This window comes from Podarcis bocagei (assembly GCF_964188305.1).
Source record: "Podarcis bocagei genome assembly, chromosome: 6".
In the NCBI taxonomy this organism is placed as follows: Eukaryota; Metazoa; Chordata; class Lepidosauria; order Squamata; family Lacertidae; genus Podarcis; species Podarcis bocagei.
In genome coordinates this window covers 91,769,537-91,913,715 of record NC_138130.1, presented here as the reverse complement: position 1 = coordinate 91,913,715, position 144,179 = coordinate 91,769,537, and the positions used below count along the sequence as shown (strand labels likewise).

The 144,179-nt window shown below is 45.0% G+C and overlaps 2 protein-coding genes across 5 annotated transcripts in view; one reads left to right on the top strand and one right to left on the bottom strand.

The window, feature by feature from the left end:
- The window catches only part of FAT3 (FAT atypical cadherin 3), a 745,081-nt gene extending 734,482 nt beyond the window's left edge, over positions 1–10,599 (top strand). Inside the window, exon 31 of the transcript XR_014008884.1 lies at positions 10,558–10,599. The gene's annotated coding sequence lies outside the window, so the exon portion shown is untranslated. The remainder of the gene's footprint in view (positions 1–10,557) is intronic.
- A 15,040-nt stretch (positions 10,600–25,639) lies between these two features.
- SLC36A4 (solute carrier family 36 member 4) lies at positions 25,640–130,273 on the bottom strand. 4 transcript variants are annotated; one of them, XM_081197405.1, is made up of 11 exons: positions 130,182–130,273; positions 115,871–115,988; positions 114,933–115,023; positions 113,436–113,524; positions 112,978–113,073; positions 110,800–110,884; positions 100,292–100,516; positions 97,570–97,668; positions 88,005–88,171; positions 83,038–83,207; positions 25,640–25,766 (listed from the first exon to the last, which is right to left on the bottom strand). In XM_081197405.1, the coding sequence occupies exons 1-11, from the start codon at positions 130,207–130,209 to the stop codon at positions 25,708–25,710; spliced, it is 1,227 nt and encodes a 408-aa protein (XP_081053531.1). In that variant the 5' UTR covers positions 130,210–130,273; the 3' UTR covers positions 25,640–25,707. The 4 variants fall into 4 exon arrangements, with proteins under 4 accessions (XP_081053531.1, XP_081053529.1, XP_081053530.1 ...); XM_081197403.1 differs by lacking the exon at positions 25,640–25,766 and adding an exon at positions 28,247–32,382; XM_081197404.1 differs by lacking the exons at positions 25,640–25,766; positions 130,182–130,273 and adding exons at positions 28,247–32,382; positions 118,277–118,399.
- Between the last annotated feature and the right edge of the window lie 13,906 nt (positions 130,274–144,179).

The window sequence follows — 144,179 nt, the reverse complement described above, 5'->3', positions numbered from 1 at the left end:
CCTGTGGGTAAGGGGAGCACCCTGTTGCCACAGATCAATAAAGATCAAGCTTACTAGCTGCTTTGCTTCTCAATATTCTCTGGTTAGAATCATAGAATCATAGAGTTGGAAGAGACCACAAGGGCCATCGAGTCCAACCCCCTGCCAAGCAGGAAACACCATCAGAGCACTCCTGACATATGGTTGTCAAGCCTCTGCTTAAAGACCTCCAAAGTAGGAGACTCCACCACACGCCTTGGCAGCAAATGCCACTGTCAAACAGCTCTTACTGTCAGGAAGTTCTTCCTAATGTTTAGGTGGAATCTTTCTTCTTGTAGTTTGGATCCATTGCTCCGTGTCCGCTTCTCTGGAGCAGCAGAAAACAACCTTTCTCCCTCCTCTATGTGACATCCTTTTATATATTTGAACATGGCTATCATATCACCCCTTAACCTCCTCTTCTCCAGGCTAAACATGCCCAGCTCCCTTAGCCGTTCCTCATAAGGCATCATTTCCAGGCCTTTGACCATTTTGGTTGCCCTCCTCTGGACACGTTCCAGTTTGTCAGTGTCCTTCTTGAACTGTGGTGCCCAGAACTGGACACAGTACTCCAGGTGAGGTCTGACCAGAGCAGAATACAGTGGCACTATTACTTCCCTTGATCTACATGCTATACTCCTATTGATGCAGCCCAGAATTGCATTGGCTTTTTTAGCTGCCGTGTCACACTGTTGGCTCATGTCAAGTTTGTGGTCAACCAAGACTCCTAGATCCTTTTCACATGTACTGCTCTCAAGTCAGGTGTCACCCATCTTGTATTTGTGCCTCTCATTTTTTTTTGCCCAAGTGCAATACTTTACATTTCTCCCTGTTAAAATTCACCTTGTTTGTTTTTGCCCAGTTCTCTAATCTGTCAAGGTCGTTTTGAAGTGTGATCCTGTCCTCTGGGGTGTTAGCCACCCCTCCCAGTTTGGTGTCATCTGCAAATTTGATCAGGATGCCCTTGAGTCCATCATCCAAGTCGTTGATAAAGATGTTGAATAAGACCGGGCCCAAGACAGAACCCTGTGGCACCCCACTAGTCACTCTTCTCCAGGATGAAGAGGAACCATTGATGAGCACCCTTTGGGTTCGGTCAGCCAGTTACAAATCCACTGAGTGGTAGCATAGTCAAGACCGCATTTTACCAGCTTCTTTACAAGAATATCATGGGGCACCTTGTCAAGTGCCTTGCTGAAATCAAGGTAGGCTACATCTACTGCATTCCCTTCATCTACCAGGCTTGTAATTCTGTCAAAAAACGAGATCAGGTTAGTCTGACATGACTAATTTTTCAGAAATCCATGCTGACTATTGGTGATCACAGCATTCCTTTCTAGGTGCTCACAGACTGTTTGCTTAATGATCTGCTCCAGAATCTTCCCTGGTATTGATGTCAGACTGACTGGGCGGTAATTATTTGGGTCCTCTCTTTTCCCCTTTTTGAAAATAGGGACAACATTTGCCCTCCTCCAGTCTGCCGGGACTTCGCCTGTTCTCCAGGAATTCTCAAAGATGACTGCCAGTGGTTCTGAGATCACATCTGCCAGTTCTTTTAATACTCTTGGATGCAGTTCATCTGGCCCTGGAGGCTTGAATGCATCTAAACTAGCCAAGTATTCCTGTACTATCTCCTTAGTTATTCTGGGCTGTGTTTCCTTTGCTGAATCATTTGCTCCAAATTCTTCAGGTTGGGCATTGTTTCCTTTATCGGAGAAGACTGAGGCAAAGAAGGCATTGAGGAGTTCAGCCCTTTCTGTGTCCCCTGTTTGCATTTCACCATCTTCTCCTCTGAGTGACCCCACTGTTTCTTTGTTCTTCCTTTTGCTATGAACATACCCATAAAAGCCTTTTTTGTTGCTTTTAACCTCTCTAGCAAGCCTGAGTTCATTCTGTGCTTTAGCTTTTCTGACTTTGTGTCTACACGTGCTGGCTATTTGTTTGAATTCCTCTTTGGTGGTTGCCCCCCTTTTCCATTTTTTGTACACATCCTTTTTAAATCTTAACTCAGTTAAAAGTTCTTTAGATAGCCACCCTGGCTTCTTTAGGCACCTTCCATGTTTCCGTCTCATTGGTATTGCCTGACGTTGTGCTTTTACTATCTCCCTCTTAACAAACTCCCAGCCATCATGAACTCCCTTTCCTTTTAGTATTACTGTCCATGGGATCTCACCCAGCACTTCCCTAAGTTTTATGAAGTCGGCTTTCTTAAAGTCAAGAAATTGAGTCCTAGTATGCTTGGCTGCTCCTTTCCGCTGTATAGTAAACTTCAGAAGAGCATGATCACTCGCGCCTAATGATCCTTCCACTTCTACCCCACTAACCAGGTCATCAACATTGGTTAGGACCAGATCTAAAATGGCTGTTCCTCTTGTTGCTTCTCCCACTTTCTGGACAATGAAGTTGTCTGCAAGGCCAGTGAGGAATCTGTTTGACCTTAAGCTCTTGGCTGAGTTTGACATCCAAAAAATATCCGGGTAATTGAAGTCCCCCATTACTACTATCTCCCTTCCTTTTGCATGCTTGGCCATCTGTTCCAGGAAGGCATCATCTATGTCCTCCGTTTGGCTTGGGGATCTATAGTAAACTCCCACAATGAGGTCACTGTTATTCTTCTCTCCCTTAATTTTGACCCAAATGCTCTCACTTTGGCTTTGAGGTTCTAAATCTTGGATCTCTTCACAGGTATACACATCCCTGACATATAACGCCACTCCTCCTCCTTTCTTGTCTGGTCTGTTTCTCTGAAATAGATTGTATCCCCCCATTATTACATTCCAATCGTGGGACTTATCCCACCAGGTTTCAGTGATGCCTATTATGTCATATTTAGTTTGCTGTACCAAGAGCTCAAGCTCATCTTGTTTATTTCCCATGCTTTGCGCATTAGTGTACAGACATTGAAGTCCATTAATCATTCCCCCGTGTCTCTTATTTAAGGATTTTTTCCTCCCACCACTAGGTCTGCGTGCTGTTTGCTCCATTTGGTCTATGACATTTGGATGATCATCTTCATCAATTGATAGACTCCTACCTTCAGGAGCACTGTCTCCCTCCCCCACATTAGTCAGTTTAAAGCCCTCCTGATGAGGTTTCTGAGATTTTTGGCAAAAACATTTCTCCCAACCGTTGTGAGGTGCAGCCCATCGCTTGCCAGAAGTCCATCTTCAAGAAACTGCAGTCCGTGATCTAAGAATCCAAACCGTTCCTGTTTACACCATTGCCAAGCCAGCTGTTCATTTCCACTATTTTTCCCTCTCTCCCTGGGCCACGTCGTTCAACTGGGAGGACAGATGAGATGACAATTTGTGCATTTAGTTGCTTCAATTTCCTGCCCAGAGCCTCGTAGTCTCTTTTGATCTCCTGGAGGCTATTGCTTGCAGTGTCATTGGTTCCCACATGAACCAAGAGGAAGGGGTATTTGTCAGTGGGTTTTATGATTCCTTGTAGTCGTTCAGTTACATCTTGGATCTTAGCCCCGGGGAGACAGCACACTTCCCGAGATATCTTGTCAGGCCCACAGATCACTGCTTCTGTTCCCCTCAGTAGGGAATCCCCTATCACCACCACACGCCTCCTCTTAGGTTTGGTCGGGGTTCTTCCGTGAGCTGTCCGTTCCAAGGTCGCCTGCACATTCCCTGAGGACTGACTTTGCTGCTTGTCTTCATATACCTGATCGACTGAAATGAGGGAGAGATCCTCAAATGGAGTCTGCTCTTCATCTTCCATGCTAGGGGAGAGGACCTCAAAGCGATTGTGTATTTCTAAACAATCAGAGTGAACCCTGGGCCTCCTACTTCTTTGAGTCACGTTTCTCCATATATCTGGCTCCTGTGTTGATGAACTAGCCTCCTTCTCAGGGGAGTCCCCTGTCTCCTCCTTGGTGGAGACGGTGTGCTCTGTTGCTTCCAAGAAGAGCTCCAGCTCTCTAATTCTTTGGAGCGTAGCTACACGTTCCTCCAGTTGCTGGACTTTGTCTTTTAAGAGGGCAATCAACATGCAATTGCTGCAGGTAAAGCTGCCTGCAACCTTTGGCAAGATGGCAAACATTGCGCAGGAACCGCAGGCGACTGCAGCTGTTCCCTCCCCCTCCATCTTGAGAATGTGTCGTTGGGGGTGGCTACAGCGGTCCTCCATCATAAAAAGCGTGAAGACAGGACAAATAACTCCCCCCACAAAAAAACCTAGGTCTCCCCCAACAAACGTTTGAGACTAGCTCCCCTAAATCTAAAAGATGGATCAAACTGCTGCCCTGCAAGCTCTGATAAGCTCCTCCCACAGCTAATCACCTGCCTCAACAGAAACCCTGCCCCCTCTGACCTTTGCACAGGGAGAACAGCTAATCAGCCACAAAGAAACACACACACACAAGAAAACCCTTTTTGCTCCTTCTTCAACTGCTGCCCTGCTAGCTCTGATAAGCTCCTCCCACAGCTAATCACCTGCCTCAACAGAAACCCTGCCCCCTCTGACACACACACAAGAAAACCCTTTTTGCTCCTTCTTCAACTGCTGCCCTGCTAGCCTCTGTTATTTTCTCCTACCAATAGGGAACCTACGCAAGGACTCTATATGGGCTCCTTGATACCCCATAAGGGAAAAGGGCAATTTTTGTTTACAGCACTTATCACAAGGCAAGCTGTTCCCAGAGTTGCCCCGTGAGTGGAATTGCCCATGACAGCGTAGTGTAATATGTAGTTACTGTTGGGATACCGGAAGCCAAAACCCAAGTTTGGGGCATGCATTCTTTGCTGAGAGAATCCCAGCAGAGATTTAACATCGCAAAACATGCAGCAAGGGAAAGCGTGGACATTTAGGCTGTAAAAGAATCTTTAAAATGTGCCCTTCCAGGGAACCCCAACATTGCCACCTTTTAAAAGTTCTTTCCAAACTGTCACTCTTCCCTTTGACAGAGATAGACCACGCATTTTGTAAGCTGCAAAATGGTTTCTAAGCTATTGGTATACAGTGGTACCTCGGGTTTAGAACTTAATTCGTTCTGGAGGTCCGTTCTTAACCTGAAACTGTTCTTAACCTGAGGTACCACTTTAGCTAATGGGGCCTCCCGCTGCCACCACACGACTTCTGTTCACATCCCGAAGCAAAGTTCTTAACCTGAGGTACTATTTCTGGGTTAGCAGACTCTGTAACCTGAAGCATCTGTAACCTGAGGTACCACTGTAGGTAGACGAATGCTTGCTTCAGACGCCATTCTGGTCTGAAACAAAAGAGGCTGGTTAAAGCCATGCGGCTGGCTGGAGCGACTGGCCCAGAGCTCCTTACATACCAATATTCACATGGCGACTGCATTAACAAAAAGGCTTGGTTACCTATTTTCTCCCAAGGTGTGGAGAAGTGACATAGGCTAAGCCTGGCAGGACAGTTTACTCTATGGTTTTAACCCCTTCATGCATTCTGAGACTCAAGCATGCTGGTTATATATAACAGTGACATGTTTCTTGCCTCTGTTTTGCATAGACAGTCAGCTCTTGACGATTCACCCAAGCTGTTTCACAGGCTATAAGTTTAATAAATCACTGCCAACCACAGCAGTACAAGCCATTTCTTCCCATCATTAAACTGCTGCAGCCTGTGATACTACCCTATTTAATAGTCATTAGCGCTGTCTTTTGATAATTGTTACACCATGGAGCTGTAGCAGAATCTTTATTAATTAGCCCATTACAGGATCAACAAAAACGACTCCAGTGTTATTCTGAGTGGCCGAATCCGCCCCCTTCTCTCTATTGAAATCCAGGCGCTGTTACTTCCTGTTAGCACAGAAAGCAACAACAAGAAACAACAGCATTATTTAATTCTAGATGATGAGGCTGGCAAATATCAAAGCCCACGAGGGGGTTGTGTGCCACAACTTGTATCAAAATCCCCCCAAGCTCTGTTGTTAAATATTTAGAGAAATCTAAGGGGATGCAGGTGGTATTCCTACCGCCTAGTTTGCTGAAGACTCTGCTCATTTTCCCAGGTGATGCTTTCCATCTATTCTCTTTCCATCTCCCACAGTGGCAGCAAATATCCATCATATGCATACGATTTATAAGGGAGCGGGTGGCGCTGTGGTCTAAACCACTGAGCCTCTTGGGCTTGCCGATCAGAAGGTTGGCGCTTCGAATCCTCATGATGGAGTGAGTTCTTGTTGCTTGGTCCCAGTTCCTGCCAACCTAGCAGTTTGAAAGCATGCCAGTGCAAGGAGATAAATAGGTATCACTGCAGCAGGAAGGTAAATGGCGTTTCCGTGCTTTGGTTTCCGTCATGGTTTTCTGTTGCGCCAGTAGCAGTTTAATCATACTGGCCACATGACCTGGAAAGCTGTGGACAAATGCCGGCTCCCTTGGCCTGAAGCGAGATGAGTGCCGCAACCCTATAGTCTGGATTTAACTGTCCAGGGGTCCTTTACCTTTTTACCTTAAATAACATCTAGGATTTACAGACTTTTGTCCCCAAATGAGATTTATGGACACCCCCACACAAACAATGGGATGTGGGTGGCGCTGTGGGTTAAACCACAGACCTAGGACTTGCCGATCAGAAGGTTGGCGGTTCGAATCCCCATGACAGGCTGAGCTCCCATTGCTTGGTCCCTGCTCCTGCCAACCTAGCAGTTCGAAAGCAAATCAAAGTGCAAGTAGATAAATAGGTACCGCTCCGGCGGGAAGGTAAACGGCATTTCCGTGTGCTGCTCTGGTTCACCAGAAGCGGCTTAGCCATGCTAGCCACATGACCCGGAAGTTGTATGCCGGCTCCCTCGGCCAATAAAGCGAGATGAGCGCCGCAACCCCAGAGTCGTCTGTGACTGGACCTAACGGTCAGGGGTCCCTTTACCTTTACCTTTACACAAACATTGCATTCATCTGACTCGAAGAAGAACACAGGCGTCTGCTTGGAGCTGTTGCCAGACCTTCTGCTTTGAGCCAAGATGGACAACAAACAAACAAAACCCCATTTTTTTCTTTGAAGCTAGATTTCCATAGGTTTGATTCTTTCAACTTACATTCCTAACTTCAAGTCTGTCTTCAACTGTAAGCAAGTTGAGCTTGTATTGATTCTAGTTTCTGCTTTATTTTCTTTTTTAAAAAAGCAACAACTTTCAAGTACTTATCTGTTATCTTTCATCAGTATTGGTTCAACAATCAATGTCACAGGAATGACACAAACCATCTCAGGCTAATCATTCTGTACCCCTGCTGGGGCTGTCAGCCTCCCTTAATTCAGTTATCTCTGGGATGGGATGGTATTTTTCACTTAGGTAACAAATTGATTGGGCTGTCAAGTTCTGTAAAATAATTTGTGAAGCCTTCTCAGGGCTTCCCATCACTGTTTTGCTGAATTTTTTAAAAAATGGAGAAATGCTCTAAGACTCTTTAAAGCTCTTATGATTGTCAGGGAACAGTTTCACTCCAGATATCTCATCCATGAGTCACCCATCAGATCATAATCTCCGGATTAGATCAGTAATACCTCTGATGTGTGGTATTCCCTCTAGTCTTTAAAATATGGTAGGAAGATGAATGATGCAAAAAAAAGGAGTTTCAGTAAAAAGTAAGCATACATTAACATGATCTCTTGGTAAATTACAGAGATGACTGCAGCACTCTTCAATGTTGGGTCTCCAGGTGTTCCTGGACTACAAATCCCATCATCCCCAGTGGTCAGGGATGATGGGATGTAGGGATGTAGCATACACACCCAAGCGTGCAACGCCTCGCCTTCCTATTGAAAGCGATGCCATCCAGAAATATTTGTACAGAGGGATGTACTCTTTCTGCAGTCAGGCAATGTGAGCTCCCTGCTGCAACTCCATTCTTATACTGCTGCCGCCAGTCAATGGACAGGATTTTAAAAAGCAAAAAACTATTTCCTCGAGTTCAAGTGAGCTTTAACTTCCAAACAGCCACTGCTGCTGCAAGGCAAAAGGCTTTTGAAACAGAGGTGACTTGCAAAAAGAACATGTGTGATGAGGCACAAAGAGCAGTTCTTCAAAGAAAGGAAGTTGGAAGCCTCAGTGGGCAGGAGCAAGCCTTTTGCACAAGCTGAAATACAGTGGTGCCCCGCAAGACAAATGCCTCGCAAGACAAAAAACTCGCTAGACGAAAGGGTTTTGCGTTTTTTGAGCTGCTTCGCAAGATGAATTTCCCTATGGGCTTGCTTCACAAGATGAAAAACGAAAACGTCTTGCAAGTTGGTTTCCTTTTTCTTAACACCGTTAACACAGTTGCAACTTGACTTCGAGGAGCAACTCATAGAACGCGGTGTGGTAGCCTTTTTTGAAGTTTTTGAAGACTTTGGTGATTTTTGAAGCTTTCCCAAAACTTCTTTTGCAGCCATTTGGTAAGTTAAACTTTTAAAACTTTTTTGGGGTTTTTTGGATTTTGGGTTGGGGTGTTTGGAATTCAAGGACTTGGTGTTGGGGAGGGGTTTGCAAGAATCTGGAAGCTTGTGTGTTTTTTTCCTGCATTTTTATGATTTTCTGTGACCATTGGGCCACTCTGCTTTTTTTTTAAAAAAATCTGGATTTGAATTTCTGTGTGGTGGGTGGCTGGGGGAACAGTTGAGGAGGGGGTTCTTCAGCAAGAAGCAAAGAGTGGAAGAGGAACCTTCTTCGAGTTGTCCCCTAGAGTCTTAGAAAATGTACTGTACACTTTGTTGATTTTTAAATGTTTTTCTGTCATGTTTAGAAACTCAATTTATTGTTCCTTCAATTTTTGAAATGCTCTTTACAGTATGTGTGGCTTTAAAGAGCACTTAATCAACTCTTGTTGTACCAAATTTGGCTTTGTTTGGACTTTTTTTGACCATAGGAACGCATTAATTGAATTTCAATGCATTCCTATGGGATTTCGTGCTTCGGAAGACGAAAAATTCGCTAGACGAAAAAACTCGCGGAACGAATTAATTTCGTCTTGCGAGGCACCACTGTAGCTCTCTGGATCGCAGTCAGTGCCGTAAATACTGAGTTGGGTCCTTGGAAAAATTAACCAACAGTGTTTGCCTGCACAATAGCTCAGTCAGCAGACTCTTCATCTCAGGGTTGTGGGTTCGAATCCCATGTTAGGCAAAAAGATTGCAGGGGGTTGGACTGGATGACCCACGTGGTCCCTTCCAACTCTACAGTTATTTGATTCTATGAATAGTTTCCTGACCCTTCCATCAGCCTGCAGCCCCTGTGATTCCAAAAAGTCTCTCCCAAAGGTTGAGAGCCCTGCCTCTGAGGTTCAGCTGGTCTTTAACAGAGACAGATCTTTAGCTCAAGAAGCCCTCCCCTGTGGAACTCCTTGCCACTAGAGATTGGGCAGGAACACCTTCTAAAAACTGTATCATTCAGACAGGTCTTTCAGACTTGAGAGTCTTTGCCAACCAGCTCTTAAAGATATGTTTGACATTTGTATTGTTTTCATTGTAATGTTGTGTTTTTAGTCTGCATACTGTATTCTCATATATTATACGAGAGAGAGAGAGAGAGAGATTATGATGACGTGGGATGGGGTGCAAAGGGATCGCCAAGGGGAGGAAGAGATGGGTAACTTTCCTTATTTCCCAAAGTTAACTTTTCTTAGGGTCCAAGCCACTGTATCCTCAAACAACCGCCAGCCAGTTCTTAAGAATTGCTCTGGTCCTTTCAAAGAAAACAGTGAGAAGTTTAGGATAACAGACATCTGTCAGTCAATTCAAATCCTATTATTGGTAACAGGAACAGAAGACAAACAAGCTCAGAACTTAGCCAGTTTGGTATTCAGGTGGCACCAGATAGGAACGGGCAAATCGGTCAGTCTTGGTCTTCCAATGTTTCTCATTTCTGCCATTTTAATTTCAAGTCTCCACATTTCCTCATCAGTCTGCAATTTTTTTTTAAAGTCCTCATGCAAGCCCATCAGCATTTTAGTAAGATTTCTCCTAATATACACGTTTGCATGCAATTTTGCCCAATATTTTTGCAAAACAACACTCCCAAATGTAATGCATTTAATATTATTTTCACTAACGTATGCACATGCATTTTTGACTACACTGCTTGACCAAAGAGCTGCATTGCACCGCATTGCAAATTTTAGAAAAAGTGCAAAATTCTGAAGGGCGGCTGGGTTTCAAGTTCATGCATTGCTTCGGAAGATGTGGACCAGTTAGGTTCACATTTAAATGCAAACGGAATCAAATTCCTCTCCCTTCCCTAGTGCCGATATTATTTCGAAGACAATGTAGGTCAGGGAGAGTATGTAGGAGGGCAAATTATCATGGGAGGATGTGGGGGCACCAAAATGTAGGAGGAAAAGGGTTTTGAGAGCACACTGTGCTGCCAGCGAAAACTGTTTCCTTTTTTATATATATATCAATTATTTATCATTAACCTCAGCTAATGCTGAATGGAATAATCACTTGTGAATCAGGACGAGAGGCCAATGGTTGAGTCCATCTGCCTCTTTAGTTTAGCATAGAATCCAGCAGTGCCAATTCAACCTGAAGAGAGTCACTTGCCCCAAACAGGCAGGCAGCAAGACTGGTTGGCATCCCTGGACACTTGCCAAGGCTGCTGCTGCTGCTGCTGCTGCTGCTCCTTCTTCTTCTTCTTCTTCTTCTCCTCCTCCTCCTCTTTGGTGATCACTCGTAGCCAAGTAAGATCGTCTTCCATAAACATGGTTTTAACAATGAATCCATAAGTGACTGTGGAGGCCAATTCTGGATCCACAGGTCCTTCCACAGTGAGGACATTGGTTTCCAGGTGGGAGTTGATCACGGTGTGGATTTACCAAGCATGCCTTCCTCCTAGCACATTTCTCCCTTGCATCCTGAGTTCGAGTGTCTTCAAAGCCCATGACACCTTTGGTAAAGGCTGTTCTCCAGTTGGAGCGCTCGCAGGCAAGTGTTTCCCAATTGTTGGTGTTTATACTACATTTTTTTAAAAAATTGCATCGAGAGAAGTCTTTAAACCTGTTTTGCTGACCACCAGCATTACGCTTTCCATTTTTAAGTTTGGAACAGAGCAGTTGCTTTGGATGACGATCCAAATGTGACCAGTCCAACGAAGTTGATGTTTTCTAAGACAAAGACTAAGAGGTGATATGATTGTTGTTGTTGTTTAATCGTTTAGTCGTGTCTGACTCTTTGTGACCCCCTGGACCAGAGCACGCCAGGCACTCCTGTCTTCTACTGCCTCCCGCAGTTTGGTCAAACTCATGCTGGTAGCTTTGAGAACACTGCCCAACCATCTCATCCTCTGTCGTCCCCTTCTCCTTGTGCCCTCCATCTTTCCCAGCATCAGGGTCTTTTCCAGGGAGTCTTCTCTTCTCATGAGGTGGCCAAAGTATTGGAGCCTCAGCTTCACGATCTGTCCTTCCAGTGAGCACTCAGGGCTGATTTCCTTCAGAATGGAGAGGTTTGATCTTCTTGCAGTCCATGGGACTCTCAAGAGTCTCCTCCAGCACCGTAATTCAAAAGCATCAATTCTTCGGCGATCAGCCTTCTTTATGGTCCAGCTTTCACTTCCATACATCACTAGGTGATATGATAGTCACCTTCAAATATCTGAAGGGCTGTCACACGGATAATGGAGAAAGCTTGTCTCCTGCTGCTTTTGTGTTGTGCAAAACAGCACAAAAAAGATGGAAATGATCAGGTAAGGAAACATCAGGGAGACGGGATGAAGCGCTGTCTGCATGTGGCCAAAGACCCTCCTTGCCTGAAGCACAAGTCTCTCACCAGCCTGCTTCCTGCCCATCTGCTCCTCAGCTTGTTAACCTGCCTTCACAGGCCAGCTGCCTTCTTTGGCAGGAGGGCCTGACTCTTCAGCAAAATATAAAAGCACTGGGAAACAAAGAGCCACTGGAAGGGCTCTCTCTGAGGATGATGCTGAACTTTCCTCTTGTAAAAAGATAACAGGAGAGTGAAAGTTGATTTTTTTTAAAAAAAAAACCAGGGACGGTTCTCTGCTGTGAGGGCCCGCAGTCTGTGAGTTGCACAGTGCTTTTCTTGATGGCACAAAGGGCTGCTGCTTCTGCTGCTCGACAGAGTGGGCTCCTTTTATAATATTGTTTTTATTTTTTATCTATGTCATTTTAAATTGTTATTGATATTAATGTTGTATTTTTAGTTTTAGACTGTATGATTTATGTGGAAATTGTTTTCCCTTTGGTTGTGTGCCTTTTGATGTGTTTTATTTATTGTTTATGACTTTTGTTATGTTGGTAATTATGTAAATCTTGTTACCGTATTTTGCGCCCCATAGGACGCTCCGGCCCATAGGACGCACCTAGTTTTTTAGGGGGGGAAATAAAGAAAAAAAATTTATTTCCCCCCCAGGTGCGGGGCTGGAAGAACCAGGTCGGGGAACAGTGGGAAGGCACGCTCTGCCTCCCCGCTGTCCCCCGAGCTTCTGCGGCTGGCGATGGGGAGAAGTGCGCTGATCCCGGGACTGCAGGCAGCTCTGCGCCGCCATCCGGAGCGGGGCGGGACTTCGCGCCCGGCTCCTGGTGGCCACGCAGAGCTGCGCTGAGCCCGGGACTGCAGGCAGCTCTGCGCAACCCTCGGAGCCGGTCTCCCGAGGGTTGCGCAGAGCTTCCTGAAGCCTGCATTCGCCCCATAGGACGCACACACATTTCCCCTTCATTTTTGGAGGGGAAAAAGTGCGTCCTACAGGGCGAAAAATATGGTATGTTGTGAGCCGCCTTGAGCATGGAAAGGCGGCATACACATAAAATGATGATGATGATGATGATGATGATGATGATGATGATGATGATGCCTTTGGTTTCTCCTCATCCCCATAAGCATAGAGCATCCTTTCCAAAGCCTTTGCAAAGGAGGAGCCAAGAAGACCAGGACAGAATAACCTCTTAGAGGGCAGGAGCTGTCTCACAAAGCACACCCTGTTCTGCTCCATAATGGAACACAGCAGCCTAAGAAGCTGCCTTATTGAGCCAAAGATTATTGATGCATCGAGTTTGGTATTTCCCACACCAGCTGTGGCTATCCAGGATTTCAGACGGGGTCTCTGCCCATCCCAGCCCTACCTAGGGATGGCAAGGATTGAACCAGGGGCAATCTTCATGCAGAGCAGATGCCCAAGAACTGAGCTATGGGGAGCTAGCAGCAAGCTGCCCTTGGAAGGAAGGAGATTTTTAGAGGGGGAATGAGCACACATCACCCCCCCTCAAAGATTTCTGGGCAATGTATATGACCTAGGACCCTCGTACCTACGGGACCGCCTCTCCTGGTATGTCCCACAGAGGACCTTACGGTCTTCAAACAAAAACTTCTTGGAGGTCCCGGGCCACAGGGAGGTTAGGCTGGCCTCAACCAGAGCCAGGGCTTTTTTGGCTGTGGCCACGATCTGGTGGAACGCTCTGTCACAAGAGACTAGGGCCCTGCGAGACTTGACATCTTTCCGCAGGGCCTGCAAGACAGAGCTGTCCCACCAGGCCTTTGGCCAAGGCACAGCCTGACCCCCTCCTTTGGTAATCCTCACAGAACTCTAGCCCAATGGTTGCCATTAATTTGGTTTTGAATTGATTTCAGAATAAATTGATTTTAGAATGCCGTGTTACTTTTACTGTTTTTAGCCGCTCTGAGCCCGTCTTCGGCTGGGGAGGGCGGGATATAAATAAAATATTATTATTATTATTATTATTATTATTATTATTATTATTATTATTATTATTTGTGAACTACAGGGCCCGGAATTCTTCCAGGGAATGAATATGTTTTGAATGTGTTTTTTAGCAATGTGTACACAGTCAGGATCCAGGTTAAGTGCTGAAACAGTTCCACGCTGTCTGCCTAAGGGCATCAATGGTTTTGTTAAATCCCTTGGAAATCAAGAGTTGATCCTCTAACCTTACCCCCCCACACACACACATATACACACACCACTTCATATAGAGTCATGGTGATGACTTTTGGGAATAAAACTCTGCCATAAAGGCTGCTGTGAATTGCCCTCTGCTTACAGAAGGGAGACTGTAACAGCATATTAAGCATGCAGTGCGGTGCCCTGAATTTTGTTTGGGCAGGCATAGCTGCAAGAGCCGAAGAAGGGAGTCTCCAGAGAGGGATCCACTTCATCATCTTTAAAGCCCTAATGTTCTAATTACTGTACTGGAGAGAATGAAAGGCAGCCTGTTTGCCAATTCAGAGAGAGAGGCACGAGACGGGAGAAAGAGTAGGGAGGAAAGCTATGATGGATCACTATTGTTAAGAGAAAGAGTATTGCTTTGCCATAAATCCCTAGCAAATCTGCCTTTGTGTTGCAAATAATGAGCCACCATATATCTGCTGAAGCAAAGTAACACCTGCATAACTGAGAACGTGGCCATGGGTATTTGAGAACAGACAGGGCCAGCCCAGGAAATTTTGCTGCCCGAGGCAAAGGACAAGATTCTCACACACTCCCAATGCACAATAACCAGCTGCACGAATATAAGATGGGGGACACCTGGCTTGCCAGTAATGCAAGGATCTCAGCAGTCTTTGTAGACCACAAGCTTAACATGAGTCAACAGAGTGATGCAGCAGCAAAAGAAGAAGAAAAAGCTAATGCAAATCTAAGCTGCATCAACAGAAGTCTAGTGTCTAGATCATGGGAAGTAATATTACCACTCTATTCTGCCTCGGTCAGACCACACCTGGAATACTGTGTCCAGTTCTGGGGGCCACAATTTAAGAAGGATGTTGACAAGCTGGAACATGTGCAGAGGAGGGTGACCAAGGTGATCAAGGGTCTGGAAATCACGCCTTATGAGGAACAGTTCAGGGAGCTGGGTATGTTTAGCCTGGAAAAGAGGAGACTGAGAGGAGATATGAAAGCCATCTTCAAATATCTAAAGGGCTGTGCCAAGGAGGCTGGAGCAAGCTTGTTTGTCTCTTGCCCCAGACGATGGATTCACGTTACAAGAAAGGAAAGCACAACAAAACAGCTAGAAAAACTTTCTGACGGTAAAAGCTGTTGACCGTGAAACGGTCTCCCTTGGGAGCTCGTGGACTCCCCTTCCTCAGAGGTTTTTAAGCAGAGATTGGATGGCCATCTGTCATTGATGTTTTGGCTGAGATTCCTGCATTGCAGGGGGTTGGACATTTTATCCCACAATGTCCTTAGTGCATGTAAAAAGGATCTAGGAGCCCTCGTATTTACGGGACCGCCTCTCCTGGTATGCTCCACAGAGGACCTTAAGGTCCATGAATAACCATAGTTTAGAGGTCCCAGGCCCTAAGGAAGTCAGACTATCCTCCACCAGGGCCAGGGCCTTCTCAGTGATGGCTCCGACCTGGTGGAATGCTCTGTACCATGAGCCTAGGGCCCTGCAGGATTTAACCTCCTTCCGTCAGGCCTCTAAGACAGAGCTATTCTGCCTGGCCTTTAATTTGAACTCAGCCTGATCTTTTATTTCCCTTCTCTTCCCTCCCCCTCCTCTTTTATGAAGATTACCCGCTCAGAGACCCCACAGCAAATTCTCCCCTGGCCTCCTCGCTGGCCCAAGTAGGACCAATTCAGCCAGCTAGCCCTGGGGATTATCTAATGCTTATTTCCCCTAAACTGATTTCTGAATTTTGAATTTTATTGTTATTCTTGTCTTTATATTGTGTTTTATGCTGCTTTTACAATTAAGTGTTTTAAATTTGTTGTTAGCCGGTTTTTGAACCAGGAAGGGCGGGGTATAAATAAAAATTTATCATTATTAGTAGTAGTAGTACACCCCAAGCTGAACAGTGTGATGCAACAGCAAAAACAGCTAACACTCTTGCAGGCGACATCAACAGAAGTATAGCATCCAGGTCAAGGGAACTAATAATACCACCCTGATCTATTTTATACTGAGTCAGGACATTGGTCCTGCACAATATAATCCACAGTGACTGGCAGTGTCTCTCTGGGGTTTCTTACATCTTGCATCTCTCAGCCCCACCTGGCGATGTTTGGGATTGAACCTGAGACCCCCCACTTGAAAAACGGATGCTCTGTCTTTGGGCTGCAGCCCTACCCCTCTCAGGAGGAGTGCCAGGGGAAAAAATTGCATGTTAAGCTGCTCCAAATGAATCCAAGACCCAGTTAATACGCTACAGCTGTGGGTTATTATCAGTTGATCACAATTCATTTATCTAGTCCAGAAAAGGCTCAGTTTGTGTGCTCTTGGAGGTCTTTCCATCATTACATGGATGGGGAAGGGGATATGTAGCCAGATGCACAGCTGCGTCGGCTACACAAACAGAAAACTGGTCCAGGACACAGATATCCCTTGCTGGCTTGGGACAAATATTAGCTATTTTATTTTGCCCGTTTTGTTTCAAGTGCTGGAAAAGGGCAAATAGCTCAATAAAGCTGTCTGAAACCTCACAACAAGAAGGGAAAAACAACAATACCCTTTCAACGAGGGGTTGAAAATGCATATTGCTGGGTCCATTCTGTTGTAAACAAAAATCTGCCCTTTTTCCCCTTATGGGGTATCCAAGAGCCCATATAGAGTCCTTATGTAGGTTGCCTATTGGTAGGAGAAAATAACAGAGGCCAACCAGAGAATATTGAGAAGCAAAGCAGCTAGTAAGCCTGATCTTTATTGATCTGTGGCAACAGGGTGCTCCCCTCACACGCAGAAAAGGAGGTGGAACCCAGAACCAAGGTGTGCCTGCCCTTATATAGACATTTTAAATTTCCTGCCCTGGAGCTCAAGACCACCCCTCCATACATCATACCTACATCACAGAAAAGGCAATCTACAGCAGAAATCTGAGTGCGTTTTTTATCTCATCTGACAGGTTGCCTGTTAATGCTCACTTGATTGGATACCCTGGGGGGCCTGGCCAGTCTTTTGCAATGATAAATACTTAATTCCTGGGCCAGGTCACAGGCTTACCCTATTCAAACACAGACATACCCTTAAGACAGGATTTGTGAAGGAAAAGACAATGGGGAGGCTTTTCCATTTTCCTTTGACCTTGCAGAGAAAACATTTGGTCAGTTTGGGAATCAAAAATGGTTTCAGGTCGGTCTTCCTGTGCTGATCTATGTACGTGCTTGGTTGGTACATTTATGAACGTTTAATATATATCTAAGACTTTAAAATTCTTATCACAATACTAAGGCTTGCAGTCCTATATCCACATACCTGGCAGACAGCCTCCCTGAACTCAGTGGGGACTTACTGCCAAGTAGGCATACACAGGGTTGCACTATAAGCCACTTGACCTTAACTCCCATTGAAATTAATGGGATAACCTAATCATGCCTTGGTTTCAATGGGCACTCAATTCAAGCAACCTATTCTGAAGCCCAAGCTGAAGGCTGCGTGATGGAGGATGGAGCAAGCTTGTTTTCTCCTGCTCTGGAGGGTAGGACTCGAACCAATGGAATCAAGTTACAAGGAAGGAGATTCTGACTGAACACCAGGAAGATCTTTCTGACAGTCAGAGCTGTTTGACAGTGGAACAGTCTCCCTCTGGAGGCTGTGGGCTTTCCTTCCTTGGAGGTATTTAAGCAGAGGTTGGGTGGCCATCTGCCATGGATGCTTGAGCTGAGATTCCTGCATTGCAATGACCTCTGGGGTCTCCTTTCAACTCTACGATTCTAAGCCAACAAATCATATAGTAGAACCTACTGTAGGCATTCTCAGTGCAGACTTCTTTTTTTTGCTGATGGAGTATACACATCACTACAGGGATGTTATTTAAATGTCTATTACCTCCTTGTGGAAAAGTAGCATACAGTGGTGCCTCAGTTTACACACATATATATATATATATATATATATATATATATATATATATATCATCTCATCTAATGCTAATATATATCTCATTAATCTCATCTAATATATATCTCATTAATGCTCACTTGATTGGATGAGATATATATATATATATAAAATCCAATCAAGTGAGCATTAACAGGTAACCTGTCAGATAAGATAAAACTAATAATATATAAATTATTAGTTTTTTAACATATCATTTTCAACAATAATTAAACATACTTTTCCATCTTATTCAATTTTTTTGACTTCCATCAGTCCTGCCTGAAAATTTTCCAATCTAATCTCTTAGTATGCATTTCTTATTTTCCCTATTACATTTCAAACTCATAACCAATATCCCTATCTTTTTCTACTTTGTAACACTTCGTATATTTCTCCTTACGAAATTTATTGTAGTCCTACTAGCGTAATTTGTTGATTACAATTGCTTTTCAAATAATTCATATACTTCTTCCAATCTTCTGTAAATCTCTGGTTTACGAACTTAATCAGTTCCGGAAGTCCATTCTTAAACCGAAACCATTCCCAAACTGAGGCATGTTTTCCCTAATGAGGGGTCCTGCCGCCAGTGCCCTTCCACTGTTCGACTTCCGTTCTTAGACTGAGGTAAAGTTCGCAAACCGGAGTTCATAAACTGAATAGTTCATAAACAGGGCTGTTCTTAAACCGAGGTACCACTGTATAAGTGAACACAACCAATCAATCAATCATCAGGCTGAGGTGGGGTTTTTTCTCCTGTGACTTTTACATTAGGGATGTGGAAACTACAGCCTTTCAAATGTTGCTGAGCATGGCCATTCCTAACTACTGGTCATGCTGACTGGGGATGATGGAAGCTGGGAGCCCGACAACAACTGGAGGTTGTTGTTTAGTTGTTTAGTCGTGTCCGACTCTTCGTGACCCCATGGACCAGAGCACGCCAGGCACTCCTGTCATCCACTGCCTCCCGCAGTTTGGCCAAACTCATGCTGGTAGCTTCGCGAACACTATCCAGCCATCTCGTCCTCTGTCGTCCCCTTCTCCTTGTGCCCTCCATCTTCCCCAACATCAGGGTCTTTTCCAGGGAGTCTTCTCTTCTCATGAGGTGGCCAAAGTATTGGAGCCTCAGCTTCAGGATCTGTCCTTCCAGTGAACAACTGGAGGTTATTGGTCCTTCAATCTTGTTTTGAGCTGTGCGCCGATTAGTTGGGTGCCCTGCTGCAAGTTCCTTATTCAGCTTCTTCTTGCAGCTCACTTCTCTTCCCCCACAGCTCCTTGAGGATGAAAACCATCTTGAAAAAACGCAGGCGATTTAAAATGCCTTGAAGCAACCCAGAGGAGAGACTTCAAGAAAAACAGGCACCCTCTGGATATGTGGGTTTCTAAATGCCTTGTCTCATTTGCAGCAAATATCAATTCCTCCAGGAAGGCCCTTCAGATAAGTGTTTGCATAAGTAGCTTGATAAAACATTTTCAGTCAATACAAATTTGCCTGGAGGGGAGGGGAAGGGGGGGAGGAGAGAACCAGCTACTCAGTCCCTTTAATCCTTCTCGAGGAACTTTTCAGAGCTGCTAGTAAGAGAACCACTAAAAGCAACAATGGCAAAAATCTACCCAGCCCCAATGCTTTTGTGAATCACATCGCTCCAAGAACAATGAGAATGCATCGCTACATATGGCTGGCGTTTGTATAAAAATTTAATAATAGTGTCATTAGCTTCACTTAGAGGGAAAACCAATCTCATTTAACATCGAACCACGGCACTGCAAAAATATTTTGCGTTTCCAACAGTTCATAGAGCCTTTGAAGAGTAACCTGGGTTTCGAAAATTAAATCAATCATGGGCTGCTCTCAGAACACACTGTCTGGAACCTCCCCAACGCCACATCCCAAAAAGAGACTTTCTTTTTTGTGACAAACAAGCCAATGGGGGGGGGGGGGACTGCTGTCATTTGTTTCCCCGTTTTTTGCCTCGTCTCACTAAACAAGTATTGAAAGTCGATCATCACCGACAACGTCGGTGAAATTGAGCAGTAGAGGACAGAAGCCTTTGCACTACAATCTGAAACACTCCCATCTCAGAAACTAGTTTGGATTTATAGATAGTTTTTGTACCAGAGGTCTGTTTTGAAAGCAAGATCGAAAGGAGGAAAGCAGGGCATGGTGTCCAGTTAGTTTCCGTACCGCCCCTCAAGGTATTTTCAAACACAGATCCCTTTGGGAAAGCCTGCGAGCGCTCCAACTGGAGAACAGCCTTTACCAAAGGTGTCATGGACTGTGAAGACGCTCGAAGTCAGGACAAAAAGGGAAAACATGCCAAGAGGAAGGCAAACTTGGCAAACCCTCACCATGATCAACTCCCACCTGGAAACCTCTGCCCCCACTGTGGAAGGACGTGTGGATCCAGAATTGGCCTCCATAGTCACTTACAGACTCCCTGTTAAGACTATGGAAAACAATTTTACTCAGCTACGAGTGATCGCCAAAGAAGCGGCAGCGGCAGCGCTGGAGTCAAAGGCATCGCTCCCAGCCAGCCTTCAGCCAGCCTGCCCAAGATGGATCTGTCCTTGTTCTCCTATCTCAAGCCTCCTATAAAGAAGGCCCTAAACTCTTCCTGTGACAACACACCTTTTACCCTGGCAACCTTCCACATGTCCACCTCAGAACAGCAAGAAAGGACAGATCTCTTGCATTGCCAATGCCCCTCGCTGGCCCTGTATTGTTTCTTAAGGGTCCTAGCTTGTCCAGGTCATTTAGCATAGGCTAGCTCAGGAATTCCTCTGCGGCTTGGATTTTCCCTTCTTATCCCAAAATAATCAAAATCCCACCCATTTATTAATTTATAGGGTTTAGCAGGGTTCCACCCCACAAAACCTATAGCAATGACTCCTGCTTCCCCACCAGTTTACCCCATAATCTGATATACAGTGGTACCTCGGGTTACATACACTTTAGGTTACATACGCTTCAGGTTACAGACTCTGCTAACCCAGACATAGTACCTCGGGTTAAGAACTTTGCTTCAGGATGAGAACAGAAATTGCGTGGTGGCAGCAGCGGGAGGCCCCATTAGCTAAAGTGGTGCTTCAGGTTAAGAACAGTTTCAGGTTAAGAATGGACCTCCGGAACAAATTAAGTACGTAACCAGAGGTACCACTGTAGTTTCCTGATCAAGGCTAGCTGTCATGAAACTCAGGTCCCCCTCTTCACCTTAAAATATATATATATATCTGTAGCCATGGCCCCCGGGGCGGAGGGAAATAAGCAATAACAAGGCAACTCTGATCAATGTTGTAGGTAACTTTTCCAATTCAGATAACGCAAAGAGGAATGAGATTATATTCCCCGCAGTACAATGTCACTGAGGGGTTCTGACATGGGCCGTTCCTTTCTTTCCCCTGTTCAGTCATGTTGCGTATCTTTTACCGATCTAAAATTTCATTTGAAACTCTTGGATTAATTCAGCCCAGAATTAATCATTACAGACTGCTGGGAGAAAACACACAAAAAACGTATTCAGTAACCAAGACTGCAGCTTTCCTTGCCAGCATGGTGTCATCTAAGAAGCTTCGCGGCAAGAGAAAATTGTGGAATGTTGGAGAGAATGCCTGCTTTGGAATAGATTTAGGACAACGCCGTGTAATTCAGAATATATTCCGAGGCTTAGCTGTTTGCAGATCACCCCTCCAGGAGCTCAAAAAAGCACCAGAAGGGAGATACGGAAATGCTGAGCTGAAATACTTGTGGAGCAGGATTAAGAATCCCTTTTTCAAATTATTTATCACGAGGCACTATTGCAACTCTTTGGGCAGAAATGGATTTAAAAATAAATAAATAAAACATGGAATGCTCACAGGTAAACAAAAAGCCAGGTGGGAACTTTCCATTTCTTCAAAACTTGGCGAGGGAACAAAACAGATCTAGCAGCAGTTTTAATGTGTGTCTAGGGGAGGGAGGCAGCTTAAAGTGTTTACAGACCAATATTTTTCGCGGCTGCAAAAGATGTGTTCGTGGTTCCTTTCCCAACCGTGACTTGGAGGCTGCCAGACACGGCTGAGATTGTGTCATTTGCCAGCAGAGAAAATTGCCCCTTCTCCTTTGGCTTCATGGGCCAAATCACGCCTTCTGAAATAGGAGCATTAATACAAACAATGGTGGGGAAGGGATGTAGCTCGGAGGGCAGAGCATGTGGTTTAGGTGCAGAAGGTCACAGGTTCAATCCCCCACATCTCCAGGTGAGGCTGGAAAAGACTCCTAGCCCCATAGCCTGGAAAGCTGCTACAGGTGGGCAGGAAGCTGATGCACCTCAGGTCCAGCTGGCAGGCCCTCCGCAGGCATCTGATGGGCCACTGTGAGAACAGGGTGTTGGGCTAGATAGGCAGCAGACCTTGATCCCAGCAGGATGAAACAGTGCCACTTGGTCTCCATATTAAGCCAAGACCTTTCGGTTGCAGGAGATAAGGCTATTGATCAGAAGCTGCTAGTCACAATGGCTATTACTATATTTTTCGCTCTATTAGATGCACCAGACCATAAGACGCACCTAGTTTTTAGGGGAGGAAAACAAGAAATAAGAAAGCAACGCAAAGCTTTGCGGGGCTATCCCTGAAGCCAGGAGAGCAAGTGGGATCGGTGTGCACCAATCCCTCTGGGCTTCAGCAAAAGTAGGCCTACTGGCTTCCCCCCCAGCTCCCGCAAGAGCCGTGCGCTCTTTAAAGGGAGCGTGGCTCTTGGGGGCTTTTCTGGGAGGTGGGGGAAGGCACAGAGACCCCGCTGCCCTGAGGAGGCTTCCCGCGGCTAAGCCAGAAGCTAGAAAAGCTAGAGGGAGCACTGTGCAGCACTGCCTCTAGCTGTTCTGGCTTTTGGATAGCCCCGCAAAGCATCCGCAGGGCACAGGGATGAAGGCTCCCCAAGCCCTGCGGAGGCTTCGCACAGCTAAGCCAGAAGCTAGAACAGCCAGCAGGATCACAGCACTGCGATCCCCCTCGCTGTCCTGGCTTCTTGCTTGGCTGCATGAAGCCTCTCCCGGGCAAGGGGAGGGAGCCTTCATCCCCTGCCCGGGAGAGGCTGCACGCGGCCAAGGCTCCCCCCCATGAGCCGTGCTCCCTTTAAAGAGCACGCAAAGTATATGTGCAGCTCTTGGGGGCTTTTCCCGAGGAGGGAGAAGGGCAGCTCTTCTCCCTCCTTGGCGAAAAGCCCCAAAGAGCCACACACACGCTCCACGCGGCTCTTTAAAGGGAGCGCTGAGCAGAGCCTCCCACCTGCATTCGCTCACACACGTTTCCCCTTACTTTTTAGGAGGGGAAAAGTGTGTCTTATACAGCGAAAAATACGGTAAGTGCTTCTAGGATAAGAGGCAGCATGGTTCTGAATGCCAGTTCCTTGGGAACAGCAGCAAGGCAAGGCTATTCCCTTCATGCCCCACTTGCTGTGGTCTAAACCACTGAGCCTCTTGGGCTTGCCGATCAGAAGTCTGGTGGTTCGAATCCCCACGACGGGGTGAGCTCCCGTTGCTATGTCCCAACCAACCTAGTTTGAAAGCACACCAGTGCAAGTAGATAAATAGGTACTGCTATGGCGGGAAGATAAACAGTGTTTCCATGCAGCTCTGGCTTCCGTCACGGTGTTCTGTTGCGCCGGAAGCAGTTTAGTCATGCTGGCCACGTGACCTGGAAAGCTGTATGTGGACAAACACGGGCTCCCTTGGTCTGAAAGCAAGATGAGTGCCGCACCCCATAGTCACCTTTGACTGGACTTAACAGTCCAGGGGTCCTTTACCCTTTACCTTACCATACCACTCTCAGCACCGTTCCTCCATGAACCGTTCCTCCATGTGGGGCTGGGACTGGTGAAGCCACCACTCTGACTGCAGTGTACAGTAATTGGAGTGGGGAGAAGGAGTTAGACTGCGCCCAGTGGAAGACACCTGGAATGGACAGATAATGGTGATTTCAAGGTCTGTGCTTGCCGCCATCACCACCACCATCCTGACCATGATGGGTAAAGCAGATGGAGTCTGTGTTGGGAAATAACTGAGGTCAGTCCTGAAGTCTCATGTGTTTGAGGAACTACAAAAGAAAAAAATGGCTGACTGCCTGAATTCAAAAAGCACACAGGGCTTGGCTCACTCTTTAGCCAGAACAGTCCTCAGCAGAATTTAAACACAAATCTATGCAGCATTTGCAAAGCGTGGGAAATATAGGTTGCTAGACCTTTAAATGTCCCAGTATTAAGTGCTTACAGTTCTCTACCCCTCTCAGAGTGAATAGACCACAAACCTGAGTGAGTTTAAATGCTTTGCTTACAGTAATCACAGGTCTCACTCATGCATCGTTCAGCACTACAGCAGAAACAGCACAGGTAAAAGCTTCTTTAGTATAAAGTACAAAAGTATCTTCAAGCATGGAGTATGGACCTGGGAGCTCCAGCCACATGAGTGGTCAGTTACATAGTTCAAAACAGAGAGGGAGGGAGAGGAACGGTAAACAAACAATACTTCCTTCCCAGCCGTGCCTTCTCTAGGAATTTACAGCTCTGTAGTCCTTAACCCTTTCATTTGCTAACTAGCATAGATATGCATTGTTAGGTTTGACTGCAAAAGCTCCCACATTCTGGAAAACTGTTGCCCCGCTAACACAGCCACCTGCAGGCAGGGCCTGTTGCTGACTTCTGCTGGGTTTTTGCTGCTTCTGCTGGAGCAGGGCGACTTCCCTGCCACTGGCCAGTATCCAACAGTTGGGGGAAAGGATAAGTGAGTGGTAAAACACAACCAGGTTCTTCTTTGCTGCTGTTCACAGGGGGAATGGGAGAGATGGGAAGCGGGGCTCCCTCCAACAGCTCTGCTGTGACAGACCAGCTCTATCAGGGTTCCTCCCCCTCAGCTGTCACCTGGGGCAGATGTTCCCTAAGGCTGCCTTAGTAGGAGAGATGGGAAGCAGAGCTCACATTGTACTTCATTATGAAGCTCCCTCCCAATGGGAGCCCATCTGACACCAACATCATGAACAAGCAAGAGACCACCACTCTTGTATCCTGAGAGCAAAAGGTCAGATTCAGGAAGGCCTTTCCTTACATCTAGCAAAAAAATCCCTGACTATGTGCCAGAAGTCTCCTTCTGAGCTCATACAAAACAAAAAACAAATGCCGCCCTCAGGAACATAATGAATGCATTTCTAGAGCTTAAAACTGCAAAATAAATCAAAATTTGAAAAATCTCATCTCCAGGTAATACGTGTACCCTTTGCAAAACGATTAGTTTAAGCTCCTAATAATTTAAATATTTATGCCTGCAAGGGGAGATGGAAGATGAAGATAGGGTAATTTATGACACAATGTTTATTCTTCACTAATATAAAAACCAGGAAGAAAGAAAGCAAACCACTTACAACTAACAGGCAATAGACTTACTTGTTTTCATCCACTAATTCCTTGTTGCCCTGAAGCTCTTGAGATCCATTTTGCATTTAGCTGATAATGCACGCCTTACATAAATGGGCAACAAGCGACGTGAGGTAATCTTGTGTGGAAACCTGCCCCCCTCCCCCCCACACATTTCTCAAATGTTTTCTTCCCGGTGGAAGAGGCTCCTGTTTTTCTGCCTCCTTAGCAAGGTGTCTTATAATGTCTTTATAACATGGGTGGGAAGCTTCAGGTCCGGGGGCCAATTGCATCTCTGTCTGGCCCTTGGGACACTCTAGAGCAGCCTTTCCTCAACCTGTGGGTCCCCAGATGTTGTTGAACTACAACTCCCATCACCCCTAGCTAGCAAGGCCAGAGCTCAGGGATGATGGGAGTTGTAGTCCAACAACATCTGGGGACTCACAGGTTGAGAACCACTGCTCTAGAGGCTACATCTCCTTCCTCTCTCCTCAGGTTCCACTCCTCACCAGTCGTCCTGCGTCTCTGTGTGTCCTGTTGCCTGGCTGGAGTGAGTCCTCAAACTCAGATGATGACTCCTTCTCACCTGGATGGAGGATGGAGATGGGTGTGTGAGCGTGGGTGGAAACTCCTCTTCTGTGCTGCAGAGAACGACAGCAGAATGTTCCGGAAACAATCCGGTTAACTCAGGAGCAAAGCGACAAAAATTGGGGGAGCCATACCAGCATCCAGTTCTTTCCTGCTCTTTTCATGCAGGAATTGTGAGGTAATAGAAGCTTTGGAAAGGTTTGGGGAGCAGCAATGTTGTTCAGCGACGTCCGATGTTGTGCTGCACCGCACAACACCGGTGTGGACAAAATGTGGCATGGCATGGCAGTGGATCGGTCAAACAGCCAGTATTTTCTAATGAAACAAGTTATTGCAGTGCAAAAGAAATGTTAGGAAATGGGACAGAAGCTAACGAAATTCTCCGCATGTCTGAACTAAGTCTCTTCTCCTACAGAAAGCAAGGAGAGGGTTGCCATGGTCCGAGTGAGGGAAAGGGGCCATGTACCAGTCGTCCAGTTTATAGTTTGATAACCTAAAACAAGTTTGTTTCTCTCCCCACTCCAATAAAAAATATGACAAAATGGATGGAACGTAACAGTGTGGTTGGAGGAAGCTGGCATCAAAACATCTCTCTTGCAAAAAGGAACAAAGAGCCTTTGGAAGGGAAAAGACAAGGCCATGTCGCTGGAGAAACCAAGAGGCTCCAGAGGCGTTAGTAATAGCAGCAGCTTGTTCTATCTGCATGTTTCTGCTGTGCTCACACAGTGTTACTTCCCCAGAGCAGCCAATAACCACCAGGGAGTATCAGCAGCCAGGCAGCACTATGTCCTGAGGATTCCTTCCCTCCTGTGTACACAATTTCCAGAACAAGGCAGCTTTTTGGCAGTTGTTATTTGCCATGCTGTTTCAGTGTCAGAAGCTGCTCGTCTCTACCTCAGAACAGTGAGGAGTTTTGTCTTAAGGTGAAAAAACAGGGATGCTATTGGTGTAGCTGTAGCACCTTTAGTGGGCCCGAACCACTTCCCTCTGACAGTTTCCTCCACCCGGGTGACCTCCTTTAGCTCAAGACAACAAGCAGATACACAGCACACATCGAAAGCACACCAAACAGGCATGTAAAGGACATGGCCTCAAAGAATTCTGGGAGTTGTAGGACCCCCCCCTCACAGAGCAGCAATTTCCAGCATCTTTCACAAACCAGAGTTCCATAGTTGGGGAAGGCTGGTCTGACTTAAGCTGTAACTTTTGCATGTTGTACAGCGGACGCTCGGGTTGCAAACGTGATCCGTGCGGGAGGCACATTCGCAACCTGCAGTGCCGCTTCTGCGCATGCGCAATCACCGAAACCCGGAAGTAACCCGTTCTGGTACTTCCAGGTTCAGCGCAGTGCACAACCCGAAAATATGCAACCTGAAGTGTCTGTAATCCGGGGTATGACTGTATTCATTTAATTCTTCTAGAGCCCCTCAGGTATTACCTTAAGAGCAAAAGAGTTGCCAATGTGTGTGTGTGTGTGTTTTAAAGGCATTTTATAATAGAGTTTTGACATCGCAGTGGATGTGGTTGAGATTGCAGAATGTTTGCTGCTCGCTTTCCAGCAATATTTACCATCTGGCAAGGCGATTATGGACAGGATGGAAGAGAAATTGCGCAAGGGCTATAGACAGAACACACCACTATTTGAAGGCTCTGAACAGATTCAAGTTACCAGAAAGGACATTCCAACTAAACATCAGGAAGAACTTTCTGGTGGCAAAAGCTGTTCTGACAGTGGAGCAGACTCTCTCGGAAGGTGAGAGGCTTTGAAGCAGAGGCTGGGTGTCCATCTGTCGTGGATGCTTTAGTTGAGATTCCTGCATTGCAGGCGGTTGGACTAGATGACCCAACTCTACAATTCTATGGTTCTAAGGTGTCTGCAAATGGCAACCTTGCTTGCCTCAAAATATTGGTCGTCAAATGACAGGCCAGTCCTACAGCTGAAAAGCTACCCTAAAATATACTTGTTGCTTACTTTGAAGGCCTATACTGTCTTCCAATCAAATGACTCCAAAGGCAGCTTACAACCAACAGGTAATCTCTCTCTCTCTCATTCATTCACAAATAGTCCTTAGTCCTCTGAATGACGGAGGAACCCAGAACATGTCACCCTTTGGGTCTGGAGCTGTGTGTCCTTTCAGGCAGGGAAGAGGGAAGCGAACTCCCAGCGGCTGCTTCTCTTCTTCGGCCAATGGATGTCGCCTTACCACAATAGTCTTCCTGGGGGGACAGGGGTGCAACCGCACAGGAAGCTAACTTCACACAATGAGTCAGACCACTGGCTGTTCTACATCAAAATGATGTCCACTCTTGATGGCCAACAGTTCTCCCAAGATTTCAGAAAAGGGATTTCCCAGTCCTGTAGTTGGGAGATGGTGGGGACTGAGCCTACGACCATCAACCCAAGCCTCTGCCACCAGCCAGACTGCCTCTCCCAGTAGACCTTTGTCCCTTGACTGGCGGTGGAGGCCAGAGCATGCATCCCTTCCCCATTGCACCCTGAAGGTCCATCATGAAAGAAAAGGAAAGCAGATAATTGTGTTTCCATTTTTATTTGATACAGGCAAAGTAGGGCTACCGAACACATAAACTCACAGCCCTCTGGCCCAGCATCTGTGAATAAGCTACATTAAAACTGCTCAGAATATAGCCCACTTAAATATAAATTCCCATACGGCATATAAACATAATTCAATTGTATTCAATGCTTTGCGAACATAAAAAAACACACACCATTTATCTTACTTGAGGATGATTATTTCTGTTCCCATCTTTAAATACATGTCAGAGTCAAGTTCTACAGTCATTCATTAGTGCCATCTGCCTTCATCTAAGCATCTCAACTCGTTTGCAACATCTTTTTTAAAAAATTACTACATCACTATCTTATTTTAAAAAGAAGATTTTTGCTACATTTAAAGATCTTTGGCAAGTATTCCCCGGAACTTTTATTTTGTACATGCCAGCTGCTCTGGTTTCAATGTCTTTAGACCAGCTGAAGCCCAAGACACAACGCTAGAATACAAGAGTAGTGCCATCGACACAAGAGGCAATACACCTGTGCAAAATCTGCTGTGAATCAGCAAACACCAGAAGTAGCCAGGTCCTACACAGTAGGAAAATACACTGAAAAATACACAGTGCGAACGCTTTAAATATTCACACATACAGAACGAACTCCCAGGCGCCGCGCGGTTTCCAGTTAAGCCGCATCTGTCGGCATGTTCAAATACGCTAGGCGGAAATTAAGGAGTCCTTCACACTCAGGTGGTGCCCAGGAAAGCAAGCCTGACCAGCTGGCCAAGTGAGGGGAACAACCAGATGAGAAAGCATTGAAGCTTTGCTGGTAGAGTGGAGAGTCTGCCACACGCTTTTGCCAAGGTGGTCGGCATGGAATCCTTGCAAGAGACAGGAACTAAATGCTCCCGATGCCCTGGATTTTGGAAGAGGAAGTCTATTTTACAGCGGCAGGTGCTGGGGATGCTCAGAGCTTGAGGATTCTGCCCCCAGCCCTGTTTACAAAAGGCACTTGTGGACTTACCAAACATGACTTTGGACGGAACGGCCTCTCAGGCTCGCCATCCAGGTTGTGTGGGCCAAAGACTCCTGCCAGGCAAGCATTAAGGGCTCAGTTCTTTCAGTGCATTTGGAGCAGGCTTTGCGCAGTCGTCTCCAAGTGGGATTTATGGGGCAGGGAACAGATAAGCCAAGTGGATCTGGCAGCTTTATATCCCCTGAAGGCACACAGAGGATTGCCAGAACCACGGGAGCGGGGGGGGGGGGGAGAGAGAGAGATTAAACTTCGCTAGAGTTCTCAATCTGTTTTTAAAGTCTCTGCACAGCAGGGGTAGCCAACAGGGTGCGCTTCAGATGTTACATCCCACCCCACATCTCCCCTGGCCATTGGCCACTCAGGCTGGGCCTGATGGGAGTTATAGTCCGGCAATATCAAGAATGCACCATGTGAACAGATGCAGAGTAGTCAAGCCGAGGGCTGAAGTGAAGGAAAAGGCAGCCAACCTGAGGTTCTGAACATTAATCTGCTGTGTTCGGGGTGGAAAAGAGAAAAGGTCGGATTTCGGGATCAAAGCAGGGGGGAGCGTGGATCTCTCCCCATATGCAGCTTAGCTGCCAGCAGCAGCCCTAGATGCAGAGCACCTGGGGAAGCAAAGTGATGCTTTTGCTCATGGCGGGCATTCTACCAGCTCCGTAGGCTTTTTTCCGGGACTGCAGATCTAGGATTAAAGAAGCACACAGATCTAGTGGCAACATGCATTTTCACCAACTCAGTCCAAAGCGGTTGCTTTGCAAAGCCGGGTTTTTGAACCATCATGCGTAGGGGCGTCTAGCCTCCAGGTATCTTTTGCAAACAGCCCGGGGGAAGAGGCAGGGAAGAACAGTCGAAAGCGTTGATGCTTTATGTTTTTATCATGCAGTGCAGGGTTTCTCAAAACTGGGTCTCCAGCTGTTTTCAGACTACCGTTCCCATCATCCCTGACCACTGGTCCCTGCTAGCTAGGGATGATGGGAGTTGTAGTCAAAAAAACAGCTAGAGACCCAAGTTTGGGAAACTCTGGTGTAGTGGTATCCATGGAAAGAACAACATTAGTGCTGCTGTTAACTGTTGCATAGGCTTTTTTCATTAAAAGAGTGCAGGACACGACTACAGTTTTAAATGCAATTCAACACACACACACACACACACACACACAGAGAGAGAGAGAGAGAGAGAGAGAGAGAGAGAGAGAGAGAGAGAGAGAGGCGCAGAGATCCTGGACAGGAGTTGAAGCAGAATGACTCCAGAAGCCCCACTCTGTGGCATGTAGTGTTAGCACTCAATTCATACACACAGAATTCACACTCTCCCCCAGTTTTAGGAGGGGAAAGGATCGCATGAATCAGGCCTACCTTCAGGTGGGAGAAGGTGGCACAGATCCTGGGGGCCAGGATAAGACCCCTAGCTGGATTTAGGTGTGATCTGGCTTTTTATGAAGTAAGGGGTTCCATCTCAGCTGCTGATGAAGAGAAGTTAAAGGGGCCTGTAATGCAGAACACACACACCCCCAACGTCATTTGAACAGGGCAAAAATCTAGCCTGTGTCCTTCTGGGCAAGCTTCACTGAAATTAAAAGCGATCTGCACACCGTCATTTCCATGGGAGCTTACACAAAAGGAACTTCCTAAAGTATGGAGAAGAACACCATACTGGCTGCACCCTTTAAGAAGATTACAACAAAGGAGAGATATTAGGAAGAACGAGTGCAGCCCCAAGTTAAGAGCCCTTTGACATCTGAAGTCCAAGTAGTTTCAACATGGTTCAAAACTCTAGACTCCTTTCAATTACGCCCAAGGCATTTACATACAATCGAAATTTGATTCCTAAAAGCAGAAGTGGGTGGGAACCTCATGAACTCCACGCAGCATGTTACGTTACTGTTGTTTTTTGCTTAAAGTAGAATACTGGAGAAATATCTCCTTTGCAATGTACACCGCTCAAGTACAAAATAGAGGAATTGCTCTATAGTGTTAGGAATAAAATAGAAAAATATACAGGAGCTTGCAAGTTTGTAGAGTCAAAATCAAGTTACGACGGAGAGAGAGAGAGAGAGAGAGAAAACCATTTAAAACAAGCTTGCATGGGTACTCATAATCGTGGTTCTGCTCCACAAAAAATAACTAAGCAGACATTGCACATGCAAAATCTCATCGCGGCAGAGGTTATTTTTGTTGTTTTGCGTAAACAGGTTTTAATATCCTCATCGCTGCAATCGAAGACACAATTTTGACACATTTGGTCTCTCTTTACCGCGTGCCATGGAACCTGTTCATTTAGTTACACTTCATTTCATGGGCAGTGACCCGCAAGGGGAAGGAAACTGCAGCTCAAAACCTGGCCCCTGGTGGAGCAGAATCTACTGAGTGGTGCCTGTGGCTAAGCCCCATAACCAACCTAACACAATCCACATTTTAAAAGCACATCTGTATTCTCTCAACTGCTGTGGGGCTTGCGACGGAGGAGATCTTAGACAGGCAGATTGTGGCCAAACAAGACATGAACAGGAAAGTCGTTGGTTTGTATCGGCCAAACATGGTGTCAGAATAGTGTTTTGCTCTCTGGTCCCATTTGCAAATAAATATGTGGAAAGCCATAATGCTTTGAAACAGTACTCTTCACGAGGTCATATGGGAAAGGAAGGAATGCAAAGACCTTGGGCCCGAACAACTTGAATGTTGGAACAGGAGTGGCTTTAGGTTCTCAGAAATGCACTTGACAGGCTCCCATCTCTAAACCTTCCCATTCAGAATTTTTGGTTCTCAAAGAAGTCCAGAACAAGGAGCTCTGGAAAGTTCATACTTTTCCAAGGTTAACCGGCGTTCCGGCCAAGTGCGAAACATTGAAAGAGCCCAGAGACGGCTCTGTAGTGTTGAGAGACAAGAAAGAAGCTGGATAAACTATCTCTTTCATGGCCACGTACGTTCCGGTTACGAAGCCAATCACGCCCATGGAGGCAATGCAGACGTCTTTCAAAAGCATCCACAGACTTTGCTTCTCCTTGTAAAACGTGAGGATTTCGACCAGCGGTGGCAGGATCAAGGCTAGTGTGCTGCTGCTGATGGCTCCGACGAGAGAGATGACGATGTCCAGGCGAGGGACTGAAACAGCCAGAATGCCTAAGAAGAGAAGAATGGGAGAGAGAGGCATGTTATTTTCAACTTTAAGGTATCTGGCGCAAGGATGGAAGAATGAGGAAATCCCGACGAAAGAGAAATTGATGAACTACGCAGAAATGGCTAAATTGACATACAAGCTGAGAGATAAGGACAACTGTGACTTTAAGGAAGAATGGGAACTTTTCACACATTACTTAAAAAGACAACAACATGAATTGGACTCCTTGGCAGGTTTTGAATAAGCATACACAAATCTATTGATTGTTAATGTAGTAGATAGATAATATAAGGAGTTATACAATTTTACAGTGTGCAGAGAACAATATGAGTTGAGAAATCAGAAAGAGGAGCTGAGGGGGGAGGGTTTGATGGGAAATGGGGGGGAAATGATGAATATGAGATGTTTTGATATGTTGAAATTGTTAATATTTTTTAAATAAAATAAAATAAGGTATCTACATGAAACAGAAGTGAACAAGTTGAAGCTCTCAGAGCTGAAGGATTCTGGGGGGTCTGAGAAAGCAGAGCCGATTCACTGCCAATAGCCTTAGGATGGATGAACCTGTCAATTTTGCTTTCTTTCTGTTTCTTGTTTTCTCATTGTAGGGTTCCATTGACCATATTTCCACATCAGTTTGCAAAATAAAAATTAAAATCCTCATGAGAATTCGCCAACATTTCCCCTAACACTTCAGCAACGGATTTTGCCTGCTGCATGCATCTTTTCTACTAAATCTTCTCTAGCAAAATGCACATTGTATCTTGGTTACATCAATGCATGTATTTTTGTGCATATTCTTGGGCTGCGGAACTGCACCGCAAAATTTGGAGAACCACGAATTCTGAAGGACACCTAAAGTTTTGGTTCTCCTCGCATTGTTTCCAGCAGTATGAATTAGGTCGACTTTGCATTAAAATGCCAACTAAATTTAATTACTTCGTCATCCCTACCACCGGACGGCCAGCAGACAGCTGCTTTCCACAGAAGGATACAGGTCAAATGGGACCATTCCACAGAAATGTGCAAGACTTGATGTTAGAAGGAAAAGTCTCCTGACTCAGTTGTTGTGGGGAAACAGATCTGGGCATTATCGGCGTATTGTAAGTGCCTCTGCTATGGAGGTGAGAGGAGATCACAGAAATGTTTATTTCTCTCTGCTTTGTGGAAGAGACAGACAAACAGACTAAATGGCCTTTGGGTGGTTCGATGGAGGGTGGAATTCTGTTGCTTCAGTTCAAAAGAAACACCAGTCCAAGTGTGTTAAGCCTGAAGCCGTATTTAAGTCTACAAATTATACCCCACAGGAATGTGGTAAACACGCCAATATATTATGTACTTAAATTTTAGATAAATTCCACTTTATCCCAGATGTTTGAGGTGCGGAGTGTAGAGATGCAAAACCAAGACAGAATCCCACCAACAATAGCAAATCCAGGGCATGCCATGTATCCCAGGTGCACAACATTTAAAATCCCAGCTATATCATCCCCACCTCTGGGTAACAAATTTGACAAGCAATATTTGATAAACTGTTCCCAAGTCTCTTACCCTTCTCTGCTGGGAGGGGAAAAAAGATTATCAGCATCAGCATTTTTTGTACTCTCATAATTCAGATGTCTGTATAGCATGAAAATTATACAAATTGCCCCAGCAGGTGAACATCAGTTATAAAGTAATCTCAGCCTCTTTTAATTGGGCGTGAAATCCAGGTTGTTCTATAAAATGAGAAAATTCATCACAAAGTGCACTTTGCTAGCACATTTTTAATTCCGTTCTCCCTTCACGGAGTTTAGGGGCAATGTGCAGGGATCTCTCCAGCAACTCATTTCTCATGACAACCCTATGGGGTATAGCAGCAACTGGAGCAAGGTCACCTAGCAAGCTTAAATGGGGGGTGGGGGTTGAAACTGAATCCAGACCTTCCCTGTTCCAGACCTTCAGATACACCGGTTCGCACCTTTCGGTGCAATGTGACTTGCAAAGCAAACCGATTTTTGTGCAGCAGAATCATTGCAGCTGGTTTGTAATCTGCAGCAACGGGTGCAAGCTCTGCATAATGACCCATCTGTCGGAATCTCCGTTCGGCCGAGCTGATAAAGCTCATCTTCTAGAATCGCCCTTCGTGATAAGGCTCCAGGCACATGCCCCATTCAGCAGAGTTTCCAGCACAGGGAAGAGACAAGAAGGTATGAGCTGCATGCTAGGTTTTATTACTAAGCTACGCAGACAGAAAGATATGCATCCTCTCTCTGTGAGAGCAGAAAGCAACTGAAACAAAGGAAAAGGAAACCAGTACGTCACATCCGTCTCCAGTCTCCCGTGAGACTTCCAACAGCCTGTAATGTCTCTGGAATGTAAACAGAGTCTTGTGACTCCAAAACACTGCACAGTGGCAAACAGAAACTAACACCACCTGCAGCCGATATTACTATGCAGAAGCCTTGAGACTCAATACATATATTTGGGGAGGGAGAAGGGAAAGAATGGACGCCAGTCAAACAGAGGGCAAGCACTAGGAATTTATGAATTTATTAGTGAAACCGTTATACACAGCGTCTTCCGAGCCCAATAGCCCCTCCAGGGCAACTTAACAATTATAACTGTTGCAATAAATTTAATTAAATCTGAGAGCACCAAACAATTTTTACAAACTACGGAGTTGTTTTTTTCGCCACAACAGACTAACAGCGCTAGAATCCCCTCTAAAAATTTATCAAGAGAACACACTGCAGTTTTCCTAAATACACCATCAGAATCAGAAGGCTGTTGCCAAATAATTTCCTGGGTTCATCTGAATAAATGTGGCCTCCCTGCTCAGGACCTGCTCAATCTCACAGGTCCCTTAGTTTTATCAGGAGCAAAGGCAGCAATGATGGGAAAAATCTGGCGGCCTTTGGACTTCTAAGCCCTTCTTAAGGAGATGTCTCAGGTTCTAGACCTGGCAGTGCTATGGTCTAGATCTGTGTTTCTCAACTTTGGATCCCCAGCTGTTGTTGGACTACAACTCCCATCATCCCTAGCTAGCAGGACCAGTGGTCGGAGACGATGGGAGTTGTAGTCCAACAGTATATGGGGACCCAAGGTTGGGAATCGCTGCTCTAGATAGCTTTCCCTCAGACATCTCTCTCTCCCTGACCTCAGACTCAAGTCACACTTGAAAACACAGAGGGTTTGGAAACACGGGGGCAGTAAGGCTTCACTTCTGTGGGAAAAACAGGAGCAGCCATCAAGCAAGCGCTGAACCAGCATTATTACAAGCCACTTTTAAAAAGGAAGGACTTAATTAACTGCAGAAGTAATTACATAAACAAGTTTAATATAATTAATTAGAGTAGGGACCTGCTAATCCCAGTAGGACTGCAGAATGAGGCCAGAGATGACTCTCCTCTGCCGTTACACTGCTAACTGGAAATGGCGCGTTGCTGTTTCACAATTCGGAGACGCCATGTTTGCGAGCGACAGGACCAGAAATCTGCAACAGGGAGCCCTCCCATCTGCCATAGATATTTTCTTCTGTGGTCTCTGCCCAGCTGGAAAGAGGTGCACCATTAACCGCCCTCAGACCCTCTGGACTAAGAGCTTGACTTCCCGAACTGGCTGCCTTTTCAGAGCGCTGGCAGCAGCTGTGAGAAACCTATTTCTCTCGTCTCTCTCACGCCCTGACCTCAATTGGGGCCTGGGCCAAGCCCAGTGGATCTCCCACAGCCCCTCTCTACCTGAGTCTAATGGTGAGACAGGAAGATATGGGAGGGGGGGAGACAGAACAACTTTACCCACCCTAGATCTCTCCAGGCATTGGACTGCAACTCCCAGAAGCCCCAATCGGAACAGTCAACAGTCAAGGATGATGGGAGTTGGAGTCCAACAATGTTGGGAGGGTACCACACTAGGGAAGACTGAAATCAAGCGTTCCTGTCCCCATTAACTGCCCTTCCCCTCCTCAGCAGTAGCATTTCCCAGCCTTCTCTGCTTGGTCAGAGACAATATCGCTGCTCTTCTCAGTCAGGCCTGTAACTGCTGCCTGAGGCGGTGCAGTTTCAGTCTGTTGTGTGAAGGCAAGTGTGTGAAATTTGGGCGACGAGAGCCACCTTTGGGTCTGGCCTGGCGCCACCTTGAGACCAGACTTCTCTGCTGCCAAGAGCTGCCAAGCGTTATGGCTGACACATGATTCAGGAGTGTCACCCTGATCAGGGCGCACAGGAAAGATCAAGCAAAGAATAGAAGCAGTAAGATGATAGCGTTAGGAGGGCAGCCATAACACACCCTTAATAAGATTTGCATTAAGGCTCTCTTGCTGGCAACACTATTTTAAAGGGCCTCTGTGACAGTCTGTTTCTGCACAACAGATGTCATCCAAGACTAAAATTCTGTTAAGATGTCATCTGTATGAATAGGTGTTCTGCAGCTAGGGCACAGAGCATCTGTGAAGAGAACTGAAGGACAGGACAAAATTATGTTGAATCTTCTCACCCACCCTTGCCTCCTGCCAACCTCAGATGCTGCTCCAATGCAGAGTGCAATTTCTTTGCCTCACTAGTATTCACAAAATGAAGGCCAGAATTAATGCAACGACTCCAGCAAACATGAAAGACATGTCCGAGAGCTCACCGTCCCCTTTCTTCCATCATATCCTAAGACCAAACCAGCATACGCATTTTAAGTAAGTTCCCATTCTTTAGAGACTCCTGCTTTGACCATGGCAAATGTTAAGACCTCGTCTCTTAACCATGGTTAAGAGATTGGGCGTTGGCCATGGGACAGAGTAGACTATGACTCCCATCCTCAGCCCCTTCCATTTTATCTGCACATTCCTCCCTCACTTTCCTCGATGGTTTCAACCAGGGTTCAGCATTACACCTGCACGGAACTAACCATGGTTAAGCCCTCACTAGGTCCCATGACCCACATCGGGGTATGGCGGTCCTATCATTTGTGAACTGGTCTAATCACCTCCTCTGGCAAGCCATGGCACTTTGAGAATCTAGGAAGGTTCAAAGCACTTTGAGAATCTAGGAAGGTTCAGAATTTCTGTATCAACTTCTCTCTCATCACCTCCCTTCTCTCTCAACAGATGCCCAAGTGACAATGCAACCTTTGTGATGAGCCAGTGGAAAGGCTAAGTTAAGAAAGAGTCACATGGCTAAGCTCATCCAGTGTACTTCATAGCTGAGCAGGGATTTGGGTATCAGTTTTCCACATCCAAACCTGAGCTACCAATTTGGCTCTCCAACATTTTGTTGTTTAGTTGTATCCGATTCTTCGTGACCCCATGGACCAGAGCATGCCAGGCACTCCTGTCTTCCACTGCCTCCTGCAGTTTGGTCAAACTCATGCTGGTCGCTTCGAGAAGACTGTGCAACCATCTCATCCTCTGTTGTCCCCTTCTCCTTGTGCCCCCCATCTTTCCCAACATCAGGGTCTTTTCCAGGGAGTCTTCTCTTCTCAGGAGGTGGCCAAAGTACTGGAGCCTTATCAGTTTTCCACACCCAAACCTGAGCTACCAATTTGGCTCTCCAACATAACACACTGGATATAAATGAAATAAACACCACACTTTGGAGGAGAAATGCCGCTAGGTACTGCTTGGTTTACAAACACTTCAGAATCCCCGCTTGAAAGAAAGCAAGGCTTTAAAAATGAACCAGGGACTTGTTAGCCTCAAGGATGCAGTAAGAATATGGCTAGGTTTGCTAATCACTCCCATCTTCTGAACACCCCTGTTCTGTGTTTTTGTGCCTTCACTTGCAGAGATCCCGTTAGTGAAGAGGAGTCCCCCCACACTTCTTGAAATTCCCAGATGTTATTTAAACAGCCGAAGGCAGAGGCAATCTGGCCTGCAGTTCCACTTGCTCATAAAGCATGATTGCAAATGAACGAAGCAAGAAGAAACTCTGCAATTCGGGTTTTAACAAGTTCATGACCTGGTGGTTTGATAAAGAAACACAGCTGCAATATGGAGCAGTAGCAACTTAAACAAAGATTTTCTGAGAACGCATTGAATCAATATAGAATTTAGGATAGTGTGGGGATTTTGTGTCGTGTTTTCATTTTGTTATTTGTTTTTTAACTGACTGGAGAGGGGACGTGGGTGGCGCTGTGGGTTAAACCACAGAGCCTAGGACTTGCTGATCAGAAGGTCAGCGGTTCGAATCCCTGTGATGGGGTGAGCTCCCGTCGCTCAGTCCCTTCTCCTGCCAACCTAGCAGTTCGAAAGCACGTCAAAGTGCAAGTAGATAAATAGGTACCGCTCCGGCTGGAAGGTAAACGGCGTTTCCATGCGCTGCTCTGGGTCGCCAGAAGCAGCTTGGTCATGCTGGCCATGACCCGGAAGCTGTAGGCCGGCTCCCTCGGCCAATAAAGCGAGATGAGCGCCGCAACCCCAGAGTCGGCCACGACTGGACCTAGTGGTTAGGGGTCCCTTTACCTTTCCTTTACACACGGAGACAGATACACATATCTGAAACCGGTTAGTTCATTTATTTATAATAAAATTTAACTCCCATTTTTCCTGCAACAAGGTCAAGGTGGCCTGCATTGCTCTCCCCATCTCCATATCATCCTCACAGCAAACTCAAGAGGTAGGTCAGTTTGAAAGTGGGTGACCCAGTGAGCTTAGCTTCATGGCTGAATGGAGATGAGTGGAGATTGGAACCCTGTTCTTCCAGGGTTCTGATCCAACACTATTGCATGGGGGTGGGGCTGCATTTTTTTTTTAAAGTGAGCAATCTGGCACAGAGGGGAACAGATGGTCTGACAGGCACCTTGGCATACCTAGAGAGTTTATCCCTGCAGCTTGACTGTACAGTCTTAATTCATGTACTGTTCAGAATCTTCAGTGTTTATTTTTGTCTTCATACTCATGCTCAAATTAAAACAGGGGATGCAGCACCATTCATGTACCGTGTTCATACAGACAATCTGAGTGAGAAACAACTCATTCAGGCTTGGAAATAGCTGCTTGCCTGCTCAGCAAGAAATAATTGCATCCAAGGTAACATATAGCATCTTAAAAAACAGAGACACCACCTTGCCGACAAAGGCCCGTATAGTTAAAGCTATGGTTTTCCCAGTAGTGATGTATGGAAGTGAGAGCTGGACCATAAAGAAGGCTGAAGAATTGATGCTTTTGAATTCTGGTGCTGGAGGAGACTCTTGAGAGTCCCACGGACTGCAAGAAGATCAAACCTCTCCATTCTGAAGGAAATCAGCCCTGAGTGCTCACTGGAAGGACAGATCGTGAAGCTGAGGCTCCAATACTTTGGCCACCTCATGAGAAGAGAAGGCTCCCTGGAAAAGACCCTGATGTTGGGAAAGATTAGGGCACAAGGAGAAGGGGACGACAGAGGACAAGATGGTTGGACAGTGTTCTCAAAGCTACCAGCATGAGTTTGACCAAACTGCGGGAGGCAGTGGAAGACAGGAGTGCCTGGCGTGCTCTGATCCATGGGGTCACGAAGTGTCGGACACGACTAAACGACTAAACAACAACAACATATAGCCAGGGAAATAAGCATCCATTGTAAGGCTGGTGCCCTGCCTCCTCACTTTCAGGTTGTCAATGTGTCATCAACGAGAAACATAGGAATGTGTAAGCAGGTGGGCTAGTCAGTTTGGTGGGTTTGCAAAACTAATTAGCTTCTGTTCTCTCTCAGACCTGTGATGAATAATTTGAGGAGTGGAGTTCTGAGAGACTAGCTCCATGAGGCAAGCCCTGTTTTTATATTCAAGTTAAAAACAAACCAAAAGCAACTGTCTTTTCTGGGTTTTGTTCCCAGAAAGAAGACCTTTCCCCAACATTATCATCAAGCGATAAAGGGAAGGCACAGTTCGCCATAACAGTACCTCTAAGACTTCTTTCCTCGTGTTCACAAATGTGCTCTTTTACATTGACAAAGCAAGCAAAAGGGTCAAGCAAAGGGAAATGATTTAAAAATGCAATACTTATCTTCCCAGTTATGTGGAAGTAGTCGCCAAGAGCGTGCAAGGCTCATAACCAATTGCTTTAGATACAACCCATTCCCCATGCATCACCAAAACATTAACTTTTCCTTTTTATTTATTTGCACCTGTCCTCAAAAGATACAGGGCAAATAACATACCATATTTTTTGCTCTATAAGACACACTTTTCCCATCCTAAAAAGTAAGGGGAAATATTTTTTTTCTTATTTTCCTCTTCCAAAACCTAGGTGCGTCTTATGGTCTGGTGCATCTTATAGAGCGAAAAATACGGTAATTCATGTAGAAACTTTTGTGGCAGTTTTCAGTGGTTCCCAGTCTGCTTCCAGGCCCGGTTCAAAGTCTTGTGCCTACCTTAAAGCCCTGCAGGCTTGAGACCCAGGTGTCACTAGGCATGCTCTCTCCCTAAACCCACCAATGAATTGTGAACACAATACATGAACTCTTAAAATCCTGACGGGGCTTCCTAATAGCCAAGGGATGAGCCTAGCCCCACGTACAGCAATGGAATACACAAAAAAGATTGTTATTATTTATTAAATGTGTATACCTCCCTATACCCATGGGTCTCAGGGTGGTTCACAAGGTAAAATCACAATATAAAAAGACAAAATACATATTAAAAAATAAAAACAAGAACAACCTAATAATCCCCTCCTCCCCAACACATTTTAAAAGGGCATTGGATGTCAAAATCAAAAATAGATGCCCGCTTAATATATACCAGTCACAGAACAGCTTTTCCTGGGGCCAAATTTGCATGCAATGGCTGGGATGTAATTGGGCACCAAGGGAAGGCACAGGGAAGTCTGTTGTTGCCTTGGCGAAGTTCCAACCTGACCTGGAAGCTTTTATTGTTCTTCCAGGTCAAGGGGAGCCAATGGCTGGCCCGGGCAGGCAGAGACATTCCAGAACCTAGGGACACTTAAGCCCCTAGGAAACCATTTATTGTGTAGCCCCGGTAGCTCACCATGTTAGGTACTAGGCTATGAATCAGATGGTTGCTGGTTCTACTCCCGGGAGATCCTGACACTGAACTTCCGGATGGCAGGCTTTTGAAATTTGAATTTTCTTTTAAGAGCAGCATTCATATAGCTAGCTGTTCTTTCAGAAAGCCTTGAATGCAGAATTAACCTGAACTTCCATGGATATAGAAGTATGGGCGCAGCCTCTCCCAGGCAGGAGATGAAGGCTCCCCTTGCCTGGGAGAGGCTGCAGGTGGCTATCCCATAAGTCAGGACAGCCAGCGGGATCGCTGCGCTGCGATCCCAATAGCTGTCCTGGCTTCTGGGATTCAGAATTTTTTTTTTCTTGTTTTCCTCTTCCAAAACCTAGGTGCGTCTTATGGTCTGGTGCATCTTATAGAGCGAAAAATATGGTATTTCTTATCTGTTGCTTAAAGCAAATTACCACAATTCATTACAAAACGTTACCACTGGGCATTGAAACTAGAACCAAGGCTGGAATAAATAATCAAGCCAACTGTGGCCAAAATGAAAATCAAACACAACCTTAGCTAAATAAAATGGGAGCAGATTTCAAAAAGTTTCATTGACCTGATTTTTGTTACCCCAAAATGTGCAAAGTAACTAATAACAAAGGGCGTTTATCTCCTGATAAGACCAAACTCTCAAGAAAGGACAAATCAGAAGTCCCTTACCTTGCACATCAAACTACAGTGGTGCCCCGCAAGACGAATGCCTCGCAAGACGGAAAACTCGCTAGACGAAAGAGTTTTCCGTTTTGGAGGTGCTTCGCAAAACGAATCTCCTATGGGCTTGCTTCGCAAGACGAAAATGTCTTGCGAGTTCCTGCGGGTTCCCCCCCCTTTTTCTAAACCGCTAAGCTGCTTATCAGCTGATCCGATAAGCCGATAAGCCGCTAAAAGCCGCTAATAGAGCTAAAAGCCGCTAATAGAGCTAAAAGCCGCTAATAGAGCTAAAAGCCGCTAATAGCGCTAATCCGCTAATGGGCTTGCTTCGCAAGACGAAAAAACCGCTAGACGAAGAGAATCACAGAACGGATTCTTTTCGTCTTGCGAGGCACCACTGTACCTTGAACTACCTTGCACAGAACTACAGCGTTAAGTACAGAACTACTTTGCTGGATTATATCAGTGCTCAAGCATCTAGTCCAGCATTTGGTTTCCCAACAACCAAGCAGGGCATGCAGTCAACAGCTCTGCCTACACTGCAATATCTACTCCTCTGAAGAAAAAGATTCCATTTAGACAGAACAGAAGAGGATGCGAGTTCTGCACAGGTGCAGCTGTTTACGTTGCAAAGGAAAGGCATTCTTCCCATCCTTCAAATGTACCGCCTTTACTTCAGGCAGAGCCCCAACACTGAAAATATGTCAGGGGCAGGAACTGGATCCAGCCGGGGGGACCATTCCTTATCTCCCCCATCTCTGTGGGAAAATCTGGCATATGGTCAATCACTTGACATGACAATGGTACATTTTTGCACTGAGTTTTACAACAGGAGAAAGCAAACATGTTCCATCCTCAGTGGCACGGCTTTTTAGATACAATGGTACCTTGGGTTACAGACACTTCAGGTTACAGACGCTTCAGGTTACATATGCTTCAGGTTACAGACGCTTCAGGTTACAGACTCCGCTATCCCAGAAATAGTACCTCAGGTTAAGAACTTTGCTTCAGGATGAGAACAGAAATCGCATGGCGGCGGGAGGCCCCATTAGCTAAAGTGGTACCTCAGGTTAAGAACAGTTTCAGCTTAAGAAAGGACCTCCAGAACGAATTAGGTTCTTAACCTGAGGTACCTGAAGATGGCTATGAGATTTTCCTCTCCTCTTATCCAGGCCAAACATACCCAACTCCCTCAACTGTTCCTCATCAGGCTTGGTTTCCAGACCCATGATCAACTTGGCTGCCCGTCAACATCCTTCTTAAACTGTGGTGCCCAGAACTGGACACAGTATTCCAGGTGGGGTCTGAGCAAGGTGTCAGGTATAGAGCAGGTGCGTGTGGCTTGGTCAAAATGGCCTCATAGGCCGAGTTCTTGGTAAGCTAGTTGAGCATTGTTAGGCCTGTGGGGCCAGAGCATAGCTGTCAACTTTTCCCTTTTCTTGCGAGGAATCCTATTCGGAATAAGGGAATTTCCCTTAAAAAAAGGGAAACGTTGACAGCTGTGGGCCAGAGGCTCCCCCACCCAGGAAGCTGAGTTTCATAACTTGTCTTCAGAACAACATTCAGCATCCAAGCCCAGGATGAAAAAAGGAGGAGGAGGAGGAGAAGCCACCCACATAATCTATATTCTCTTTCAAGATTACAGCATCTTTGTTAGATGTCCTTCAAAGGGAGTAAATGAATTCAATCTGCTCAACTTTTAAATATTCAGTACTATACATTTATTCCATAAGTACTGTTCGTGTGGGGGAAGAGTGACAGTGAAAAACACCTCCAGCAGGAGTTATAATTACCATCATTTATCCCTTAGGCTTCTTACATTATCATTTCATAACCAAAAATTTTACATCTCTTCCTATTAGGGGTAATTAAAAAGAAGCCAATAACAGGAGAACAGGAGATTATTATTTTTTTAAAAAGTCTTCTACCCAGTTCTCTCACTAGCAGAAGATTATTATAAGAGTAGCCAGAAAAGTGATGTTGATAGTTGTGGATAATTTATTTTCTCTAATTGCCACCTTAGGAGTAATGTGTATTTAACAAGATAAGAAGATTTTTTTTAAGAGTTCCAAAACATGAAGGACTTCTCTGGGAGCCTCTGGCAAGAAACGCCCCCCCCCCCAACTCATTAATACTCAATTAACCTTCAACTCTCTTCGCTGTCACTCGGAGGAGTCCATTAAAAAGTGGGGAACACAACTACGCCAGCATGCGGCCTCTTGGGGCATTCTGTCGGAAAACCGGCACGCCGTGATTTATGACGGATTAAAACACTGCTTCCTTACACCTGTTTGAGAACAAACAGGCAAATGGATATGTATTTGTTCTTAAGGGTCGGTGCCAGTTCCACGTGTGCCCCAAATTATGACGCAAATGGGTGAACTGGAGAAGGTTCTATATCCAATTATGGCATCCCACTTGCACAACAAACTCCAGAGGGTTGACGGATCCCTACAGAGCTGCAGGGCATTATGGCAGGAGGAGTAGAAAAGGAAAATCCACTGGCCCAACACTGGATCTTGCCCACACAGTTCAAACCTAGGCATGTTTACTCAGAAAGAAGATCCTTGGCATTCAGATGGACATGTTCTCAGGTAAGCGTGCCTGTGATTGCGGCAGATTTCTGCAGATCAGTTGAATAACACCCTAATCCAGAAAATACCAAATGGTGGCCCAGCCTCCAAAGGCTCCCATCCACATACTGACCAGACCAAGACTAGAAACTTGGTTTCAGTTGCCTCGTTTCATCAATGCAATGCAAGAATTCACGGAAACTACTAACGAAAGCAGAAGTTTATGGTTCCAAGGAGAGACATAAATTCAATACCAGTGTGCCCCATTTTCAGTCTCTGGATACAAACTTTGTGAAGCCAAAAGGGGAATCTCACGTGTACAAAAACAAGAGACTGGTACACCCACACAAAGAGCAAACCTTTAAAAGAATTTCTAACAGTTACCTTGCAGTTAAAAACATTTAAGCTTCAAATCCCTTCTTTAAAAGGAATTTCTTTTCTTTTTTTCCTTTTTCTTTTTTAAAGCACCACACAACATCAGAAGGCCCCGAAGAGGCAGGTTTTCAGATAAAATCTTTAATTAAAGTTTAATTTAAATCTAGTATTATATATTTACTTTTCCTGAATAATTAATCAATGAACAGACAGTTAAAGGTAATAGGATTTTGCGCGCTCTCTCACTTTTTTTGCTGATATAAACGACTCTGAAGTTCAATGTCAACATAAAAGGACATGTTAAAAGGAGACAATTACGCCAGTGTTTGGTTTCAGCATGGGTGTTTGAATACTGGGGAAGTATCAGCTAAAAAAAAAAAAGGTCTCAAGAGTGGCTGGAGATTATCAGCTCTGGAAGCCCTGCTATTACCAAAAAGAAAATAAGAGTGGAGATGACTCATCAAGACAGAGAGTACCAGTCCTTCAATATGGCCTCACAGGTACTCAATGCATAGGGAAAAAGAAACAACAGGAAATCCACCCAGCTCCTAGGGAGTCACACCCACAACGAGCAGGTTGAATTCACCTTGGTGAGTCATAAAATTGTGCAGGGCTATGATAACTCAGGATCCAGGTAGATGTAGAGTGCTCTGTTGTTGTCAGCATCCGTCTGTCTCAGGAGACAACGGAGGAGTGCGCCTTTGGGCTGAAGTCAAACTGCCAAGAGGTTACAGCACCTGCTGTGGCTGTAGAGACGGATATGGGAGAGACATGTAGGGTTGCAAGGATAATAAAATAAGACAGGGTTGGGGAACCTGTGACCCTCTAGGTCAGTGCTTCTCAACCTGTGGGTCCCCAGATGTTGCTGGACTACAACTCCCATCATTCCTTACCAGCATGACCAGTGGTCAGGGTGATGGGAGTTGTAGTCCAACAAATATCTGGGGACCCACAGGTTGAGAACCGCTGCGCTAGGTGTTGTGGGACTCCAACTCTCGTAAGCCCAGCTAATTCACTAAGAAGAAAAAGGCCGCTGGAGAGGGCTTGTGGGAAAGCCAGCCTCCTGCAAAATAGCCTTTTCTAACTTTTTTTTAAAGGGAGAAAATGCATTATCTAAGAGGATTCGGATTTCAGATACTTTTGCAAGGATCTTAAGGACACATGCAATATTATTTCTAGCGCCCTCATGCATGGCTTGGGGATGTTGTGGTACGGAGGGAGACAACAGAAGATGAGAAGAAGAGCAAATGTGACTTCAGGCATGTTAGGAGAAAGCAAAAGCAAAAAAGCAAGTTGTTTCCACCACACCCCATTAAAAATAAAACAAACGAACAGAGGTTCTGAAAATCAGTCTTAGCAGCCTGGTAACTAAAATTCTCACAGCTCTTACAAGGCGTATATGCAAGTACTGAACAAGTATCAGAGATATGCCTAGAGACAAATGTTGGTTAAAATATTTAATGTTTCTGCACCTAACTGAATCTTCTTAAAAATGCAGAAAGAATGAACTGTTTTCATTTAAGATGCAGCTGGTCAACAGTGTGCAAAAAACAACAACAACTCTTCAGAATATGAACTCTCCTTCCAGTGACTGAGTCATTAGCAGGACTGAGTTGTACACAGATGCAGAATCAGCGCCTCCCTTCATCTTATGTAGAGGGTAGTACTAAAAGGGCAGAAAGATTTAATTCTATATATTTAACCATCGAAGTGGGGAAGGGGAAGGAGGGGAACATCAACATGTGGAGGGGATCAGTATATCTATCTCTGTATACAGTGGTACCTCAGGTTAAGTACTTAATTCGTTCCGGAGGTCCGTTCTTAACCTGAAACTGTTCTTAACCTGAAGCACCACTTTAGCTAATGGGGCCTCCTGCTGCCACTGCGCCACTGGAGCACGATTTCTGTTCTCATCCTGAAGCAAAGTTCTTAACCTGAAGCACTATTTCTGGGTTAGCGGAGTCTGTAACCTGAAGCGTATGTAACCCGAGGTACCACTGTATCTATGTTTGTGTGTGTATTACTTACCCTTATTACAATTCTGGGGAATTCTCTTGCATGCTTGTTATTTATGATCTGAAGCCTTGACTTTTACAAAATTAATTAGGACAATAAAAAAACAAACAAACACACACACACACAACGCATCGTATGGTGGGAAAAATCTGTGGACAGGATTCACCTAATGAGAACCTGTGCAAGGACTTCCGCACACACAAAGGGGCTTTCCCTTCCTTTCCTTACCCCCTGCAACGCCCCCTGAAGTGGGGGACAGTCAGGAGAACCCCCAAAATAGTTCACAGGGAGAGGAGAGAGGTGGGATCAAGATGTGATGCTTGCCCAGATGGACTGTTGCATCACTGTATTCTACCCTGTTAGATTTTGTCCAAACCCACAGACTGAGTCACGTGGCACTTGCAACACCCCAAGACACTGAATCTGTAACAGGATCAAAATGTCTTCATCCAGCCACAGCCTAGCTTATCCTTGCCAGCTTTGATCAGCTCATTAAGAATCAGAACACTACAAAACTGAACAGCCTCCTATGTCTATAATAGAAAATGAAACTCTGGCACCACGTTCAAGGGATGGTCTTAATATTTAGGGTTTTGCTATTGTGCACTAGCTGACTGTACTCTTTGTTAGGATATTTCCGTTCCACCTTAAAAAGGGAGCAGGCTGTTGTGCGTCACAAGACTGCATACTTCCTGCTCACAGGAAGTTTCTGTTTTGTATATAGCTTTTGTTTTCAGTCTGTTGCCTCGACACGAAGGCAGGCAGTCATGTTTTTCCTTTGTTCTGACCAACGTTGAATAAATCTGTAAAATATGCTCTCCTGGGCGAATCTTTCATTGTGGAAACTCTGCAAAAAGGGCGTGCACAAGTCCTGGAATGTGGACAGCTATTTCTGAGGCTTGTGTTGCTAATCGACTGATACTGTTTCCACGGGAGACCGGGAGACGGCGTGGAGGCATGGTGGCGTTTGTCTCCCTGGCAGTATCCGAACACTCTTCCCATGTAGCCTTTTGCAAACCCACCAACTCACGCCAATAAATTTTGGAATACAGTTCTCACAAAACTTTACTGAAACTTCACAGCTAAGCAACATGCCCCTCAGTGGCATGTGCCATGTTGAGCACCGATCAATAAGCTTCACCATCACTTCATCATTTCTAAGCCCACCCTTGAACGGACTTCAATAAACAAATAACGATTTCAAGCTTACCCGTGCAACAACTTTAGCTTTGCAAAGTAAGAGTGTCTTATGGAATCGCTTTGTGCTTATAATTCACTCCCGCCGGTAATCAAGCATGTAGGTTTAACTACCGCAGAGTTGCTTCAGTGTTAATGCAGCACAGCACTGGGAAATACACTCAAATTAAAGCTAGCGGATAATCATAGAAATACAATGTTGTGAACACTTTAAATGGAAGAACAGTTAATCTTACGGTTCTAAAAAGCAACTTGGTGTGTTTCTAGTACAATCAATTTACAGAGTTTCTAAGAACCCAATAACAAAAGAGGCAATAGTATTACTTTAGGTTGGGATAGCCAATGTGGAGTTCCTATGAGTGGTACTGGTCCAGAATTTCCATTATCCCAACCACTGACCAGGCTGGCTGGGGCTAGAGAGTCCATCAGCATCGGGGGTGCATCATGTTGGCTGCCACTGTCCCACTGGATTGGTTGATTAGACCTCTGTTCAACGCCTACTCAGCCTTGCATCTCATTGGAAAACCTTTGACACATCACCCTCTTCCAACCTGGCTAGGCCACAGCAAAAATGGTCTACGACAGGTCACTTAAGCGAAAAACTGTTTCTTGCTCTGGTCATGGCAAGGTATGTCTTACATTTATTGTCTTTCATGCCATCTTCATCACCTGAAGCACACCACCAACAAAATACAAAAGTAGGGGGAATGTTTTTTTAAGCTTCTGTTCTACAAGACACAAAATACTGGTCTTGAACTTCACTTGGCAATTAACCCTAAAACCCTGCTAGCGATCCAGAGCAGCATGGAGCTATAACAAGAACTTGATTCCTCCAGATTACAGTATGGCAATCCATTTTTAATGGCTTGCTATCGTTTATGCCCTGACTCAGAAAATTGCTAAGGCATACGACACACATTACTCTGCATGGTGTATTACATGGGGCATCGGGCTGTAGCTACACATGGCTCAGGACTGAGTAGCAACTAATGGACTACTAAAACCAGGTTCCTAGAAGCGAGTCCAGATAGGAAGCACAGCTTCAGGACCTTGGAAAGCTCCCAGGCACGAAAGAGGCTTCCATGGTGATCCGAGCACCCAAAACATCTCCTCAGACTCCCAGTCTTCTGCTAGCAAGTTTTTTAAAAAAGATCATGGACTTGGCATACTGGCACTCCTGGGTAGTGTTCTCTAGATGCACCTTCTATCTTCTCTAACAGCAATGTAGAGCAAAGGGCCTTGCAGCTGCAAATTGTTGCTTTAGGAAGCTCAGCTCCTGAAAAGCAGGAAAGCTTATGGAATGGTGCTCTCCTAGAACCGCCTAACTTGGCAGGAGAGCTCCCTTACTACAGCGTCATAGAAGTGCAGAGTTAGTAGGGGCCACAAGGGTCATCTAGCCCAATCCCCTGCAAGGCAGGAATATTTCACTCGAACCTACAACCCTGAAATTAAGGGGTCTCATGCTCTAGCCAGTTAAGCTATCTGTATGAATTCTTTTGCATCGGCAAAAGACAGACAATCTAAGAAACTGCCTCATATTACGGAAGACCATTTTTCCATCTAGCTTGGTATTTTCCTAGGCCAACTGGAGATGCCAAGGATTGAACCATCGAGAGCAGGTTCTCTACCACTGAGTACACCATTCTTCTGGCCCCCTCATTGTGGAAAGCAAGCACAATTCAACACTGAATGAGCTATTTTCAGTATGGGGAAAAACCATTGTCCACAAGAAACTTGAGAGTAAAGCACTCTACCCCTGCATGGAAGAGGACGAAGAGCTTCCAGCGCAAGCCAGTTCATATTTTTGGCTTCCCACTGTATTAGCTTACAACGGTTGTTGTATAAATAGCTTACTACAAAAATAGATTATCTGAAGCAGTAAATGTAACAAAATCCATAAGGTCTCTGCAGCTTTCTTGGATAACCTTGTTTGTTGAAGCTAGACTTTAATAAGCTGTTGTGGTTATTTTCGAACACCCCTCCTGTCCTCTGTGTAACCTCACATCTCTTTGGATTCCCTTGCCAGTCCATTCAGCTGTGTACACACTCATGCTGGACAAGGGGAAAGCTACATGACCCTCCTGCCCTCCACAAAGAGGAGAGGGGAGTATTTAAAGAACTGAACTGCTGACTCCCAGTTCCTCAATTATTTAAAGGCAAGGTTAACTTTGTACCCACACTTAGGTGAAGTGTGTAGCTCTGCAATCACGGGTCTTAAGAGGCACACAACACTCTTAAACCCTCTGGCACACCGACTGTGCAGCATTCTAGATAACACAACACTACCATCTCAGCAAAGGGATGTGGGTGGCGCTGTGGTTTAAACCACAGAGCCTAGGACTTGCCGATCAAAAGGTCGGCGGTTCGAATCCCTGTGGCAGGGTGAGCTCCCATTGCTCGGTCCCTGCTCCTGTCAACCTAGCAGTTCGAAAGCACGTCAAAGTGCAAGTAGATAAATAGGTATTGCTCCGGCAGGAAGGTAAACGGCATTTCCATGTGCTGCTCTGGTTCGCCAGAAGCAGCTTTGTCATGCTGGCCACATGACCCTGAAGCTGTACGCCGGCTCCCTCAGCCAATAAAGTGAGATGAGCACTGCAACCCCAGAGTCATCCGCGACTGGACCTAATGGACCCTTTACCTTTACCTTACCATCTCAGCAGATACATCAAATAATAATCAACGTGCTGCCAGATGGTCAGTACCTTTATAATGGTCATCAGAACTATCTCATGTTAAAACACAGAGCACAAATTATTATCAGCTGTTGTTATTAATCATTAGATTTGTATACTGCCCTTCATCTGAAGGCTCACGTCATAAAAATGCAAAATGAGAACGCAAACTACATAATGAAGCAAAAACAAACCATTAACACCGCTCCCACAGACACAATTAAAAGAGCATGGATGGTTTAATCAGCCAAAGGCCTGGTTATAGAGAAACATTTCTGCCAGGTGCCTAAAGATATGTAGTGAAAGTGTCAAGCATGCCGCCCTGGAGAGAACATTCCACAAGCGGGGAGCCACCACAGAAAAGGCCCTTTCTCATGTTGCTATCTCGCGTGGCGGAGGCCCACAAAGAAAGGCCTCAGATGGTGATCACAGGGACCGGGTCAGTGAATACAGGGAGAGGTGGTCCTTAAAGTATTGCAGTCTGGAGTCATTTAAGGCTTTGTAGGTCAAAACTAGCACCTTTAATTGGGTCCAGAAACTAATCATGCACAAACCATAAAATTTCTCCAATTTAGTTAATCGATGTGCTACTACCTAGGACCACCCCCCCCCCAATAGCTGTGTGCCAGTGGACGTGGACTATGTAAAGTAAAGCTAAAAAGGCAACAGAGTGCCTGGGATCGGCCGACAGTGGCCTTTTCACTGAAATTTTTCTCTCCAGCAAAAACAGAAGGTGAGGGTAATCTCTTGGTTGGTCAGCAAGGAAAACTGGAAAATACAGCTACAAAGAGAGAAGGGTGGGGGAGAGAACGGTGTTTACAAATTAACTTTTATTCAGAGCAGACCTACTGAAATTAATGCACCGAAGTTAGCCATGGCAATTAAATTAATCGAGTCTAGTCTGAGTAAACGTTAGCTGAATACAACGCCAGCCTTCATGCCACGATAGAATCTGAGTTGAGCAATATATGGGCCTTCTGGTCTAAACCTGAAAAAGGGACCCCCATGTATAGAACTGCCAGAAGACCCCTATTCAGCCTTATCCTCAATCCTCCAGACAAAGAGACCCGGCGCTGTCCTGTTTCCTAGGCATCTCTGTCTGTTTATGGCCACCCTTCCCAAGCTGGTGCTCTCCAGATGTTCTGGATGCCCATTTACGCTGTCTACGACCACTAGCTGTGCTGGATGGGGATCGTGGATCATGGAATTGTAGAGTTGGAAGGGACCCCCAGGGTCATCTAGTCCAAGCCCCTGCAATGCAACATGGGGCTCAAACCCACAACCCTGAGATTAAGAGTCTCATGCTCTACCAACTGAGCCATGCTAGCACGGGACTTTGGGTTCAAAACATATGGCGCAAAATGGGCTGGGGAAGGCGGATTTAAGGCATGGTTAATTCCAAGGCAAGACACAAATGAGGAAGCCTTCTTCTATGTTTAACCCCATCATTATTATGTAAGTGAAATAGTTCCAAGCTAGCCTGTATATCTTATTACAGAGCACTGCGCTAAGCTTATTTTAATGCTTCGAGGCATTTTAAATGTAATTTTTGGGAATATTGTTAACGTAATATTACACGGTTGCTCGTAGTTTTTAAATTAGCAGTTGCAAGTTGACCTAGACCCTTGAATGTGAGCAGGGTAGAAATGATCCGGAATGAAGAAAGATAACTCTACCTTCATTTTATTACGCCTCAAGGACATAGGCAGAGGCATTTTCAATTCTTTTTGAGAGACTTCTAAACAGTTAATTTCCTAATTTCTAATCATTTAAATCCCTGTGTTAAATATTTAAATATCCATAAGCACATTTTATCATTCCCCCAAGCCCACCCCTAATTGATTCTCTAGGCAATAAACCTATCCCCACAGGATTTCATGCTAACAAATTATTTTTCTAGATCCTTTAGAATCCTCTGAACTTTGTGTCCAGCTTGTTAACATCGCTTTTGGGTTGTTGTTGTTTAGTCGTGTCCGACTCTTCGTGACCCCATGGACCAGAGCACGCCAGGCACTCCTGTCTTCCACTCTCTCCCGCAGTTTGGTCAAACTCATGCTGTTAGCTTCGAGAACACTGCCCAACCATCTCGTCCTGTGTCGTCCCCTTCTCCTTGTGCCCTCCATCTTTCCCAACATCAGGGTCTTTTCCAGGGAGTCTTCTCTTCTCATGAGGTGGCCAAAGTATTGGAGCCTCAGCTTCAGGATCTGTCCTTCCAGTGAACACTCAGGGCTGATTTCCTTCAGAATTGAGAGGTTTGATCTTCTTGCAGTCCATGGGACTCTCAAGAGTCTCCTCCAGCACCAGAATTTTGGGTAGCAACGTCCAAAAATGAGAGCCAGTGTGGTGTAGTGGTTAGGGTGTTGGCCCAGGATGTGGGAATCCAGGGTTCAATTCCCACTCTGGAATGAAGCTCACTGAGTGAACTTGGCCCAGTCACTGCTTCTCAGCCTAACCAACCTCCTCATCCTGTTCCTTCACAAGCAATCTGAGGTCTTGCCTATCTTAGCTCCGCCCTCTTCATACTTCTCCTGGTCCTGGGAGACCGGGGTGGTGGCGGCGCTTGTTGCAGCAGGAAGGGGAGGCAGCCTGGCTTCCTCATCAGCTCAACTCAGCTCTGCCTCTTGCCTCCCTCTCCTGTCAAGCCTCTTCTTTTGCCTCTGGTTCTGGACTGTTCTCTGCCACAGCCTCTTCCTGCTCACTAAGGCCTGTTACCGCTTCAGCAGGAGTAAGCTAGGCTACAGTCCTTTCCTTGGCACCTAGTTTTCCATGGGCAAGGAACAGCAGTTTGATCATGCCATCTCCCCCTTGCCATCAGAAGTGGAACGGTTCAGGAAAGATTTTACCATGTGATCCCTCGCTCACGTAGTTCAGGTCTTTGACGCAGGAAGTTCAGCTAACTTTCTTGCTCGAGATTCTTTGCGGCAGTTCAGCTGAGGTTCCCAGCGCAAGTATATAAGCAAACAGAATCAAGACAAGGTTTAATTTCCTCCTGCGGCAATATGCAATTAAAAAAAAGGAGCAAGGAGGGAGTGTCTGAGGGGGAGTTGCAGAGGCAGCGATATGAAGCTTCCCGACAGGTTGTCAAAGAGTCCGTGGCTCTAGAAGATTGTATCATCTCCTGTGTTTCTGCTGAGATTTAAGTTTCTCTCTCTTCAGTATTTCCCCATATTCTTTAAAAATTAAAAATAAACCCACCATTGCACCAACTTCCCTACCCCCCCCCCCCCGGCATGGCCATTAAGAGGAGACCGGAAGTTATTGGCTTCCATTTTTGTTTATCCACAGTTTAGTGTTAGGTCCAAACTCCTAAACTGTGGTTCATCTGAACTATGGCTTCCTGAAGCAAGCCAGTTCAGCTAAGTAGTTGCACATAGCTTGCTCACATCAACTTGCAGAGAAAGCCAAATGTGTGAAGTTGCATAAACGCAGAGGCTGCAAAAATGAGAAAGGCACCAATCTGGGTATTTGGCAGCAACATTTCACCCCCACTGGAAGATGTGAAGCACCGACTAAAAGACAAGCAAGTCACAGTACATTTGCAAGAATTTTCCCAGATATATTAGAAAGCCTAAGTTGATTATGTCTCAAGAGCATTGCCCGGAATTGCAGATTATGAGACGTATTCAAAAGCGGTGACGAATACTTAGAGGTGCGCCTTCTCTCCCCCTCTCCCCTGAAACATTTAAGAGCTTCAGCTATGCAACGAAAGCATTTCTTAACTCTCTGGAGAGCAGTATTTATATAGCTCTAAGTGTTTCAAACTGAAACTGAAAATTGAAACAAACAGGAGCTGATCACTCATTTAGAGTTTCACCTAAGATGTGAACAAAAACAAAAGCTGACAGGATCTTTTGTTTGGTGCTACAAAACTGCAAGTAGGTTTTTTCCATTTATTTTTTTTAAGTGGAACCTGTAAGAAAATGCTGCAGTGCAGAGTGTGTTCCCGTTCAGGGTTACTGCCAGCCAGCCAGACCCTTTTCCTGCAGATACTGGCAGGCACGGAATTAACTCTTGTCAAAAGTACACTTACAAGTTAGGAAGAGGCATGCCCATTAAGTTCCACATCTCTCAGCTACTCTTGGGTGTGCACCCAATGAGGCTGTTGCTGCAACAGAGAGGCTCTGCCCCTAACCTCAGCTTAGGTATCTTTCCCACCTGAGCTGCACGCAAGCAGGTGAAGACTATGCCTGCGTGTAACCTTCTGCTCCTCTCGCTTTCATCCTCTACTGGTCCTGGGAGACAGTGGAGCAGGAGAGGTGAGGGCAGCAGGAGGAGGCATAGAAGCCCTAGATTCTACACTAACCTGGCCTCTGCCTCCCTCCTCCCTCACCTGTTCTTCACTCCCCAATCCTGCACCTTCTCCTGCCTCTGGCTCTCATCTCCCAGTTGTTACAAGTTCCCCCAATTCCCCGATCCCTTCTTCCAAGTCAGCCTCCAACCCCCATTTCTCCCGGTGCCCAGAATCCAGCCACCCCTGCCCAGCATCCGGCCAGTCCCTGATAATGCCCCATTCTGTTCTTCTTCTCTCCCCTCTCTCTGCTAATGATGCCATGCTGCTCCCTGGCCTTTCCTAAGGATGCCACAGTAGGGAAAATCAGCAGCGTGATCAGAAATAAAACTCTCCGAATGTCATAATGCCATTAACACAAATCTATGGCAAGACTGCACTGGGAATAACTGTGTAGAGTTCCAATCACCCCATCTCTAGAAGAATACTGCAGAGTTGGGAAGGGTTCAAGAAAGGGCAACCAAAATGATCAAAGGAATGGAGCAATTCCCCTATGGGGAACAGTTGCAGCTTTGGGGACATTTTACTTTAGAGCAGTGTCTCCCAAACTTAGGTGGTCTTCAGCTGTTTTCGGACTACCATCACCCCTGACTTGCTAGCTAAGGATGATGGGAATTGTAGTCCAACAGCAGCTGGAAATCAAAGTTTGGGAAACACTGGTTTAGAGGGAAGGCAAGGTGGCGTGTTAGAAGTTCATGACCCTCAGGGTCCCTTTCAACTCAACTCTATTAACAGTAAACAAACTGTACCAAGGGGCACGGGTGGCGCTGTGGGTTAAACCACAGAGCCTAGGACTTCCTGATCAGAAGGTTGGCGGTTCAAATCCCCATGACGGGGTGAGCTCCTGTTGCTCAGTCCCTGCTCCTGCCAACCTAGCAGTTCGAAAGCATGAAATGCAAGTAGATAAATAGGTACCGCTCCAGCGGAAAGGTAAACGGCATTTCCGTGTGCTGCTCTGGTTCGCCAGAAGCGGCTTAGCCATGCTAGCCACATGACCCAGAAGTTGTATGCCGGCTCCCTCGGCCAATAAAGCGAGATGAGCGCCGCAACCCCAGAGTCAGCCATGACGGGACCTAATGGTCAGGGGTCCCTTTACCTTTTAACTGTACCAAACTAGTTGGTATATGGTGCGCGCGCGCACGCGCGCACACACACACACACACACACACACACACACACACACAGCCTTTACTTCCATTATTGGACCGCCACATGCATCTGAAATCAGTTTCAACATTGCCGTTACAAAGCTGAGAGAGGTGGGGAGCTTATTCCACATAACAACTCAGCAGTGGTCTATAAATGTACACGCGGGACCTCTTTTCGGGGGCCGCACTGGAAAAGACCCAAAACGTCGCCACTTTGCCAACCTGAGAACAATCTCCTGACACAAAAGCCAAGCTTGCAGCTGAATTGAGATGTTACTCCTGCATTGGAGAAACCAACAACCCCCCCCCCCATGAACAGACAACAGAGAAACTACAGCCTACTCGCCTCCCGAGCTTAATTGATGCTACTGGGCATCTCTATATCTGGAAACCGCTCCGTATATTTTAGTTAAGTATAGAGGACCAGCCTCAATTGCTCAACAAGCCATAATCAGCCTGTTGAGGAGTTTCCAGTTGTGCCTGGGCTTTTCTTCCTCTTTTTTGGAATGCTGCATTTCCACACAACAGCTGCATGGTAGAAACAATATAGAGAATGCTGTGAATAAACAACGTTTTTTTGAAAAAGGGAAAGAAAAGAAGCCGTTTCAAGGGTTGGCAGAGCATTAAATGATAAATGTAGCTTTTTGGAAACCCAAGGTGCTGCACAAACAGAACGTCTCGTTACGGCACCAGCCAAGCTGCTATGTTATTGCTCAGAAAACACCAAGGCCTCTTAGCAAGAGAGAAAGAAGGGACACAGCTCAGTGACAAGAGCAGGTGCTTCTGAAGGCACAAAATCCCAGGCCAAATCCCTGGTATTTCCAGTTAAAACCTTCCAGGCAGAAGGCGATGGGAAAGACTCTCTGCCTAGACCCTGGGGGGACACACATAACACTCAGTTGCATCGCTCAGTGCAGAGGACATGCTCCACATGCAGAAGAGTCCCAGATCAGATCCAGTGCACATCATCGTAGGTGAGAGATGGTGAGAAAGGTATTTCTCTACTGCAGACTATCAGTGTTAGAAACTCAGATATATAAGCCGGGCGCCAAATGGCTCCTTAAACCAAGGTTACAGTGGCCAAAATAGAATGTCTTCTTGCCATTTGGGGGCAAGTCTTATTTTTCAAATGATGGGCTGAGTGTGATTGATCCAGCGATGACAACCTTCAGCTAGGATAAGAACTTGGAGAACTTAAGAAGAGTCACTTGATCCAGAGACAGTCCACATTTGGATTAGCCTGTTCCTATCTCTTTCTCTTAATGGTGACTGTTCCTGCTCAGACTGTGCAGAAAAAGTGTTTTGGTGCCAGAAATTCATTCCAACTGTGAAGATAAAATATAGAATTCTACAGGATAGGGTATTAGTGTGTGAAAACAGTCCAGATCCAATGATCCCCAGATGGTGTAATGTCAGGCGCCATCCTGGCACCCAGGCATCTTCACTTGGTCGCAAGTGGTCTAAAGGCAGGAGCAAAATGCGCCTGGCACCTGGCTAATCTCGAACACCAGCTGCAGACCTTGGGTAGTTTCTGCCAGTCAGAGAAGATGACACTGGGCAAGACTCAGTACAAGGCAGCTTTATATGCAGCTACCAAGCCCTAGCTCACCTGCTTTCACCACTGAGAGCCAGTGTGGTGTAGTGGTTAAGAGCGGTAGACTCATAATCTGGTGAACTGGGTTCGCTTCCTCGCTCCTCCACATGCAGCTGCTGGGTGACCTTGGGCTAGTCACACTTCTCTGAAGTCTCTCAGCCTCACTCACCTCACAGAGTGTTTGTTGTGGGGGAGGAAGGGAAAGGAGAATGTTAGCCGCTTTGAGACTCCTTCGGGTGGTGATAAAGCGGGATATCAAATCCAAACTCTTCTTCTACTCTTCTTCTTGCTGCCGCTACCCTCTCTTGGGGGAATTACATATTTTTCCTGCATTTGGCTAAGGAACTCCCCATTCTTATTACTGCCCCTAGAGAGGATGACAGACGTCGGATCTAAATCTGCTTAGAGGACTCCAAGGCCCCATACCAAGCAAAACTGAACTATCAACACCTGGCAATAAAACACTCTGAACGCCTGGGGTTTTGGTGAAATAACTGGTGGTGTCTGTGTGTGTTTAAAGCCACTGAAATGCTGCAATGAGATCAAACTCACACCAAATTAGAACTGATTCTTACCCATATTGATGAGTCCTCTAGAGCTTTAAACGTGACACATTCGAAGAGCCGGTTTGCACTCCTCCTTTGAGGAAGTTTCGGTTTGTATGCCGCCAGCAGTGCCAAATAATAAATTAGCTTGGAGAGTTTCTATACAGTGAGGTGGCTACATCCCCTTTCCTCCACATCGCCTGTTGACAACATTAAAATTTTAACTAAGAGAGTAATTATACAGTCTGGGCCTCAAGGAAAAACCAATCCAACCATAACTGGTAAGGCACAAACAACTCATTTTAATGTGCATCCAACGAAGATTCAGCTTCCGGGCATTAATAATAAAAGGCACCCCATACATGATGCTTCACTGTAAGCTTTTTCTCACATGCAGAAAATTAAGCATGAAAATGCTTAACTCCTTTGCAACAGGAGCTTGCAAACTAATGCATATTTTAAAAATCTGAAATGCAGCTAGCCAAGCACATGTTGCACAGATGGTCCATTTGAAATCCGGGTAAGAGTCATGGCCTGGTTCACATGGCAAGCTAAGCCAAATTCACACTAAGTTTTGTGTGAATGTGCAAGCAGACAGGCAGGCTCCAGGACAGGAGAACATGGCTGCTTGGCTCCTCTGTGCTTATTTTGGGCTCATGATTCACTGGTTCAGCTTACCCCAAACCTTGGACAAACCTTGGTTACAGCTTGTGGTTAATCTGGAGAATGCTAAACCATGGCGCCATACTAAGCCAAACCATAGATTAATACAGTACAGCAGTTACGTACACTCCATCCGCTCTGCTGAGAGACACCAGTTTTGTTTGTCTCCAGTGTGGTGTAGTGATTAAGAGCGGTAGACTCATAATCTGGTGAACCGGGTTCCCGTCCCCGCTCCTCCACATGCAGCTGCTGGGTGACCTTGGGCTAGTCACACTTCTCTGAAGTCTCTCAACCTCACTCACCTCACAGAGTGTTTGTTGTGGGGGAGGAAGGAAAGGAGAATGTTAGCCGCTTGAGAATCCTTAGGGTAGTGATAAAACGGAATATCAAATCCAAACTCTTCTTCCTCTTCTCCTCTCCCTACCCAATTTCCATTCTAGCTTGCCATTATGTTTAACTTTGAAGAAACGGTGTCTGAGCTTAACTCATTTTCTTCTTTCCTCCTCATCCCCTTTTTCCTTCTGTATTGTGGCTTTTAGCCTATGGGCAAGGGCTGTCATGTTATGTGCTGATCTTCAGCCACGTTTTCAGCTGAGGAACGCTTTAAAACCAACAAGATGTCTCGCCAGTTCTTGAGACTCTGCGAGGTTTCGTATAAACTTCAAGAAAGACCTCGTGGCTCCTCTCGCACGTCTGGAACTGAGCATCTTGGTAGTAAGGGCCAGTAGTCAACTGACAAGGGCATTTGCAGGCCCCTTGCTAAGACTTCAGTGAATTTAACTGATCTATTGGTCACTCACCTTTCCAAATACGCTTCACACCCTGCTGAAAACGTCTTCTTTTTTAAGTGTTAAAAGTTCCACTGCAACTTTTCCGCATCAGCTATTAAGCGCACCCCTATCAGAAATGCCCAAATCACAACCAGCCAAATCGCAAGTTGAATACATTTTTAAAAAGAATCAAAATGTGGTATTGGAGGCTGTCGAAAGCATTCTGAGAGAAGTGCAGGGAGAAGGAAGACGAGGGAACAGCTGAAAGAGCTGCCAAGAGAATAGGTGCAACCCTTAAGGTATCTTCAAGCTTTGGCCTAATACAGTGGTGCCTCGCAAGACGAAATTAATCCGTTTCGTGAGTCTCTTCGTCTAGCGGTTTTTTCGTCTTGCGAAGCAACCCTATTAGCGGCTTAGCGAATTAGCGCTATTAGCGATTTAGCGGCTATTAAAGGCTTAGCGGATTAGCGGCTAAAAGGCTATTAGCGGCTTAGCGGCTTAGAAAAAGGGGGGGAGCGGGGAAAAATCGGAACACTCGCAAGACGTTTTCGTCTTGCAAAGCAAGCCCATGGGGGAAATCGTCTTGCGAAGCAGCTCAAAAACGGAAAACCCTTTTGTCTAGCGGGTTTTTTTTTGTCTTGCAAGGCATTCGTCTTGTGGGGCACCACTGTACATTATCTTCTTTAAACAGCTTCTACGCAGGTCGACTTCTCTCTCCTGCAAGGCTAATATAAACATGGGAGGAGGGATCCAAATCCAAATTAAGTCCTGGGATAAGCCACCCGAAGCAGTGCGCTCGCAATCGCTAACGCTCCCAAAAGACAAAAGCATTATTCCTACACGTGCATCTATTGCATGAAATGTTAGAGGGAGCGTATCGTAAAGTCGAGCTAGCTAGCTTTTCTGCGGCAGCCGGCATTCCATGAGAAAGGCACTTAATAAATTGAAGAGAAAAACCAAGCTGGGCGTGGAGGCATCTCGGCTCTTGTGTGTTTAATTGACAACTTTTTAAAAACACTCATGGCACCTTAGGCTGCCATCCCAACCACTGGCCTGCAGCAGGAGGTCTAGGTGGAGTGGCATTGCCATTGTAGCATCCACCACCCTGCCAATTGTGCTGGCCAGAGACCGCCTCTCCTGGTACGCCCCGCAGAGGACCTTAAGGTCCATGAATAATCATAGTTTAGAGGTCCCGGGCCCTAAGGAAGTCAGATTATCCGCCACCAGGGCCAGGGCCTTTTCAGTGATGGCTCCGACCTGGTGGAATGCTCTGTCCCATGAGACCAGGGCCCTGCAGGATTTAACCTCCTTCCACAGGGCCTGTAAGGCAGAGGTATTCCACCTGGCTTTCAATTTGAACTTGGCCTGATCTTTTTCCCCCCTTCCTTCCCTCCTTTCCCCCTTTTTATGAAGATTACCCGCTCTGGGATTCCACAGTTAATTCTCCCTTCGTCTCCTCGCTGGCCCAAATAGGACTAATTTAGCCAACTAGCCCTGGTGATCATCTAATGTTCATTGAATGGATTTTCCCCCTAAATTGATTTTTGAATTCTGAATTTATTGTTATTCACGTTTTAAGCTGTATTTTATGCTGTTTTCTGTTGCATCAATTAAGTGTTTTAAATTTGTTGTTAGCCACCCTGAGCCTCGTTTTCTGAACCGGGAAGGGCGGGGTATAAATAAAAATTTGAATTTGAATTTGAATTTGAATAAGCTGGAAGGGACCCCAAGGGTCATCTAGTCCAACCCCCTTGCAATGCAGGAATCTCAGCTAAAGCATCCATGACAGGTGGCCTTCCAACCTCTGCTTAAAAACCTCCAAGGAAGGAGAGTCCACCACCTCTCTTGGGAATCTGTTCCACCGCTGAACAGCTCTTACTGTCAGAAAGTTTCCCCCCTGAATGCTTAGTCGGAATCTCCTTTTTTGTAAGATGAAGTGGGGGCGGGTGTCTATAGGAAAATGCCCCTTTGCTGAGCCAGCTCCAAGGCTGCTGCAATAAAGAAGCCCAGATTGTCTGGCTCAGGACCCAGAGGATTGTGTGTCAGCACAGCTGCGCCCCCCAAAATCTCTGCCAGTGGTAGTTTCCACTCACCTGCTGCTTTGGGCAGGTGCACTGGGCTGCTCACAAGCAGCGGTGGATCTCCAATGACAGCAAAAGCCAGCAGAACCAGCCAGGGCACCTCCTGCCAGTTTAATTTCTTGGTGCAGAAAGTATTGACCTGATGTGCAGAGATCTTTCCTACTCTAATTAAATTCAAGAGGGTTCTGGAAGCTCCTCTGCGTGAAAGAAACAAGCTGAAGGCTCATGATGTTTGGGTTATTCCTTCAGAGAAGCTGAGTGCAGCTGGTTTAAACTGGTTCTTTCAGTCAAGGTCATGCTGACAATGCAGTGGTACCTCAGGTTAAGTACTTAATTCGTTCCGGAGGTCCGTTCTTAACCTGAAACTGTTCTTAACCTGAGGTACCACTTTAGCTAATGGGGCCTCCTGCTGCCGCTGCACTGCCGGAGCACGATTTCTGTTCTCATCCTGAAGCAAAGTTCTTAACCTGAGGTACTATTTCTGGGTTAGCGGAGTCTGTAACTTGAAGCGTATGTAACCCAAGGTACCACTGTAATAGTAAGGCCAGAAGGTGCCTGGGTTTCATTTTCTCTTTCTGTCTCTTTTCATTCTGGTATGGTGTTCTGTACATAGTCTGCTTAGTGTTAAGGTTTAGACTTATTTACAGTGGTACCTTAGTTTATGAACATAATCCGTTCCAGAAGTCCGTTCTTAAACCAAAGCATTCTAAAACCAAGGCGTGCTTTCCCATAGCAGCGGGAGACTCAATTTACAAATGGAACACACTCAACAGGAAGTGGAACATGTTCTGCTTCCAGGGCAAAGTTCACAAACCAAAACACCTACTTCCGGGTTTGCAGCATTCTTAATCCAAGTTGTTCATAAACTAAGCTGTTCTTAAACCAAGGTACCACGGCATCGTAAGTTTGAGCTAAGTCTGCTGCAACTGGATTTCTTATGGACAGTGCCAACCCTGAATGTATTGGATTTGTGACCGTTATGCTCATTTGCCGTCAGCAGCAGTAAAGCTCTACTGGATGAAATACAATTGCCTCTGGTCTATTTTGGGGGAACCCTGCAACGTGTTTAAGTTGTTACTAATTATTATTATTACTATTATTTATTTATTTATACCCCGCCCATCTGGCTGAGTCTCCCCAGCCACTCTGGGCGGCTCCCACTCAAGTGTTAAAAACAATACAGCATTAAATATTAAAAACTTCCCTAAACAGGGCTGCCTTCAGATGTCTTTTAAAGATAGGATAGCTGCTTATTTCCTTCACATCTGAAGGGAGGGTGTTCCACAGGGCGGGCACCACTACCGAGAAGGCCCTCTGCCTAGTTCCCTGTAACCTCACTTCTCGCAATGAGGGAACTGCCAGAAGGCCCTTGGCTCTGGATCTAAGTTTCCGGGGCTGAACAATGGGGGTGGAGACGCTCCTTCAGGTATACAGAACCGAGGCCGTTTAGGGCTTTAAAGGTCAGCACCAACACTTTGAATTGTTACTCTGCTAACTATACATCAGAGTTCTGCTCTGGATCAATAATGAATAGAATTTCAATGACAGTTTCACCCCATCCGAATCCCCTCCAGCACGGTGAATCTGAATCATAAATTGCTCTGCCCATTAATGACTAAAGGCTGTAGACCAGTAACTCAAAAGTCACAGTTTGGTTCTCTGCACAGTACCTATATGCCACCCCAGGTTTAAACTCAAGAGACTAGAGGTTTATAGGAGGTGCAACAGCTGAGACAACTAGATTTGTTGGCAGATCCCTATAGGGTACAGAAGACCCTTCTTCGTAGAATCTTGCATAGATTCCAATTGAGGTTTGAATCAAGACTCCTTAAAAAAAAAACACCAACCCCCCTTTTTCCAAGGATAACCTGCCAAAAGAAGCAGAAAGAAAGTGTACAATAGGGGAAAATGAGTGTGGAGTTCGGCATTGCTGAACTGCCATTAAAGCATAGGAATTTGCGCTGGAGAAAACAAAACCATGCAATTACGTTGTAAATTTCTGCTATTTCACACAGCGGAATGTCTGGCGAGAGACGGCATTAAAAAGCAGGCTCAAGAGATAAATACTGTGTAATCAAATGGTGGTTAAGTTGAATGTCGAATAATTAAAACTGCCCTTAATACAGCTGAGAGTCACAATGACTTCTTCGTCCTCAGCAGTACGGAACATAATCTACAATTCTGAGAGATTTATAGCACCAAGCAAGAAAAGCAAACCAGGAAACTAGAAGTCCAAAGGGCTTTGGAGCCATGGATTTTCAAACTGAGTATTGGAGGACTCTGGTGGTCTTCAGGCGCTTAGCCTCTTACTCTTCTAATTGTGGAAATTTATGGCTTAGTGGCACATAAGATTATCCTGGATTATCCTGGAAAGGTCCAATATGACCTTTCACCAGCCAGCTAAAAGAGCCGAGAAACTCCTGGTTCTATGCATGGCACATTCTTGTGCAAAAGGACACTTTTTCAGACCACAAATCGATCACCCTTGAAATATTCAGGGCAGAGGAAAGATAGAATGGATTCTTTCTTGTAGATACACCACTGGGGGATTTGCCATAGATCAACAACACTTTGACTTAAAAGAAGGGGTCATCTGCCATGGCAGACCTTGTGCTAATTATTAATTCCTCTCTCGCCTCACTTTCATGCTTGATCCGATTTGATTTAATATCTGCATGCTGCTTTCCCAACAACCAGCGTGAGACCGAATCATGCTCCAGGGCAATTACTGCAGGAGTATGCCACCAGACAAGTCAATATGGAAGTCTTATTAGATACTGGAAAGATCAAGAACCCCTGCTTAGGTTAGGGGGTTTGTTCTGGGTTCATAGAATCGTGGAGTCGGATGGGACCATTAGGGTCATCTAGTCCAACCCCCCACCCCACCCCAAAAGGCAGGAATCTTTTGCCCCATGTGGGACTCGAACCCACAACGCTGAGATTAAGAGCCTCATGCTCTACCGACTGAGCTATCCCAGCGCCAGTGAGTTCCTGGTGAAGAGCACAATTCAAAGTGTTGGTGTTGACCTTTAAAGCCCTAAACGGCCTCGGCCCAGTAAACCTGAAGGAGCGTCTCCACCCTCATCGTTCTGCCTGGACACTGAGGTCCAGCGCTGAGGGCCTTTTGGTGGTTCCCTCATTGTGAGAAGCAAAGCTACAGGGAACCAGGCAGAGGGCCTTCTCGGTAGTGGCGCCCGCCCTGTGGAACGCCCTCCCCTCAGATGTCAAAGAGATAAACAACTACCTGACATTCAGCCCTGTTCAGGGAAGTTTTTAATGTGTGGCATTTTAATGTACTCCTGAGCCTTCTGCCAATCCCGCTGGACCAGGAGGTTCCAGCACAAATGGAAGAAGGAAACTCTCCAGCCAAACCAACCCTAATTTCACATGCCTCTTATAAAATCCAGTGTGCTACCACCTGACAAAAGCAGTGCTATGAAACTAGGAGATCCACAGGCAGTTTAAGGTCCAGTGTGAGCGGGGGGAAACTGTTTGAGGGCTGTGTGTGTCATGTGTGAATAAAAGCTGGCTTTTACCACCCTCTGAAGACTCACGTGGACAACTCTCTTCAGCTGCAAAGCCTTGGTTATTCTGCATATGCAAAGTATAAGAGCAAGCAATAATCAAGTTGACGAGGTTTTTATCTGCATAAGCACGGAGGACTAATCCACAGCCTTCTTGCATGCTAACCTAAGATAACCACCAATCCGAAGAAGAATTTGGCAGGGAGTCAGAAGAAACTAGAGTGCGGGAGAGAGGGAATAGAAGTATCTAAAGCAGGAAGAGATTAGAAAAATCAGATGGGGAAGGAGGGACACTGTCCAAGCCTCACAGGTGCCTTTCTAGAAGATTCTAGCTGGCTCAATACATTAAATCCATGAGACTGGGCAAAAGACTGCCTTGTATCAAAATTGAAGGCCCTTGTTGCCAGAACTCAACACCACTTATTCAGTGAGAGATTCACTAGCAACATGGGAAGCTGCCTCATTCCAAGTCAAACCACTGGTTTATCTACCTCAAGTATTGTTTTCTGTAAGGGATGCGGGTGGCGCTGTGGGTTAAACCACAGAGCCTAGGACTTGCTGATCAGAAGGTCGGCGGTTCGAATCCCCACGATGGGGTGAGCTCCCGTTGCTCGGTCCCTGCTCCTGCCAACCTAGCAGTTCGAAAGCACGTCAAAGTGCAAGTAGATAAATAGGTACCGCTCCGGCGGGAAGGTAAACGGCGTTTCCGTGCGCTGCTCTGGTTCACCAGAAGCGGCTTAGTCATGCTGGCCACATGACCCGGAAGCTGTCTGCGGACAAATGCTGGCTCCCTCGGCCCATAGAGCAAGATGAGCACCGCAACCCCAGAGTCGGTCACGACTGGACCTAATGGTCAGGGGTACCTTTACCTTTACCTATAGTTTTCCGCAAGCAGCTCCCTTAGGGTTTCAAGTCAAGTCCACTCAACTCAGTCTTACCTGGAGAGGGCAGGGACTGAACCTGGGACCTTCTGAATGCAAGTGCCACCACTGAGCTATGACCCGCCAAGCTGCAAATAAGTACACTTGTCTGAAGTTATGCTTAAAAATCCTCCTCTCTCTATCGCCACATAAATCCGGGGGTGTTTGCTCAGACTCAAGTTTGGCCAAGTTCCACAGCAATTATTCCCAAGCAAGGCTGCACGGAACTGTAGCTTTTTGGATTTTTGTTCTGCAGTATCCCTTACGTGAGGTATTATAATGCAAAGCCATCTAACCTAAAAACCTCTAGAAGCTTTCCTCTAATTGCAAACAGTTAGGTGTGGGAGGCTCCAGTTCTGAACGGTAACATAGCAGTAGAGAGTTAAAACCTTCTTTCCCTATCTCACAGACTAGATTTGTCTGGGGCTGGGGCTCAGTATACTATAATAATAAATAGTAGTAGTAGTAGTAGTAATAATAATAATAATAATAATAATAATAATAATAATAATATGTTATATATTACGATATATATTATTCTATTTTTATTATTTTAGTAATTAATTATTAATTATTATGTTATTTATTATTATTTTTATTATTATTCAAAGTGTTGGTGCTGACCTTTAAAGCCCTAAACGGCCTCAGTCCAGTATACCTGAAGGAGCGTCTCCACCCCCATTATTCAGCCCAGACACTGAGGTCCAGCTCTGAGAGTCTTCTGGCGGTTCCCTCGCTGCGAGAAGCCAATTTACAGGGAACCAGGAAGAGGGCCTTCTCGGTAGTGGCACCTGCCATGTGGAACGGATTCCCATCAGATGTCAAGGATATAAACAACTACCTGACTTTTAGAAGACATCGGAAGGCAGCCCTGTTTAGGGAAGTTTTTAATGTTTGTGTTTTATCATGTTTTTAATATTCTGTTGGGAGTCACCCAGAGTAGCTGGGGAAACCCAGCCAGATGGGCGGTGTATAAATTAACAACAACAACACATAGACGCCACCAAACTATTTGAGAAAGTCTACATCTAGTTTGGTCTCAAAACAAATATTTCACAAATTCTCTACCCACACTGTAATTATTTAAGTTCTGAAAGGTCTTTACACCCTTTCTGCTCAACATTCTTTTCTTTAGGTCATTCATCTGTAAACTAAATGAATTCTATTCCTGTTACAGATGCCAGCATAAAACGAGCTGTCAAAAATGAGCAGTTCCATTGACAGTTCCTAGTTGCCTCCCACTGTTGCACAGATGAATTAAGTTCTCCCAAGGACTTCAAACTGAAGACTCGGTGCATACAGGTTCCTATTTACCAGTACATCCATATCCCAAGCCTTTTAATAAATGAAACCTCAAGTTTGCCACTCCAGCAGTAAAAATAAAATAAAAATTCTGCCACAGTTCATAGTAAGATTTATAGGTTTAAGTACAGTGGTACCTCGGGTTAAGAACTAAATTCGTTCTGGAGGTCCGTTCTTAACCTGAAACTGTTCTTAACCTGAAGTACCACTTTAGCTAATGGGGCCTCCCACTGCCACCGCTGCATGATTTCTGTTCTCATTCTGAAGTAAAGTTCTTAACCCGAGGTACTATTTCTGGCTTAGCGGAGTCTGTAACCTGAAGTGTCTGTAACCTGAAGCGTCTGTAACCTGAGGTACCACTGTACAAGGGATGCCCAGACACCCATTTATATATGAAAAAACTTACTGATTAAAAGCAAATAAAATATCTGGTGCCTTCCAGATATTGCATTACAACTCTGTGTTGCGTGGGGCTGGTGTGAGTTCTTGTCCAAAATAAGCTGGAAGGCACCATGTTGGGGAATGAAGTCCTAATTTCCCATAGTTTCTACCCTTCCACAAATGACAGGCACAAAGCGATTTCAGCATCAGTGTACATTCCCTGCCTTTAGTTTGCCTGAGACCATATTATACAGGATTTTAATAACCTGCCCTCCTCACATCCCTAACCAGCATTAACTGCTGGTTGCGCAGTTTGCTAATTAAAATACATGAACAGAACAAATAAAAAATCATGATAAAAATTCTGCCAAGGCAAAAGTAGCACTGAACAGCTTTCAAAACTTGATAAACCTGCACATTCGTGCTGCTTCCAAGGGATGCAAACTACTTTAGAATTCCCCTTTCCTCAGGCAACAATTCTTAAATAAAATTTCCTTATACGGGCTCATTTCAATTTTTAAAAAATCCCACGCCAATTTCTTTTAAATATGATTAGCAAAGTTTACATTTATGGGGAGAAAGTTACTACCCCCTCCCAACTTCCCAATAAGCAAAGCATGCATTTTATTTTATTTTTAATTGCCCGCATCTTGAAGTTTCAAGTGCTGAGCTGTGTTGAAAATATTTAGATTTTTAAAGAGAAAGAGAATTAAAGAACTTGGGCTGCACATTTAATATTAATTAAGGAAATAAAGGAGGTGGAGGGGGGAGAAGAGATAGCAAGAATGCATGTGTAGTGGAGTTGATTTGATGTAAACAAATGTAAAGGGATGCAAATTTGGGGCACAAGAATTCATAATTTCACATATTCGCTCAGGGGTCTGAACCGGGAGCATCTGACCGGGAAAGAGAGACCGGGGTGGGGGCAGGTCATAGTGCACAGTTTGATGAAAATGTTGACCCAGTGTGCAATGGCTATGCAAAAGGCAAAACCCATGCTATGGATCATTAGGAAATGGAATAAACAGAAAACTGCCCGTATTGTATTAAAAGTAAAGGGACCCCTGACCATTAGGTCCAGTCGGGACAGACTCTGGGGTTGCAGCGCTCATCTCACTTTATTGGCCGAGGGAGCCAGCGTACAGCTTCTGGGTCATGTGGCCAGCATGACTAAGCCGCTTCTGGAGAACCAGAGCAGCGCACAGAAACGCCGTTTACCTTCCCGCCGGAGTGGTACCTATTTATCTACTTGCACTTCGTGCTTTCGAACTGCTAGGTTGGCAGGAGCAGGGACCGAGCAACAGGAGCTCACCCCGTTGTGGGGATTCGAACCGCCGACCTTCTGATCGGCAAGTCCTAGGCTCTGTGGTTTAACCCACAGCGCCACCCACACCCCACATTGCCATTATGCAAATCTATGGCGAGACCAGACTTGCAATACTGTGCACCATTCTGGGTATTAAAAAGGATACTGTGGACTTGGAAAAGGTGCAGGAAAGCCAGTCAGTATTTGGGGTGTCTTAGCTTAGAGAAAAGGCGTGTGAAGTGCAGCCATGATCGAGATGTTTAAAATTATGCAAGGTGTGGGGGGGGAAGGGAAGACGTGAAGGCTTTTCTCCCTGTCTCATAATATGTACAAGAACTCGGGAACAAACAATAAAGCTGAATGTCAGAAGATTAAGGACAAAAGTTTCTAGATGCAGCACATCGTTCAAGCACAGAATTTCTTCCAATTGCATGCAGTGATGGCCACTAACGTAGATGGCTTTAAAAGAGCGTTATTTATTTATTTCATAAAATGTATATACCGCTGGATTGTAAAAAAACAAACAAACCTCAAAAAAAAGGTTTACAAAGAGACAAAACCACAAAATTCAAAACTGTACCTTGGAAGTCGAATGGAAATCCGTTCCGGAAGTCCGTTCGACTTCAAAAACGTTCGAAAACCAAATCGCGACTTCTGATTGGCTGCAGGAAGCTCCTGCAGCCAATCGGAAGCCACGGAAGCCCTGTTGGATTGTTCGAGTTCCAAAAGAACGTTCGCAAACCAGAACCATCACTTCCGGGTTTGTGGCGTTTGGGAGCCAAAACAGACGAGTTTCAGGGTGTTCATGATCCAAGGTATGACTGTATTTTAAAACATGCAAAAGTTACAATACTGTAACAGATTAGAATGACACAAATTCACAATGGCTACCACCAGTTGCTGGGAGCCATAAATATGGGGGGCGGGGCAGGGGAGCACTCAGTACCTATTTATGGGTTTCAGACTGGTCACTGCCAGAAGACGACGCTGGACTCAAATGTGCTTTTGGCACACCCCATTTATTTTTGAAACATTTAACCCACCAAGGTAGCTTTCAGAAAAGAAATTTTTAAAACAAACCAAAAAAATGCAAGTTGGAAAATAGCACCGGCTCATGTTGCTGATGGTTAAAAATTAATACATTGATAAATACAACCTTAAAAGCCCAAAATGCTCTAGCCTTTAGCTTGGAAAAAGGAGGGTATTCCAAGATTCCAAGACTTCTGAAGTTTGTAGTTCTCTCATGTACACAAAAACACAAACACACTGCTGCTGCTTATTTGTGGTTCTATGACAACACCAGAGACCTACATAGTAGTCATCTTCTGAATCAGGCATAGATGTCTGACGACAAGCAATTGGTCTGTCAAGCCCCCAGTTCATTGTCTGCTATCATCATCATGCTTACGAATCCATTATTTCCTTGAAGTTTCTTCCCCTCCCTTTTTTTGAATTAAAAATAAGGCCTATTTCAAACAACGGAAAATAATTTCTGAGCTCACTGCAATCATCGCACATTTTCTCAGCTTAGCAAGAGCACAGCTTACCAAAGATGCAAAGACGATCAAAGTGTAGATTCAATATTCATTTTCATTCATACACAAAATCTAAATTACGTTTATTAGAGCCTTGCCAATTATTTTATCATTAGCATTCTGCCAGAGATTGGTTGGGAGGAATGATTTGATGAATTCGAAAACGCCATTGTTACATTTCCACGACTCCACTTAGGGATAATGGCACTTCCAGTTTCCAAATGGCGTTTAATCACTGTCACTCCCCCCGCCCCAAGTTTTGCAGCAAAGTTCCTCAGAGTAAACATCCTTACATCTAGGAATGAGTGTCATGTGACATGCAAAGAAGGGCAAACAACAGCGATATGATCTCCCTGAGCTAAGCAAACAGACACATTCCTTATTCTGATTAAATTCATGGGTGGAAAAAACTTGAAAAGTCCATGTGGTCAGTAAGGATGCAAAACCTACCGTTAGGAATCTGACCAGTCAAAAAGGATTTGGTCAACTAACCTGTCAAACAATGGGGAGGTATTTCTATAGAATTAAAGTTTGTTACAATAAATATATACTCTAATGATCAACTGGTTGGACAAAAGCAATTGGTTTCCTTGATGTGGTTTGCATAATCGTTCCTGGCATCATAAACCATGGATTGTGAAGCCAAGATCAGGAACAAAACACTCCTCCTTCAGCCTTCTTTATGGTCCAGCTTTCTTTATGGTCCAGCTTTCACTTCCATGCATCACTACTAGGAAAACCATAGCTTTTCCTATACGAACCAGAGAACACTGGCTTAATACTGGCCAACGAACCAGAAAAACAAATGTGGATGTGATCACAGAGGGGTGAAAGAAAAGTGATGAGCCCCAGAACTCATGCTCAGCTTTGTAAACCATGTGCGTAAGTGTTCAGAAACACAGTTCCCTAAGAGGCACATTAAGAAACACCCTCGGTAGCTCCAGAACTGCGCGCCACCAAGCCCGATTCGAGATATTAGCAGTGGTTTGCACCACCCTAAAATGTCCCAGGATCCAAATATCCTCCATTACCAAATAGGCAGGAAACAGTGGGTTTCTTTGAGAAGGCAGTTCATAACTGAACTGACTTTTTCTTTTGCAAATTTTCCTTTAATCGAATCGTTACCTAATTTACAAGCTGCACAGGGTTTGTTTTTTCCTTCTTCTTCGTCATCAATAGATTTGAGTTTCAAGACTGATATTCTGCCAGCAAACAGAGAGAAAGGGAGAGGGATTAAACCCTCATCACCCACCCAAGTACCCTGATTTGGCCTTTTTTCCCTGCTGCTGGTGAACTTATTGCCTTCCACAGAGGGTAAAAATTGCTATGATATCTGCAGAGGGAACAGAATGTTCTGTTTCTCTCTTAGCTGACTGGAAAATAAAAGTGTTGTAAGCAGGGGGGGTCCAGGCATCTAAAAATGGGGTGTTTGTCCCCATTTGGGGTGAACAAATGCAGTCACCTATTGTTGTTGCTTTTGATAGCCTATGACCCTAATAAAATTATCAGCCTCTCTGGTCATCGGTAAGGAATAGGTTTTCACTGAAAAAGCACCTTAATTATGGAGGAAATAGCCAAAAAGTGCAATATCCAGTTTGGGGCTATAGGTTTCACACCTGTTGCCCAAGAGGGCTCCAAACTGACAGAAAACAACCATAATGTATTGAAATAATTTTTGGGAGCATTACTGGGGGGAAACAGAGGACCTGGCAAAACCTGTAATTAATGCAAGTAAAAAAAAGCTGTGTCTTTTTCTTTTTTTAAGAGTTCACTTACACATAAAATTGTTCAGAGAAGCTGAATGGTGCTCTAAGAAGCTAAAATGTTCCAAATTTAGCCTGCCAATCTGCCCTAATCTGTGATCAATCATTTCTCTACTGCAGTGATATTCCTGGTGCAAAACAATAGTCTCCTCTCGTCATCTGTCAAGCCAGTTCCAGAACGTGAGACCAACTGAGTGCAGGACACATGTGGCCTCTTCTCCAATAATTGGAGTTTTCTTTACCCATAAGTAGGTTGTTTAAAGCAAGAGACTGGCAAGCAACAGAATACATAATCGGGATGCAACTCCAGAGAGTTAAATCCTGGGGACAGTGTAGGAGATTGAGCTTTGGTCAACCGACATGTTAACTGAACACTGATAAATTATCAACGGGCCTGTGAATTAAGGGCTAAGTTATTTAGCTGGGAGGAAAAGCTGTTTTGATTCTACACAGTGTGAATGTTAATACGGAACGAAGGAGAGTATTTACGACGGTGATGAACATCCTTTGTGGTTAACCTGAAAATCAGCACACTTCCTTCAGTATCATAAAGAGGGATTGATAATCCAGAAATGCATATTAAACCAATTGACTAATTAGGTGGGGGAACTAAGGATTCTTCTTGACAGCTCCAGCGTTTCCCAATGGGATTGGAAAAGAATATGAAGGAAGCCGTAAGAGTATCAAAAGAAATCCAACTGGAGAGAGACCTGTTGGAATGTAATGTAAAAGTGCTGTTTATAATGTATAAAGTATTATTGGAATGGAAGACAAAGCATGAGCAAGTAAAATCCTCAGTGATACACTGAGCAATAGATATTGGTCATAAAGTAGACATGGTCGCATGGGAACGATGGTGGATTATGGATATAAAAATCACAGCATGTTATGGTCTAAGAGAGAATTATATAAAAATGATATATTGATGGTATCTAACACGGAGTAAATTGGCGAAAGTGTATAAATCAAATAAGTGTTGAAAATGTAAAGAGAAAGAAGGTTCTTTTTATCCTATGTGGTGGTCTTGTAGTAAGATTAAAGCTTACTGGGAAATGATATATAATGAATTGAAAAGGATGTTTAAAATAACTTTTGTAAAATAAAAAAAGATAAAAAACCCAGAAGCTTTTCTGTTGGGAATTACAGGGACAGAACTACCTAAATTGTATAGAAACTTATTCATGTATGCGACTACAGTGGCAAGAATGTAACTTGCCCCAAAATGGAAATAAACTGATGTCTCAGTAAAGGAAGAATGGATACAAAAACTTATAAGAAATCAAGACAACAAACGTTTTATGCAAGAATAGAAATGGTTTATTGAATATTTACAGATAAACTGTAAACAGATAAGAACATTGGCAGGATTATTGTAAAAACCTGCAGTTTTATAAGAGTATATATTTAAAGCAGATGAATAAATGAGCAAATTAAGTTAATTTGGATATGCAGAAGGTATTAAAAATAAATTTAAGGAACTGCAGAAAGAGGGGGAAGGAAGTCAAGTTTTCAAATGTTAAAATGATTGTAAAATTAGTGAAATGTACAAATCTGAAAAGCATAAATAATTTTTATTTTTAAAAAAATCCAGTCTATTCAGAATGCCTTGCTAAATTCACGTTTCGGAATTCCTCGCTGCTTTAAAGTAAAGCTACACAATTATATACCAGGTTTTAATTTCAGCCAGTATTCAGATCTGTAACAGCTTTCTACAATAAAGGCCAAGTTTAATAAATAATAATAGTGATAGTAATAAGTGGCAGAACTGAAATAGAGTATGTCAACGAAATGTCCAGAGTAGAATTCTCAGTGGATTCATTTAACCAGCAAAGCTTTTAAATATGACAGCAAGTCCCCTGGGTTTCCTTGAAATCCAACATCTCTTTTCAGAGTTTAAACACTGCAGTTTATATATTCAGGTAGATTCCGACTTACTTTCACAGATATTTTCTCCTTCGAATAAAGCTGTGGTGTTAGAGGCAGCTCTTAAAGGTAAAGGTAAAGGGACCATTAGGTCCAGTCGTGACCGACTCTGGGGTTGTGGCGCTCATCTTGCTTTATTGGCCGAGGGAGCTGGCGTACAGCTTCCGGGTCATGTGGCCAGCATGACTAAGCCACTTCTGGCAAATCAGAGCAGCGCACGGAAACGCCATTTACCTTCTTGCCAGAGCGCTACCTATTTATCTACTTGCACTTTGATGTGCTTTCGAACTGCTAGGTTGGCAGGAGCTGGGACCGAGCAACGGGAGCTCACGCCGTCGCGGGGATTCAAACTGCTGACCTTCTGATCGGCAAGTCCTAGGCTCTGTGGTTTAACCCACAGTGCCACCCACGTCCCATTGAGGCAGCTCTAACTATATACTAAAAGGCTCCAAGGCGGTGATTCCTAAACTACGATCTGGGACGCACGACACAACAGATAGGAGAATTGCTAGACTGCGCCTTGAAAAAACCATGCTGCCATGCAAGATAATACCCACTTAAGAGATTTTATTACAATCAAGTGGTAATATACATTTCGTTAAACGAAAAGGAAACAAAATGCAGGGATGTTTTCTGATCAACGGCGCAGTCGCCCCTCGCCAATGTCATGGGCGGCAACGCCATGCTGGGGGAAGAAGCAAGGGCACTGTCAACAGAATTGCAACATGGCAGCCTGAATTATAGTTAACAGACTGAAGGGAATGCCAAAAGCATCACCACTGTGCAAAAAAACCCCAAACCCAACGGTGTCAGGGTTCAGGATAAAACTAAACGAGGCAAATGAAAAGAAGGGCATGCAATGCTAACCAAGTTATCCTACAGCCGCAAAATGCATGCAATGTTTGAGAATGTGTGTGTGTGTGTGTGTGTGTGTGCATTCACACACCATATGGCGCATAAGGCTGAAGCGGTGCCTTCAGTTTTTATGTAGTAATAATAAATTTATTTATTTATTTATTTTATTATTAATAATAATAATAATAATAATAATAATAATACCCCGCTCATCTGGCTGGGTTTCCCCAGCCAGTCTGGGTGGCTTCCAACACAATAATGCATCAAACATTAAAGTCTTCCCTAAACAGGGCTGTAGAAAGAAACTCTGTACATTAGGAGTTTGGGGGAGACAAGTCTAAGGAAATAGAATTGTTTTTGCAAGATTGTGAAACTTAAGACTTAGGGGTTGATAGCAACCTCAGGCACCAGAATAGGAAACCCAATGTATTTGTTATTGCCACTTGTCGTATTTGATAGTTTCTACCCAAACACACAGAGCCTAGGACTTGCCGATCAGAAGGTCAGCGGTTTGAATCCCGACGAAGGTAAGCTCCCGTTGATCGGTCCCTGCTCCTTCCAACCTAGCAGTTCGAAAGCACATCAAAGTGCAAGTAGATAAATAGGTACCACTCTGGCGGGAAGGTAAACGGCGTTTCTGTGCGCTGCTCTGGTTCGCCAGATGACCCAGAAGCTGTACACCGGCTCCCTCGGCCAATAAAGCGAGATGAGCGCCGCAACCCCAGAGTCGGCCACGACTGGACCTAATGGTCAGGGGTCCCTTTACCTTAACACAGACGTTTTCTCATTCATTCAACTTGTGCTGTATACCCTCTTTTTAAAAAAGAAAGCAAGCCAGCCAAGTCCAGCTGCCACATTTCCTCTGCACAAGAGTCATACAGGGGCTGTGTTCACACGCCACAGTAAACCACAGGTCACATCAAACCCTAGTTTATGGTTTACCTTGAGCGAGTCAAACAAATGTCAACCGGTAAAGCCAAGAATCAAAGTTTGCTGCCGCTCACACTTAGGGAATGACTTCTGCGTTCAAAGTAAAGCATTAACTACGGTTTACTGTGATGTGCAAAACTGAGCCATCACTTTTATCTACAACCAGACAGACTCAGCAAGCGGGTATGAAGAAACCGGTCACAGTGCCTGCCCTTTATTAGAGGAAAACCAGGATTGTTCTAGCGGTATCACACACACAACCACAGCACTATGTTATCTAATAAGACATATTGTAAAAGGTGAATAATTCATAAGCAAGGAGCAGCAAACTATAAAACGGAGAAAAAGAGTATGTTTATCTTAAGAATAGGGCCCTGTATTACTCAGAGTTCTTTTAAGTTATAATTCAATTGATGACTTTGATTTTTCTTCTGCCCCTTGAGTCCTTTTTGGGGGGAAGGGAGTACATTGCTGCTCAATCATTCAACGTTCTAGCCAAGGCAACACATTAATAAAGAAAACAACTGTATATATGCTTTCCAGGAATATCCCAACTGTTTTCAGATGAAATTGAAGGAGTGCTGTTTTCCTAAATTATTTTGCATCAGACAACAGGTAAAGATGTACCTCTCCATCCAGAGTTTTGGCGAGGGGTGAAGCGTATGGCGATACTTTAATTCCTCTTCTGTTGCATGATTTATCTGTGATTGTTACTATATTGATTTGCCCAATTGTGCATGGAGTTTGGCCTTACCATTAGGCGGAAAAACACCAACAACATGGGTCAGGAGATGTTGCCAGCACTCCACACATCAGCACTGGTGACCACAAGCTGCTGGTAGATGATTTTGTCTACCTGGGTTCCACCATAACAAGTAACATCTCCATCGATGCTGAGCTGGAGAAGCGTGTTGGCAAGGCGACTATGGCAATGGCTCGCCTCTCCAAAAGGGAATGCAACGCTAACGTCCAATACCAAGAGGAAGGTCTACCAGGCTTGCATGTTGAGCATGCTGCTTTATGGTAGTAAGATATGGGCAACTTACTCCCATCAGAAGCGTCAACTCAACACATTCCACATGTGCTGTGTCAGGAAGATTATGAGCATCACATGGCAAGACACGAGTCCGAAACAAAGAGGTGCTCTCCCCCAAGCCCACATTCCCTGCACGTTCACACTCCTGTCTCAGCAACCTCTACACTGGCTTGGTCATGTCCACAGAATGGAAGATGGCAGGATCCCCAAAGACATGCTCTACAGGGAGCTGGCTTCAGGCACCAGGCCCATTGTCAGGAGCTTGCCGGCTGCCGGCTTGAGAAAACAGCACACAAGAGGTAATTAACAGAAGATTTATTGCACACAAACAATTAGCCTCCGACCGCTCTCTGTGAGCATCCATCACAATCAAGTTGACCCCTCTGAAGAATCCTTCCGGCTACTGCAGAATATCTTGAACCTCCTACGTCTTCTGCCTTGGACTTTCCCCATTTGTCTAGTCCTAGGACTGATGGGTTCAGCTACCTCCTCTTCCGGTGAGGAAATGCTCTACCTCCCTGGTGTTGTGAGTGACTGTGATTCCTCAAAGAGCTGGCTCTCATCCAGCCCGCCTCTCCTGAGCTGCTAAGCTTCATTCCTGCCAGCTTCAGAGGGAGGACGAGGCATCAGCCCACTGGTTCCAGCTGTCTGAGAAATCTGCAAGTCTCTCTGTTCTCCTTCTGCCTGCCTGCCTGCCTGCCTGCCTGCCTGCCTGCCTGCCTGCCTGCCTTCTATCTCAGGCTGTCCTTCCTGGTTTTGGGCTGTTGTGTTCATGACAGTAGACCAACTCTATGTTACAAGGATTTCTGCAAACATGACATGAAGAGTATTAACATCAACCCTGCCGTGTGGGAATCTCTTGCAGATGACTGGGAATCCCTGGAGACATGCGGTCAGGTCAGCAGTGACCAGAGGAGAAATGACCATTGGGAGCAGCGCCTTGGTGCATCTGCAGCAGCACAAGTGGATGCCTTCATCTTCCCCAGCTGTCTCTCCCACATCAGTCTCTACAGCAACAGCAGGAGCTGTAACTCTTCAATGGTTTGACTTTACCCCAAAGGCACATTCTTCCATTGTCCCACAAGACAGATAGATGCCAGCCTGCCAGTTACTAAAGGGATGTTGTTTATTTTTTTCTTGTTAATTGTCACCGTTAGGTCTGTTTTGTGCCACCCTCATAACCTTGGGTGAAGTGTGCATCACAACTACCTCCAAATAAATAAATCGCAAGATTGTAAAGTTGGCAGGGACGCTGAGAGTCATCTAGTCCAACCCCCTGCAAAGCAGGAATCCCAATTACAGCATCCCTGACAGATGGCCACCCGGCCTCTGCTTAAAAATCTCCAAGGAAGGAGAGTCCACAGCAAAGGAGAGCCCACTACAGTTCAAATAAAAACCAGAATATAGAACAATCCACAATTCAACCGATAAGATCAAAATATTAGTATAAAAACACAGAACAATTACAAAAATAATTTTACACCTGCTTGCTGAACATGCACAAAATTCTATCAGAATACTTTTCAGATAGTTCTCCGCCCTGCCCCACCCCCACCCCCCCCGGCTCGGGGCATACTTGCAACATTCATAAGAACCGCACAGAGAATTACCGAACTCAGTACTCTCAAGACGCATTAAATAAAGAGATGGTGGGAGTACAATTGAAGTTAAGTTTTGCATACTTTATGTGAATGATTCATGGTAGTGGTGGGGATTTTTAGGGGGGGGGGAGTCTCGAACATTTTCCAACATCTCCCTTTCTGAAACAATAAATCTCTTGGTTTACTTATCACATTTACATCCTGCCTGTCTTCTACAATGTCAAGACAAAATAGCAGACAGAGTTCCTATCCAAACACTGATGAGATTAAGGCTGCATTCACATAGATGTTTATTCAGTTTCCCCAACATTTCTCTAACTCTTAATTTCCGCATAATATTTGCAGTTTCACGCGACATGAGAATCACTTCCAGAAATCCAGCAGAATATTGGAGAAGTATAGTGTGGATTTCTGTGTTAATTGCTTCTGGGGGGTGGGACACATCTGCAGCCCCCTTAACCCAGAAAATGAGAAGAGTAAAGTGACAGAATTTGGGGTGGTATCCCAGCATACAGTTCTTTCCTGCTGTTTTCGTGAATGACTCATGGAGAAATATTACATGCGCAGAAAGGGGGGGGCGGACACAGCAATGTTGTTCAATGACGTTTGTTGTTCTGCTACACTATGCCCATTGGTGTGAATGAAATTTAGTGTGACATATCAGTCAAAAAGTCACAGTTTCATAACACAAACAGGCATTGCTTTGTGAAAAGAGCATTGGAAAACAGGACATACGTGTACCCTGGAATTTTTTGCATGCACATCAGATAGATGCTCTACCACCAAGCTGTAGCCTTTCCATGTGAACCGATCATAAACAAAACTTACGCCGATTGCATCAGCAAGCAATACTAAATGGTGGAGTGGGCAAGCAAGGTCTGTAAGCATTACGATGATGAGAAAGAAGAACATAATACTGAGAAATAATGGCTGGAGGAGCAAATAAATAAGGTGCTTCCAGGCGTCTGCTTACTTGCACAAAGTTTGGCTGTTATCCCTCACTTTCTAAATACCGTACTTTTCCATGTATAAGACTAGGTTTTTTCCTTTAATAATTATGCTAAAAAGTGGGGGTCGTCTTATACATGCATAGTGCAAAGGGTGGACGTTTGACTGGTTGCTGCCTTGGCTGTCAGCGGCTACTGGGCGTGTTATTGGTATGTCTGATTTAGGTTTTACAGACTACCCTTAATTCCTCTCCTTGTGCTGCTAAAATGATGGTTACCAGAAGCTGTGCCACCTTCGTGAAAAACCAACTTTCAGAAGAGACTGCCCAACTGCCTCTGCAGTTTAGGATCTTTATGGCAAGAAATCTCTGAAGCACTTGCCTGGAAGTCAGTCAAACCTGCTACACAGATAAAGGCTTCAGTGTTCAAATGCAGGGTTCAAATCAAATCACCGTGAAATGCATCTGGAGCAAACTGTTAAGATATTGGGGGGGGGGCAGGCACAAAGAGAGAGAGAGAGCACGCGACGGAGGCAGACAGAAGGAGAGAGGATAGAAAATAAATTCTTGGCACCCTCTGGTGTTCTACTCATGCAAAATGCGTGCAGCACACATGTTCACTGACAGCCATGTAGATATTTCAACAGGGAGCTTATCCCAGCAAACGCATTGAAGATTAGGCACCATAATTTCTCCTAGTTTGCCTTGTTGCTTCCGCCCACCTCCCTTGTTCCTTTGTTGAATAATAATATTAAATTAGCACCCGCTAATGAAATGTGCTACACATGCCTTTGGCAGCATCCAACTCACTCATTCCATCAGCGCAAGGATTACTGCCAGCACAGCAAAAAAAAAACCCTCCACATTCCACATAATCTATTCTAAGGGATACCCCAGTGATCTGGAACAGATCTGAGGAAGGTGGGGGCACAAACAGGGAGCGAGGGAGGAGAGTTCTACTGCACAAGAAGTAATCCTTTTGCTGATGGAACGAGTTAGCTGGATACTGCTCAGTTACTTTGGCCAGAAGTTTTGCAGTTCGCAATTCAGTTTAGACTGCTCAGTGTCACCTCTGCCCTTTCCTATGCTGTAAGATCACTGCCTGAGTCCCCATCCCAAGTACCAAATGAGGAATGGTGGCTGGCTAAGTGTTCGGGCCTTTTCGGTGGTGGCCCCTCAGTTATGGAATGTCTTCTCCAGAGAAGACCACCTGGCTCTGACTGGTGTATTTCTGGCACCAGATACAGAGCTTTTTACTGTGCTATGGGTCCAACATTATTTTAGCTTTGCAATGGGTTTAGCTTCTGTGCTGTCCCTTGTTTATTTTAATTTCCTCTTGCTCTAACAAACCCAGTTTGTTTGATCTTATAGCTGCAGGGTTTCCTTCGTTCCAGCTGCCTTTTATGCACTTACGGTTTATAACGTTGCTGTTCACCCTCACCCACGACCCAGAGAACTGCCAGCAATGGGCAGCTGATAAATTAAATGAGTAATAAATAAAATTTGGCTCCCTTCCCATTTACACCAGTGTGAAGGCCTTGGGCAGAATGTATGGATTATGCATTAACTGCCCTTGATCTTCCTTCGTTCCTTTTGGAAAGAAAAAAAAGGGCAGCGCAAGGCGAGGCTCGTACGTCACGCACGCCTGAACTTTGGTTGCATCACTGGTGGTTTGGAGAGGCTGTTGACGCATCTGGGTGTATCTGACGGCCTACGCAGCAGGTAAAAGCTTCCCTCCTCCCATGCCGAATCCAATCACGTCTCCCTAGAAAATCATCTTGACACAACTGCACACAGCATAATCGAGTTAAGCTGTGCAGAAACAAGAACAGTTTGAATGCAAAGTGGAAAGATACTTGACCGGCACCTCTTCTTCAAAGGGCTTCATGACTGTGCCAATTGCCCAGCTGCAAGAACAGAAGTCATGATTGAGCCTTTATCTTATTTAACACGGCACCATCAGATGAGCAACAAGGGGAACAGCAGAAGAGCCGTTGTAGAATTCCTACGAATTATCACATCTCTCTCTCTCTCTCGTTTGAGCTGAGCATCTTAGTTTTATCAATCCTGATGGGCCTTCGTGGATGGGGAAAGCTTAGCCACAGCAGATCCACACACTGCAATCTTCCAGACTGAACCAGTGAAATGAACTCTACACAAGGCTCTCCTTGAAGAGCTCCACATGAGCTGGTGATCTGTTTAATTTTTTTAAAATGTGGTTTTTATTGTGCATCTACCTATATATAATTATTGCAAACTATGGGGTACTGGTGTTTCGTTATACGTATATAAAAAATGAAAACTGAATCCAGGTCACATGGATATAGTACACACATCCACAAAGCTGCAAGGTTGGTTTAAAACTGAATTAGCTTTAAGCTCAGAGCAGGACGACATTATAACGGCACGCTGCAAACATTGCATGGAAACATCTTAATGGCCAAAAGATAACAGCAAATCACATGAATTCAGATATGTTCCTTGATGTGTCTGTGTTCATAGGATATATGTGGGCATTTGGCTACTTTATGGAGGGGGGCTTAAAGTTGAGCCAAATATCAGTAAATGCTATTTGAATCCTAAATTCACCAGGCCCCAGTGAACCCTTTCCTCACCTCCCAAGATACTGCTTGTCAAGGGAAACCCAAAAAGGTACCGTATTTTTCACTCTATAGGACGCACTTTTTCCCCCTCCAAAAATGAATGGAGTGAATGCAGGGGGGAGGCAGGCAGGAAAAGCCCCCCAAAGCTGCACACAAGCTCCGTCCAGCTCTTGAGGGCTTTTCCTCAGGAGGGAGAATGGACTGATGCGGCCAGTCAGTCCCTTCTCCCTCCTCGTAGAAAAGCCCACAGGAGCCGCACGCTCCTTAAAGGGTGTGCGGCTCCTGTGGGCTTTTGCGGGAGGTGGGGGCATTGCCATAGCCGTGTGCAGCCTCTCCCTGCCAGAGAGGTTACACGGGGCTAAAGAAGCCATAGCCCCGTTCAGCCTCTCCCGGCTGGAGAGGTTGCGCGCAGCTATGGCAGAAGTTGGAAGTTAGGTCCAACACATCTGGAAGACACAAAGTTGGGGAGGACTGCCTTGCACACAGCCTCGTACTTACAGGTTGAGCAGACCAAGAGCACCCTGACTGCCATCTCGCAGAACAGCTTCAGCTTCTGCTGCACTCGGGAAGCAATGGCCGGAATGAGGATCTCAGCCGGGACGTAGAACTGAATCGAATAGGTAATGAAAATCCCAAAAGAGTAGAGAATCTTGACCATATGGTACAACCTGTTGGAGGAGGAGAGAAAGCCACACGTTTGGACAAAACTCACGCTGGTCAGAAGGATACGATGAACAAGTCTGCTTCAAGGAAAAGGCGCAATTTCACAAAGCATAGTCTAAGCACCTGCCCAAGCATTTACTTGAAGGATCACCTCACTACAAATCTGCCCATTTGACCGCTTAAGAACTGTGCAACTGGCACTTTTACAAATGTCACATAATACTCATTTGCACTCGGAAGAAATCAATCTTTTAGTGTTTTAATGTGTTGGAAGACGCTGAGAGTGGGTGGGGCAACCCAGTCAGATGGGCGACATATAAATTATTTTTATTTTTACGCTTTGGAACTCCCTGCCCATTGGTATTAGGAAGGTTCCTGCCTTCAAGGTATTGTTTTCACCGGCCGCTAAGAACTTTTTTGGTCTAGCAAGCGTACCCAGGCATGTACGGTGGTACCTCAAATTACAGGTGCTTCAGGTTACAGACGCTTCAGTTTACAGCCTCCGCTAACCCAGATATAGTGCCTCAGGTTAAGAACTTTGCTTCAGGATGAGAACAGAAATCACACGGTGGCGGCATGGCGGCAGCGAGTGGTCCCATTAGCTAAAGTGGTACCTCAGGTTAAGAACAGTTTCAGGTTAAGAATGGACCTCCAGAACGAATTAAGAGAGCATGCTCTGGTCCATGGGGTTACGAAGAGTCGGACATGACTAAACGACTAAACAACAACAACAACAACAACAGGCTCCTATGATGTAAGTCATGGGCCCCGCCTGCTAGCCTGCTCCCTAAAATATCACTGGTTTGCTTGTTTCTATATATAGGGTGCCTCCATTCTGCATGGACTGGTTGCATGGCAACATTTGCAAATGGCTTTATTAGGTCCATGAATTACCATATAGCATATATTCAACACAAAAACAGCGACCATTTGTTGTTGACAAAGGACAGCTGGACACATAAAGGGCCCCATTACCTTTAGTAGCTTAGGGCCTCATCAAACCTAAATCTGGCCATGGGTACAGCACAAATCTAGGCAGATTGTTGCAACAGGGCAAGCAAAAATCAGATGGACTAGACAAGCATGGCACACGTATAGATAGCTCTAGGGAAAACCAGTCCATCCATGAGGTGCGAGGAAGCAGCTGCCTCAGGCGGCAGAAATTCAAGGGGCAGCACCCATCCGCCACAGAAGCAACCCAGCTAAGGAAGGTGGTAGTGGAAGAGCAGCACGGTATTTCATTGGCCAGCTTTGCCCCCCCTCATGGCAGTGTGGGACCGGTGGCAAAGCTCTGGGGAACACGTGGCCCTCACAAAGCCTCACTGCCAGGAGGTGAGACTCTGAGAGGGTATTTCCTCAAGGAGAGCGTCATGCGGCAGCAGGCCATTTCGCCTCAGGTGGCAAAACGTCTTGGGCCACCCCTGCCATAGGGCAAAGGTAGATCCAAGGTCGTTTGCAAGGGGACAGAGGACAGAATGCAGAAGGAGAAGAAAGCTCATTAGGATTCTTAACCTGAAAAAGAAATAACTTCACAAAGACTTCAAAGCTGATGACGGTACAAGCTGACTTCGAGCAAAACTCTCCATTCTAACAGAGTAAGCATATTTCCAGCACTAAAAAGCATTCAGGAGAAAAATGTCTCCATATTCGGAAACTATTTTAAGAAGTATTAAATTAAAATTGACTGCTGATTTATTAGCTGCTTCCAAGCAAGCTTTTAAAAATAAATAAATACAAAGGAGATTTTGTTTGTGACTGTTAATCTCTTCATTCCAGCTGGATTCGGTTCTACTTGCCAGTGTGTTTGTGTGTGTGTGTGTGTGTGTGTGTGTGTGTGTGTGTGTGTGTGTTTCACATTTGAAACAGCTAATAGTACAGTAACAGTAATCTTAAAATTCTGTACCTTAACTAACATAAGTAAGCAATGAATCTCTGAAAGATGTACGTATGTAAACTAAAAACAAGAATACATTGATAGAATACAATAGAGGTGGTATTCAACTGAGTTATAACTCAAAGTAGACCCAATGAAATTAATAAATGTGAATGACACACAAAAAAGCATCCTGACATGCAGATAACACAAATCAGGAACTCAGTAATCTTACTGTCATACCCACTCATTCAGCGACCATATTCTCCTTGCAACCAGCCACTCAATTCTCACTTCAACAGAACACTTAGCAACCAATAACCACGTACAAAACTGAAACATAAATAGTGCGAGACCCAATCATTTCTTCCCCAACTCTCACCTTTAGAAATGCAAACACACTGGGTGGCATTCAGCTAACTCAGAGTAGTCCCGCTGAAATTAATCTAATGCTAGGCCGATTAACTCCTGGCTAAGTTTACAGCTGTTATATCAGCATCAAATACTGGAGAATATGGGACACAAAGAGTTAGGTTTGCAGAGAACAGCCTTCCAACAAAAAGAAAACTACTCTGTGAAAAGGCATCTTATCAGCCACTGATGCACAAAGAAGAATTATTTGGACATATCCCACCCATCCCCCACAAAAAAAGTTTCTTCAGAATACCTTTCCTGAGGACTTGAGACCGATTGGGACATATTTGAAAAAGACTTTGCAGTCAAAATAGAGCTATAGGCAGTTGTTCAGGAGTATTATTGTCCTCCATTCATGTGTGTTCTCTGAAGTACATTACAAGTATATTTTCATATTTGTAGGTCTCACTGCTAATCCGTTTTTTATACGTAGGGACCCTCTCTGTATTCTGCCTTAGGACCAACTGTAGCCTCCTTGAGTGTTTCCAAGCTTAGCTTCCTGGAGTGAAACATGTCTCCAACCTTGGTTCAGAAAATGAAATAAACGTCTGTTTGCTATCTGAATTTCCATTATTTATGGAGGCAGCTGGACCATAGAGGTTGCCCTCAACCCTGACACAACTTATGCAGCTATGCTAGACTCAAAGCCACGGTCAGAAATTACCAATTCAAGTAGCCCCATGGGTTAAGCAACCTGACGGGACCTAGTACTTTCACATCCGGCCTTTCTTCCATCATGGAACTCAAGGTGCATGCAGAAAACATTCTTGTTCAGGCAATCCTATCCAGACACATAGAACGTTGGCACGTGTTTTAAATCAGGTTTGCAGCTTTTCAATGCATTTAATTATTCTTCTGGATCTTTTATTTATTTATTTTTTATTTTTTTAAAATGACAAAAACTTTGAGTGATGAAAAACTAGGTGTAGCATTAGGACAAACAAGGTTTGAGAATCACTGCAGCATTAGTTTCCAGCTTCTCTTCTTTATACTAGAAGTGCAATAGATTGAATATTCAGAACATTAGTCAATTAAACTTCACTCCCAGACCCAGAAAACGGCATAGTTTAGGAGTAGTACAAATACATTTCTGCAAAACCCCTGAAGATCAAATCTATTTTTTGCTGTGATTTTGGTACAAATGTGATCACCAGCACTGATCTTCTGGATCTTTTAAATACTGTAGTTGTTTTTCACTAGCAATTTTATTCTTTTTGGAAAACCGCTTTGAGTTTTTGTTACAACCGTACAAATTTTGCGGAATGAGTAAAAATAAGTAAGTATGTGGGGTTCCTAGCTGGTCACCCATCCAGACGCCAACCAGGCCTTGACCTGCTTAGCTTCAGGATGTTGGGCTGCCTCATATGCCTTCGGACTATGGTCTGGGATGGCAGCAAAGGAAAAGCGAGTCTCTGCCCTTTGCTGGCAAAGAGAGAACAATACTTGCCTCTGCACCTTCCTTCCTTCCTTCCTTCCTTGCCTTTCATTCTACAGCAGGACTGGGTAGAAGGTGGATTGGGATCAAATGGCAGATCCCTGAGCCATATGGGCAAGGGTTTCCAACTCCCAGCAGCTTCAATTTTTCCCAACAAGCTGACTTTCCCCACCTGGATTAGGATGCTGAAATGGAGAAAGCTAAGCAGGAGAGGACTTCTGCATGAAAGAACTGTGAGCTCAGCTCCGTTCTGGCACTGAACACCTTCTGTTTTGTCATTCTAAGGGCAGCTGGCTCTGATGGGTAAAGGAAAAGGTAAAGGGAGCTCTGACCATTAGGTCCAGTCGTGGCCCACTCTGGGGTTGCGGCGCCCATCTCGCTTTACTGGCCAAGGAAGCCAGCGTACAGCTTCCAGGTCATGTGGCCAGCATAACTAAGCCGCTTCTGGCGAACCAGAGCAGCACACAGAAACGCCATTTACCTTCCCACCAGAGCGGTACCTATTTATCTACTTGCACTTTGATGTGCTTTCGAACTGCTAGGTTGGCAGGAACAGGGACTGAGCAACGGGAGCTCACCTCATCGCGGGGATTCAAACCGCCGTCCTTCTGATCAGCGAGTCCTAGGCTCTGTGGTTTAACCCGCAGCGCCACCCGCGTACCCAGGCTCTGATGGGTAGACGCTAGGATTCTAGCAGGGAGGAGAAACAAGTTGTTTCTGGTAAGACCGCAGTCTGTTCCCCTGCCCTACAAAACTAATCTCTTTTATAGAGCCACAGCCACTTCCTGAATCACATAAAAACTATGATTCAGCAGGCAGACCCTTCAACAAGCTCTTCCCTCCGGTAATTACAGTTCCTAGTTATGCCATAACACAGTTGTCTACACTGATCAAGTCCCGTGGCTGAAAACTTGACCTTGTCCTTATATTCCCCTGCCACTGCTCACCTTCCTACTCATCATCTTCCCAATGCACTTTTTACACAGTGATGGGTACCATTCAGATTAGCATTCAGGAGCGGAAGGCGAATTAAGATCCCCGAAGGACACTGGAGTTCTGCAAAGTTATGTCTCCGCTTACCATGCATGCGGCAGGTTCAGAGTGATGCTGCCTTTGATTTCGTCCCCAAAGCACATATACCCCAGGGTGGCCAAGGAGACATACAAGGTCATCACAACCGCCATGCCAATGTTGAGGGCCAAGGGGAAGCGGTCGACTTCTTTCATCCTATTCTGGAGGGGGAGGACCTGAGAAAGAGAAAGCGGGAGAGAGAAGAAAGGTAGGCGAGAATGAATCATCAAAGAAGAGCTTTTTTGTTCATCTATTGTTGCAAACTAAGGTATATAAACTAGGCGCCAAATGGCTCCTTAAACCAATCACCAAAACATAATGTCCAGTTGCCATTTTGGGGCCAGGCAGCTTGGGAGTTTTCAATACGACTTTTTGGTTCCCGAAATTCATTCCGATTTGAGCAGATAAAACGTAAGGGATAGAATTCTACAGGATGCGTTGCAAGTGCAAGGAAACAGCCAAGACCCAAGGATGCACCTCCAGATGGTGGAGACGTCAGGGAACAGCCATCCTGGCACCCGGGGCATCTTCACTTGGGTCACAAGTCGCTGGTGCAAAATTGTATTCAACACTGTGCAAATAATAATAATAATAATAATAATAATAATAATAATAATAATAATAATAAAAGACTTCCACTGTTTGCCTCATGCGTTTTTAATAAACCATTCGTCAAACCCTCTGTTCTTTTAAAAAACATTATATTTGTCTTTTAAAAAACATTTTATTTGTCTTTTACAAAACATTTAAGGTAGATAAGGACAAGATAAAATTATACAATCGAATATAAATATAGATGGGAAACAGCTATGTATAGTGAATTCTTACCTACTTTAAACAATTTTCACTTATGATCTTTTTCTTTTACTTCTTTATTTTTTATTTGTCCCCCCCCCCCGATATCTTTGATATCTTACTTTCTGATATCTTTCTTTTCATTTACTCCTTTATTGTGAATAGCATTTTATAGAGGTATAAATACCTGTAAATTTTATAGAGGTATAAATAACTGTAAATATGAAAAGAGACAAAGTATTCTCTATTTTTTTTCCTTGGTTATATGTATTTTCTTTTTCTTTTATATTTTACTTTGTTGTAAATATGTATGTATTTAATTAATAAAATAAAATAATAATAATATATTATTTATACCCCACCCATCTGGCTGGCTTTCCCCAGCCATTCTGGGTGGCTTCCAACAAAATATTAAAATACAATAGTCCGTTTCCTGTAGCGTTTCCTGCTCATGCAACAAGATCTCCGAAGAACATAAGGAAAGCCTGCTGCATCAGGCTAGTGGGCCATCTCATCCACCATCCTGCAAACTCATTGTTCAACCAGATGCCTATTGGAAAGCCCAAAAGCAGAGTCTGACCAACGGAACTTCCCCTTCCTCGCCTCTCCCCAAGAGCCCATATGCTTGTGGGGGCAACCTTCTGTAGCCTATTTTGAGGGTGCAAAGCAGCGGTAGATGATAGGGGGGGGGCACAAGTGGAACAGCTCTGATGCACGCAACATATTGTAGCGACACCCCTTTCCATCCCCCCCCCCACCCTCAATATTAAATTTAAATTCACCTAGTAGCAGCCGTTCAGACATACTACCTGAACTTTTTCAATCCCAATGTAAGCACCAGAACTTTCAAGAGCTTTACAATCACTTACCAGCGCTGTTGCAAAAGGTCACTGTGTTTCTTTTGCATGCGTTCTAGCTCTAACTGTATTGAACCAGTCTGCAGTTTTTGCATTTTATTTGCACTGGTTTATTTGCACTGGTTGTAATCCAACCCATCCATTTTCAGGTACACTGAGGGTTGCACTTCACACACCTGTTGAAGCAGATTCCAGCCCGCGAAGCCTTATGCCAAAATTAAAGCCCTTCTTAAGGTGCCACAAGGCTCTTCGCAGTGAGGAACAGCAAAGCCTGAGCTACAGCATTTACAAAAATGGGAGGTTTTGCCTTAAGATATGCAATCACTGCGCTGACAAGGGAGTGAAAGGATTCCTCTTTTTAACAGATAATCTTCCAAAACCAATTTTGTTGTTTGCATTCAGTTTCATTATGCGGCTGGCCTCGCACCCAGTGCACTGACAGCAAGGAGGGGTCCCCCCCCCATTCTTCTCCTGCATTTCAGTTCCAGGCATATGAATAAGACGACTTTTCACAAAAACCATTAAAATGAGATTATCCAGTTGAAGCCCAAAGAGAAGCAGGCGATGCATAAGGAATGCATTCTGAGGCAGCCTGAGAAAAATGAGCCATGCACCCGAGGCAGGAATAAAATTAACCAGCTTCAGTTACAGTTACTCTTGGTGCTGGCTGGAAGGGTAAACCTTACCTAGATATAACCTCTTAAAAACATAGCAAATATTCATCTTATCTTTGATCAGTTCCCGAGCCAGACTGCACGAGTATTTCACATGGCATCTGTACCGCAGAGGCGCGGGGCAGAGAGTCCACTGGGCTCTACTTGGAGGACAAACCATTTAAACCATCTCCCAGGCATCTTTGAGCACTTCTGTAGTGGTTTTCAAACAGCTGGGAAACAGTTAAAAGGCAATTGTGATTTAAGTGTGTCAGTCCACAGCTGGGGAGCCTGTTCCTCGAGGCTTGAAGATCATACTATGTGGAAAACAAGAAGGGACCCAACAATAGTGAGTGAGAAACCAAAACAGGTATTTTTGGTTTTGCATGAAGTCTTTCTCTCCTTCACGCATAACTGGACCTCCTCTTCATTTAAAATGCTGGGCTCAATTCATTTAACCCTCTGCACAGACCTAGTTCACACGTAACTCCAAACCATGGTTTGGTTAAAGAAACCTCAAGTGATCAAACAAGCTCTGGTTTGCTTCTCCAAAGTTTAGCTTGTTTTTGTTACGATATTCCGTTCCACCTTAAAATATATGTGGAGTTGTTGTATGTCACGTGTCTGTTTACATTCCAGCACAGCTTGCTGGGAACTTCCGTTCTGTGTATAGCTTTTGCTTATGCTTCTTGTTTGGACATGAAGGAGAGCAGACATGTTTTCTTTGTCCTGATGCTGAATAAAATGCCTGCAAATACGCTTTACACAGCCTCTATCTGCCCTTCTGTTGCAAAGAGTTTACTCTGCTGGCTTGTGTGCTCAGCTTCTGAAGGTTTCTGAAGCTCGAGTCGCATGATCCAAGGACCGGAGATATCCCGGCTGCCGGCCGGTGGGCTGGAGCCAGTTGGGGGCCTGCCAATTGCCCCTGTTCCCTTGGACGCATCCCAACAATTTTTCCCCGCAGTTCTTGCCTTACGACTTTATCATCCAGAAGTCATCAGGGGGAACAAACCAAAGGTTTAGGGGGGCTTAGTTCATTTGCAGTGTCAAACTAAAGTTGGCCTGTAAACCAACAAACCATTGTTTTAATCTGTTGAAATTGAAGAAACCATAGTTAAGCTGCCAGGCAGACAGGACACATAATACTAAACAATGGTTTGGTTAACTAGTTCAATGAACTATGGTTTAGCGTTATGTGTGAACCAGGCCACTCGGGGAATCTCACCACCATATCTCTCTCTCTCTCGTTCTCATGGCTTATCAGACTCATGGCATACCACCAGACTCAAAAGACCAACAACATATTGGTGGACATCAGGTAACATGAGATTAGTTGTCAGTGGAAAGCCTCCTACCCTGATCTTAGGGCACCAATAAAAGAAGATTGTAGAGGAAAGAGCATCGTTTGCAGGGATAAAATATAAAGCTGTCCAAAAAGGGGGGGAACTCTGACAAGTGGCCGCTCGCTTTTAACTCTAAGCATTAATAAGACTGTTTGCATCATCTGTCAAGATCCAAGTCAGTGGCATTTTGAAGATGATAATCCTGTTCTTTAAAAGACAGGGAAGGAAGAAGAAAAAAGTAATCTAGCAGCCACTCAACAAATCCAGAGCTTGTTTGCTTTCTACAAAATAACATGTTCTCTCTGAAAAGCAGAGATATCCCCAATTTTTTAAAAAAATGAAACTTTGAGAGGTATCCAATTCAAAGAAGGTTCACATCTAAAAGAAATTAAATGTTTTCTGTTTGCTTAGCTCATCATTATCTATAACACCTCGCGGGGAGCGGGGGCAGGGAACTGCAAACATTCACTTTTAAACAGAATGCAAAGATCAACCGAGTTCCTTTCAGCAGGAAAAGGCTGCCTTTAGGAATGTTAAAAGCGTATCTCAGCATGAGTTCAGAAAATAGGAACAAGGTATTCCTACGTGGTGCTTTACAAAGATAATCTGCCAGACTTCACCTGTGCAGAACAAACACCGTGCAAATTTCGCAGGCAGGCTAGCGCTTTCTGGAAACCTAACCCATATGAATATCTAGGAATAGCTCTTTGCTGGGAATCATTTACGGTGAAAGTTAGCTATTAACATGCTTTGGGGAGGGGTGGTCTTCATAAGGCCACCTGAATTTATTTAATCCAGCTCAAAGATGTGGAGTTAGAAAACAGCAAAAATTGAAGATCAATCCTCACTTGGTACTTTTCTACTTATAGAGGGCATTAAAAATATACCACTTGCCGTGATCTGCAGATTGAGGTAGTATTCTTCAAGGGCAGCAGTACCACTTGACTGTTGATCAGGCAATGATCTGACTTTTAGAAGACATCTAAGGGCAGCCCTGTTTAGGGAAGTTTTTAATGTTTGATGTTTCATCGTGTTTTTAATATTCTGTTGGGAGCTGCCCAGAGTGGCTGGGGAAACCCAGCCAGATGGGAGGGGTATAAATAATCTATTATTATTATTATTATTATTATTATTATTATTATTATTATTATTATTATTTAGCTGTAAAAATATTAAGCAAGATACTGTCAGGTGTCTGGAACAGCCCCAAATAAAAGGGTGCAAATATAAGAATTATTTCCAAGTACGGCTGGAATATATCGCATTAAAATCTTTTGTTTCCCTAGTTTCCCGTCCCACCCTTCCTCCTTCCCCTCTTATAATTTGCATGCAAAGAATTAAAGAAGGCTGACAAGACTGCAACACTGCTGTCAGCTCCTACTGTCAATACTCCCTCCAGTCATTGTTATGACATTTACAAGGTTAAGGGCAACAGGTAACCTCCGCCCGTCACTCTACGGTGACAGCACACACACACCCAAAGCCCCCCTATATACAATTCAAAATACGGAGATTTAAGAAAGCCAATTTAAGCCTAAAGCCATGTCCTAAGGCTGCAGCCAAGTCCTGTAAACGGAAGCAATCATTGAAAGGCACAGATTCAGCATTTAAGCTCTGGCACCTCTTATTCCAACAGTAAAGTTTTGCTAAGCAATGTGGCCTGGCAGAAACAAGAGAGGGGAGAGAGCAGGTGAATCAGCTTCCAAGACCCACAGAGACGGAAGAGGTCCAAGCAAGCAGTTCCCTCAGTGGTTTCACGACCAACCACCCTTCCCAGGCTCCCCGAGGGAAATAGGAGTCTCACACAGCACCCTTTGCAAACTACAGTCCACAGGATTATTTTGGGGAAGTCATGAGAGTTACAGTGGTAAAATACTGCTTTACATGTGTAGTGCAGATGGGGACCATGCAAAGAGCATCAATTTAAAGTCCTGTCCTATCACCGGGCTCCAAAACAGATCTCGCAAGCTTCTGAACAGTCTCAAGGTGTTAAGCATAAGTAGACCTCTCTGTATTTTGCATCTGACGGGGGCATAGAATTGCACCCTGGCTAAACAAAAACTTCTTGGAGGTCCCGGGCCACAGGGAGGTTAGGCTGGCCTCAACCAGAGCCAGGGCTTTTTCAGCCATGGCCCCGATCTGGTGGAACGCTCTGCCACAAGAGACTAGGGCCCTGCGGGACTTGACATCTTTCCGGAGGGCCTGCAAGACAGAGCTGTTCCAGCAGGCCTTTGGCCAAGGCACAGTCTGAGCCCCTGCTTTGGTAATCCACACAGAACTCTAGCCCAATGGTTGCCATTAATTTGATTTTGAATTGATTTTAAAATGAATTGATTTTAGAATGCTGCGTTACTTTTCTTGTTGTTAGCCGCTCTGAGCCCGGCTTCGGCTGGGGAGGGCAGGATATAAATAAAATTTTATTTATTTATTATTAATATTATTAATATCCCGATTCTGCTCCCCAAGTAAGGTATGCCAAGTGACCACGTCTAAGCAATTTCTCTTATTCGCTACGGAGCACTTTCTGCTATTTTGCTTCATTTATTTTGATATGCTCTCTACCTTCTACTCTGGGCTTCTTGCCTTGCCATATAGGATCGTCTATCATTTTCTGCCAACTTTCCAGTTCAGAAAGATCAACAAGTAAAAAGAATGATACAAACAAAAAACTGTAACTCACAGAGGACGGTCGTTTTAAATAGCATAAATTTTGCCCTCTTGGGACATGTTTCATTTTGTTCCACCTTTCCGAGACTGACTTTACTCCCTGAGCCAAGGTCTCATGATTTACTTTGCCAACCCTCTTAGTTTCAGATGCTAAGTTTACGCATCTAAAGACCTAAGTGGTATATGCATTCTATCCTGTGAAGCAGGGAAGGGAAGCTGTGTCACTCCAAAAATTGCTGGACTGCAACTCCCATCAGCCCCTGCCAGTGCAGCCAAGGATGATGGGAACTGAAGTCCCAACGTATCTGTTGTTTAGTCGTTTAGTCGTGTCCGACTCTTCGTGACCCCATGGATCAGAGCACGCCAGGCACTCCTGTCTTCCACTGCCTCCCGCAGTTTGGTCAGACTCATGTTTGTAGCTTCGAGAACACTGTCCAACCATCTCCTCCTCTGTCGTCCCCTTCTCCTTGTGCCCTCCATCTTTCCCAACATCAGGGTCTTTTCCAGGGAGTCTTCTCTTCTCATGAGGTGGCCAAAGTATTGGAGCCTCAGCTTCAGGATCTGTCCTTCCAGTGAGCACTCAGGGCTGATTTCCTTCAGAATCAATAGGTTTGATCTTCTTGCAGTCCATGGGGCTCTCAAGAGTCTCCTCCAGCACCAGAATTCAAAAGCATCAATTCTTTGGCGATCAGCCTTCTTTATGGTCCAGCTCTCACTCCCAACGTATCTGGAAGGTCATAAATTCCCCACCTTTGCTGCCCATAAATATTAACTGTGATGACAACACATTTTGAGATAACTCCATATATTTCCATAATCTGGAATACATAACGGTAGCAATAACCAAACTCATGAAAGAAATCAAAGAAACAGGAGTGGTAATCGGGAGAAAGCTTTTAAATGAGGAAGATTCCTTTGGTGTTCAAGAGCCCAGATAAACTCAGCAATTGAAGCAGCATCAGCAACTTTTGAGACATAACACAGAGGCTCAGTTAAATGGAAGAAACTGAATGGGATGAAGCCACCACTTCCACTTTATTAACCTCATTAAAAACAGTTATTAGTAAAAGAACAACAACAAAAAATCCCATAAGCCTAACTGAATACAATATTGAAAGAACAGGCAGACCAAACTTCATCAGACACTGGAAGACAAACACTAGAATTTTAACAATAAACTGTCTGGTACAAGGTAAGAAAATAGAGGCAGTGCTTTTTTTTCTGTGGGGACGCAGGAGTACGCATACCCCTAAACATTTGGTGAATCTAACAGAAGAAACTAAAAAAAATAAAAATTTTAGTTTCTTCTCTAGCATGGTGAATCGTCAGTTCCGTTGCTATCTCCTGATGGCAGCCTCATTTCCTGTCATGGTGTTTCCTAAGTCTCAGACAGAAGCAAGGGTTTAATGAGTACCCCAAATATATATATATATTTTGGGGGGAGGAGCACTGGATAGAGGTAATTTCAGACAGAATGTCTAACGTAACTGCTTTGGAAACTTATAGGAGACTTTCCGGTCTGCTGTCAGAAATCTAACCTGCATGTGGATTATCAAATGATCAAGGAATCTCTTACAATGAGGCTATTATTCTATTTGCCTGGTTTACTGGTCAATTTCTAGCTTTCAAGTCTATTACAGGAAAACAGGTATCTCCTGTAAAAGAACCTGGATTGTTCTCTTTCCTCCTTTCTTTACCTCTCGCCCCAAAACTTCGCATTCATCTCTAGTCTTTGGCCCAAAATCTTTCCAATGTTTTGACTAAAGTGTCACCTTTCTGCCTCGCTCCCAGCAGAGTCTGAGCCCACCTGAGCTCAGCTGCTCTGGAGACCTTACAGTAGCACCAAGCTCCGGCCTGCTATCAGGGAGTCCAGGGGGAGGAACAGCAAAGCCCTCTCCCTCATTCCAGGAGAGATCTGCAGCCTGCGGTGGAAGCTACGGTACAGCATCTGCTTCCACCGAGAGAAGGGGAGGCTGGCACAATCTGTTTCCCTCCAGCTTCTTCCACTGCCCACACATTTTGAAGCATGCTATTCTCAGCCCTAAACACTAAAAAAAAATGTGTCGTTTTTAGGTTCTTAGGAACCTGGATTCTGAACTCGGTGCCACACTCAGCGCTTCTAAGTCATCACAGCATGCACACAGCACGTGATCTGGGCTCGAGGGGCAAACGATGAGTTAATAACCTTTGACAAAGTTGGTAAGTTCACAAAGGTAAGAAAAGGAGGAGGCTAGGCAAGGAAGGTTGGCGTCCATCTTGCACCCTTAGCATGGCAAGTTGTTGTATACCAGCTCAGGCCATTGGTGCATCTTGTTCGTAATCATCTATCTGATTTGACTGAGAGTTGTTCTACCTGGCCTTTGGCTTGGAATCAATTTGATTCCCTCCCCCTTTTTCTTTTTTCCTTTCTCCTTCTGTATTGGAACTCCTATTTGGGGACTTCCCTGGCTTTTTTCTGGCCCATGTAGGACCAGTCTGGATAGTTTGCCTTGGTGAAAACTTGACGTTTTTATCCCCAAAAAAGTTTTTGATTGAGTTTTCACTGAAATGAGGCTGCATTTTAATGTTGTATTTTAATCTTGTTTTTAAGCTGTATTTCAATCTTTAATCTTGTTTTTTAAGCTGTATTTCAATCAATTGTTTTTATATTTGGTGTTAGCCCAGTCTTGGCTGGGGAGGGCGGGGTATAAATAAAAAAAAATATTATTATTATTATTATTTCCAGCTGCCATCAGTTCTCCAGGGTTTCATGCAAGGTTTTCCTCCAGCCCTACCCAGAGATCCCAGGGATTGAACCAGGAAACTTTTTGCAGACAAGAGTGCATGCTCTACAACTCAGCTGAAGCCTTTCTCTTAGAATAAAAGCCTCTTGTGCCTTCATGGAAAAGCACTAGCAACAATTCTAGGTCCAGGCTGTCAGTGTTTTGAGGGAGTGATTCAAGCGCATACTGGAAATTTAGGTTTGCACAATCAATACAGATTAAAGCACCCTGCTGACCTGGCACAACACAACCACTGAAAAGGATCAGATTTATTTTATTTTATTTTTTTGCAATGGGGAAATGCACTGAAAATTGTGGGAAGAATCTTCCCTATCAAAGGCACACACAAATTTGGGGGTCTCGTTTACCCTGAAGGTCTAGTTCTGGCCACTGGAGTAAAACAGAGGCCAATTCTATTTTTCCCAAGATGGTGAAGAGAAGCGTTTCAACTGCCGTTGCCTTTAGGTAATAATCTTAAATTCTAAAACGGCACTTACCACTCCTATTCCTTCAAAAGCGAAGACAGCCGTGCCAAAGAAAAGCGGGTACCTCTTCCAGTCAGCCACTAGAGGCAGTTTTCGAGGAATGGATAAACCCTGGCAAGAAACATCATAACGAAAACAATATTGACTTTCTGTAGTCCGTTATGCCAACCCAATACAAGTCTGTCCAGAGCATTCTGTACCATTGAAGTTTCTGCACAGACTTCAAGGACAGCCCCACATAACCTGGAAACGACTACGGTTGCAGTCCTAAGCGTGTCTTCTCAGAAGTAAAATCCCGCTGGATTCAATTGGGCTTACTCCCCAGGAAGCGCAGCTAGGATTGCAGCCTAAGGCATGAATAACTGAAGTTAGGCCCAATTTCGCCAGGAAACTAGATACAAGTAGGTAAAAGGCAAATCCGGACATCTTCTAGGTGCGTTAGTAGGTGGGAAACTATTGAGTATTTGTGGAAGAGCTGGGCCATTTGAGTGCACTAGCGCAGCCCAATGGCAAAAAATCTCCACTGCTGGACGAAGGAAGCCTCTGAGCTGCAAGGAACCGCGACTGGGGCGAGTGCTATTATGCTCAGGTTCTGCTCGCAAGTTTCCCATAGATATCTCATTGGCGAGAACGAGATGCATGGGTCACTGGTCTTATCCAGCAGCCAGGTTTTACTTATGTGGAGTCATTTTTGAATTTTATTTACAGATAGGTAGCCGTGTTGGTCTGCCATAGTCAAAATAAAAAAATTCCTTCCAGTAGCACCTTAAAGACCAACTATCTGAAGACCAACAGATCTGAAGAAGTGTGCATGCACACGAAAGCTCATACCAAGAACTAACTTAGTTGGTCTTTAAGGTGCTACTGGAAGGAATTTTTTTATTTTGAATTTTATTGATATTGATGCTGCATTTTATGTTGTATTTTATGCTGTTTTTAAGTCGCATTTTAATCAATGTTTTATATTTGTTGTTAGCCGCCCTGAGCCCAGTTTTTAAGCCGGGAAGGGTGGGGTATAAATAAATAAAAAATATTATTATTTAGTATACCAGAATTATACTCTACCTAGGGCTGGGTGAGTCCTGGTTTTCAACATCATGATATATCACCAGCTAAACATCGCGATGGGACGCGGGTGGCACTGTGGGTTAAACCACAGAGCCTAGGACTTGCCGATCAGAAGGTCGGCAGTATGAATCCCCATGACGGGGTGAGCTCCCATTGCTCGATCCCTGCTCCTGCCAACCTAGCAGTTTGAAAGCACGTCAAAGTGCAAGTAGATAAATAGGTACCGCTCCGGTGGGAAGATAAACGGTGTTTCTGTGCGCTGCTCTGGTTCACCAGAAAAGGCTTAGTCATGCTGGCCACATGACCCGGAAGTTGTACACCGGCTCCCTCGGCCAATAAAGCGAGATGAGCGCCACAACCCCAGAGTCGGCCACAACTGGAGCTAACGGTCAGGGATCCCTTTACCTTTATCAATACATCACCCAGCCCTACTCTAGGTAGACTGGTAGCATCCATGCCAAATGCGTGGGTTTGGAACACGCCAGGTTTGTATTTTACCTGTTAAAAACGCCCAACTATAATTGGGGAGTGGGGCAGGGGGATTCCCGTGCAAGGCAAGAAGCACACAATCCTGTGGTTGAAATCTTGGGCCCCTTAAGGCTCACTAATGGACAGGTCAGCGTTGCCCCTGCGCAGGACCCTTAAAAATGCACAAAGGAAAAGGTAATTGCCCTGCATTCCCTAAGTAATGGAGATGCGGTGGTGAATCACGATGACCTTTAAACAGATGAGTGAATCTGAACAAGTCGACTAAAAGGTCGTTGTCATTCAGCGGTGTTGGTTCTGGCTATCCACCGGATGCATCACTCAGAACTGTCAGCTTCTGTTGTTGTTTTCACTAATCTCCATCCACCCCCAAACCTACACACAACATGGGGCTGAAGGTTTCATTACACGTATGCAATGAAGGTGGGCTGGGAATTAAGCCAAGACCTTTTCGGTTGCAGGAGATAAGGCTATCGATCAGAAGCTGCTAGTCACAATGGCTACTGAGTGCTACCAGGATAAGAGGCAGCATGGTTCTGAATGCCAGTTCTTTGGGGACAGCAGCAAGACAAGGCTATTCCCTTCATGCCCTGCTTGCTGTGGTCTAATCCACTGAGCCTCTTGGGCTTGCCGATCAGAAGGCCGGCGGTTCAAATCCCCACGATGGGGTGAGCTCCCGCTGCTCTGTCCCAGCTCCTGCCAATTTAGCAGTTTGAAAGCACGCCAGTGCAAATAGATAAATAGGTACCACTGCAGAGGGAAGGTAAATGGCATTTCCATGCGCTCTGGCACTCGTCACGGTGTCCCGTTGTGCCAGAAGCGGTTCAGTCATGCTAGCCACATGACCCAGAAAGCTGTCTGTGGACAAACGCCAGCTCCCTCGGCCTGAAACTGAGATGAGCGCTGCAACCCCATAGTCGCCTTTGACTGGACTTAACCGTCCACTGAGTCCTTTAACTTTTACCTTTTTACCTGCCATCTGGTTGGCCAGATGTGGGAAAAGGAATGGCGGACTGGATTAGCCTTTGCTGGCATCTTGCAGGGCTCTTCACACCGAGCTCTGTGTACGCTTCCAGCAGTGCTAAAATGGATTATCACCCGCGAGCCAAAGCGCAGCCCCCCAAGTGTGACGCTGGGAGGAAGGAAAGAAAAATGAGTGCAGAAGCAGGTCCTTACTCACCTGGATAACATATTGATAAATGATTACAAGACTGATGGCCATGGCTATGTTTGCGAGGAATGAGAGCACAGACAGACTCCGAAGATCGCGGATGAAGACCAAGAGGACAGTAAAAGGGAGGAAACACAGCATATATATTCGCAGATCAGTAGTCATTTTGTCTGAGGGGCCACTGACTCCTGTGGCGTTCACACCAGATTTATTTCCAAGAATCCCTTCGTGCACCTGCAAGAAACAATACAGGTTATTTTTAAATGACTGAAATTAGTCAATTAGTATAGTTTCACCTTGCCAACAAAGGTCCATATAGTTAAAGCTATGGTTTTCCCAGTAGTGATGTATGGAAGTGAGAGCTGGATCATAAAGAAGGCTGATCGCCGAAGAATGGATGCTTTTGAATTATGGTGCTGGAGGAGACTCTTGAGAGTCCCATAGACTACAAGAAGATCAAACCTCTCCATTCTGAAGGAAATCAGCCCTGAGTGCTCACTGGAAGGACAGATCCTGAAGCTGAGGCTCCAATACTTTGGCCACCTCATGAGAAGAGAAGACTCCCTGGAAAAGACCCTGATGTTGGGAAAGATGGAGGGCACAAGGAGAAGGGGACGACAGAGGATGAGATGGTTGGACAGTGTTCTCGAAGCTACCAGCATGAGTTTGACCAAACTGCGGGAGGCAGTGGAAGACAGGAGTGCCTGGCGTGCTCTGGTCCATGGGGTCACAAAGAGTCGGACACAACTAAACGACTAAACGACAACAACAACATAGTTTCAAAATGAGGGAAATGCCTTGTCTTCCCAGAAGAGGGCACCTTTATGTTCAGCTCTTAGACCAGGGGTCGTTTAACCGGCCCATGGACCCCCCACTGCCCGCTCAGTTGGCTCCCATGCACCATGCTAAACAAGTGCGGAGCACAGTGGGGACCACTTTCGGAGACGCTGGCCGGCTTCCCATTGGCTGCAGGAAGTTTTTGCAGCCAATGGGAAGCTGCACACACCTCCTCCGCGCCGAAAGAAGTGCCGGAAATAGTGTTTGCACATGTGCGTGTGCGCACGGACTCCAGCCCACTGAGGCGTCTGCAGGACCGTGAACCGGCGCAAGCCACAAAAACTTTGCCGACCCCTTTCTTAGACCTCCTTTATGCCAATTAGCTATCAGGGTAAGCTAAAGGTGCTGGTTTTGGTGTATAAAGGCCTGCAGTTTGGGGCAAGGATACCTGAAATATCGTCTCACCTCTTAAATACCTGATCAATCTCTGACAAGCTGCAGCCTTTGTGTTTTCTGCACAGTTGCCATACAACCCAAGAAATCTTGGTCAATCAAAGCAAGTTTTTGCCCGTGAAACCTGCACACATTTGATTCTGGACAATAAAAACAAGTTTCGAAGGAGGAAAGCGTGCAGTGTTTTGACACATGCATCCCAGACCAGACGGGACCTTAGGAGAGGCACTAGCTCCTCTGGGTGAGTGCCTCTGAGATAGCCTTCCCCATCTTGGTGTGCTACATTTGTTTGGAATGAAACAGAAAGCATTGGCTGGTTCGGCTGATGAGAGCCGCCATCCAAAATATCAAGAGAGCACCGGGATGAGAGAATGCTCTTCTAAGACATTAAAACTTTCCAGTAGCAGACACCAGGCATGTGTGTGTTAATAACGATTCACTGAAATGATGATTATCAGGGTGCAGAAACAGGAATGTTTTTGAAATATCAACCGGGGGGAAATAACATGCTGCCCAAACAATAGGTGATGCCTTTCATTCATTAAAAAGCTTTTTATGATCAACAAATGTCAGCTAACAGTCAGCTTTAAAAGGTTCAAGCCCCACATTGGGTGAAAGATGCCTGCATTGAACAGGGTTGGAATGAATAGCTTTTAATGTTTGATGTTTTATTATGCTTTTTATATTTGTTGGAAGCTGCCCAGAGTGGCTGGGGCAACCCAGTCCGATGAGTGGGGCACAAATAATAAAAATGTTGTTGCTGCTGCTGCTGCTGTTAAGCAAAATGGCTGCACTTCACTAACTTCAAGGATGCCATGTTACATGACGGGCAAAATATCCGATTTGCCAATTGCAGCACAGCTGGGACTGAAAAGCAGGCAGCCTGAACAGAGACACGCATGCAGGAAGTTAACAAAACAACCATGAAAGAGCAACCGGCCTCCTCCTCCTTCTCCCACATTTCGTCTGGGGCCGAGGAGCAGTTTACTGCTGATTGCGATAAGATGATTGGTAGACATGTGACTCATCTTCTGCCTAACCTAGTCTCCTTCGCAATGTCAGACTCAATATCATCAGCATCTCCAACCACTCGGTCACCATCACTTTGAAGCAATGGCAATTTCCTCCAGTGCGTCACATCACAGAGTTAGTCATCTTGGGCCAGGCCATGGTAAACATTATCCCGCTCTCCCCACACACACAAAAAAAGAAGAAAAAGAAACATGGTCAGAAGTAACTTGGCAAAACAATACTTCCAACTTTGTTATTTCCTACATGCAAGATTTTCAACCCTGCTGGCCCCAACACCGTAAAACAGAGGGTTTCTTTTTTTTTTCAAATGCCCCGCGGAGGACCTTAAGGTCCAAAAATAACAACACTTTGAAGGTCCCGAGCTTCAAGGAGGTTAGATTGGTTTCAACTAGGGCTAGGGCCTTTTCAGCACTGGCCCCCGATATGGTGGAACGCTCTGTTACAAGAGACTAGGGCCCTGCAGGACTTGACATCTTTCCACATCTGTTCTGCCTAGCCTTTGGTTTGGACTCGGTCTGACCCTTATGTTTCCCTCCCCTTGTGGTCTTGATTTATCAGCTACTTTAAAATGAGGCTGCATTTTAAATTTAACCTGTATTTTAAATTGGTGGTTTTTTTTTCCTCCCCCCCCCCCTTTCCCCCTATTATGTTTTTACTGCGATTTTATTGGTGTTAGCTGCCCTGAGCCCGGCTCTGGCCGGGGAGGGTGGGGTATAAATAAAATTTAGTATTTATTATTATTATTATTAAGCGTTATACTTAAAAGCTTATATGCCGTCTGTGCAGTTGTACCGCCTAAGGTAGCCAATGGCGATAAGAGCAAAAGCCGCATGCAAAGAGCACGAGCAACCCAACAGGCAGGCAGCCCTAAGCCTGGCTCTTAAGTAGGGTTGTGGACAAGTTGCAGGAAAGGCTCTGAAGAAGAAGAGAAAAAGAGTTTGGATTTGATATCCTGCTTTATCACTACCCGAAGGAGTCTCAAAGTGGCTAACATTCTCCTTTCCCTTCCTCCTCAACAACAAACACTCTGTGAGGTGAGTGGGGTTGAGAGACTTCAGAGAAGTGTGAGTAGCCCAAGGTCACCCAGCAGCTGCATGTGGAGGAGCGGGGAAGCGAACCCGGTTCACTAGATTACGAGTCCACTGCTCTTAACCACTACACCACACTGGCTCAACACCAGTGAAGGAGCTCAACACTCATGAAAGGTAGCAACATCCTTCCCAAGCAACCAATGGCAAAAAGGAGAACAGAGATGGCCTTCCAAAGCCGTTGGGGTAGCTTACGGAGGCTTGGAGCAACATTCAGATGAATAATGGACTGCTATGAGTATGAATAGATGTGCAGCCTTCACTCTCGGGTAGCTCTGAAGTACAGCAGAATACTGCAGCACACTGCCTGAAGAACAGAAAGGAGACAGCGGCTTGGTAGCGAAAGAGACCTTGCCCAAGCAGGAGTAAGTGCCTTCTGCTCATGCAAAGTGGGGAACTCCGATTCCCCTCATCCCCCAATTGCAGCCCCTGGATCTGTGTTGTTAAGCACACCCTTGCAGAAAGCCCCTCGGACTTCCAGAGGGACCACTTTTCAGAGGGCTGCAGCGGGAAAGGGTGGGTCTAGAGAGCCCCACTGCGTAAGCGGAACTCTGTCTGTGGTTCTTATTCAAGTCAGTAATGACAGCAGCATCAAAAGCAAGACCACAAGTGGTATATCAAAGAGAGCTTGGAGAGAGCAAGACAGAGACAGAGAGGAGGCGAGGCACGGTGCTTTGCTTGACACAAATAATGCTGCAGAACATGGCGCATAGCCGAACTACGGAATTCACTCCTGCAAGGGGCAGTGACGGCTGCCAGCTTGGATGGCTTTGAAAGAGGATTAGACAAATTCGCAGAGGAAAAGGCTGTCAATCCACGGCTTCCAGCCACAATGGCTAGGTTCCCTCTCCACTGTTAAGAGGCAGCATGCCTCCAAACACCAGGTTTGGGGATCTGCAGGTGTGGAGAGTGCTGTCATGCTCAGGCCCTGCCAATGGGCTTCCCGTGGGCATCTGGCTGGCCACAGTGAGAACATTTTTTCCTATGTGCCCCAAGTGTTTCCACATCGGTAATGAATTTGGGAAAAGTTGGATGGAGGCGATCTTGGTTCCTGGGTAGGAATTACCGTACTTTTCCATATATAAGACTAGGGTGTTGTTGTTTTTACTAAAAATAATGTTAAAAAGGGGGTAGTCTTATACACAGGGGCAATCTCCCCCCCCCCTCCATTTTCTTAATTTTGGGTCCCCCAAAATAGGGGGCGTCGTATGCATGGGGGCATGTTATACACAGAAAAATACGGTAAATAAGGTGACTTCATCTAGACCAGTGTTTCCAAATGTTGGGTCTTCAGCAGCTTTCGGACTACAACTCCCATCATCCCTAGCTAGCTAGACCAGTGGTCAGGGATGATGGGAATTGTAGTCCGAAAACAGCTGGAGACCCAAGGTTGGGAAACACTGATCTAGACATAAGCTGGGAGGAAAGAAGAGGGGAGGGGGGAACTGAATTGATTTTGGAGCAGAACCTATTGGGAAATAAATAGAGGAGGAAATTAAGAGGAAGTGATCTGGGTCTTAGTACCCATCTCCAACTTCTGCAGTGAAGCAGACTGTATGCTGTCAGAGAATAGATTTATAATAATGTAATAATAATAATAATAATAAGAATTTATTATTTGTACCCCGCCCATCTGGCTGGGTCTCCCCAGCCACTCTGGGCAGCTTCCAACAAAGATTAAAAATACATTAAAATGTCCCACATTAAAAACTTCTCTGAACAGGGCTGCCTTTAGGTAGTTGTTTATCTCTTTGACAGCTGATGGGAGGGCATTCCACAGGGCGGGCGCCACTACAGAGAAGGCCCTCTGCCTGGTTCCCTATAGCTTTGCTTCTCGCAGTGAGGGAACCGCCAGAAGGCCCTCGGCAGTGGACCTCAGCGTCCGGGCAGAACGATGGGGGTGGAGACGCTCCTTCAGGTATACTGGTTTATCTCTGGTATGTGTTTCTCTGGCCGTCTACTGAAGGCAAATGAGCATAATGGTCACAAATCCAATACTGGGGTGGGGTGACAAGTGAACAACTTGCTTGGGGGCGATTTGCAGAGGTAGCTGTTTAGTTTGCCTTTGGCGAGAGTTGTTATTTCAAATTTCCACCTATACATACAAATCGGCATTCAGATTTTATGAAAATGAAGTCTTTAGGCCTGTGCCCAAAATACTGTAAGGACCTAGCAACACTCTTGACTGCTTGGGTGGGAACAACTGGTGAAAGGGCCCACTCTGTTCCTTCTTATTCTTTGCAAGTAATCAGCAACTGCTGCCGCTTACCTTCTCAACACAAAAGGAAAATGGGAAGGGAACAGCCGACACTTAAGCCAAGCTGAAGATGCTGTTCAGAAGAACAACACAGACAGTTTTCACCGGTGTTACATGTGGGCGGACGCAACAGCTCTTTTGAACAGCAGGTGTACGAAGCAGCCAGAGCTAAACTGTACCCACAAATTTTAGTGCAGTTGCCACAGCAAGAAACAAAGGAGGCAAAATTGCAGGGCATTTTTATGAAGACAAGGGGCTGCATTCAGGCCTCACCTTCGCCAGCCTCCTAACCATGGTTTGATGATCGGGAACAAGCTCTCCCCTCCTCTTCAAGTTCGCAGCAGGGCTGGGCGATATATCGCCCCAAACTGGTTTGTACGCCATATTGTGAATCGGTTGCATGATTTCTGACCTGGCAATAGACCACGAACCATGATATGTGTGTGTGTGTGTGTGTGGTATGCCAAAATCACAATGCAAGAAAAACTGTGAAGCCAGCCAGTGCCTCTACATAGCTGCATCCTTATTTTAGACATTGTAGTATATTGATATATCACCATGTTTAGCTGGTGATATATTGAAATGTTGAAAACCAGGTATCACCCAGCCCTTGTTCTCCATTTAGTCTAAGTTCCCTCTATTTATACCAGTCCCCTCCTTTTGTGTTGCATTTCAGATTATAAGCTCCTTGGGGCAGGGGCCTATCCTCTACTACTTTACAAAGGTCCATGTCCAATACAGTGGTATCTCAGGTTACATACGCTTCAGGTTACATACGCTTCAGGTTACAGACTCTGCTAACCCAGAAATAGTACCTCGGGTTAAGAACTTTACCTCAGGATGAGAACAGAAATTGTGCACCGGCGACAGCGGGAAGCCCCATTAGCTAAAGGGGTGCTTCAGGTTAAGAATAGTTTCAGGTTAAGAACAGACCTCCAGAATGAATTAAGTTCTTAACCTGAGGTACCACTGTAATTGTTTAATTATTATTCGCTGGTGTTTAGTTTTACTGTTTACTATTAGATTCTGATTGATTGTTTAATGCTGGTTTGTTTGATTTAATTTGCTTACTGTAAAGTTATTGTGACTTTTTGCTATTCCTATTAATGTTGGATGTTTTATTATGTGTTTGTATGTGCTGGAAGCTGCCCAGAGTGGGGACTTCCGGGTTAGCGCGAAAGGCTAATGGCGGATTCCCTCCGAGCTCCGGAGGGAATCGGCTCTGTAGAAGACGGGTCTTGCGCAGCGGTGACGCGGAGACCCTCAGAAACCACAGGCGCTGAAGCCTGTGGACTTGGTGACTCGGCGGGCACCATTTGCGCCCCCCCGACCCGCGAAGAAGCCTTTTTAAAGGCTTCGGAGCGGGGGACGGAGAGTGGCATGGTGCTGAGAGTAGACCGCTTCTTCTACGGAGCGAAGCCGCATGCCATGGCCGGAGAGCACTGACTTCTTCCTTTGAACATTTGGACTTTAAAAGTAACAACCCGTGAGTAGTACGGAAATTGGAACTAAAAATCTTTTTTTCTGAATTTGGCACGATCGGGGGAGGCACTAAAAGGAAGTCCGTCTCCCCTTTCTGTAGACAAATTAAAGCAAGAATTGATAACTAAGGTTGAGAGAACATCCTTCTCTTTATGGGATAAAAGCTATTAATTCCATGACTTGGCAGTATAAGTAACTTTGCTGGAGGATAAGAACTGATTTTAAGAGCTGAAGTGCAACCCCCCGGGACCCGGGAGTGATCCGCGAGAGAGCCTGCTGAGGAGACATAAAGAATTTGACAGCTGTCAAATTAGCTGTCAAAGTTGGAAAAGGGGAAAAAAATTGGTTTCTGCTATCTTTGCTGGTTATTTTTGTTACAATCTGACTTTAAACTGTTGAAAATAAAGAAGAATAGAAACAAATTAACTTGAATGTTGGATTGGAGTTGGAAGGAATATTAAGTTACTAGAATCCCTCTAGAGGGGGTTCTGAGACATTACAATGGCTGCAGGTGGAAAAAATACAGGCTGAGCTGGATAGAATGTTTTTTCTCTTGGGAAAGTTACAAGGTCAGAGTGAAGCTTTGGCTACAAATTCTACAACTTTGAATTTAAAAGTAAACAAACTTGCTGATTGTGTCAAGGACTTGACTCAAGAAACCTATGCAGCTGAACAAGAAGAGATATGTGCTGTTTCAGAGGAGTGGGAAGGAGAAGCTGAAATGCCGCAGACGACAAAGGAGAGCCAGAGGCCTGCTAAGATAGATGCTAAGAAAAACAAGATCTGGATGATGAGAGTTTGGTTTGAATTGGAGAATGAAGAATGGAGGGATCTCCCTATGGGGAGATCTGAAGACCTATGGATTACAAATCAGATCAAGGTGAAAGTTGGAGCTTTTGGGACATTTGGGACATTTGGACTTAAAAGCAACAAGAAACAAGATTTGGGCTCCACTTTTGAACATGGAGGTCTGGTTGGAAGAAACATAGACCCTATTGGGACAGAGCTTCTCCGAGACTTGATGTCTAATATAAAGGACTACCAAAAAAACCGGCAGAGAGGGACTGAGAGAGATTTGAGGGCCTCGGATGTGAGATCTCCAGGCTGATAGTTGATGGACTGATGGACATTTTTTGGGGATCGAAACCGGGAAAGGGGGGGTGAGAGTTTTGGAATCCAAAGGGTGTATAATTATATGCTGTCTTTCTGTTATTTTCTTTTGTAATTAATATAAAAATTGGGAAATTTGTGGAAGGGAATTTGGGTCGACCTTAGAAAAGGGTGTAAAGAATGAGTATTGTTGTTTAAATTGAGGTCTATAAGTTAAAATTGGTTAATTAAGACGAATTAAGTATAATAATAATAAGGTAAAAGCTGGGGACAAGAACTTGCTGAGCTAACTATTGGAATTGGAATACAAGAAGGGGAGGTGTGGGGAAGTCAGGGAAAGATGTTAAGAAAATAAGGATTTGAAACTATACTTGTTATTTGTGTTGTGTTTGTGTTTTTGTGTTTGTTTAAAATTTGCGAAACTTTAATAAAAATGTATATAAAAGAAAAATGGAAGCTGCCCAGAGTGGCCTGGGGCAACCCAGTCAGTTGGGCGGGGTATTAATAAATAATAATAATAATAATAATAATAATAATAATAATAATAATAATAAAAATTGAACTGTATAAAGGAAGAGGAGGAGGAGCAGCCTGGTTACTCAATCAGGCCCAAAGGTTCAGTATCCTGTGGCCAGGAAGGACTTGAGCACAGTATCGATTCCCAGAAACAGGTATTCAGAAGCAACACCCCTTCCATTACTCCCTAGGTTCCTCCTTCTGGTACATCAGAGAAAGCAGAAGGAAGAGAGCAATTCCTCAGACATTACAGGTTCACCATGCATTTGCTTTGCAAACAGAAGAGTCTCTACCAGCACGCAGAAGTTCACTGCAGAGAAAGAAGGCACACATGGTTTCGAATAGAGATACTGTGACACAAGGGATGTGGAACAGCAATTTATATTTTTTTTGCTATGGCTAGTTTACTGTGGTTGACAAGTGCACACTGCAAAAAAAAAAAAAAAAAGTTTTCCCTTTAAGAAAAAGAATTGCATTTAATAGCCATTCTGATAGCTAGCCCTTTGGCTCCCCCTACAGAGTGAATATTCCATAGCAAATCTTCTGACATGAATATGAACTGGCCAATCTTATCCATGCTGACTGGCGGTGGCTCTCCAGAGTCACACACACGAGTCTTTTTCCAGCCCTACTTGAGATACAAAAAGCTGAACTTGGGATGTTTGGCTTGCAAAGAACATCCCCTTTCACTAAGCTATGACTCTTTCCCACTGAGATGTGTTCTGGTCAGCAACCGAACAGCAGACAACATACAACCAACAACAAACTGCACTGGCCTAGGAGCGCTCCAGTTGGAGAACAGCGTTTACCAAAGGTGTCATGGGCTTTGAAGACACTCGAACTCAGGACGCAAGGGAGAAACGTGCTAGGAGGAAGGCATGCTTGGCAAATCCACACCATGATCAACTCCCTCCCGGAAACCTATGTCCCCACTGTGGAAGGACGTGTGGGTCCAGAATTGGCCTCCACAGTCACTTACAGACTCATTGTTAAAACCTTGTTTATGGAAGACAATCTTTCTTGGCTACGAGTGATCGCCAGAGAAGAGAAGAAGAGACAGCCAAACATCCCATGCACACTCACTCTGACTCAATTCAGTGGAACTTGAAACATGAACTGGATTGAACTGGCGGCGACCATTCTCAGGTGGGCCTTTTCAGCAATGGCTCCTTGTTTGTGGAATGTTTTCCTAGCATGCTATACAGTGGTGCCCCGCAAGACGAATGCCTCGCAAGACGGAAAACTCGCTAGACGAAAGAGTTTTCCATTTTGGAGGTGCTTCGCAAAACGAATTTCCTATAGGCTTGCTTCGCAAGACGAAAATGTCTTGCGAGTTCCTGCTGGTTTTTTCCCTCCCCCCCCCTTTTTCTAAGCCGCTAAGCCGCTTATCAACTGATCCGATCAGCAGATAAGCCGCTAAAAGCCGCTAAAAGCCGCTAAAAGCCGCTAAAAGCCGCTAAAAGCCGCTAAAAGCCGCTAATCCTTCAATGGGCTTGCTTCGCAAGACGAAAAAACCACTAGACGAAGAGAATCACAGAACGGATTCTTTTCGTCTTGCGAGGCACCACTGTACCTTCATCAGGAGGAATTTGAAAACATTCCTGTCTACCCAGGGATTGGATGGCTGAAGAATACTTTTCCTAGCCACCCCAAGATCACTGGAGGGAATAACATTTTCAGCTGTAACAGCTTTCAAAATGTGTTTTGTTTTGTTTTCGAAATTCTGCATCCTTTCTTTAACCCTGGGCTCCTTCAGGAAGACAGGTGCAATATCAAATCCACGGATAAATTTATTTGCTTACTTGTTTCAAGTTTTCTGCCAAGAACACGATATAAACGCTGCAAAAGCCCAGCTGCGTAATCACAAGGAAGAAGTCCACAACGTATCTGTAGTGGTGCAATGAGAGAGAGAAGACTCAAGTTAACTAGTGTTTATCTGCGGAGAGGCAAAGATTTGGAGGTCACATTCAATGCACTGAGGAGTCGTATGCAATCAAATGAAGCTTTCCCTGCAAAACAGCAATTTGCTACCTTCCTTCTGGAGTGCCTACACTGACTAGGCAACGTACATAAAATCAAAATATAGTGGTGGGCAAATCTTCCCTTTTTTTCTTTCTCTTTTTAAGGAAGGGAAATGGAAACAGACTAGTTAGTCAGTGCAAGGACAGAGATATGTTTCTCTTAAAACAGGCATGAAATCCAGGTTGACGTCGAGCTTTCCTAAACCTGTTAGTACTCCCTGAACCACAAGGATCAAAATGCTTCATGAAGTCTCCAGGCAGATTTCACACCCGCGCAAGAGAGTCTGTTGACGGGTTGGTGTTGTGCACAGACAGCGGCAGCATTTGGTTTACAGGGCAAATCAGACAGGGACGACTCAGCAGAAGGCCTGGGAGCGAATAGTGGTGCAGCAGTGCTAAAGCAAAGCTATGTAGACCTTGGTGGCTGGAATAGATATCACTGAGTCTTCAAAAGGGAGAGTGGGAAGAATACAAGCATGGTGGGAGCAACAATTGGGTGATGTTTCCAATCTCTGATTCATAATTGGGAACATCTTTATCCATTTTAAGCATGTGAAATTTCAAGCATGAGTGTGATAGGATGTTCAGCTTAGACCAGAAACACACGTAGAGGTAAAGGTAAAGGTAAAGGGACCCCTGACCATTTGGTCCAGTAGTGACTGACTCTGGGGTTGCGGCGCTCATCTTGCTTTATTGGCCAAGGGAGCCAGCATACAGCTTCCGGGTCATGTGGCCAGCATGACTAAGCCACTTCTGGCCAACCAGAGCAGCAAACGGAAACACCGTTTACCTTCCTGCCAGAGCGGTACCTATTTATCTACTTGCACTTTGACGTGCTTTTGAACTGCTTGGTTGGCAGGAGCAGGGACCGAGCAATGGGAGCTCACCCCGTCGCGGGGATTCGAACCGCCGACCTTCTGATCGGCAAGTCCTAGGCTCTATGGTTTAACCCACAGCGCCACCCGTGTCCCTAGAAACACATGTACATTGTTCCAAATTCATTGGAGAAGGTGGGGGAATGGATATATCAGGGATGTCCAACAGATCAGACTGGTCGATCCCCGGGAGGTTGCAGTCGATCGCTGTTGATCACAGGCTCATTTTCCTTTGCTTTTGCCTAAGAGCACCCGGCCTCACTCCCTCTCCCCTGCCTTTTCTACTGATATCTGTAACAGAAGATGGAGTTTTTGCTGTGAGGCAAAATGCTCTCACCTCACAGTGCTGTTTTGGTGAGCGACTAAGCCCTTTCCCCCTTAAAAGCCCCCCCCCAAATAAAACAGAACCCCAACAAAATGGGCATATTCCCCACCACCACCACCAAATACTTATTTTTTATGAAACCAGCAACACAACAACACCTATATGAGCTGCAAAATTCCCTTCCAACACATAAGGGCACCTGCATTACATAACTTTAGCAAACTACGAAACACGTCCGTCTTTACCCTGGCTTTCAACGCCCAAGATACAGTATTTTTTCATGACCCACCCTAGCCTTCTGGTTGTAAAAGGTTTTTATCTGATCGGAACATTATATTTTTGCACTGTTCACCCCGCCTTATGGTGAAAGGTGGGCAAGAAACCGAATAATAGCAACAAATGAATAGCAACGATATAGATTCTGTGTACTGTTATTTATCTACTGCGTTCTTATCCCATGGGATAGCTCAGTTGGTAGAGCATGAGACTCTTAATCCTAGGGTCATGAGTTCGAGTTCCGAGTCAGACAAGAAGATTCCTGCATTGCAGGGGGTTGGACTAGATGACCCTCAGGGGTCCCTTCCAACTCCACAATTCTATGATTCTGTCCTACTTTTCAGGAAAGGACTGCCTCCCAAAGCAACTCATATTGGTATTGAGGGGCTCTACAATCAGACTTACAAACTGAAAAGGCAAAGGCAAGGAGAGTGGAGGGTGATAGAGGAGGAAGATCAGTTTCAAATTCTTGTAGAAGCTTACCTTCCCCAAGAAGCTCGTTTCTGCAATACGTTAAAAGGACCAAATTCCATCGCATAGCTAACTGTGTCGCTATACCCTAAGGTAGTTTTTTTCAATCTGGCATGAACGAGAAAAGAAAATACTGATTATTTCCCAACTACGGTTATTGAACAAGATGCAACTTTGCAGAAATGAGTTTTGCCTTGCTTTAAAAAAAAAAGCGCTCAGCCAGCAAACAAAGTCCAAATTGGCTAACATGCATTTCAAATTAAGCAGGCTAATTGAAGTGGGGCCATCGAGAGCGGATAATGCCAAGAAATGCAGGTAAAGCCAGCCCCAGCCATGTGGCCACTGCGGCACACTCTGAAGTTAAATATAAGCCTCCTTCCAAGAAACCGAGAAATAAACTAAGGAAGGCATCTTGCAAAGGGGAGGGGAGGCAGGTTTTGACTTCCCTTGAGCCGTCGACAAGCGCTTACCTTTGGGCTAGGTAATGGCTGCATCGCACCAAAATGTGCATGCAGTGGATGGATACAATCCCAATGAACAAAAGACTGAATGGCCCAAGCTGTGTGGAAGAGAGAAACAAAGGCACAGTAAGAAGAACCGCTTCCCAGGCCACACCCCTTCCAGCCACGCCCTCTCCCCAGGCCACACCCTCTCCCCAAACCACTGTGAGATTTTGATCAGCTCTGACCCATTTGGAGCTGATATAGCAGAGTGTAGTTCGCAGACAAAAGGATGAGGAGATATTGTGCTACATGCTAAAGTTTATTTACAAGCTCTGCTGAGAGCATACAAACATCCATCCTGCCTCTGTGAGAGCAGAGAAGCAACTCCTCTCGACACAAAGAAAACCAAGAGAACACTGAAAAACTGGAAACCAGTGTACATCAAATCCAGTCTCCCATTCCCGTGGGAACCCAACAGTAACTCTGACTGTGGAATGTAAACAATTGTCTTGTGACAAGCATTTTGCTGCACAGTGAGGGAAATAGAAACCAACAGCCACAACCCTTCTAGCCACGCCCTCTCCCCAGGCCACACCGTCTCCCCAAGCCACCCCCCTTCCAGCCACACACTCTCCCCAGGCCACACACCCCTTCTGGCCACACCCTCTCCCCAGGCCATCACCCCCAGGTCCCATACCTCACTGCCCCTGTTTTGTGCTTTTCACCTAGCTGAAATGTGTCTAATAATGCTTCTTGCTTTTCTGAATGGTGGATAGAGAGGGTGTGTGTGTGTGTGAGAGAGAGAGAGAGAGAGAGAGAGAGAGAGAGAGAGAGAGAGAGAGAGACTAGGCTGCTGTACTAAGGTAAACTTGCATTCATTGCTCTGCCCATTTTTACACATGCTGACCACCATCATGCGGCCCCTGAAAGCTTGCAGAGAAGTGAATGTGGCCCTCGGACTTGAGAATGATTCCCCACCACTGTCCAAAAGGGTTTAACAGGAGGGTGCCTTTGCTTAACCCTGTACACTAACAGTAAACTCAATTCCTCCGGTTGCCGATCCGGACGTTGCCAAAACAGCACCATCCACATATGGTCAGCAGGCTTGGGAGTGGCCCAAAGGTTTGCAGAATAAGTAGTAGTAGTATTTCAGGGGGAAACCCAAGGGGACAAAAAAAAAAAAAGACAACGGCCACCAAACGCAGCTCAATGAAGTCTGAGCATACTCTGTAGTCGTGGAATGCTCCCTGGCTATTGGGAGGGGAACAGAATATGCTGGAAAAGTGCCTCGGACCCTGATCAGAGTGACTCCACATTGCAGTGCTTTGGGCTGCATGACTCCTAATCCGAGTAGACCCAAGGGAACCGTGCATGTTAATTTCAATGGGTGTGTTCCAAGTAGGACTAACATTAGATGCAACCCTTTTTTTGCAGGACCCATTTGGAGACTGCCAACACACAGCTGTCAACAGTAAAATTTAAACTGGACGTTCCCCCCCTCACCGGAACTGATGAGCCACTTACCAGAAGGCCTGCATTTTTCATTGCAAGCGGCAGGCCTAGAAGTCCAGTTCCAATGTTTCCTTTGAGGAGATGAGTGAGCGTCTGTACAAACCTAAAAATGAGAGCGAGACCAACATCTGTAAACTAGGACAATGTAAAACCATAAAGCTCACTGGGTGACCTGGGGCCAGTCACACACCCTCATCCCAACCTACCTCACAGGGTTGTTGTGAAGATTAAATGAGGAGGGAGAGAACTACCTTGAGCTCCTTTGAGAAGAAGGTGGGATATAAATGCAATAAATGTAAAAAGGTAAAGGGTAAAGGGACCCCCGAACATTAGGTCCAGTTGTGGCCGACTCCGGGGTTGTGGCGCTCATCTCGCTTTATTGGCCGAGGGAGCCGGCGTACAGCTTCCGGGTCATGTGGCCAGCAGGACTAAGCTGCTTCTGGTGAACCAGAGCAGCGCACGAAAACGCCGTTTACCTTCCCGCCGGAGCGGTACCTATTTATCTACTTGCACTTTGACGTGCTTTTGAACTGCTAGGTTGGCAGGAGCAGGGACCGGGAAACGGGAGCTCACCCCGTTGCGGGGATTCGAACCGCCGACCTTCTGATCAGTAAGTCCTAGGCTCTGTGGTTTAACCCACAGCGCCACCCGCATTCCAGCAATAAATGCATAGTATTTTATATACAGTGGTACCTCGGGTTACATACGCTTCAGGTTACAGATTCCACTAACCCAGAAATAGTACCTCGGGTTAAGAACTTTGCTTCAGGATGAGAACAGAAATCGTGCTCCAGCAGCGCGGCAGCAGCAGGAGGCCCCATTAGCTAAAGTGGTGCTTCAGGTTAAGAACAGTTTCAGTTTAAGAACGGACCTCCGGAACGAATTAAGTACTTAACCCGAGTTATCACTGTACATATATGTGTTTTTTTAAGTAGAAATACGGTACTTACGAAATGCTGTCCTGGTTATCGAGCTGATACTTCTTCTCTGGCGGTAGCAATTCATTTTCATTCTCGTCTTCACTGTCCGAATTCTGCTCTGCTATTAAAGGCTTCATTACTTCCAGGTCTATTAAAACATGAGGGGAAGAGGGAAGGACCCAATACGTTTCGAGGTCGTCAAGCCGTTCATCCTGCCAGAAATGTTCTTCAGGCAGCGCAGGAAGCAACAATGGCCACCAACTTGGATGGCTTTAAAAAAGGATTATGTACAGGTTTGTGGATTAGGTAAAGGTAAAGAACCCCTGGACAGTTAAGTCCAGTCAAAGGTGACTATGGGGTCGCGGCGCTCATCTCGCTTTCAGGCCCAGGGAGTCAGTGTTTGTCCACAGACCGCTTTCTGGGTCATGTGGCCAGCATGACTAAACCGCTTCTGGTGCATGGAGGACTGTGACGAGTGCCAGAGCACGCGGAAATGCCATTTACCTTCCCGCAGCAGTGGTACCTATTTATCTGCTTGCACTGGCGTGCTTTCGAACTGCTAGGTTGGCAGGAGCTGGAACAGACCAATGGGAGCTCACCCCGTTGCAGGGATTCGAACCACCGACCTTCCGATTGGCAAGCCTAAGAGGCTCAGTGGTTTAGACCACAGCGCCACCTGCATCCCAGTTTGGATTATAAGACTGCCAATGACTACTAGCCACAATGGCTTCAAGGTAGGTGACATTCCCAGGTCTGCCTGGAGATGCCTAGGATTGAACTTAGGAACTTCTGCATGCAAAACAGATGCTCTACCACTGAGTTGCAACTATTCTCATTATGTTAGGCATCTTCTCACGAAGCAGGGGGACACCAGCTGACCTGGAACCAACTATGACATCATTTGGAACCAGGCAAAGCTTTCTGTTTACACTGGCTTATCATCATACAGCTAGTTGCATTTTTTCATGCTATCCATACCTCTGAATTTGATAGGATTATTTTCAACTGGTGCTTTTCGCTATTTGACAAGAAGAAGAAGAAGAAGAAGAAGAAGAAGAAGAAGAAGAAGAAGACGACGAAGAAGAAGAAGAAGAGTTTGTATTTGATATCCCGCCTTTCACTCCCTTTAAGGAGTCGCAAAGCGGCTAACATTCTCCTTTCCCTTCCTCCCCCACAACAAACACTCTGTGAGGTGAGTGGGGCTGAGAGACTTCAAAGAAGTGTGACTGGCCCAAGGTCACCCAGCAGCTGCATGTGGAGGAGCGGGGAAGCGAACCCGGTTCACCAGATTACGAGACTACCGTTCTTAACCACTACACCACACTGGCCATTTCTTTTTATTACGTCTGTTATAAGCCAAGGTCAACTTTTTTTTTCTGATGGGAAGCTTAAATAAAATGAGTGGTGCAGACTCTTGGGTTCCAAATGTTCTTCAACTACAACTTGCGTCAGCCCTGACCACTGGTCCTGCTAGGGATTATGGGACTTGCAGTCCAACAACTCCTGGAGACCCAAGGTTGAGAAAGCCTAGTTTAGAAACAAGTTTCATACCTCATCTGCTCTTTGGATGAACTAGGCCATCGCCCTCATATTACAGGGAAGCCAACGTGGTTCCTTCCAGATTTTGCTGGACTACAAGTCCCATCAACCCTGTCCATGCAGCATGACAGTTGGGAGCTTATGGGAGATACAGACCAGGGCTTCCCAAACTTGGGTCTCCAGCTGTTTTTTGGACTACAACTCCCATTATCCCTGACCACTGGTCCTGCTAGCTAGAGATGATGGGAGTTGTAGTCCAACAACAGCTGGAGTGTTTGGGGAACACTGATGTAAACCAACATCTGGAGAACACCATGTTGCCTAACCTTGCCATATTAAATTTCACTGTGCAGGTTACATTAGCAACCGTATTTTTCGCTCTATAAGACACACATTTTCCCCTCCAAAAATTAAGGCGAAATGTGTGTGCGTCTTATGGAGCGAATGCAGGCTCCTTGGCTTCAGCAATAGCAACGCGAAGCCTCCGAAGCACAGTGGGAGCGCTCCCACCGCGCTCCGGAGGCTTCGGGTTGCCTTCACTGAAGCTTGGAGAGCGAGAGGGGTCGGTGCGCACCGACTCCTCTCACTCTCCAGGCTTCAAAAATAGCTGCCTGAAGCCTCCGGAGGCTTCGGGTTCCTTTCGCTGAAGGGTAGTTGCCCCTTCACCTAAGGCACAGCACCCCTTCAGCTAAGCGGGAGGAGAAATGGAAGGGGCTCCATTTCTCCTGCCGCTTCGCTGAAGGGGCGCTGGGCAGAGAGGGGGAGAAATTGTTTTTTCTTGTTCTCCCCCTCTAAAACAAGGTGCGTCCTATGGTCGGGTGCGTCCTATAGAGCGAAAAATACAGTAGTTGGAAAACTGAAATAATACAGCATACAGAAGTTGCGATGACCCCATACCCTCTTCATGAAAAACACATTAGTTGAAGGTCATATTTCAGTGCCATCTTATCTACGCCTTAATTACAGACGAATTCCTGTTCAAAGATAGCTTTAAGTATTTCCTCATCAGTGCGTCACAATGGCACATTCTGCTTCGACATAACAACAGTAATAATCAAACGCTTTGGAGTCTTACTAAGCTGGAGGTGCAAAAGCAGTTCAGTGCTTTTCCCCACAGCTACTAGATCTTGATTTTAAGGATTCTGGCGCCCTCAGGTGAGAAGGTGGAGCCAGGGAACAACCTGGTGGCTCATGGGGTAGAGCTTGGGGAAATTTTAACACCTTTCCATGCCCCAATCTACTTCTGCTGGTTAGCAACTCTGCTGGAAAACTAGGCCCGATGTCACATAATGCAAGAAAGGTATCCTCAGTCGCTGGATAGCAGCAAGAGGCAATAAGGTACTGCGTTATAAAGCCCTAAAATGACTCAGGGGCCTAAATATCTTTGGGACTGCCTCTTCCAATACCAGCCGACTCAAATCTTAAAACTGGCTAGAGGCTCTGATTCTGGTCCCCACTTGGGTTTATAAGCAAGGGGCCTCTTCTCCATAGCGGGGGTCTCAGCTCCAGAATGACCCCCACCCCCTGAAGTGAGGTCCTCTAGGTGTTTGTTATTCATCCAGACTTTTCAAGAGTTTGGCAACAGAGGGGCTTGATCACTAAAAGCACTATCACTCCTTCCTTGGAGGTTTTTAAGCAGAGGTTGGATGGTCATCTCTCATATATGGTTTAGCTGAGATTCCTGCATTGCAGGGGACTGGACTGCATAGACCAGGGGTAGGCAACCTAAGGCCCAGGGGCCAGATGCGGCCCAATCGTCTTCTATATCCGGCCCGCGAATGGTCTGGGAATCAGTGTGTTTTCACATGAGTAGAATGTGTCCTTTTATTTAAAATGCATCTCTGGGTTATTTGTGGGGCGTGCCTGGTGTTTTTACATGAGTAGAATGTGCGCTTTTATTTAAAATGCATCCCTGGGTTATTTGTGGAGCATGGCCCACAGCTGAAAAAGGTTGCTGACCCCTGGGATAGATACTTCGGAAATAAACAACTATCTGACATTTTAAGGCAGCCCTGTTTAGGGAAGTTTTTAAAGTGTGATGTTTTATCATAACAAAATAATTAAAAATCCTTCCAGTAACACCTGTTTCAGTGTCTCTGAAGAAGTGTGCATGCACACAAAAGCTCATACCAATAACAAACTTTGTTGGTCTCTAAGGTGCTACTGGAAGGCTTTTTTTTATTTTGTTGCGACTACGGCAGCCCAACACGGCTACCTACCTGTAACTATGTTTTATCATGTTTTTAATATTCTATAGGGAGATGCCTAGAGTGTCTGGGGAAACCCAGCTAGATGGGTGGGATATAAATTAATATTGTTATTATTCCAACTCTACAATTCCAAGTGAGCTTGCGTTATAATGCTCCTGTTTTGCTTTATTCACTGATGTGCTTGGTTGTGCATCACTCTGGCCCTCTTTGGAGGAAGGGCAATTCCTAAACAACATTCACCGCAGGGATGGTTTCCGCGATCAACTGTAGCCCTCGCATATCAAGCACTCAGCACTCTGACAGGATGGTTTTGCTGGATTACATGGCATTTCTCCCAATCGATCAAAAGTCATGGCTACACAAGTCTTGCCCTCTCTACAGCCGGATATTTATCAGCCTTGCATTTATCAGATGTGAAATCTGCAGCCAGACCCAACTAATCCACCTGACTTCTCTCTCTCTTTCTCCAGAGAAGCCACTGAGAAATCTACCATTGTTTGGCCCTGTAGCAGCTGGTCTGTCAGGAAACAATGCATGAGCCACCAGTCAGCTAAACATTAAGCTAAACAACACATTGGTCTTTTCAGGCACGCACAAAGGATTGCTGGAGTTCTAGAAGCTTCCGGAGGTGAACTTAGCCCCCTTCTGCCTCAGAAAATAGCACCCGGAGACATAGAATAACAGAGTTGGAAGGGACTCTAGTCCAACCCACTGCAAATGCCGGAATCTCAGCTAATGCATCCACGACATATATAGCCATCCAACCTCTGCTTAAAACCACAAGAAAAATCCAAAGCCCCACAGGCATCACATAAAGCTGGTTCATCAGGTTTTGAGCTCATTTACTCTTGCAGCATAATACTAGACTAGAAAGCAACATAAGGGAGTTTAGAAACAGGGAATAATCAAGGGTAGAGGGAACCATCTCCTGTTTGGGTCAAGGATGCAACTCAGAAGGCAGCTCTATGTGTTCATGAGTAGACATCACTATGGCCACAATATTTAAACCAGGCTTATACAATTTTATCAGGAATGGTTGTTAAGGCTGCTGCAGCTGTGGCTTTCTGGGGTTAGCAGCATTGCTAAACTACAGTTCCCAGGATCCTCTGGGGGAAGCCATGACTATCAATAGGGTATATATGTGGATGTCATCTGTCCTGAATTATTTATTTTGCTCATGCCGCAGAAATATGATTCTGCTCACTTTGGTTAGAAGATGCTGAGACCCTATCTGCCCACGGACTGCCTCACCAGAGTGGTGCATGCTCTAGTTATCTCCCGCTTGGACTACTGCAATGCGCTGTATGTGGGGCTCCCTTTGAAGGTGACCCAGAAACTACAACTAATTGCAGCTAGACTGGGAGCGGACGCCGAAACCACATAACGCTGATCTTGAAAGACCTACATTGGCTCCCAGTACGTTTCCGAGCGCAATTCAAAGTGTTGGTGCTGACCTTTAAAGCCCTAAATGGCCTCGGTCCAGTATACCTGAAGGAGCGTCTCCACCTCCATCGTTCTACCCGGACACTGAGGTCCAGCGCCGAGGGCCTTCTGGCGGTTCCCTCACTGCAAAAAGTCAAGTTACAGGGAACCAGGCAGAGGGCCTTCTCGGTAGAGGCACCTGCCCTGTGGAACGCCCTCCCACCAGATCTCAAAGAGAACAACAACTACCAGACTTTTAGAAGACATCTGAAGGCAGCCCTCTTTAGGGAAGTTTTTAGTGTCTGATGCATTACTGTATTTTAATATCTTGCTGGAAGCCGCCCAGAGTGGCTGAGGAAGCCCAGCCAGATGGGCGGGGTATAAATAATAAATTATTTATTATTATTATTATTATTATTATTATTATTATTATTATTATTATGCGACCTTTCTCCCTGTAGAACCGTAACTTAAAACATTTGTTTCCCGTTCTTCCAAAGCCACCTGCGAAATTTGGGGACATTATTCTCAGGTCACCTTTACTTCCAATTCTCCCTCGGCCAAAGTTGACTCTCATTTCCCTCAGCTGATGGGCAAAAAGTTCTTTCCCAGCTGACAAACATCCATTTCCCTAGCAAATGGCTACTAATCCTTTCCAATTTCCTTTCCACAAGAGTGCAAAAAGGAGTCACACAATAGTAACGACTTTTTTTTTTAAGTTTCTTCATGTGAAATCAATATAAATGGTATCTCTATAATGCGATCCCAAATTATGGTTGCCCAATGTAACTGACTCACTTTATCCATTAAGATGGGTAAATCTTACAGCAATGACGCCAAACTTGGAACATTTCAGAGGAAACGTTTCAGGCACTGGATTTGATTTCAGGGAGTGGGAGCAAGAGAACAAGTAAAAGTAATCCATTTAGGTCCTTGATGGAAATGCAGGTGTAAAGAGGAGGGGCAAATGTGTTCAGGAACAAAGTCAACACTTCCGCGTCATTTAGCTTCCCCTCCCTTTTGTTCTTCAACTAATGGATTGAACCAGTGTACAATGGAACCTAATAATAATAATAATATCTTTATTGTCATTGCCCCCTTCGGGGACAACGAAATTACTTCGTGTTAAGTACCCCCCTCTTTACGAATGCTTCAGTTTATGAGCTCCGCTAACCCGGAAGTAGATGCCCCTTCTTGCGAACGTTGCCCCACGATGCGAGCGGAAGTGGCGCGCCGGTGGCGTGGCAGCAGCAGGAGGCGCCATTAGCGAAAGCACATCTCATATTAAGAACGGTTTCGGGTTACAAACAGAATTAAGTTCGTAACCGGAGGTACCGCTGTAGCTTCAAACCACATTTTTGCCCAGCAAGAGTTTCCAAAAGTCTTCACTCACCTACTTTTCTTTATGTTGGTCACCATCAGTTCCATGCTGTTTCTGTTCCTAATCTATAGCTTTGATTCGTGTGTGTGTGTGTGTGTGTGTGTGTGTGTGTGTGTGTGTGACTTCATTAAAGGGTTACACCAGCACTAGGAACCAACCAATCCGATTTGGCTATGGGATGAAGGCATTAAGTGCCACTATCACTCTGAATAGGCTTCTTAATGAGGCCATATAACATGAGGTTTTGCTGCTTGGTGAGCATAACCAAGCCAAATCAGGGTGAGGGCATTACTCCTGCCCTCATTCTGAATTGGGGGGGGAGCCTATTTCAGAAGCAGGTGTTCCCATTCTGGTTTAGCCCTATTGTTATCCTCTTTGGTATAAAACGAAAAGGGGTAGGAGAAACACGGGAAGACAGGGAAGAAATCTAAAATGCTGCTGCTGAGCACTTATATTAGCATTTGGTGTGGAAGACTGGGGTAGAATGAACAGGAAAGAGAAAAAAGGAATGACCGTGGTACCTCAGGTTAAGAACTTAATTCGTTCTGGAGGTCCATTCTTAACCAGAAACTGTTCTTAATCTGCAGTACCGCTTTAATTAATGGGGCCTCCCACTGCTGCCGCTGCACGATTTCTGTTCTCAGCCTGAAGCAAAGTTCTTAACCTGAGGTACTATTTCTGGGTTAGCAGAGTCAGTAACCTGAAGCGTCTGTAACCCGAGGTACCACTGTAGGGGGGGGGGGGCACAAAATAAGAGAAGCTAGATGAACCCTCCAGTTGGCAAGGGATAGCTCAGGCGGTAGAGCGTGTGATTCTTAATCTTGGGGGTTGTAGGTCCGAGCCCCACCTTGGACAAAAAGATTCCTGCATTCCAGGGGGCTGGACTAGATGACCCTTGTGGTCCCTTCCAACTCTACAGTTCTATGATTCTAAGTTGAAATATTTGCCTAACCGTGCAAATTACCTAACAGGGTCAACGGAGACAGGGACATGCAAGCCCCACCCCATCCCTTGTGCCCCCCTCCATCCCTGCCAGGGGTCTTCCACCTGTTTGCAAGAACATTGGGGTGGAGTTTAATGCACACCCTTGTCCCCAACCTTACCTGGAGAATCTGCATGTCCAGGTAAATGCCTGAACATGTTTACCCTTGCAGTCCGAGGATCCAGACCCACACCCAGAGATTTGACTTTATGTATCATTTACCCAAGTGCCCCGACTGGCTCAACAAGTGAGGCAGGGCCAGAAGCAGACTCCTTTGCTGAATCAGGCATTTGCTCAAAAACCAATACCAGAACGGTGCTTTCCAATATTTGCAAACAGTTGTAAAAGTGCATGCCTAGAGGAAATTGGACGGTGCTCGTGCAAACAGATTCTGAATGAAGCATCTACCAGTGCAGAGATCAACACTAAGCCACATGCTTGACAAAATAAGCATCGCAAAGATCCAGCTATTAAAATGAATAGTACAATGTTGTATGTTAGCTAATTTATAAAATGATGTATAAAATTTTTGCATTTTCCTTTGCAGACCAGACTGAGCTCAATTCAGCCTATCAGCAGTACTTGTCTGTCCCATTTCCTTTGATTTCAAACCATGTGTGCAAAGTTACAGGTAGGTAGTTGTGTTGGTCTGCCGTAGTCGAAACAAAATAAAAAAATTCCTTCCAGTAGCACCTTAGAGACCAACAAAGTTTGTTCTTGGTATGAGCTTTCGTGTGCATGCATTCTGAAGAAGTGTGCATGCACATGAAAGCTCATACCAATAACAAACTTACCGTATTTTTTGCTCTATAAGACTCACTTTTTCCCTTCTAAAAAGTAAGGGGAAATGTGTGTGCGTCTTATGGAGTGAATGCAGGCTGCGCAGCTATCACAGAAGCCAGAACAGCAAGAGGGATTGCTGCTTTCACTGCGCAGCGATCCCTCTTGCTGTTCTGGCTTCTGAGATTCAGAATATTTTTTTTCTTGTTTTCCTCCTCCAAAAGACTCCAAAAGTCTTGTGGTCTGCTGCGTCTTGTAGAGCGAAAAATACGGTAGTTGGTCTCTAAGGTGCTACTGGAAGGATTTTTTTGTTGTTGTTTGTTTCATGTGTGCAAAAGTAGCATTTCACTGCAGGACTTATGAGCACCAGTCAGCTGATTGGCGCTTTGAGCAAGCCCAATTTGGACAGCGATCAGCTGTATTATATCAGTATCAGGTGCTATTAAGTGTCAATCAGCTGCTTGGCACCCATAGCAAGCCTTATTTGTCAATGAACAATTGAGAGCAATTGAGAGTACACTTTTAAGGCTTCCAGATCCATCCTTTGCAGAAGTGTCTTTACCTGCCCTGCACCTGGTGTCACATATGATGCCAGCTATGGGACAGGTTTAAGGGAAAAGAGCCTCCCAGTACGAGGCATAATTTGGCCCATGAGCCAGGGGTTCTCCCCACCACTGATTAAAATGATTAAGTCCATCATATAATTTGTCCAGCAGATAATTTTTAGTGCAAAGGTGGAAAGCAACCTGTGCAAGAAAAATAATGACCAAGCAAGCACAGTCTCTTCCCATACTTACAGATCGGCGAAGAGAACCAAATCAAAACTTCATGCTAACTCTTCAGCCAGTCTTCTATAAACAGGTAAGACTAGATACCATGCCAAGTATACCAGTAATAAAATAAGCAGTCCCGGAAAAGATTATTAATATTAATGTACTAGCTCTGTACAGTCTGTATTAAAGAAAGACCCACATATTAGTGTAACAGAATGCACTTTTTATGGCCTAAACCCAACCCACTAAATGACAAGGAGGGCATCCTTTGCTATCTCAGCGATACACAATGAAGTATTTGTCTCTCGATTTTGTAATCACATGCACGTTGCAGTATCTTGCAGGGTGGATTTGATTTAAATCATCCATTTAAATCACTAGTCAGTAAGTCTTGATTTAAATCATTTTTTTTAAAATAAAGACTCATTCTTGCTGGTATAATCTTAATATTTACATCCAGATGAAGGTTTCAATTTTGGAACAATAAATTTTCAGAGTAGTTTTTACAGTTATATCAAAAATTACTGATTTGGTTATACTATTAGAAATTTGTTTTTAATAGACAATAATTATGAAATTATTGTTTATGTTTGGACAACTTTTCTGCTGTACTTTATTGGAAGGAGAAAAATAACAATTTCCTTAACAATTTAAACAATTTATTTAAGTAAAACAACAACATTATAGCATACGTATCCATGTTTGTTAACTGATGTGGTTAAACGATTTTAAAAAACAAAACAACTTAGACTGAGTTTTAGCACACATTAAAAACTTAAAACAAATCCTTATTTCCTGATGAATAGGCTTTGGACTATAATGTAGCTTAAATAGAAAACTATCTTTGGAAAGATTTTTCCTCCAAAAGCATTTTATTTTAAAAATCCAATTTTTTTTAATCATTGATTTTTATCCACCCTGGTATCTTGGCTAGTCAGAAGATGGGTAAATGCTCTGTCTAAAAGAGCAATTCATCATACATGAATTGGGATGGGAACTATGATTATAACAGCAATCCATGTTGCTCAGGTCTACAGAGAACCAGATTAAATGGTTTATTGAAAGATCAAGGAACAAGGCTTGTAGTTAAACGCAGTCATGTGGCTAAGCCAAATATGTAAAGCCTTTCAGAAATGTGGAAGATTCATATAAAGCTTCTGGATGAATAAGTCAACCACACCAGTGTTTGAGAAATGGAGAAGCAGTGTTATTTTTCCAGAAAAAGAGGTGCCGAAACTCACCATGAACTTCTCCCTTTTTCTCTTAGAAAGGCAATGGCGCCCACCTTAGAGGGCCAGAGTTGAGCTCCAATGAGCTCCAGCTGCGGTGGAAAGCCCTGGATGGAAGCATGTTCAATTGCTGAATTACGTAACTCAAGTGTTCTTTTGGAAGACTGATCATGTACCAGTTATGCTTAGCCCGTTCAGCTTGTTCATCTGAACACAAGTTAAGCCAGCAAAAGGGGTGGCATAAAACAGACCATATTTAAAATGGTCATTTTCTCTCTTCCAGGATTAGGTTAGCTCTAAGCTAGCTGCAGCCCCACTGCTGAACCCAGTTTGAATCTGATGTAATTTTAAGCCAGTTTGCTTCACGTCACCTTTCTGTGTATAGGATTGCTCCCTCAGATTGTGTTTTTAATTAATGCTACTTTCTGTGAAAAGATCTGTGAAAAGGTGTCAAGGTGGAAAAGGATAATGCAAATATTTTGAATTCAGAATTCGATCCGGCACTTCTCTTCGTTGGAAGCCAGTTGGAACATACGGTACATAGAATTTCTTGCAAGCAAAACAAGCATAGGTGAAGCTTGCGTGTTAATAAATCAAGAGCAGTTGGGCTTATCATGAGCCTGTTGGCTTGACATGAGCCAACAGTGTGACGCGGCAGCTAAAAAAGCCAATGCAATTCTGGGCTGCATCAATAGGAGTATAGCATCTAGATCAAGGGAAGTAATAGTGCCACTGTATTCTGCTCTGGTCAGACCTCACCTGGAGTACTGTGTCCAGTTCTGGGCACCACAATTCAAGAAGGACACTGACAAACTGGAACGTGTCCAGAGGAGGGCAACCAAAATGGTCAAAGGCCTGGAAACGATGCCTTATGAGGAACGGCTAAGGGAGCTGGGCATGTTTAGCCTGGAGAAGAGGAGGTTAAGGGGTGATATGATAGCCATGTTCAAATATATAAAAGGATGTCACATAGAGGAGGGAGAAAGGTTGTTTTCTGCTGCTCCAGAGAAGCGGACACGGAGCAATGGATCCAAACTACAAGAAAGAAGATTCCACCTAAACATTAGGAAGAACTTCCTGACAGTAAGAGCTGTTCGACAGTGGAATTTGCTGCCAAGGAGTGTGGTGGAGTCTCCTACTTTGGAGGTCTTTAAGCAGAGGCTTGACAACCATATGTCAGGAGTGCTCTGATGGTGTTTCCTGCTTGGCAGGGGGTTGGACTCGATGGCCCTTGTGGTCTCTTCCAACTCTATGATTCTATGATTCTATGATTATCTTCGGGGGGGGGGCTGCTTTGAGGGGTTTTACAATCAAGCTGTGGATAAATTTCATGAAATAAATAAATAAACAGTTTATTGCCTCAGCTGCTTGTGTGGCTCAGTGCAGTTTGTTTGATGGTTTTTTTCCTTCCTTGCAGCCACAGTAAAAACCAAGGGTAGATTTCCATTACCCAACTCCCTCTTGCACAATGCTGAGTGATCAGGTCCAAGGAGGAATACAGTAGTCTTAATTGCATCTCAGTACTATTTCCAAAGTAAACCTTGTGGCTATTACATCCATCGTATCCTCCACAGGGCAGAAGTCCTAGCTATGGTGTTCACACACACAACCCTTAACCCATTGGAAAGTGGGAATTCCATTGAAAATTGGGTTGATTAAGGCAAGTTACTCAGATGGCGAAAGAGGGGCAGGGTGTGTGTTAAGAGCTGGTGCAGCAACATCTCATATGAACACATTCACACATGGCAAGATCCATCAACACACACTGTCCAGTGGCGTAGCGTGGGGGGGTGCAGGGGGGCCGGCCGCACCGGGCGCTGCATCTGGGGGTTAGGGTTAGGGGGCGCAAATCCACGGGTTAGGGGGCGCAAATTACTTGCCTTGCCCCGGGTGCTGACAACCCACGCTACGCCACTGACACTGTCTCCTTCCTTGCCCCACATTTAAGGTGATTCTGAGAGTTTACGGCATGCAGAATCAGAGTTGTAAGTGCCCTCAAAAGGTTATGTAGTCCAAGCGCTGACAATGCAAAAGAAGTATACACGCAAAGCAGAACCGTCACATCCAAATAAAAACATGCACATCCCTTTCAGGTGGCCTTGCTTCTCCGGTTCAAATCACCACTCATGTATGACTTTGTCTGAATCCACCCACCCGCTGGATTGCCAAATGCCCCAAATTAAAATTCAGAGAGACCACTTACACCCCCATGCACTCATTGTGCAAAGGGGAAGAAATAAATATTCGCTGCAAATATGAAAAACTCAGCCACACAGTTCTTGGAGAGTGGGCCATTTGGAAACCTGCACACATTTTAAGTGGGGTCAGTAGTAACAAACTAGTTTAATGCGTTGGTTCCTTCAAGACAGGATTACTGCAATGCGCTGTTTGTGTGGCTTCTCTCGTGCTTGATCCAGAAGCTGCAGTTAGTGCAGAATGCTGCAGCACAATTGCCAACAGGAGTGATGCCTTGTCAACCTACATGCACCTACTTCAATTGGCGGAACCAGCGCCACTACAGGTGCCACATCACACCTGTTATTGCATTTGCAGTAACTCCAATCACTTACAGGTAGGTAGCAGTGTTGGTCTGCCGTAGTCGAAACAAAATTAAAAAAAATCCTTCCAGTTTGGGGGGGGGGGGGTTGGATTTGATATCCCGTTTTATCACTACCCTAATGAGTCTCAAGGGACACGGGTGGCGCTGTGGGTTAAACCACAGAGCCTAGGACTTGCTGATCAGAAGGTTGGCGGTTCGAATCCCCACGACGGGGTGAGCTCCCGTTGCTCGGTCCCTGCTCCTGCCAACCTAGCAGTTTGAAAGCACGTCAAAGTGCAAGTAGATAAATAGGTACCGTTCCAGCGGGAAGGTAAACGGCGTTTCCGTGCACTGCTCTGGTTTGCCAGAAGCGGCTTACGTCATGTTGGCCACTTGACCTGGAAGCTGTACGCCGGCTCCCTCAGCCAATAAAGCGAGATGAGCGCCGTAACCCCAGAGTCATCCACAACTGGACCTAATGGTCAGAGGTCCCCTTTACCTTTAAGGAGTCTCAAAGCGGCTAACATTCTCCTTTCCCTTCCTTCCCCACAACAAACACTATGTAAGGTGAGTGGGGCTGAGACTTCAGAGAAGTGTGAGTAGCCCAAGGTCACCCAGCAGCTGCATGTGGAGGAGCAGGGAATCAAACCTGGTTCACCAGATTACGAGTCTACCGCTCTTAACCACTACACCACACCGGCTGTGTATCCGAAGAAGTGTGCATGCACACCAAAGCTCATACCAATAACAAACTTAGTTGGTCTCGAAGGTGTTACTTGAAGGAATCCAATCACTTAGTGCAGCAGCGCCTGCACTTCGGAACTTCCTGCCTATTGAGATCCAACAGGCACCTTCTCCGCTCTGTTTTTTGGCGCTTGCTAGAAACATTCTTGTTCAGGCAAAGCTACCCAGGTGTTTGGAAAGCTGAGGTCACTTTGATTTCAACCTTTTGCACGTTTAAAAGAAGCTGCCTTTACAGTTATGTCTTTTGTAAACCGCCCTTGAGGGTTTTGCAATCCGCCCTGACGGTTTGGTTTTGCTTTTCACAATAAATCTTATTAAATGAAATAAATACAATAAAAATACGGTTCCCCACCCCCCCTTTTTTTAAACACACTGCAATCCCCCTGCAAGAGTTAAAAGCAAAGGCGGATTTTGCTAACTCCAACCCACCGGCCTCCCCTCACCCTCCCGAAGCTGCAGCGCCAGCCCAGGCTAAGCTGGGGAAGGGGCTCGGTTCAAACCTGCGTCCCCCACACCCCTCCAAACAGGATGGTCTCTCCCGACTCCTCGGATAGAGCAAACGCGAACGGGGCAAACCATGACGGGCGGAGAGGGGTGACAGGGAAACAAAAAAAGGGGAGATAAAAACACCTTTTCCCCCCTTCCCCGTACTCTCAACACTTCTCCCATTTAACGATCAGAGTTACTCCCCCAACCACCCATTCAATCCCCTCCGCCACCCGGCAAACATAAAGATCCGTACCTAATTCTTCTCTTGCCGCCGTCTCCATCTCTGCCCTCTCTATGGTTCGCTCCACGACTCCTTCCGCCAATGTGGAGCCCCGGCGCCGCAGCAGCGGCTGCGCATGCGTCTACAAAGCCGGTTCTGGTTCCCCCCTCCCGCTGGGCTCGCGGGCAGCGGCTTACCATAGAGGCGCATGGGGGCTAGAGAGGAGATACTGCCATCTCTCTGGGTAGTGGAGGGAGGAAAATTCCACAGCCAGCGAGGCTCTTTGAAGCAAACCCTAGAATGGCCTTTTCTTTTTATTGGCTGTTGTGGCCCAAGACAGCTGTTTTGTCTCTCACATCCAACGCCAAATCTCAGGGATAGTATGTGCTACTTCCCTAGTGTCTGTTTCTCACATACATTTTATACGTATATACACACAAATACATTTGTATTGTGTAAGTGTGTGTGTAGGAAAATAAATCTCCCATTCTTAGCAAGCAGCCAAAGCGACTTGGCAACTGAAACACATTTTTCAAAAAATTAAAAAGACAAGCAATGATTTATTAAATTTCTCTGACGCCCTTAATCCGAGGATCACAGGGCAGTTTGCAATGTAAACACACACAAACACACGACATAGTAACAAGCAAAACAATGACCCTTTTAATTAGTATTAAATTTGTGAATGAGCCCAGGGGCTTGTTTGAGAATACACAAGAACCGAAATGTAAAATACTAGCAACAGTAACAGGCCCAAAACTGTTTTAAATAAATAACCCACTTAATTTGCGGGATTACCTTCAGAGAGAATTGCAGAAGAAGCCATATCAGTTGAAGAAAGCACAACAAAATGAAAACTATCAGCGCTGGGAAAAGCATCTCTGCAAAAGAGCTGCTACTTTACACTCACTCCTCTTTTAAAAAGAGTATGAAGACTCTCACCTTACTTATAGCTCAAAGTACTATGGGAAATCTCAACCCCACAAACAGGTAGACATCTTTCTCAGGGGAGGAGACTCACCCCACAAGTAATGAAACATGAAGGTGGCCAGGATGTCTTGTAAGAGGGAAATGAGAGAATAAGCCATTGTCTTAAAAAGGACTAGCATAGGTCCATCCAGATTTTAAACTATATGCATTTTAGAACAAACTCTTCTGAAACCTTGTATCTTACCAGGGGGGTGGGGCAGGGGAATTGGTGATTATTTTATATATACTTAGTACAGTGTTTGTCTAAGTTTGCTTAGGCTTATTGAAGTATATGTTTGTTGTTTAATTGTTTAATGCTAGCTATTGTATATGATTTGGCAATTGCCAAAGTCCAGTTAATCTTCAGTACTTATCAGGCTGGGAGGTAACATTGGGCAAAAAAAATGAGAGGCACAAATACAAGATGGGTGACACCTGGCTTGAGAGCAGTACATGTGAAAAGGATCTAGGAGTCTTGGTTGACCACAAACTTGACATGAGCCAACAGTGTGACGCAGCAGCTAAAAAAGCCAATGCAATTCTGGGCTTCATCAATAGGAGTATAGCATCTAGATCAAGGGAAGTAATAGTGCCACTGTATTCTGCTCTGGTCAGACCTCACCTGGAGTACTGTGTCCAGTTCTGGGCACCACAGTTCAAGAAGGATACTGACAAACTGGAACGTGTCCAGAGGAGGGCAACCAAAATGGTCAAAGGCCTGGAAACGATGCCTTATGAGGAACGGCTAAGGGAGCTGGGCATGTTTAGCCTGGAGAAGAGGAGGTTAAGGGGTGATATGATAGCCATGTTCAAATATATAAAAGGATGTCACATAGAGGAGGAAGAAAGGTTGTTTTCTGCTGCTCCAGAGAAGCGGACACGGAGCAATGGATCCAAACTACAAGAAAGAAGATTCCACCTAAACATTAGGAAGAACTTCCTGACAGTAAGAGCTGTTTGACAGTGGAATTTGCTGCCAAGGCGTGTGGTGGAGTCTCCTACTTTGGAGGTCTTTAAGCAGAGGCTTGACAACCATATGTCAGGAGTGCTCTGATGGTGTTTCCTGCTTGGCAGGGGGTTGGACTCGATGGCCCTTGTGGTCTCTTCCAACTCTATGATTCTATGATTCTATGATTATTGCGCTTATAGTACTGTCATATTTAGATAGATGATATAGATATAGATATATATGCTATTCGGAAATAAGTCCTCCATGTTAACTGAGGCCTACTCCCAGGTAAGTGCATAGGATTTGTACAACAGCCTGGCTTTTTTAAAACCTAAAAGGGGGGAAAGAGGGGTACATGCACCATGCGCTTATTCAACCATGCCAACAAGCCCCATTAAGTTCAGTGCATAAACTGTGCTGCACAGATGTTCAGTGGGTGTTTTTCCTAAACAAGTGTACTAAAGATTGTGAGCTTGCAACCCAATCATTACTTCAGAAATAAGCCATGCTGAATCCAAAGGGATTTTGCTCAAGTCCTGTGCACAATAATTTTTGGGTGCAAGGATAATAAGCTACTCTTAAAGGAACAGGAGTATACTGAGCCATGGGTGTAGCCAGGGGGCATGGAGGGGCAGCTGCCCCCCAAATCAATAAAAATACATAGCAAACTGAGGTTCTCCCCCCTCCCGCCCCCAACGAAAGGCCTGCCCCCCCCAACTCCCGGCTACACCCATGTTAACTGAGTCTGCCTTGCATATTTTGTTATTTTTCAAATAAAGTTTTGCATACCTCAACAAAGATCAAGTTAAGAAATAATTCATTGAGGAGTATCAGCAGCTTATTTTAAGAGCTCTGTTGTAAACAAAATCTGCCCTTTTTCCCTTATGGGGTATCCAAGAGCCCGTATAGAGTCCTTAACTGGGTTCCCTATCGGTAGGAGAAAATAACAGAGACCAACCAGAGAATACAGTGGTGCCTCGCAAGACGAAAATAATCCGTTCCACGAGTCTCTTCGTCTAGCAATTTTTTCGTCTTGCGAAGCAACCCTATTAGCGGCTTAGCGGATTAGCGCTATTAGCAGTTTAGCGGCTATTAAAGGCTTAGCGGCTTAGCGGCTAAAAGGCTATTAGCGGCTTAGCGGCTTAGAAAAAGGGGGGGAGTGAAAAAAATCGCAAGACGTTTTCGTCTTGCGAAGCAAGCCCATAGGGAAATTCGTCTTGCGAAGCGCATCGAAAAATGGAAAACCCTTTCGTCTAGCGGGTTTTCCGTCTTGCGAGGCATTCATCTTGCGGGGCACCACTGTATTGAGAAGCAAAGCAGCTAGTAAGGCTGATCTCTATTAAACTGTTGCAACAGGGTCCTCACTCATCGCATGCAGAAGGGAGGAGTAACCCAGAACAATGGTGTGCAAGCTCCTATATAGACTTTTGGAATTGCCCACCCTGTCGCTCAAGACCACCCCCACAATACATCATACGTACATCATTGAAGGGGTGGTCTACAGCAGAAATCCATCACAGGAGGCAGTCTACAGCAGAAATCTTGTCTGGCAGGAAACCTGTTAATGGTCAGTGATTGGATTACCTGGGCATCCTGGCCATTCTTTTGTGATGATATATACTTAATTCCAGGTCACAGACTCACCCCGTTCATATCTTAAATGTGCCCTTAAGGCAGGATTTGTGAGCACAGAGACACTGGGGAGGGTTTTCCCATTTCCATCCAAACTGCAGAGGAGTATTTGTGGACACTGGAAGAGTCAAAATTGTTTCAGGACTGTCTTCCTGTACTGTTTCCAGACATGTGGTTTATATATTTATGTACATGTTTGCCTTGTACATTTATGAACATTTAATTTATATATTTGAGACCTGAAATTCTTATAACAGCTTCATTGTGGATCACTTTTGAATATTTCAAAATAATAAGAGTTACAGGTGCTCTTGGGAAATAAGCATATGTTGCCTTGAAATGTAGGGGAAAGGAACTGAAGCCCCCCCCCCCCCCCGCTCCTCATTAATTTGTGTCATCTTAAGGTTTTCTGAATTGCTCAGAAGCAGAGAGGTGATTATCACATGTAGCTTTGCCACTCATTATACTTGACATTCTTATAGTACATCTCAAGTGTTCGGAGTTCTGCACATTGACTCTCCGTAGCCCTGAAAGATTTAAGCCAGTCTTGATGTACTTGTATTGCAAAAGGAGTGTGTAACGAAAGTCAAAAGGAAATCCTTAAGATTGTGAACCTCTACATGTCAACACAGATATTAAATGCTATTGAGTTCAATAAGATGTACTATCAGGCAAGTGGATAGGATGACATATATATATGTAACAACCTCATGAAATCCATCAGCATTTTAGTTCGAATTTCTAAAAGTTAACAATTCCAATTCCAGATGTACTTATCTAATTTATAGGTATTAAATTAGATTACCCCAATAGATTCGTGTTTATTTTTAACCTACTACATTATGTACAAATGCTTTCCAAATGTCATTATACTTGTCCTCGCAAAGGCTATGTCTATAAGAAATCCGTTCATAAATTGCAAGTGTAATCCTATCTTCAATGGGTTGATTAAATGTAGCCGTACACTTAGCTTTCCTGTGCGTCAGTATCACTCTTTTGGCCATAGTAGCAGTTCGAAAGCACGTCAAAGTGCAAATAGGTACCGCTCCGGCGGGAAGGTAAACAGCGTTTCCGTGCACTGCTCTGGTTCGCCAGAAGCGGCTTAATCATGCTGGCCACATGACCTGGAAGCTGTACGCCGGCTCCCTTGGCCAATAAAGCGAGATGAGCACAGCAACCCCAGAATCGTCCACAACTGGACCTAATGGTCAGGGGTCCCTTTACCTTTAGGGCGCGAATAATACATTTATGTTCTCCAGGTGTCAGGTTCCATATGGTAGCAACTTTGGAAATCCCATTGTCTCCACATTCCTTAAGGTTAGGATGGCCACTTACAAATCCCACCCCCCAAGGAAATGCAGAACCAAAAGAGATGAGAAATGAGGGCACAGATTTGCAAAAATTATGTATCTGCTAATTTGTATGTCTTGATGCAAGTGTAGAAACAATGACTGAAAGAGCTGCTGTCAGTCAGATGCTCAGCTGCTGACTCGCAGCCTTTCTCCCAAGCCAAGAAAGTAGAAACTATTTGAACTGGCTTTGTTCCACATTCTAAAGATAACCTATGATCACTTCCAAACTGACCCTCAGGTCTTTTATCTTTTAAGTCATTGGAATGAATGTACTGTTGTTGTTGTTGTTGCTGCTGCTGATTTTATACTTTTCATTGTTGCTTAATCTTTTGTAGGTTTTTGTACTGTAACTTTCATGTTTTCTCCTGTTTCCTCATCAAAATGGAAATTTACACTCTATTTGTTTTCTTTTTTTGATTTGTGGACTGGTGTAATGATGAAAGGGGACAAATAAATGAACGGGAATTGATTTTGGAGCAGGATTTGAGTGGAAAATTATTTGGTGACAAATTAATTGGAAGCAACTGACATGGGTGATGTGGGGTGGATTGCAAACTAACTTGAAGAGTTTATTTGGAGGTGAAATTAATTGGCTTCTGTGAAAATTAAATTCTAGTAATTGTTTCTAAATGGACATTTATACTGTTAGGGTTGGAAGGTGAGTCTGGATGTCATCTTTGGGGGTCTTAGTCAAGCGTGCGGTTTTTTATATGTAGGATGGAATTCTGTAGGAAGGCAGGCTACTAAAGTGGTCAAATCAGTGTCTTTGGTAAGTTGAAGGCTCTAGCCCAGTCTGTTAAGTATCTCTTTGCATGACCAAAGAGTAGTGGCTGGTTGCCACAGAAACTAACTGGAGATTTTTCCAGAAAAGGGTGATATCGCTGGTGAGTACAAGAGAACAAGAGGCTTAGACCAGTGTCCACTGAAGCTGGGAAGTCACATAGTAGTAATATCCAAAGGCAATACGATGACCAAATACAGTGGTGCCTCGCAAGACAAAATTAATTCGTTCCGCGAGTTTTTTCGTCTAGCGAATTTTTCGTCTTGCGAAGCACGGTGTCGGGAAAGTTTTGGAAAAGCTTCAAAAATCACCAAAGTCTTCAAAAACCTCAAAAAAGGCTACCACACCGCGTTCTATGAGTTGCTCCTCGAAGTCAAGTCGCAACTGTATTAACGGTGTTAAGAAAAAGGAAACAAACTTGCAAGACGTTTTTGTCTTGCGAAGCAAGCCTATAGGGAAATTCGTCTTGTGAAGCAGCTCAAAAAACGCAAAACCCTTTCGTCTAGCGAGTTTTTTGTCTTGCGAGGCATTCGTCTTGCGGGGCACCACTGTACAACAATGCGATGTCAATATAAACTCTTTATATAATCTATACAGAACATTGAACAATATGAAATATATGAAATATGAACTCTCTGCAAAACCAAACAAACAGAAATCTTCTAAATCTCTGAAAGTCCCAAAATATGCACTCTTGGTGGATTCTCTTGAAAACATAGAACCAAATAAACATAAGTCTTATAGGTCTCTGAAAGTCTTTGTAGGCTATGCAAGTCTCTGAAAGAAGCAATGGGTCAGAAAACAAGCCATAAAACTTTGTTTTATGACGTCCAACGCTGCCGAAGTGGTCCGCAAACAGACGTAGTGAACAGCGATTCTGGATATACCCACTGTTTCGTGGAATTCTTCTTCAGCACAGCAGAAGGATACAGAAATGCTTCATAAACCCATCTATATGGTGGATGGAATTGTTATGGAGCAGTGGGAAGTCACATAGACCTGACTTGGAATCATAGAGTTAGAACAGACCACGAGAATCATTTTCTAGTCCAACCCCCTGCAATGCAGGAATCTTTTGCCCAACAAGAGGCTCAAACAAACGACCCTGAGATTAAGAGTCTCATGCTCCACCAACTGTGCTATCCCAGTGTACTTGCTCCTGTTCTCACAGTGACTAACCAGATAACCCTGGGAAGCCTGAAAGAACTGGTGCCTACATTTGATTTTCTCCCCCCTTCCTTTCCCTCTCCATCCAGTTCCCCTTTTGCGTCATGTCTTATTATTGTAAGGTTGTGGGCAGGAACCGTCTGGTTTTAAGCAAGCCTCTCTGGGAGTCTTTTCAGCTGAAGAGTGGAGTAAAACAAAATGCTTGAAATAAATAAGTTGTCTCCCTCTTTTTTTTTTTTTTGTAGATGTTGCCTCCGTCCCCCTTGTAGAGCTCCAGCTCTTTGTGAAATGGGTTTGTTGACTCCATGCCCCATCTTCAGAACAGTTCTAGCAGTTTCTGATATTTTAGAGGGTTCACAGTCTCTGCATTCAAAGTCACTGTTTGCGAGAGTTTCTTCACCCACCATCATTCCTGAAGAACAACATTACCCTGTAATTAGAATGCTACAGCAAAGGCTATTAAAACCTGACACACTAACGAATCCGTTCACCCCACAGCTTTAATTCTCCCTGGTCTGTGGTCTTTGCTCACAAATGCCAGTTACATAAAGGGGTGTGTTGGCAACCCACATATGCAGAGTAAAAGATACACTGACACCTATTGTCTTGCTGGTGGAATATTAATTGGCTTCCGATGCATGCAGTGAACCACCTCTTCTGCTTCCGCCTCCTTTCTGAAAAACAACAAGAAGGAATTCTCTTATTTTCATAAAAGCCTCTGGCATTAATGATGGGGATAATCCATATATTGTCATGAATTTTGCCTTGTATTTTGCAGAATCGTAAACAGTAATTAGGGTATGTCTAACACTTAAAACTAGACTCAACTCTGGACTATTAAAAAGAACTGTGTGGGAAAAGATGAATCACGCTTCTTTATTATTGGTATTATAGAGCAGTGATGAGGACCCTCATGGCCGGGGGCTGAATATGGATCTTCCTGTCTGGGAACTCTTTCTTTTCACTAGCCCTACTTCATGTCCTCCTTGAATGTCTTTGCCCAGCTGTCAAAATAAAAAAATTCCTTCCAGTAGCACCTTAAAAACCAACTAAGTTAGTTCTTGGTATGAGCTTTCGTGTGCATGCACACTTCTTCAGATACACTGAAACAGAAGTTGCCAGATCCTTCTATATAGAGAGAAGGTGGGAAGGGGTATTACTCAGAAGGGTGGTGGGAATGGGAGATTGGCAGATAGCTGAGATGAGCCTGTTGACGACTCTTAACGACTGCAATAGGTCTTACAGGAAAAGGCAAGGGGTGAGAAGGTGAAAAATGGCTAAGTCATGTATAATGAGATAAGAATCCAATGTCTTTGTTCAAACCAGGTCTCTCCATGGTTTTAAGTTTGGTAATGAGTTGCAATTCAGCAGCTTCTCTTTCCAGTCTATTTCTGAAATTCCTTTGTAGTAAAACAGCTACTTTGAGATCTTGTATAGAATGTCCTGGGAGATTGAAGTGTTCTCCTACTGGTTTCTCTGTTTTGTGATTCTTGATGTCAGATTTATGTCCGTTTATTCTTTGGCGTAAGGTTTGGCCTGTTTGTCCAATATAGAGAGCTGAAGGACACTGTTGGCATTTGATGGCATACACAATGTTAGATGATGAGCAATTAAATAGTCCCGAGATGGTATGTGTGATGTTGTTGGGGCCAGTAATGGTGTTGTCCGGGTGTATGTGGCAGCAAAGTTGGCATCTGGGTTTATTGCAGGCTCTGGTGCCAGTGTCCGTGTTAAGTCTGGTTGTAGTATTATTGTGGGTTAGGAGTTGTTTAAGATTGGGTGGCTGTCTGTAGGCAATGAAAGGTCTTCCTCCCAGAGCTTGAGAAAGAGAACTGTCATTGTCCAGGAGAGGTTGTAGATCTCTGATGATGTGTTGTACTGTTTTAACTTGGGAGCTGTATGTGATGACTAGAGGTGTTCTGTTATTTTCTTTTTTGGGTCTGTCTTGCAGCAAGTTCTCTCTGGGTATCAGTCTGGCTCTGTTGATCTGTTGTCTAACTTCATCTGCTGGGTATTTTAGTTCTAAAAAGGTTTGCTGTAGATCTCTTAGGTGAGAGTCTCTGTCTGTAGAATTGGAACAGATGCGGCTGTAACGTAGTGCCTGGCTATATACAATTGACTGTTTGGTATGTTTGGGATGGTAGCTAGAGGCATGTAGATATGTTTGTCGGTCAGTTGGTTTACGGTATAAGGTGGTGTCTATGCGCCCATCCTGTATTTTTATAGTAGTGTCCAAAAAATGTATTTCTTGCATAGATTGATTCATTGTTAGGTTGATTGTGGGGTGAAAATCATTAAATTTCTGGTGAAAGGTGTCCAGGGTCTGTTGACCATGTGTCCAGATGATAAAAATATCGTCAATGTATCGCAGGTACAAGAGAGGTTTGAGTGGGTAGGAGTTTAGGAAACGTTGTTCTAAATCTGCCATGAAGATGTTGGCATACTGTGGGGCCATGCGGGTGCCCATTGCTGTGCCGCTGATCTGAAGGAACAGGTCATCACCGAATTTGAAGTTGTTGTGGGTAAGGACAAATTGGCATCTGTAACTTTGCCCAGCTGGCATAGGTGCTTGAACTCAATGCCTCTTGCTTGCTAGCAGAAAGCTACTTCAACAAAGATGAAGCTTCCATCCGTTGCTCCTCCCGCTTTTGCCTTTGGCTCCACCCACCTCAGGTCTGTGGCCCTAGGAAGTTGACTCAGAAGGGTACACGGCCCCTAGGCTGGAAGAAGGTTGTCACCATCCCTGTTACATAGAAGCAGAACATGCTTGCGTCAATAGTCATCAAGCCTCAGTAGAACTCTATACATAAATGAGACAGATCACATACCACTTTTAACAGCTAGGGCTTCCTCGAAAGAATCCTGGGAATTGTAGTTTATTGAGAGTAGAGAGACATCACCTTGCCAACAAAGGCCTGTATAGTTAAAGCTATGGTTTTCCCAGTAGTGATGTATGGAAGTGAGAGCTGGACCTTAAAGAAGGCTGATCGCCGAAGAATTGATGCTTTTGAATTCTGGTGCTGGAGGAGACTCTTGAGAGTCCCATGGACTGCAAGAAGATCAAACCAATCCATTCTGAAGGAAATCAGCCCTGAGTGCTCACTGGAAGGAAGATCGTGAAGCTGAGGGAAGCAGTGGAAGACAGGAGTGCCTGGTGTGCTCTGATCCATGGGGTCACGAAGAGTCAGACATGACTAAACGGCTAAACAACAAAGAGGGTTCCCCGAGTGCAGAATGCTCTCCCCAGAGACATTCGCCTGGTGTCATCACTTACATGCCTTTAGGTGCCAGCTAAAAACATTCCTCTGTACCCAAGCCTATGGCTATTAAATAATCTATGGCTTGTGAAAGTAGGAGTGAGTGGACTGTTATGATGACTATATTATTATTAGGCTGTCCATCAATATGTTTTTTATTATGTTTTTATCACTGATGTTCTGCAATGTGCTTTTAATGTTGCACACCGCCCTGGAATCTTCTGATAAAGGGCGGTATATAAATTGCAATTATTATTATTATTATTATTATTATTATTATTATTATTATTATTATTATGCCCTATTTCCCTTGAAGAACTGCAGTTCTCACAGTGGTTTAATTGCCAGCCCCTCTTCTCAAGGAACTCTGGGAACAGACCTCAATATTATTTGATGTGACTCATTCCCATTTTTTCTGTCTGGCTTTGTCTCTTCTTCCCTTCTCCATCCTCTCACATGTCTACAAAAAGGATCTGCACAACAGCAGGTCCATTGACTCTAGTCCACAAGTTTGCATGGAGCACTGTTTGATCTTTGCAAATATGGCACTCCCCCAAGAGTCAAGACTGTTAAAGTAATTTGTCTCCCGCTGATCCAAATTATTTGCCACTCAACCAGGATGCGGAAATCTCCTGGCACAGCCGGAGTCCATTGTCTTCCTTAGCCTGACCTGCTTAAGAGATCACTGTGTTCTTATTCCCTTCCATCTTCCCTAAAAGGAACGTGTATAGAGTTTTGATTTGGTTCAGCTAAATCCAGGTCACATCCCCGGGTGCTTTCAATAGACGTATTGCAGGGCATAGCTGTCAACCGTCCCTTATTTGGCGGGAAAGTCCCTTATCCTAGCGCTGTGTCCCGCTGCTGTCCCTTATTGATGATATCCCTTAAATTTCCTGGATTTCATGCTCGCCCGGCTCAGGAGGGAGCAGCGGCTCTGGGTCCTCCGCCACGAGGCACTGGCGCTGTCGTCCTGGCGCGAGGAGTTCCATCGACCCTTCCCCGCCCAAGGGGGGGGAGAGAAAGAGACTCTCGCCCACGCCGCCCACGAGCCCGGAGGCAGCAGCGGTGGTGGCAGCTGAGGAGGCGGCCTGAGGGAGGAGGAAGAGGAGGGGATGGAAGGGACGCAGAAGGGCGGTGCTTCAGCGGCTGCGGCTGCGGCGCCGCAACCGCCTCATACCGGATTGAGAATGCATGTAACTCTTCACAATAGCAAAATCCCTTATTTTGGCTGCTGATCCCTTATTTTTGAGGCTGCTGGTCCCTTATTTTCAAATCTGTAAGTTGACAGCTATGTTGCAGGGGTCGGCAAGGTTTACCTCGCCTGGGCCAGTTCACTCCAGCGGAGATCCCTCTGTGGGCGGGATTGAGCATGTGTGCCCGTGATTTCCGGCGTTGGCGTCTGCACAGATGCAATTTCCAGCATCTGTGTCTGTATAGATGCGATTTTCAGCACCATGGAAGCAAGTCCCCCTACCACGCTACACGAGTTTAGCGCAGCGGGCAGGGACTCGCCGAGCAGGTGGCTCGGTTTTGAGGAGGCTCATGGGCCAGTTAAACGACCCCTGTGGGCCACTTGTGGCCTTAGGTTGCCTACCCCTGACGTACTGTTACAGATTTATAGGTGCTAGAATTTATATATGGGCCGTCTTATAGACAGAAAAGTACGGTACAGCCGCGTCATGTGTAGCAAGCATCTGGTGGTCAATGTGTGAAACAGGATTCAAGATTTAATTTTATTTTATTTGTAGATTAGGCTTTATCTGACTTTTTTAAAAGAAGAAAACCCAGTAAAACAGTGTGATGTGAACCGATACCAATTTAGTAATAACAGGGTACAATCTTATGGGTCAAGGAAAACCTGGGATAAAAGATCTTTAGCTGCCTTTAGCTGCATAGCGGGGACACAAAGAGAAAAGTGATCATTTTCCATTTGCAGAGCTCATTCACAAAAAATCATCTTTCATTCACAAAAAAGGGCTGCACTATCTCTCTCCCGCCCCTCCTCCCCCCTTGTGCTTTCTGCATGATAAGACAGAAATTTAAGCAGCAATTCTTTGGGAAAGCGTTCTTTTTTAAATATCAAAAGTTTCTAAACAAAATATCCGAAGGCAGTCATTGAGCGACTAACCCATCACTAATGAGCTCCCAGCAGAACAGACATCACGACAGTTTACCCATGTTGTCCAAGCAATTAATGCAAGCCGGCATATGCACCAAATAAAAACAATCAACCATTATTTATCTATTTAATGAAGCAAGACCGACGAGTCCCCCGTCTAGTTCCCTTCACGGTTGCCAATCTGCTGTTGTTGCTGACAGCATTTTGAGATGCTTTTCAGCTGGCACCTGGTGTAGTAGCAGCCAGGACCAATATTGAACTCTCTCGCTGGTTTAATTTAAGCTCACTTTGACTTCCTGCAAACAATCTAGGTGCTCCAAATAAGGCACATGGCATTCTTCAGCAACTGCCCAATGATTTCTTCACTGCACTCCTCCGCTGTTTTAAGGATTCTTAGAAATATTTGGCTTCCTGTAACAAGGACCCATTTTTGCTCAGAAAACTTACACCCCAGCCTTCCAATGCAGTTGGAACTCTTTGCAGCAGTTAAAAACAGAGTCATCCCAAAGAGATAAACTGGCCGTATAAAAACTGTTAAGTTGTGGGTGAACATATCAGATGACACAGCGATTCTTCAAACAGCTCTTGCTTAGTCAGTACATAACAAAAACAGAACTAGATTTGGCAGAGGTTAATGTTCTAAAATGAGAGTCTGAAACATTTTTTAAAAATCTCCTGTCCAAAAAGTTTCAACCACTTGTTAAAAAAACCAACGCAGCAAGAGTCAATAGCACAAATGTTGTAAAGGAATTTCAAGCAAAATTGATAGTTAATTGTTTTTTTTTTAAATGTGGTGATCTGTCATGGAACAACCCCATTGAAGAAGATAAAGAGTAGTTACTCCAACCTCATTTTTGGTTGCAGAGTTCAAGCTTCAGGGCCCCCAAAATGTTGGTCCACCACTGACCCCTCCTCTCCATCCTCTGAATCTGGACTGCTCTCTGCTCCAGCCTCTTCCTGCTCACTAAACCCTGTTGCCTCTTCAGCTTCTGATACCTCCTCCTCCCTGTCATCTCCCTCTTCTCCTTCTGACCACTCATCATCGTCCCACCACCAATCCCTCGGCTCTGAGCTTTCTTCCCCTGCGGGTTCCCCAACTGCATCCAGCCCGTCTGTGACATCTGGCGGCAGTAGGTGCACCCATCTGACCTAGCGTTTCTTCTGCTCTCCACAGTGCAGTCTCTCACCTCTGCAGCTGGGAGAGCATTGCAGCAGCAGTGTTCTACCTTACATGATGGGACTGCTTGAAATTTACTTCCCTACCTCCTGTGCATGTAGATGTTGCAGGATGAAGGAAAGGAGAGAGAGAGAGAGAGAGAGAGAGAGCAGTTCCTACAGCACAGGAAAAACTGAACATGATATTTAGATGTTTGAAAGGGTTTCCATGATGGGGAAGCACAATGATTCCTGGGCCAAAAACCTGAACTTACTCAGTAGGTAGTGCATGGGTAGGCAAACTAAGGCCCAGAGGCCGGATCCAGCCCAATCGCCTTCTAAATCCGGCCTGTACACAGGTGGAGGGAAGTACTGGGCTGTTGGGGAGGGAGGTGAAGGGATTAATTGAAACTGTTAAAGATTGGTATAGGATTTAAGAGATTAAAATTTTCATAAAGATTCTATAAGGAAAGCAGAAAGCAGCAAGAAATATCAAATAATCAAATATGATTTTATTCTGGAGTTGTCTGTTTATTTTGGACTTGTTTGTTGTAAAGAATGTATATTATGTGAATAAAATAATAAAGGATGAATCCTTTTTTTTAAAAAAAATGTAAATAAATAAAGAAATCCAGCCCACGGATAGTCCA

Bases quoted from the DNA above. Each gene is read 5' to 3' on its own strand.
- SLC36A4 (XM_081197403.1), bottom strand. From the start codon at position 130,209: ATGGAGACGGCGGCAAGAGAAGAATTAG. The intron at 115,024-115,870 runs GTAAGTACCGTA...TCTCATTTTTAG, and splicing joins GATAACCAGGACAGCATTTC to GTTTGTACAGACGCTCACTC. The intron at 97,669-100,291 runs GTGAGTAAGGAC...GTTTCTTGCCAG, and splicing joins TTTATCAATATGTTATCCAG to GGTTTATCCATTCCTCGAAA.